The sequence below is a fragment of the Rana temporaria genome, chromosome 12, assembly GCF_905171775.1.
Source record: "Rana temporaria chromosome 12, aRanTem1.1, whole genome shotgun sequence".
NCBI classification, from domain to species: Eukaryota; Metazoa; Chordata; class Amphibia; order Anura; family Ranidae; genus Rana; species Rana temporaria.
The window spans coordinates 24,873,907-25,018,085 of record NC_053500.1 but is presented as its reverse complement, the minus strand read 5'-3'; the positions used below and the strand labels follow the sequence as shown (position 1 = coordinate 25,018,085).

The window sequence follows — 144,179 nt, the reverse complement described above, 5'->3', positions numbered from 1 at the left end:
GACCCTGGCTTGCTAACCTCCTGGTGGGGCTAATCCTGAGGACCGTGACCTAGTACTAATATGCAGCAAGATCGATCTATACCATCAGGAGCTCTGGTGAACATTGGTTAGTGCTTAGATTCCCGCACCTCGGGTGTATTTATCCTGCTGGTCAGTAAAAGCCTCTCTAATGCTATAGATGCTGGTTTCTGAGCCTCACCCCTGGTCATGGGAGTTGATTTGTAAACAGATGCCACAAGCAATAGACTTCCCTATCAAGCTAAATGTGCAGCCTGGCCAGTTTATGTAAATGACAAGACTGGCTGTACAGAATTATGAATCTTTTGCCAGGGAGAAGAGTTTTTCAGCAGTGCATTGATCTATTTGCCTGGGGTTCCCCTTTAGCAAAAGCATATCCCAGCAAAAAGAATTTTCGAAGCAGGGGAACCAAGCTGTATGCGGGGCACCATATTCTATAATTAGTACCAACCCTATTTACACCAGGCTTCCTCTGATGAGTTTGTTGAGTAATGTTCATTTTACAAGGCACTGCTCCAAGGCATGTGCTGTTACTGGATAATACTGGCACACGCTCAGAACAAGCCTTTTCAAACTCTTTCATGTATAGACCAGCAATAGAAAGCAGTGGAAAGAAACCATGTATTATCTCACAAGTGCTTTCTGCTGAAGGGGTGTCATTACTGAGAGATTATAGTATCGTCTAGAAGGCCTAAGAAATGGAGCCTCGCTGTGCTTCGGAAATGTGGATTTGCATTCACTCTGTGATAACATTGAAATAATATAGGTTCCTCCATATGTTTCCTAGTAAACATGCTGCTTTGAAGAACTGGAGGATTCAGGGCTTTAGTGAGTCACTTTGAAGACCGGAAATTAATAGAGGAACTTTGCTAACTTTTTAGTATTGAAACTAAGCCCAACCCAACTCCTCTTTCCCACAGTGTGTCACCAGGACAGGAAGTGAGCAGAAATGTCTCCAACGGTTACACAGATAGCAATTAAAACATGGCTAAATGACCAGATTGGGTGTCTATAGAAGCTCAAGCCTGCTCCCCACTGCCAATAGACTTGGTGCTCTGGACCCCTTCAAAATACAAAAAGGCTATTTTATGCCCTAAGCTTTCCCATTCGGTTAGTTTATGGGACTCGATTTCCCAACGATGGCCTCTATGCTCTCCTCACTCCCCTGTGGCGCCCCTTTTTAACAATCCCTAATTTCTGTCAGGTATGACCCCTGCTCTCTTTCGCTGGTGGATGAACAAGGGACACTACCGCATAGGACATTATCTTGACCATAGAGGGGTACGGCCCTCTTCATATTTTTTGCAGGAATTGCAGATGCGCCCTCTGAGAATTTTGGCCTACAACAAATTCAAAATTTCTTATATTCTTTACAAAAGAGCATTCCCGATCTCACAGTGTAAGCACAGTTCGAAAATAGTTGCACGCAGGAGACTTTTCAGAGGGGTTGTATCTCCATGTTGTATAAATCCTTTGTTTCCCCCGTTCTTTTTTTTGGGAGAGGGATCTGGGCATTGCCCCTGAAGTGAGGACTGGTGATCCTGGACTGCACACATTCATAAGGGCATAATGAATGTTGCCCTAATTGAAGCAGGGTATAAGGTGATCGCACGATGGCACCTTATGCCAAAACGTTTCTCTAAAATTTATCTGGATACGTCCTCCTCCTGCTTTAGAGGCTGTGGTCAAATGGGCTCTGCTTTTCATATATGGTGGACTTGTCCTAAGGGCTGTCGTTTCTGGATATGGGTTAACTCCTTGATTCATTTAGTCACTATGGTTACCATTACTAAAGACCCCTGTACAGCTTTGCTTACCGAACCTGTAGAGAATATCCCAAGGTCCACACAGGCTCTAATTTACAATATGTTTTTGGTGGCCAAAATCACCATTGCTACTGCTTGGAAAAGTCCAGTGATTGACTTAGATTTAATGAAGCGAAAACTGACCTGGATTATACTCCATGAGAAACTGGTCAGTGTCCTACGGGACAAACTACCCTTGTTTAAAAAGGTTTGCACCCCTTAGCTCTCTTACCTACAGGTGCCGAACTCTCAGGAGTGACATTGTATGGGTGCATGGTTGGACGCCTGGACAGGTGTGGTCTAGCTTCTTTTCTCTCTTTTTTTGATTCCTTACCTTCCCTTTTTTTGACTCGTTCTTTTCATCTCTTTACTCAGGTGCAAGATAGACCCTCTAGTTAGAACCCTTAGTCTTGACTTTGGGGCTTCCTTTTAGGTTTTGTATGTAACAATATATCTCATAAGGACATGTTGCTGATTTTTCTAAGTATTACATTTATCAGGGTAGGTTAAATAAGTCTAGTATTAGATGACATGTTGGTCCCTACATTCGCCATAATTTCATTATTACGTCTATAATCTACATTGGTAGCCGGGAGGGCAGGTGTTGTCCTGCTTGACCCCTCCGCTGTATGTACAATATTGGACTGATGTTAGGCACAGTGATTGCTTGGCCTTTAATTGGACTATAATCGAACATGTTTCGTAATACAAGTCCTCAACATACTGTAGTTCTTAATCACTTTGGTGCAGCTTCACTTTCACTAGCCCTCCTGGCTACTTCTCCCCAGTCCTCCCAGACTGACACCACAGTCCTCCCAGACTTCTCACTTACCAGTCCACCCAGCTGACTCCTCTGGAGAACTCCTGGATGTGCTGACCTGCTCTTGCTGTTCTCTCCTTGCTCCCATGCCTCCAGGAAGGAAAATGTCATGTGTTGTAGAGGGTCCCTCCAGCATCGACAGCCTCCTTAGCACTCCTTCTCCATTTTCCACCGACTGCCCTTACTGGCATGACCTATGAGTATTTCTGACCCCCTGCCAGCCCATTTTGCTGGGCATTGGCTGGGGCCCTCATCAGTACTCCAAGCAGCTCCTCCTAAACTCCACCCTCTACGCCTGGAAACTTCTCCTAAGTTCCAGAGAGCAGGGGAATTACCAGAGGTGCTGCTTGTTGAGCCATCCAGCCTCCTAGGGTCACTCAGCCCTGACCTAGGTTCAACCCAGGCTTTTCTCTCAGCCAGGCCAAATTTTCCTACACTAACAATTAACCTATTCTAGCAGGGTGCTTGTAAGAGAACTACTAGTTTCTGCCCAATGCGCGCTTGCGCGCGCACACGGGCACCCACAGTTGCCGGTGCACGCTAATTGGCGCCAGACGGCCTATTTAAGAAAGTGCCTTAATCTCAGACTCTTGCTGACCGGTCTTCAGCTGTGTCCTGATCCTCTGAACCTTGCTTGTTACCTGCTTGATACCCATTACTGATCCCGGGTTCATCTGACTGGTAGGGTCCTTCCTCAAAGGCCCATGCCATTTCTTGGTGACATAGACACTTCTCATTGGCCTGTAAGAAGAATTCACCAACGAGGTACTCACAGGGTCCTGCTGACTTCAAGCTTAGACATCATAATGCAAGGGACAGCAAAAGGACTGGTCAGCAGTTCACTAGTCTCCAGAAGTGGCCACAGAGGTTCATGAGATGGTGGACTTACAGTAGGTTAAAAAAAATATTGTAATGGGTGGGTTTAACAATAGTTTGCTTGTTGTCCATGTAATATAACAGTTGCCTATCTGATCACGCCAAAGACAAAGAAAAGACACCATGTACGCCTGTGACATTGCCAGTACGAGTAACTCTACCGGAAATAGCTGTGACCTTCCTAACCAAGAGCTGTAAGGAGAAGATAGGATCTGTTTGCAGAATTAGGACATAGAACGAGTAATAAACATTCAGGACCTTCACCGCCTTGTTTGTTTTCATCCAGTGTGATAGATGCTGCATTTCAGGCCTGGTTATTAGTCAGATGAATATTCTTTCATGTACCCTGTCTAATGGAAATCAATATCAAAGTGCCTTGTGAAAAGACAAAGCCTTGAATTATGCAGAGTGCAAACAAAATCTGTGAAGGGAGATGGGCTATACTACAGATAATTCACCTTCCTGAGAGGCAAATGAAGGCGTCTTCTGAAGTTCAAGAATGGATACTATTTATAGCTTCTTTGACTACTTGGGGAACACAATGCTCTCCTGGCATTTGACTTTCTGAATTTTTAGAGTTCAGTGTCCTGGAGAAATGTATACCTTGTGCTAAATAAACCTTACTTCGAAGAATTACAATATAACTACAGTATTTTAGGGTTAGCGCCTCTGTCAGGCTTGTACTGGTTTTTGGCCCCCTGTTTGTGATATTTTCAACCGTCACTGTGAGGGAAAGGAAGTAAGAGAAAAATCTCACCAAAGGGGAGATTAAAAGGGTTGTCTGGAGTCCATAGTAGAGGACAGTTGGCGACAACTTGAGTCGAAACGCGTCGGTCGAGCATTACTGCACCCCACATTGCTTTTTACATGTTTTTTTTGTGATCACCACTTTATCTGTCATTTTTGTATGACTTTTTTTTTAAATAAACCAAACCTGGTTTGACCTGCACCATTGGGAGCATTTCTTTCTGTTCCTTTTTTCATTTTTTGGAGTTTGCACGGATTCACCTTGATATCCATCTGATAGTGAAAGAGTGTGAACTTAATACTCCAGTCTGCCAGACCATCACGTCCAGGATTGATCCAGCCTTTCTGGGACCACAAGGTCCCTTCCAACACCGATCCAGACCATCTGGGATCACAAGCCTGCATGACCCACTGTTGCATTACAGATGAGTCCACCTGATTTGGTAAGAGTACCCAATTTGTCCATCCTGTGAAGAGCTTGAGAGTTACAGGAGACAACTTGATTCCTTTGTACTCTGTGCCATCTAATGGGACGAACTTTCCTTCATTGTGTTTGTTTCACATGGATTTTCTCTCATATTGTCATCTGAAGCCTATTGGCTTCCCTGAACATTTTTATTATTACTGTATTTATCGGCGTATAACACGCACAGGCGTATAACACGCACCCTAACTTTAAGAGGGAAGTTTCAGAAAAAAAACTTCCCACAGCCCCCTGAGTATAACACGCAGGCACAGTTTACCCTCTATTTTCAGGGTAAAAAAGTGAGTGTTATACGCCAATAAATATAGTAGTTCTTATTTATTATTTACCTTTTCACAGTTCACAATTCACATTGTGTTATTTCTAGTGTGCACACTTTATATTTTTGATTCTTTAGCGCTGCACTACTTATCTACCCTCAATGGGTTCCTGCCAGGCTGAAGCAATGGTACAGTGCCACCTTCAGGTTGAAGGATATTCTGCAGCCTTCACCTGCCTACTGGTGCATTATTACTTGTGAAACTAAAAAAAGAGGGCGCATCAACCTTGCGCCTTAGCCAAGTGATATCTTTAATAGTAAATGGAAAGAAATATACTCACAAACACATTTCTGATAAAAGGCCATAGTAGACGCAAAGAAAACCAGCTCACTGAGACTGCCCCTAGCAGGTTAGAGGACCTTCCAGGACCTGACACATTTCAAGGGGAGATCCCCTCTTCCTCAGAGCCAATTATTACTTGTGTTGCTATGTCTATTCATAATTAAAATAAAATAAACAATAGATTTTTTTTCCAAATTTCTTTTGGGCTGCTCAGTTCTCAAAATTCAGATTTTTCAATTAGGGGGGTAGCACAGTGGCTAAATGGTTAGTACGTGCACCCTGCAACACTATGGTTTATGGTAAAATCCCAACGAGGACACTACCTGCTGTCAGAAACCATGAATCAGACCGAGACAGAAGTACAGTTAAATCACACTTGTTTAATAATAAAAATAATAATAATAAAAGATAAACAGAGTAAGCATAGTCAAAACATAGCCAGAGTTCAGGAACTGGATCGGAAAGTCAGCCAAGCCAAATGTCAGAGAGCCAGAGATAAAGGTAGAAGAACAGCAATCAGGATCTGGAGCCAGAAGGGACGTCAGCCAAGCAAGTCTTCAACAGGAACGCAGGCGATTGTCTCTGTGATGTTGACCAAGGCGAAGGCAGAGAGCAACTGAGCTGAAAGGCTTAAGTAGGCAGGACTGACGAGCCGGATCATCAACAGGTGAGTCACTGTGGAGAGATAGGAGCTGGCAATTAGCCGGCAGCTGAGCGGCCAGCACAAAGAAGGAAGGGCTGAGCCCAGCCCTGACACCTGCATGGAGTTTGCATGTTCCCTGTGCTTAGGTGAGTTTCCTCCCGACACTCCGAAGACATGCTGGTCGATTAATTGGCTCATTTGAGTATTCCCATGATGGCTGCCTCACCTCTTAAGTCCTTTAAGTCTCTAGGGAGAAAAGCATTATATAAATCCAAATTAAAAATGATTGTTTTTTTTCTATTACAGCATTGTCACATGAATACTTCCAGCTGAAAAAAAAAGAGGAACAATTAGTCAGGGCAATGAGCCTGTTCTTGTTCTCCCGCAAATACCACTTACTATAATTAGACTTACTGTCATAATCCTTGTTTATTGCTCAGAAATATGAAATAAGTATACGGCAAAGCAAATATTCTAGGTGCTTTCCACAAAAAAAAAAAATCCAAAGAAACCGTTAATAGGAATGCGGGCTGTTCCTATTAAAATATAACCTTTACTGACGTCCATTCCCTCTTCTTAAAAATATAAAAAAATTCCCACAAGGCCAATGCTCAGGGATACAGCCACACAACTCTGGTAATATGTAACAGTAGACTACAAGAACATAATAAGGCTTTTTATTTTATTTTTAGGTTTTATTGTGTTTATAAAGAATACAGAATGAGAATGAATAGCAACTTTTGCACACATGAATCCTTTGGTTGAAAAACCTTACCCTTGCAGTGGGTGTGTTGCCCCACTGCAAGGGTTAACTCCTCGTGAATATTGCATATGGTGATATACTTACCTTATTCCTTGCTCCTGCAGGCTTTCTCCTCTACGCACACCGGATCCCCAAAGCCCTCATCCCTTTGCTTCCCTATCGCTAACAGCATTCTGACATTGTCCTGTACAATGCATTACCAGCAGTCCCGCATTGTAAGTGAGATTGCTGATGGCCTGCACGGAAGCTTTGAGCTTTGATACAATAAGAATATATAATATATATGTTTTTATATTTTTATCTTTTATATATTTTTATTTTTTTTATATTTTCATTTATTTTCGATATTTTATATATATATATATATATATATATATATATATATATATACAGGGAGTGCAGAATTATTAGGCAAGTTGTATTTTTGAGGATTAATTTTATTATTGAACAACAACCATGTTCTCAATGAACCCAAAAAACTCATTAATATCAAAGCTGAATATTTTTGGAAGTAGTTTTTAGTTTGTTTTTAGTTTTAGCTATTTTAGGGGGATACCTGTGTGTGCAGGTGACTATTACTCTGCATAATTATTAGGCAACTTAACAAAAAACAAATATATACCCATTTCAATTATTTATTCTTACCAGTGAAACCAATATAACATCTCAACATTCACAAATATACATTTCTGACATTCAAAAACAAAACAAAAACAAATCAGTGACCAATATAGCCACCTTTCTTTGCAAGGACACTCAAAAGCCTGCCATCCATGGATTCTGTCAGTGTTTTGATCTGTTCACCATCAACATTGCGTGCAGCAGCAACTACAGCCTTCCAGACACTGTTCAGAGAGGTGTACTGTTTTCCCTCCTTGTAAATCTCACATTTGATGATGGACCACAGGTTCTCAATGGGGTTCAGATCAGGTGAACAAGGAGGCCATGTCATTAGATTTTCTTCTTTTATACCCTTTCTTGCCAGCCACGCTGTGGAGTACTTGGACGCGTGTGATGGAGCATTGTCCTGCATGAAAATCATGTTTTTCTTGAAGGATGCAGACTTCTTCCTGTACCACTGCTTGAAGAAGGTGTCTTCCAGAAACTGGCAGTAGGACTGGGAGTTGAGCTTGACTCCATCCTTAACCCGAAAAGGCCCCACAAGCTCATCTTTTATGATACCAGCCCAAACCAGTACTCCACCTCCACCTTGCTGGCGTCTGAGTCGGACTGGAGCTCTCTGCCCTTTACCAATCCAGCCATGGGCCCATCCATCTGGCCCATCAAGACTCACTCTCATTTCATCAGTCCATAAAACCTTAGAAAAATCAGCCTTGAGATATTTCTTGGCCCAGTCTTGACGTTGCAGCTTGAGTGTCTTGTTCAGTGGTGGTCGTCTTTCAGCCTTTCTTACCTTGGCCATGTCTCTGAGTATTGCACACCTTGTGCTTTTGGGCACTCCAGTGATGTTGCAGCTCTGAAATATGGCCAAACTGGTGGCAAGTGGCATCTTGGCAGCTGCACGCTTGACTTTTCTCAGTTCATGGGCAGTTATTTTGCACCTTGGTTTTTCCACACGCTTCTTGCGTCCCTGTTGACTATTTAGAATGAAACGCTTGATTGTTCGATGATCACGCTTCAGAAGCTTTGCAATTTTAAGAGTGCTGCATCCCTCTGCAAGATATCTCACTATTTTTGACTTTTCTGAGCCTGTCAAGTCCTTCTTTTGACCCATTTTGCCAAAGGAAAGGAAGTTGCCTAATAATTATGCACACCTGATATAGAGTGTTGATGTCATTAGACCACACCCCTTCTCATTACAGAGATGCACATCACCCAATATGCTTAATTGGTAGTAGGCTTTCGAGCCTATACAGCTTGGAGTAAGACAACATGCATAAAGAGAATGATGTGGTCAAAATACTCATTTGCCTAATAATTCTGCACTCCCTGTATATATATATATTAATAAATATATATATATATATATATATATACATATATATATATATATATATATATATATATATATATATATATATATATATAAATATATAAAAAAAATATAAAAAAAATATACATATAGGGCCAAATTCTCAAAAATCTTGCTTAACTTAACTTTAGGGAGTTAAGTTACACTGCCGCAATTTTCCGAAATTAAGTACCGATTCTCAAAGCACTTACCCGGAAAATTGCGGCAGCGCAACTTAACTCCGTCCGTCGCAAGGCGTTCCTAGTTTAAATGGGCGATTCACATTTAAATTAGGCGCGCTCCCGCGCTGGACGTACTGCGCATGCGTGTGACGTCATTTTTCCCGACAGGCAGCGCGCGAATGTAATTTACGCCGGGCTTTGTGGATCGCGACGGGACAATAAAGTTGCATCGGGAAAAAAAAAAATACGCGCCGGGAAAAAAAATTCAAATTTAAAAAAAAATCGCGGCGATCGAAAAAAAGGTCTGATTTTACATGGTGTACTAAATTTACACATTGTAAAACCAGCCCTAGTTTTGCGCAAGCAAATCGGAACTTACGCAGAAATCACAATGCTTAAAAGCTTTGTGGATCTGCTTAAGTCCTCATTTGCATACTCAAAGCGGCATTTCAATGAGAAATGCCCCCAGCGGCGGATGCGGTACTGCATCCTAAGATCTGACAGTGTAAGTGTCTTACAGATGTCAGATCTTCTGCCTAACTTTGGAAAAATCATTTTAAGGATCGTTTCCAAAGTTAGGCACAGAGATAGGCAGGCTGAACAGCAGTTCCGCCTGCGTATCTCTTTTGAAGATTTGGCCCATACTGTATATATATATATATATATATATATATATATATATATATATATATTTTTTTTTTTTTTTTTTTTTTTATTATTATGGTTGAACTGGATGGACTTGCGTCTTTTTTCAACCTAACTATGTAACTATGTATATCACCCTATACACTTACCAGCTAGTACCGGGTTGGACCTCCTTTGGCCTTCAGAACTGCCTTAATTCTTTGTGGCATAGATTCTACAAGGTGTTGGGAACATTCCTCAGAGATTTTGGTCCATATTGACGCAGTTGCTGAAGATTTGTCAGCTGCACATCCATGATGCAAATCTCCCATTCCACCACAACCCAAAGGTGCTCTATTGCAGGGGTAGTGAATTAAAATTCACGGGGGTCCGGTCGGAAAAAAATTCTTCCAGCGGAGGTCCGAATGTCATATTGGTGCTATGACGCCACATGATATCCTCCACTTCACAGCGCCCCCCCCCCCCCCCCACCACACACATGCACACACCTTTAAGACCCACACACCATCGAAATCGACATAAAAATCTCAAAATACATTTCTTTCATTTTTAGGCAGCACAGATCAGTTGCGGTGCATAGAAACAGAATGCATTTTGCACCACACTGCTCAGCACGCAGGGGCGCTGTTTCAATGTGAACAGGACACATAGAAAACAGACCTGTGTTTTGCCAGTGCAGAAATCATAGAACCCCTTTTACATCAGTGTCCTCAGCCCCCCCCCCCTTACATCACATCCCCCTGCCTCATCACAAACCCCCCATTACAGACTGACCCCCCCCAAATCACAGATCCCCCATCCCAGACTGACCCCCAAATCACAGACCCCCATCACATACCGATCCCCCCCAATCACAGATGGACACCCCCAGCACAGACTGATTCCCCACAATCACAGATGGACCCCCCAATCACAGACTGAACCCTCACAATCACAGATCCCCCTATCACAGGCTGACCCCCCCAAATCAGAGCCCCCAAATCACAGACCCCCTATTACAGACTGATCCCCCAATCACAGATGGACCCCCCACAATCACAGACCACCCCATCACAGACTGAACCCCCCCACAATCACAAACCCCCCCAAATCAGACCCCACATCAGACTGATCCCCCCCAATTACAAACTGAACCCCCCACAATCACAGAACACCCCATCACAGACTGAACCCCCCACAAACACAGATCCCCCCATCACAGACTGACCCCCCAAATCAGACCCCCTATAACAGACTGACCCGCCAATCACAGACTGACCCCCCAAATTCACAGACCACCGAATCACAGACTGAACCCCCCCCAATCACAGACCCCACTATCATAGACTGATCCCCCCCACAATCACAGACTGAACCCCCCCCCCCACAATCACAGACCTCCCCAATTACAGACCACCCCATCACAGACTGAACCCCCCCCCCCACAATCACAGATCCCCCCCCATCACAGACTGACCCACCAATCAGACTGACCCCCCAAATCACAGACCTCCTATCACAGACTGACCCCCCAAATCAGACTTAACCCCCCCCCCCAAATTACAAACTGAACCCCCCCCCCACCCACAATCACAGAACACCCCATCTTAGACTGAACCCCCCACAATCAGAGATCTCCCTATCACAGACTGACCCCCCCAAATCAGACCCCCTATCACAGACTGACCCACCAATCAGACGGACCCCCCCCCCCCCCCATCACAGACTGAACAACCCCCTCCCTACAATAACAGACCCTCCCCCCCATCACAATCCTCTCAATAGTAAACCCCTGTCCTGTCCTGCACAGCACAACACTCCCCCTCCCCACAGAAAACCTACCTTATTCACACAGGACATGGAGCGTGGCCGCTCTGGGCAATGGGCGGGACCTTTCCCATTAAAAGCGAGTGATTTGTTGCTGAAACCGACCCGCTGCCTAGCAACCAATCACCCACTTTTTAACTTAAAAAGTCCCGCCCATTGTCCAGCGCGGTCGTGATTCAAGTTTGTGTGAATAAGGTAGACAGGCAGTGTGGGGAGGGGGGGAGTGCAGAGACGGCACAGACCTGCTGCGCCTGCAATGCTGTGTAAATAGCGGCATCGGCAGGCGGGCGAGCCGGCCACAGAGACACACAGGCGAGGCTGCGGTCCGGATAGAATGGTCACTGGGGCCGGAACCGGACCGCGGTCCGCCATTTAGTGACGCCCGCTCTATTGGATGAGATGTGGTGAGTGTGAAGGCCATTGGAGTGCAGTGACCTCTTTGTCCAGTGGTGAGATGATTGGAGATTTGTGACATGGTGCATTATCCTGCTGGAAGGAGCCATCAGAAGATGGGGACACTGTAGTCATAAAGGGATGGACATGGTCAGCAACAATACTCAGGTAGACCGTGGCATTTAAACAATGCTCAATTGGTAGGGGCCCAAAGTGTGCCAAGAAAATATCCCCCACACCATTACACCACCACCAGCCTGAATCGTTGATACAAGGCAGGATGGATCCATACTTTCATGTTTACGCCAAATTCTGACCCTACCATCTGAATGTCACTGCTGAAATCAGGACTCATCAGACCAGGCAACGTTTTTCCAGTCTTCTATTGTCCAATTCTAGTGAGCCTGTGTGAATTGTAGCCTCAGTTTCTCAGGAGTGGCACCCGGGGTGGTCTTCTGCTGCTGTAACCCATCTGCTTCAAGTTCGATGTGTTGTACGTTCAGAGATGGTATTCTACATACCTTGGTTGTAACGAGTGGTTATTTGAGTTGCTGTTGCCTTTCTATCATCTGGAACCAGTCTGCCCATTCTCCTCTGAGCTCTGACATCAAGACATTTTCATCCACACAACTGCCACTCGCTGGATATTTTCTCTTTTTTGAACTATTCTCTGTAAACCCTAGAGATGTTTGTGTGTGAAAATCCCAGTAGATCAGCAGTTTTTGAAATACCCAGACCAGCCTGTCTGGCACCAACAACCATGCCACGTTCAAAGTCAATTAAATCCCATTTCTACCCCATTCTGATGCTTGGTTTTGAATTTCAGCACGCCGTCTTCACCACATCTAGATGCCTAAATGCATTGAGTTGCTGCCATGTGATTGGCTGATTAGCAATTTGTGTTACCAAGCAATTGAACAGATGTACCTAATAAAGTGGCCGGTGAGTACACTCACCGGCCACTTTATCCAATACCGATTCTAACCTGGTACTAGCAATAAAGTGGCCGGTGTAAATATTGTGGGCCAGATTCTGAAAGGACTTACAACGGCGCAGCGCCATGTACGCCGTCGTAAGTCCTAATCCGACCCGTCGTATCTATGCGCCTGATTCGTAGAATCGGTTACGCATAGATATCCATTAGATCCGACAGGCGTAAGTCTCTTACGCCGTGGAATTGTAACTGCATTTTTTCACTGGCCGCTAGGGGCGTGTAAGCTGATTTACGCATCGAAATATGTAAATCAGCTATATACGCGAATTCACGAACGTACGCCCGACCGACGCAGAAAAGTTACGACGTTTTCCCGGCGTATAGTTGCCCCTGCTATATGATGGCATAAGTGCGGCGTAACAATGTTAAGTATGGCCGTCGTTCCCGCGTCGAAATTTGAAAATTTTGCGTCGTTTGCGTAATCCGTGAATGGGGCTGGACATAATTTACGTCCACTTCAAAACCAATACGTCCTTGCGGCGTATTAGGAGCAATGGACACTGGGGGGATTTCCACGGACGGCGCATGCGCCGTTCGTGAAAAACGTCAATCACGTTGGGTCACACAACATTTACATAAAACACGCCCCCCTGATTCAAATTTGAATTAGGCGGGCTTACGCCGGCCGATTTACGCTACGCCGCCACAACTTACGGAGCAAGTGCTTTGAGAATACAGAACTTGCCCGTCTAAGTTGCGGCGGCGTAACGTAAATTGGATACGTTACGCCGCCGCAGAGATACGCAGAACTACGAAAATCTGGCCCTGTGTTTTTAAATGAGGTGCATAAAAAGTCTAACCATCTTCTTTAAATAGACATTCCAAATACAATTTAATACAGTTCAAATGCAGGCAGAAAGTAATAGGCAAATCCAATTTTGTACATAGTTAAAAAAAAAAAAAAATTAGTTAAAAAACTTAAAAGGTTATAAATTAAAAATAATTACAAATAAATTAATTTGACCCAGAATCATGAAAGTCTCGCATTAAATGTAGCTTTCACATTTAGCTGGTAAGAAAAAAACAGCACATTTTCTATTTTCTATCGGAGTTAGCATAACATTATTTGCACCTAACAAAGTAGAAACGCTGTAAGGCATTGCCACGAATGTTAATAACATTATAAATATCTTGATTAAAATGTGGCTTGATGAAGGCTTTTTTTTTTGTAACCTTTTATGTTAATCTCTTGTCCTTATCTTCTAATGAATTGCCCAGGAAAATGTTTTAACTTAAAATGGAGCAAGATGGGAATTATGCAGATAAATTATTTCACAGGACAGACAACGGATTAAAAGATGAAAATGTTTCTTTGGCTCCTTAATGTTTCGCTCAGAAGAAACAGCGGGACATGATTATTGGATCTTGGTGATTAAAAGGGGCAAATTATCATTTATCATTGTGACCTACAGCAGAAGTATGGGCGCTCTACACAGGCTCCGAGACTGACACGGAACGGGAGAAAGGGCCAAGGCTAAGTAGTCAACTACAAGAACAAGAAATTCAGGGCAGTGGCGTAGCGTGGGGGGTGCGAGGGGGGGCCACCGCCCCGGGCGCAACATTGAGAGGGGCGCTGTCATGAGTGTGGAGAGGAGGGAGCGCCAACAACAGATGGGACATAGAAACATATGCATGATGTCACCACTCCAGGCTTTACCAGTCATTATCAAGCATGCTCTCCTCTTCCCTACCGCCACCGCTGTCTCACACAGCAGATCATGTGACCAGACTGGAGCTAGCTGAAAATAGGTAAGTCCATGGGTCAGGGGGGCGCAAATTACTTGCCTCTATTCTTTAAAAATGTTCACAGGTTACCAGTTTAGAGTTACAGAGAAGGTCTTGTGCTAAAATTATTGCCCTCTAATATTTGCGGTGTACCTCACATGTATGGTTTGAACGTCGTTTACATATGCAGATGTATGCACATACATTCGCTTCTGCGTGTGAGGAGACGGGGCGCTTACCGGTAAATGAATTTAATTTTTTTACACTTTCCCTTTAAAATTATTTTTTCCTACTACAAGGTCTATAAGACGCCACATCTCTCCTTTCTAGGCTGGAAAACCTGAGATAAAAAATAAAGAAAAGCCCATCTCAGGCTTTGCAGCTGAACACGCGGCAGTCTTTACAAATGCCGGTGACTTGTCGTTAAGGTTTCCCTATCCAGATGGTTCCTGTAAGGACTGCGCAGGAGCAATCCTTGCCGACGGACATCTCCGGCCGGCATCCAGGCTCATTCCTTAACATCCCTGTGGATTGGAGGATGTTAAAAAAAGAGCCAGGAGACTGAGCGAGCGGAGCAAGCCGACTGGCCACTTTCCTCAAATTCCACATCGCCCTGGATGCCGGCCGAGGTTCGGAGTTTTCTGTCGGCAAGGATTGCGCCTGTGCAGTCCTTACACATACCATCTTGATAGCCGGAACCAGATCGTCAGATCACCGGGACCGGACGTGACGTCATAACGTAACTGCTCAAATACAATGCAGAAGTGCCTAGGAGACACAAACAATATTTTGTTTTTAAAAGGTATAGTTTATTGTTTACATACAAAATCTAAAAACATTTTATCACTCACATTAAAACGTTTTGGGACATTTCCAGATAGATGCACATAAGGTAACTAGAATTACATGGGTCATGACTGGTGATGCAGGGAGCACGTGTTTATAAATTGAATCTCAACGCGTTTCACAAGATAGCACTCGCTTCCTCAGGAGAAGTATATATAAATATCTGAAAGCAGAGACCAGGTTGTTAGAAGACAGAAAAAAAAACTGCATGCTTGTATGGACAAGCAAAGCACAAAAATACTTAGGGCCAGATTCTCAAAAGAGTTACGCCGGTGTAATTTGAAATTCCCGCCGGCGTATCATTGTTTTGTATTCGCAAAACAAGATACGCCGGAATTAGGCTAGGATCCGACTGGTGTAAGTCACTTACACCGTCGGATCCTAAATGCAATACAACGCTGACCGCTAGGTGGCGTTTACGTTCAGGTCTCATTTGACTATGCAAATGAGCCTGATACGCCGATTCCCGAACAAATTTGCATCGCGTAGTCGTTGCGTACGTCGTTTCCGTAAGCGTAAGGTTACCCCTGCTATATGAGGGGGTAACCTTACGCCAGTCCGCCGTATGCCATGTTAAGTATGGCGTCGGGTCCGCGTCGGATTTTTCCGTCGGTTACGTCGTTTTCTTAAGTCGTTCACGAATACGGTTTTCCGTTGTGAGCTGGAGCATGCGCACTGGGCTATTTTTCAGCCCGGCGCATGCGCAGTTCAATCGGCGCGGGGGCATGCTTAATTTGAATACTACCTGCCCCCTTTGAATTACGCGGCTATACGCTGGGCCATTTACACTACGCCGCCGCAAATTACGGAGCAAGTGCTTGAGGAATACGGCACTTGCTCCAGTAAGTTGCGGTGGTGTAGTGTAAATGGCTTACACTACGCCAATGCCGATTCTACGAGAATCTAGCCCTTACTGTTGAGACAAAAAATTAAAGAATTTAATCCGCAGAGATGAGCAAATACCACCAAAAGAAAGCTCTATATGTGGGGAAAAAAGGACGTCAATTTTGTTTGGGTACAATGTCGCACGTCCGCGCAATTGTCAGTTAAAGCGACGCAGTGTCGTATCGCAAAAAAATGCCCTGGTCATTAAGAGGGCAAATCCTTCCGGGGCTGAAGTGGTTAAATTCCAAACCTTCTGCTTTATTGGATGGATAATACAATACAACATTCTACAACTTCAATGAACTTCCTAGAAAACAGTCTGCCTACGTGAATTCTGAATGTATTGATCGCCTCTAGGTGGCGGTTCTCAGAATGTTCTTGTCCTTTGTCAGCCAGACCCCCACAGACAGACAATATTGATTGGATAATTCCTATGAACAATATGAGGATTATACAGTCCAATACAAATGCCTCCGGGCAGAGGCCTATTTGATCTCAGCCATGACATTCACTGAATGCCGAAACAGACCAGGGAGCTCCCAGCCCCCTTTTATGGAGCTGCTCGGCGGGGGGGGTCGGCATTCAGAAAATCAAATCCATCTAAATGCGCCAAACAGCTTCACTTATTTCGATTGTAAAGTTTCTCTGAGCGATAATTTTTTTCTTTATTACACTAAACCTTGTTATTAATGTACAGCGGGTACTTGTTTCGTTCAAGAAAGAAAAATGCATTAAGAGATCTCACATTTTGGCGGCATACTATATTGTAATAAGATAACCTTTCCAGCAAATGCCCGAATATGCATTGCACGCCAATCTGGAGCGCAGCGATTGGGGGACTTGGATGGCTGGGGGCTCCATAAGAGAATCAGAATATCTTAACCACTTCATTACTGGGCACTTAAACCCCCTTCGTGCCCAGACCAATTTTCAGCTTTCAGCGCTGACGCATTTTGAATGACAATTGCGCGGTCATACAACACTGTACCCAAATTATATTTTTATCATTTTTTTCCCACAAATAGAGCTTTCTTTTGGTGGTATTTGATCACCTCTGCGATTTTTATTTTTTGCGCTATAAACATAAAAAAACTGAAAATTTTGAAAAAAAAACATAATATTTTTTACTTTTTGTTATAATAATATCCCAATTTTTTAAAAAAAAAAAAAAAAATTTCCTTCGGTTTAGGCCGATACGTATTCTTCTACATATTTTTGTTAAAAAAAAAAAATCGCAATAAGCATATATTGATTGGTTTGCGCAAAAGTTATAGCGCCTACAAAATAGGGGATCGATTTATGATATTTTTTTTTTTTTTTTTTTACTAGTAATGGCGGCGATTTGCGATTTTTTTGTCAAGGCCTGCGAAATTGCAGCGGACATATCGGACACTTTTGACACAATTTTGGGACCATTCAAATTTCTACAGCGATCCAGTGCTATAAAAATGCACTAATTACTGTATAAATGTGACTGGCAGGGAAGGGGTTAACACTAGTAGGTGAGGAAGGGGTTAAATGTATTCCCTGGGTGTGTTCTTACTGTGTGGGGGGAGGGGACTGACAGGGGGAGGTGACTGATCTGTGTCCCTATGTAAAGGGACACAGATCGGTCTCCTCTCTCCCTGACAGCACGTGGAGCTCTGTGTTTACACACAGAGCTCCACGTCCTGCTGTGTCACCGACGATCGCGGGTGTCTGGCGGACATCACGGTCGCCAGGCACTCGCATCGGCTCCCGAGCGATGCACCGGGCACGTTGTTTCCCTGCTGCGCGCCCCCAGCGGCGCGCACAGGGAATGACAACAATAGGACGTCTAAAGACATCCACTCGGCACTTGAGAGCCGCGCTGTGGACGTCTTTCGTCCATAGCGCGGATCCCAAGTGGTTAAAGTCTTACTAAACCTAAATAACTCTCTAGCTATACACACCAAACTGAGCATGTGCAGCCTGACTCCATAGACTCTGTGTTATCAGGAAGTTATTAGAAGTTAGTGGAAGAAGGGAAGGATCAGAGAAGACAGGATTGTGGAGGATTAACAATGCTCCACAAACAGAAACTGCAGAAGGGATATATCAGGTCTCCTACTATGTGGCAAAGCTGTGTAAAGAACTGGATAAACAGAAATGCAAATCATTTGGGGGGGTAAAACATCCTCTGTGTACAGGGGCGGACTGACAACTCATGGGGCCCCCCGGGCAATAGGAGATTATGGGGCCCCCGGGCAATAGGAGATTATAGGGCCCCCAGGCAATAGATTATGGGGCCACACAGTATACACACACATACAGTATACATACACAGTATAGACACACAATATACACACACAGGGCCAGATCCACGTAGATAGGCGTAAATTTAAGCGAGCGTAGCGTATCGTAGTTACGCTACGCCGCCGCAACTTTGAGAGGCAAGTGCTGTATTCACAAAGCACTTGCGTCTAAAGTTACGGCGGCGTAGCGTAAATGTGCCGGCGTAAGCGCGCCAAAATCAAATGAGGAACAGGGGGGCCTGTTTTATGTAAACTAAGCATGACCCCACGTAAATTACGCTTTTTTCGAACAGCTCAGTATCACGTCGAATTTTAAAATGAAATTACGCCCGCTCAATGCCTAGATGGCGTGATTTACGCAAAGCCCTATTCACAAACGTTTTACGCAAACGACGTAAAACGTAAAAAATTTGACGCTGGCCCGACATCCATACTTAACATTGCGTACGCCTCATAGAGCAGGGGTAACTATACGCCGGAAAAATCCTTACGCAAACGACGTAAAAAATGTGTGCCGGGCGGACGTACATTTGAGAATCGGCGTATCTAGCTAATTTGCATACTTTACGCGGGAATCAACGGAAGCGCCACCTAGCGGCCAGTGTAAATATGCACCTAAGATCCAACGGCGTACTAAGACGTACGTCAATCGGATCTAGCCCACATTCTGGCGTATCTTGTTTTGTGATTTCAAAACAAAGATACGCCGGCACATCGTAGAATTTACGCGGCGTATCAATAGATACGCCGCCGTAAGTTCTGCGTGGATCTGGGCCACAGTATACATACACACGCTGAAAAGGTACTGGAGAAGTGGGGCAGCTATAATCTTGGGATTTTTAAAAAAACACCGATTTTTATATACTGTCCCTGGTTTTACTCAGGCTGGCAACCCTGATGGGGCCCCCTAGTGGCATGGGGCCCTTGGGCAGTGCCCGAATGGTCAGTCCGCCCCTGCCTGTGTACTTAGCTGCAGTCCAGGTTTTGGGAATCCTGGTCTATATAGAAACAACGGTGATCTAGGAAGAAGTAAGAAGCTTCCTTAGTATATGAAGACACTGGACTGGGATATAAATCACGTGTCCCTTTAAAGGTATAAATATTCAAGACACATACGTAGTTCATATTCAATTCCTTGTTTTTTTTTCTTCCCTGAATCAAACTACTTCCAGTGGGGGGAACTCTTGGAAAACGTTTTTTTTTTTTTGTCAAAGTGTTTTGGCTATATAAAGCACTCAAGCCATTTTTCCATACTTGCATAACAAGTAGATATGAATAAATCATAGCTTGTAGATTTGCATAACTAGATGATTATGCATATCGTAAAGAATACACACTGCCTGTTCAGCCTTAAAATCTACAAAGGGAAGAGAGAAAAATAAAAACGCAGATGTTTGTACAGTATTTCTTGTTCAAAAATGAAACGAAAAAGTATAGAAATAAATAAATATATATATATATATATATATATATATATATACAGTATATATATGTACTGTATATATATATATATATATATATATATATTGTGACAGGAAGTCAGGTAAATCTGTGGGTGTTGTCACAGTCGGGACATACATTTCTGCCTTGTTAGACAATACACCAATCATTATTAGGCGTCGGCTGCCAGAAATAGCCAGGAAGGCTAAGGGCCGTTGGAAGACTCCAGCTGTTCAGAGTGAGGCAATTAAAGGCCTCTATAAAGTAGCCCAGAGGATAACCACTAATTGGCTGCATCACTCCTAAGTCTGTGTGAATAGGAGAGCAGTGCCAGAAAGTCTCCTGGTGAGGTGAGGAGACCATTGACTTTTTTCTGTGTTATAGAAAGGAAAAGACTATTGTTTTGTGCTGTATGACCAGCACTGTCTACCCAGCAGTAGGCTGTGTTAGACTTCATAGATAGGTTCCTGTGTGGAAGGTAGACGCCCAGAGTGGCTAGGAGTTATTTTATGTTTGATTTTGTTTATGCTGTTTGGATGTTTGCAATTGTTTTCCAGCAAGATGGAAAAATAAACCAGAAACTTTGTTTTCAACCGTCTTCGACTGCCAGTCTGTATAAATTCAGTGTGTAGTGAACCCAACCAAGGGGTCACACACCCCGCTACAGAGCTAACCCCTCACAATATATATGAGAACTATAGTCAGAATAACAATTGTCAATAAATAACAAAATAACACAACCCACTTTTGCTGCAGTAGTCACCTTCATTCTAGAGATTTCCCCCCGCAGTAATTGTTTTCTGCCCCTAGATGTCCTCAGTCTGATAGCCGTCATTCAACTGACTTCCTCTGATCATGGGACATCCTTGGACCCGCCCCCGGCCTGTGACTGGACACTAAAAAGAGAAGTAGCACAATGATGAGTTCATCTCTCTTGTCAGCACACAAACTGATTGGCTCCTTGCGCTGCTTCTTCCTCTCACACTCCAGCCCTGCTGTACAGGGACTGAAAGGGGCTGATATCAGGTCAGATTAATGTTCATACATCGTATTAACCTGAATATTTGGTGTCCGGCTAGATTTGTTAAATGATTCACAGTATGTGTCTCTTGTGTGGAAGAGTGAAATGATGGTGATTTGTAACGTGGATGGAAACCTTAGCAATGAACTTCTGTTATTTCCTCCTCTTGGGGTCCATTAAATATACCAGTGGAGGTGTTGTATCTATTCAATAAGTACAAATGTGGCATGTCAGGGGGTCACAATCACTTAAAGCCGAAGTTTTTTGGGTAGAACTCCGCTTTAAGGTTTCTTGGCTGTTGCTTGGAAACTCGAAGTTTCAGCTCCTTCCATACATTTTCTATAGGATTAAGGTCTGGGGTGCTAGGTCACTCCATGACCTCAATGTGCTTCTTCTTGAGCCACTCCTTTGTTGCCTTGGTGGTATGTTCAGGGACGGACTGACCATTCGGGCACTCGGGCACTGCCCGAGGGCCCCATGCCACTAGGGGGCCCCATCAGGTTTGCCAGCCTCAGTAAAACCAGGGACAGTATGTAAAAATCTGTGTTTTAAAAAAATCCCAAGAATATAGCTGCCCCGCCTCTCCAGTACCTTTTCGGTGTGTTTATGTGTATTCAGTGTGTATGTATACTGTGGGCCAGATCCTCAAACGAATTACGCCAGCGTATCTATGGATACGCCGCGTAATTTCAAAGTTCCCCCGGCGTATCTCTGTTTTGTATCCACAAAACAAGATATGACGGAATCTGGGCTCGATCCGTCAGGCGTACGTCTTAGTACGCCGTCGGATCGTAGGTGCATATTTACACTGGCCGCTAGGTGGCGTTTCCGTCGAATTCCGTGTCGAGTATGCAAATTAGCTAGATACGGCGATCCACGAATGTACGTCCGGCCGGCGCATTTTTTTTACGTCGTTTGCGTTCGGCTTTTTCCGGCGTATAGTTACCCCTGCTACATGAGGCGTATCCTATGTTAAGTATGGCCGTCGTTCCCCAAATTTTGAAAATGTTACGTCGTTTGCGTAAGTCGTTCGCGAATAGGGCTTTGCGTAGAATGACGTCACCGTCGTAAGCATTGGCTTGTTCCGGTTTAATTTCGAGCATGCGCACTGGGATACCCCCACGGACGGCGCATGCGCCGTTCAAAAAAAAATTCATTTACGTAGGGTCACAACGTATTATGATAAAACACGCCCCCATCACATACATTTGAATTGCGCGCCCTTACGCCACCTAAGTTACACTACGCCTCCGTAACTTACGGCGGGAAATCTTTGAAGATACAAAAAAAAGTAAGTTACGGCGGCGTAAGTCGCTGGGGTCCCCTGGTACCTCCGGGGGAGGTCCTGAGTAGTCTGCAATTATGGCCAGGTGGGCCACGCTGGCAGGGTCCATGGATGTGCTCACCCTAAAGGTGGATGCCACACCTGGAACCGGGAGCCCACGAAGATTTTAGAACACATGACACCTGTCACAGATATACTCCTCTCCAGCACGACCCGGAAGGGAAAAAGCTCCTCTGATTGGCTGCTGGAGAAACTTACTCTGCCAGAACCCCTCTGGCACCATTGCATCCCTGGACCACAGACTGACCCAGTGGACACTTCTGGAATGACGGAAGTCCCACAATTTGAACAAATAGTTAATGGGAGCAAGGTAACTCTCCCATTCCCCACTAACTTTAGCGTAGTGCTCATATTGAAAGTAAGGGGGCGCTACAGAGGGATTTGTGTTGGGAGTGGCGATGGGGGAGGAGGATTTGCGCTAGGAGGGGGGATTTGAGGGGTTTTTGCCATAAAAGTAATATCGTCGAGGGGAAATATTTTTTTTGGGGGGGGGGGGGGATTTGTGCTATTAGGGATGATTGCAGGGGAAATTTGTGGGCGGATATGTGCGAGGATGGGAGATTGGGAAAGGGCAATTTGTGCCGGAAAGGGGAGGATTTGGAGTTGGGGTAGAGGATTTGTGATAGGAGGGGGAATTTATTTTTATTTTTTGGGGAGGAGGGGGGATTTGTGCTGGAGGCAATTAGGAGAGAGAGGATTTGAGCTGGGGGGAATTGGGGGGGGGGCAAAGATTTGTGCTGGAGGAATATGGGGGGGAGAGAGGATTTGAGCTGGGGGGAATTGGGGGGGGGGGCAAATATTTGTGCTGGGAGGAGAGATTTCAGCAGGGTACAGATTTGTAATGGGAGGAGGGGGGAAATTAAAGTGGAGTTCCACCTAGGAAAAAAACATTTGACCAAAAATCTTAAAAAAAATAAAAAAATAAAATGTGAAAAAAAATAAATAAATTTATACTCACCCGAAATACCTGTTGCTATGCGGAAGGTCGTAATCTGCCTCTTCCGTAGCCGCGGTCCGTCTTCTTCTTTATCTTCTCCTAGTGAATGGGGCGCGCTGCTTTCTGGGAACTGTGGCCCAGATTCAGGTAGATCCGTGCAATATTTGCGTGGGCACAGGGCAACGAGTTTTGCTCTGCGCCCACGCAAATATTTTGAAATGCCTGCGATTCACGGAGCAGTAGCTCCGTAAATTGCGCGGGCGATATGCTAAACAGCCGGGGGTAAGGCTGCCTAATGTAAATGATCCCGCCGGGGGCGGGAATCATTTAAATTAGGCGCGCTCCCACGCCGAGCGAACAGCGCATGCTCCGTCGGGAAACTTTCCCGACGTGCATTGCGGCAAATGACGTCGCAAGGACGTCATTTGCTTCTAAGTGAACGTGAATGGCGTCCAGCGCCATTCATGAATCACTTACGTAAACGACGTGAAATTTAAATTTCACGAGCGGGAAGCGCAGCTATACTTTAGCATAGGTTGCCCCTGCTATAGCAGGAGCAACCTTGCGCTAAAGTCGCCGTACGGAAACTCCGTACCTTGCGTGCGCAGGGCCCGCGCAACTTTTGTGAATCGGTGGTAGTATGCAATTTGCATACTATACGCCGATCACAATGGCCGCGCCCCCTAGCGGCCAACGCAAGAATGCAGCCTGGGATATGAAGGCATAAGGAGGCTTATGTCTGTCACATCCTAGGCTGCAGTCGGTGTAACGAGGTTCCTGAATCAGGAGCACTCGTTACACCGGAGCAAGTAAGCACTTGCGCCGCGCAACCTATGGTTGCGCGGGCGCAAGTGCTTCTTGAATCTGGGCCTGTGTGTGTTCTCAGAGAGCAGCCGCCCATTCACAAGTCGGCGCAAGACTCGCGCATGCGCTGTAGGAAATGGACAGTGAAGCCGTAAAGCTTTATCTGCCTGTTTCCCCTAGTGTGAATGGCGGCGCGGGACCTGCATCGATCGTGGGATCGGCATCGGGGGGGGCCATCAGCACGGGCAAGTAGGACAGGTAAGTGTCCTTATTAAAAGTCAGCAGCTACACTGTTAGTAGCTGCTGACTTAAAAAAAAAAAAAGGTTGCGGGTGGAATCCCGCTTTAAGTTTAGTGGGTAAGCATGCAGATTAGTACTCGATTTTTTTTTTTTGGGGTGGGAGGGGATTTGCCCTGGGCTCTAGATGACCTTGTCCCTCCATTGACGGCACATACAGTCTAACATGTTTCATGTGCTGGGAGCCGGCTGGAATGGAGAATGTCCGCTGTTTGATGATGCTCTTTATAGTCCAGGTGACACAGGAAGCTGCAGTTCAACAATTAATGACTACTTGTCCCTTCCCGAAGCCCCCTCTTCAGATGATCTGAAGACAGTATGGATGGGGCCGGTGATCTCTTCTCTGGCTGACTTCATCATGCTCCCTAATGATTCCAGTGAAGACTCCATCCATTGTATATAGGCCTCTCTAAGGGTCATTGTATCCGAGTACTTCATATGTCTGAATGCACGTTAATTAGTTATCAGGAAAACATTGCACAATTTACCTCGCTTTGCATCGCCCGGTTGCCTGGGCAACCATCCCCACCGCCACATCCACATTTGATCTGAGTAATCTGCGGCATCCACCGTGGTTGACATGGCAACTAGTCAGTGTCTTGTGGCACGATGGCGTACCTTCTAAGGGGCCAGCAATTAAGCCATCTTCATATGCCAAGCCATGGAGTCCACACAGCGGGACGCAGGGAAGGCGTAAAGTATAACCAAAGGCAAAACCTTTTTAGTTTTGGATAGAGTGGAGAGGGATTAGAACCCCTGTCAGTTTTTATTGCTCTCTGTCCCCATTAGGTAGATTCTTCTAGCTAGATCCACAGAGATGGCCGCAACTTAAAGGCGGCGTAGCTTATGGCATTTAAGCTACGCCGCCGTAAGTTAGCGAGGCAAGTACATGATTCACAATGTACTTGCCTGCTAAGTTACGATGGCGTAGCCTAAAGCGGGCGGGCGTAAGGGCGCCTAATTCAAATTTGTCTGAGGGGGCGTGTTTTATGGTAATGAGGCTTGACCCGATGTGATTGATGTTTTTTTTTAACTGTACATGCGCCGTGCGCCTACATTTCCCAGTGTGCATTGCGGCTAAGTCCGCCGCACGGGCCTATTGATTTCGACGTGGACGTAAACTACGTAAATCCCTATTCACGGACGACTTACGCAAACGACGTAAAATTTTCGAATTTGCGGCCATACTTTAACATTGGCTACGCCACCTAGGGGGCATCTTTAACTTTAGGCGGCCTATCTCTTACGTAAACGGCGTATCTGTACTGCGGCGGCCGGGCGTACGTTCGTGAATAGGCGTAAGTAGTGATTTACATATTCTACGCCGACCGCAATGGAAGCGCCACCTAGCGGTCAGCCTAAAAATTTCATTTTAGGATACGAGGGTGTAAGACACTTACGCCGCTCATATCTGAGCCTAATTTAAGCGTATGTGGTTACCAGAATACGCTTAAATTAGCGCAGGCGCACATTCAGACTTAGGCTGGCGTATCTACTGATACGCCAGCCTAAGTCTCTCTGAATCTAGCTATTCCTCTCTATTTGTCCGTTTTATCATTGTCATTGAAAGGTTTTGGGGAAATCTTCCAATGGGGACACTAGCTCTAGTGGCCTGGGGGTCCCCAAGGGATTGTCTTTATTTGCAGGGATATCCTCTTACTTCCTATTTGACTATGGGAAAGGAAGTGAAGGGAAATCTTTGTAATGGGACACAGATGGTGAAAAAAAATCTGATCTCCCTCTTTCACATGGGCGGACCGTATGTCCGCTTTTTAATCCATTCGTGTATGGATGAAAAAGGGACATACATTGGTCCCTACGAGATTGCAGGTGTCAGCGGATGAACATCCGCTGACACCCGATCTCACCCGTTTCCGCATTCCTCCGATTCTGCAGACAGAGAAAAAAACCCTGGGCCAGATTCACGTAGCTGCGCGGCGGCGTAACGTATCTCATTTACGTTACACCGCCGCAAGTTTTCAGCGCAAGTGCTTGATTCACAAAGCACTTGCCTGTAAACTTGCGGCGGCGTAGCGTAAATGCGTCCGGCGCAAGCCCGCCTAATTCAAATGGGGCGTGTATCATTTAAATTAGGCGCGTTCCCGCGCCAAACGTACTGCGCAAGCTCCGTTTTGAAATTTCCCGCCGTGCTTTGCGTGAAATGACGTGGCCCCGACGTAATTTTTTGAACGGCGACGTGCGTTACGTCCTTTCGTATTCCCGGACGACTTACGCAAAAAAAAAAAAAATTGAAATTCGACGCGGGAACAACGGCCATACTTTAACATGGCCTGTCTATTTTTACACCACCTAAATAGCAGCCGTAACTTTGCGACGGGAAAAGCCGACTAGCGACGACGTAAGAGAATGCGACGAGCGCGCGTACCTTTGTGGATCGCCGTAAACAGCTAATTAGCATACCCGACGCGGAAAACAACGCAAACTCCACCCTGCGGGCGCCGGAGTATTGCATCCTAAGATCCAAAGGCGTACGAAGCCGTACGCCTGTCGGATCTTAGCCAAATGCCGTTGTATCTTTGTTTGAGAATTCAAAATAAAGATACGACGCGGCAAATTTGAAAGTACGCTGGAGTATCAGCAGATGCTCCGGCGTACTTGTTCTGTGAATCTGGCACCCTATTTTTTCTTTCGTCTGCGGATCGGATCAGGTGAACACGGACAGACGGTCCGTGTTCATCCGATCCCCCCATAGAGGAGAGCGGAGAAATAACAGGGCGGTCCCTGCACAGTGTGGGGGGACCGCCTTGTCATCCGCCGGCTCAGCGGGGATCAGCGGAGCGATTCCCACTGAGCAAGCGGAGGTTCACGGGGCGGATCATTACTGATCCGCCCCATGTGAAAGAGCCCTTACTCTATACAAAATGAAAAAAAAAAAGTTTTGCCTATAGTTCTACTATAATGTCCACCCCGGGTGTCACACATTGGGGGGGGGGGGGGTTGTCAGGCAGGTACCGCTTAGGGGTGTCAGGCCGGCGCCACTTATTCACTGGGGGTGTCTGGGCTCAGTGGGCTGGCTCCTGGCAGTGCCAGGGAGCAGGAGGAAGAACGGGAGAGAGAAACAGAAGTGCTGAATAGACATCGGGAGCTGCAGGGGTTAACTTTCCAAGTTAACCAGCAGGTGATTTGTTGCTACGACCATCTTTTCTGTGTCTCCCGCTCTGCATGCCCGAATAAGGTAGGAAGTGGCAGAGCGGCAGGGGCCGGACTGTGTAATGCAAAGGGCGCCAAAGGTAGGGGGTTTGTGTAATGTAAAGGGGTCCAGAGGTGTGGGGGCTGTGTAATGTAAAGGGGTACAGAGGTGCGGAGGCGTGTATTTTAAAGGAGTCTAGAAGTGTGGGGGCTTTGTAATGTAACGGGTCCAGAGGTGCGGAGGTGTGTAATGTGAAGGAGTCCAGAAGTATGGGGGCTGTGTAATGTGAAGAGGTCCAGAAGTATGGGGGCTGTGTAATGTGAAGGGGTCCAGTGGTATGGGGGCTGTGTAATGTGAAGGGGTTTAGAGGTATGGGGGCTGTGTCATGTGAAGAGGTCCAGAGGTATGGGGGCTGTGTCATGTGAAGAGGTCCAGAGGTATGGGGGCTGTGTAATGTGAAGAGGTCCAGAAGTATGGGGGCTGTGTAATGTGAAGAGGTCCAGAGGTATATGGGCTGTGTAATGTGAAGGGGTCCAGTGGTATGGGAGCTGTGTAATGTGAAGGGGTTCAGAGGTATGGGGGCTGTGTAATGTGAAGGGGTTCAGAGGTATGGGGGCTGTGTAATGTGAAGGGGTCCAGTGGTATGGGGGCTGTGTAATGAAAAGGGGTCCAGAGGTGTGGGGGCTGTGTAATGTGAAGGGGTTCAGAGGTATGGGGGCTGTGTAATGTGAAGAGGTCCAGAGGTATGGGGGCTGTGTAATGAAAAGGGGTCCAGAGGTATGGGGGCTGTGTAATGAAAAGGGGTCCAGAGGTGTGGGGGCTGTGTAATGTGAAGGGGTCCAGAGGTACAGGGGTTGTGTATTGTTGTGTAACCCACAGGTATAGCACCAAAAATCCCACATGCTGCATTTTTGGCGCACATATACAATGTTTCTTTGTTTTTTTGTTTTTGGGAGGGGTGACACCATTTTTTACTGCACCAGGTGACACCAAGCCTAGTGACGCCACTGGTAGTAGTAGATAGTAATTCCCCTTAATCTACAACCATATTCCAGAGGGCACCTTGCCCACATACTTCCTGGAGCCAATGCACATCACTTCTTCCTCCTCTTCCTGTATCACCAATCACACGCAAAATATGAATGGCGGTTTTAATGGTGACTGTGAGGAACTTCTAAGTACTTCTATCCAAAACAAAATAAAAAAATAGCTTTAGATATACTTTAGGTTTATACTTAAAGTGGACCTATAATATATATATATATATATATATATAAATTCTACCTTTTATCATTTAAAGTGTTTCTAAACCCAGGACCCTGCATTCACTATATCTGGTCTTCCACAACCAAGGCATCAGAGATTACAAGGAAAGAAGGCGAGAATCCCTGGTCCCGCAAACCCACAAGGCTGTGTGATAATGAGAGAGAAAACCTTAGCCTGGGCTCCTGCCTGGCCGCACCTCCCAACGCGTTTCGCTCTGCCTCCTGGAGCTTAGTCATGGGGATCAGGGTTTACAGGCTCGTGTCATTTAGAGCAGGCATCTCAATCTAGGAAGTAAATTGTGACCCCTGGATGATGCCTGAACAAAGAAGGTGGGTAGCGGGATCTCATGTTGTAAAGTGCTGCGCAAACTGCTATAGAAATCCTATATGATATTAATAATCTGTATGAGAGGTAATGCATATATTACTCATTCTTTAGCGTGTGTCCACTTATAAAGTTGTTCATCTGCAAATGATGTGAATGCTTTACCCTCCACAGGGAGGAAGTGACTGCCGGCTAATTCGGGGGATGGGCTGTGACATTTATTTGTCTGGCCGGGATAAACAAAACAGTATTTATAGAGATAATGAACGGCCCCAGGGGGACGGGGGGGACTGTGCATTAGAAAAACAAGAAGATATATTTAATCACTTCACGGTGTGGATGTGCTCTGAGCAATATTCCCAACAAACAAATTCTACTTAACCACTTGGGATCCGCCTGCCGTCAATTGACGGCTACAGTGCGGATCCCAAAAGCCAAACCGCCGTCAATTGACGGCCGCCCCTTAGGGCGGTCCCCGCGCGCGCTCCAGAGCGCGCTGCGGGGAAAATCTATGTTGGCCGTGTCCCTCGGACACAGCCAATTACAGATCGCCGCGAACGGCCAATCAGAGTGGCCGTTCGCGAGGCGATCTGTGCGGCCAATGAGAGAGGATCTCATATGTAAACATATGAGATCATCTCTCATTGCCGTTTTACACAGAGACAGCGGTGCTGTCTCTGGAGAGGAGACGGATCTGTGTCTCTTGTACATAGAGACATAGATCGGTCACCCCCCCCAGTCACCCCCCTCCACCTACAGTTAGAACACTAAGCAGGGATACATTTAACCCCTTCCTCACCCCCTAGTGTTAACCCCTTCAATGCCAGTCACATTTATACTGTAATTAGTGCATATTTATAGCACTGATCGCAGTATAAATGTGAATGGCGCCAAAAATGTGTCCGATGTGTCCGCCATAACGCTGCAGTCCATTAAAAATCGCAGATCGCCGCCATTTCTAGTAAAAAAAATAATTAAAAAAAAATAATTATGTCCCCTATTTTGTAAGCGCTATAACTTTTGCGCAAACCAGTCGCTTATTGCGATTTTTTTTTTTTTTGTTTACCAAAAATATGTAGAAGAATACGTATCGGCCTAAACTGAGAAAAAAAAATGTTATTTTTTTTTTAAATTGGGATATTTATTATAGCAAGAAGTAAAAAATATTGTATTTTTTTCAAAATTGTCTCACTTTTTTGTTTATAGCGCAAAAAATAAAAACCGCACAGGCGATCAAATACCACCAAAAGAAAGCTCTACTTGTGGGGAAAAAAGGACGTCAATTTTGTTTGGGAGCCACGTCGCACGACCGCGCAATTGTTAGTTAAAGCGATGCAGTGCCGAAAGCTGAAATTTCACCTGGGCAGGAGGGGGGTATATGTGCCCAGTAAGCAAGTGGTTAATAACTGACAGGAGACTCAGAAGATGCCATGAATAGGCCTCCAGCCAGGGAGTATTGATTGGAAAGAGAGCAGAACTACTCCGGTACCTTCTACTCCGAATGAGCCGACTCTCATAAGGAGGGAAGAGAAGGGAATGGGTCACCCTCTCCACCATCCTCTTCTACTTACCATCTTACTATACCATACCTCCCAACTTTTTGAGATGGGAATGAGGGACACCTATCAGCCAAGATATGCAGGCATAGGACGTAACGCATTCATGAACCCTGCACTCTATACGTAACACATTCCTGAACCCTGCACTCTGTACGTAACGCATTCATGAACCCTGCACTCTGTACGTAGCACATTCCTGAAACCTGCACGCTGTACGTAACACATTCCTGAACCCTGCACTCTGTACGTAGCACATTCCTGAAACCTGCACTCTGTACGTAGCACATTCCTGAAACCTGCACTCTGTACGTGACGCATTCCTGAACCCTGCACTCTGTACGTGACGCATTCCTGAAACCTGCACTCTGTACGTAACGCATTCCTGAAACCTGCTCTCTGTACGTAGCGCATTCCTGAACCCTGCACTCTGTACGTGATGCATTCCTGAAACCTGCACTCTGTATGTAACGCATTCATGAACCCTGTACTCTGTACACAACGCATTCATGAACCCTGCACTCTGTACGTAGCACATTCCTGAAACCTGCACTCTGTACGTAACACATTCCTGAACCCTGCACTCTGTACGTAGCACATTCCTGAAACCTGCACTCTGTACGTAACGCATTCCTGAAACCTGCACTCTGTACGTGACGCATTCCTGAACCCTGCACTCTGTACGTGACGCATTCCTAAAACCTGCACTCTGTACGTAACGCATTCCTGAAACCTGCTCTCTGTACGTAGCGCATTCCTGAACCCTGCACTCTGTACGTGATGCATTCCTGAAACCTGCACTCTGTATGTAACGCATTCATGAACCCTGTACTCTGTACACAACGCATTCATGAACCCTGCACTCTGTACGTAGCACATTCCTGAAACCTGCACTCTGTACGTAACACATTCCTGAACCCTGCACTCTGTACGTAGCACATTCCTGAAACCTGCACTCTGTACGTAACGCATTCCTGAAACCTGCACTCTGTACGTGACGCATTCCTGAACCCTGCACTCTGTACGTGACGCATTCCTAAAACCTGTACTCTGTACGTAACGCATTCCTGAAACCTGCTCTCTGTACGTAGCGCATTCCTGAACCCTGCACTCTGTACGTGATGCATTCCTGAAACCTGCACTCTGTATGTAACGCATTCATGAACCCTGTACTCTGTACACAACGCATTCATGAACCCTGCACTCTGTACGTAGCGCATTCCTGAAACCTGCACTCTGTACGTAACGCATTCATGAACCCTGTACTCTGTACGTAACACATTCCTGAACCCTGCACTCTGTACGTAACGCATTCCTGAAACCTGCACTCTGTATGTGATACATTCATGAACCCTGCACTCTGTACGTAACGCATTCATGAAACCTGCACTCTGTACGTAACGCATTCATGAAACCTGCACTCTGTACGTAACGCATTCATGAACCCTGCACTCTGTACGTAACCCATTCATGAAACCTGCACTCTGTACGTAACGCATTCATGAAACCTGCACTCTGTACGTAGCGCATTCCTGAAACCTGCACTCTGTACGTAACGCATTCATGAAACCTGCACTCTGTACGTAACGCATTCATGAACCCTGCACTCTGTATGTAACACATTCCTGAAACCTGCACTCTGTACGTACCGCATTCATGAAACCTGCACTCTGTACGTACCGCATTCATGAAACCTGCACTCTGTACGTAGCGCATTCCTGAAACCTGCACTCTGTACGTACCGCATTCATGAACCCTGCACTCTGTACGTAGCGCATTCATGAAACCTGCACTCTGTACGTAGCGCATTCATGAAACCTGCACTCTGTACGTAACGCATTCATGAAACCTGCACTCTGTACGTAGCGCATTCATGAAACCTGCACTCTGTACGTAACGCATTCATGAAACCTGCACTCTGTACGTAGCGCATTCATGAACCCTGCACTCTGTACGTAACGCATTCATGAAACCTGCACTCTGTACGTACCGCATTCCTGAAACCTGCACTCTGTACGTAACGTTAAATGGACAGAGTCCCTTTTCACGCGAAAGTTGAGCTTCACAAAACATCAGCCGCATACATCTCTACATCTACAGATCATTCCAGTAACCTCCAGATTTGTTTTCTATCATTGTGTGTCAGTTTGAGATTCTTGTTTGTAACAGGTTCACTTCCCGCCCGTAGGACGTCATGTGGCGTCCTGGACTTTGAGTGGAGATATCTGAATGACACCTGCAGCTGCAGGCATCATTCAAATATATATTTTTTCAGCAAATGATTCCCTGTAAAGTAAAAGCAATCATAGCGGCTGTTTAGCGGCTTGATTGCTTTTACAGGCAGCCGGAAGGGGATGGTCCCCAGCATCTCTATGACCCTCGGAGGCCAGTAGCGACGTCATGACGTCACTTGCAGCGCCGCCAGATGTTAACACTGCCATTTTTTTTTTTTTTGCTTGAAAGCCCGAGATTGTTTTTCTTTTAAATCTCAGGATTTCCAGCATTGAGAAGAGATCTGGGGACTTATAGACCCCAGATCTCTCCGTAAAGAGGACTTCTCATGCACTATTCCTATTACAAGGGATGTTTACTTTCCTTTCTAAAAGGAAAAAAACTCAAAAAATTTAAAATTAGAGGAAAAGTATAAAAATATATTTTTTTTTAAATAAAATAAACAATGTAAAAAATAAAAACATTTAAAGCGCCCCCATCCCCTCGTGCTTGCATGCAGAAGCAAGCGCATACGTAAACGGCGTTCAAACCACCCATGTGATGTATCACTGCAAACAATAGAACAAGAGCAACAATTCTAGCACAAGACCTCCTCTGAAGCTCTAAAATATTAACCTTTTAAAAAAAAAAAAAAGTAGCCTATGGAAATTTTTAATTACTAAAGTTTTAGCTAGATTCATGTAGGGCGCCGCATCTTTAGGGTGGCGTAGCGTACCGTATTTACGCTACGCCGCCTTAAGTCAGAGAGGCAAGTACTGTATTCACAAAATACTTGCCTCCTAACTTACGGCGGCTCAGCGTAAATAGGGCCGGCGTAAGCGCGCCTAATTCAAATGAGGATGAGGGGGGCGTGTTTTATGTTAATGGAGGGTGACCTGACGTGATTGAAGTTTTTTACGAACGGCGCATGCGCCGTCTGTGTACATATCCCAGTGTGCATTGCTCCAAAGTACGCCGCAAGGATGTATTGGTTTCGACGTGAACGTAAATTACGTCCAGCCCTATTCACGGACGACTTACGCAAACAACGTAAAATTTTCAAATTTCGACGCGGGAACGACAGCCATACTTAACATTGACTAGGCCAGCTATTTGATGGAATAACTTTACGCCTGAAAACACCTTACGTAAACGGCGTATCTTTACTGCGACGGGCAAGCGTATGTTCGTGAATCGGTGTATCTAGTCATTTACATATTCTACGCCAAACTCAACGAAAGCGCCACCTAGCGGCCAGCCTAAATATTGCACCCTAAGATACGACGGCGCAGGCTGACGTATCTTAGCTAGGTTTAAGTGTATCTCAGTTTGAGAATACACTTAAACTTAGGACGGCGCAGATTCCGAGTTAGGTCGGCGTATCTACTGATACGCCGGCCTAACTCTCTCTGAATCTGGCTATTTGTCTCCATTCTACGAAAGTGCGCAATTTTAATTCATGAAAGTGTTTATTTCCCAATAAATTACTGCGCAAATACAGTACGGCATAAAAAATAGCAATGACCGCCATTTTATTCCCTAGGGTCTCTGATAAAAAAATATATGTAATGTTTGGGAGTTCTGAGTAATTTTCTAGCATGTAGAAAAGGAATGTCAGAATTGGCCCGGTATGGAAGTGGTTAAGCTTCTTACCTACTTCTCCTCTAAATTACCATTTTTTTTTCTTCTTTTGGAGGAAAATAAAATCCACCAGGTGTGTGGAGATCTCTATAGCAGGATCCAATCATCGGACCCGAGCCCTGCTGGGAATCCCCAGGCTTTGGTCATTTTTAGGATATGAAGGTTGTGCAGCGGCTCAATTACTTTCTGAAAAGCTGGATAATTTGTTTCGGTTCCTCACACATTTAACTCTCTGCGACTTACAGCGACTCAGGGACTTATATCTCAACTCTTTTAATAGAATGTGGAAAAATGAAAGCTGAACTCCCAGCACAAAAAGTTAATTTAACTATATTCCTCAATAGCAGCAAAAGATATAAATCCACCTGTGTGCCCATGCAAACTCATCTATTACCTTGTAAGAGTAGCAGCATCATCACTGTGCCGTCCATAGCTTGTGCATGACTCCTCTCCCTGGGGCTTCCTGTACATGAAACCATAGCTACATACACTATATTACCAGAAGTATTGGGACGCCTGCCTTTACACGCACATGAACTTTAACCACTTAAGACCCGGACCTTTATGCAGGTAAAGGACCTGGCCACTTTTTGCGATTTGGCACTGCGTCGCTTTAACTGACAATTGCGTGGTCGTGCGACGTGGCTCCCAAACAAAATTGGCGTCCTTTTTCCCCCACAAATAGAGCTTTCTTTTGGTGGTATTTGATCACCTCTGTGTTTGTTTGTTTTTCCGCTATAAACAAAAATAGAGCGTCAATTTTGAAAAAAAATGAATATTTTTTACTTTTTGCTATAATAAATATCCCCCAAAAATATATAAAAAAAAAATGTTTCCTCAGTTTAGGCCAATACGTATTCTTCTACATATTTTTCGCAAAAAAATCGCAATAAGCGTTTATTGATTGGTTTGCGCAAAAGTTATAGGCCCAGATTCTTGTATATCGGCATATCTATGCGGCGGCGTAACGTATCCGATTTACGTTACCCTGCCGCAACTTACACGGGCAAGTGCTGTATTCTCAAAGCACTTGCTCCGTAAGTTGCGGCGGCGTAGCGTAAATCACCGGGCGGAATTCAAATTCGGCGGTTAGGGGGCGTGCGCCGTCTGTAAAATATTCCAGTGTGCATTGCTCCAAATGACGTCGTTTCGACGTGGACGTAAATTACGTCTAGCCCCATTCACGGACGAGTTACGCAAACGACATAACTTTTTCAAATTTCGACGCGGGAACGACGGCCATACTTAACATTGGCTGCGCCACCATATAGCAGGGGCAACTTTACGCCGGGAAAAGCCTAACGTAAACGTCGTAACTTTACTGCGTCCGCCGCGCGTACGTTCGGGAATTCGCGTATCTAGCTAATTTGCATACTCAACGCGGAATTCGACAAAAGCGCCACCTAGCGGTCAAAAAAAAATGCAATTACGATCCGACGGCGTAAGACTTACGCCTGTCGGATCTAATGGATATCTATGCGTAACTGATTCTAAGAATCAGGCGCATAGATACGATGGCGCAACTCAGAGATACGCCGTCGTATCTCTTCTGAGAATCTGGGCCATAGCGTCTACAAAATAGGGGATAGATTTATGGCATTTTTATGAATATTTTTTTTTTTTACTAGTAATGGTGGCGATCTGCGATTTTTATCGGTACTGCGACCTTATGGCGGACACTTCGGACACTTTTGACACATCTTTGGGACCATTGGCATTTTTATAGCGATCAGTGCTATAAAAATGCATTGATTACTGTAAAAATGTCACTGGCAGGGAAGGGGTAAACACTAGGGGGCGGGGAAGGGGTTAATTATGTTCCCTCATTGTGTTCTAACTGAAGGGGTGGTGGGACTGACTAGGGGAAATGACAGATCGCTGTTCATACATTGTATGAACATGCAATCAGTCATTTCTCCCCCTGAAAGGACCGGGAGCTGTGTGTTTACACACACAGCTCCCGGTTCTTGCTCTGTAGCAAGCGATAGCGGGTGCCCGGCGGTTATCGCGCCCGCCGGGCACTCGTATCGGCACCAGGGGCGCGCGCCCCTAGTGGCTGCAATGCAAAATCACGTTATATTACGTGATTTTGCGAAGCCGAGCCGACCTGTGGGCGGTCGGCAAGAGGTTAAAGTATTTTTTAATCCTCCAAAAAAAATAAAAAAATAAGATCCTGGTCACTTAAAGCAGTTTAAACAGCACAGTGCTTGTGCTGTGTAATCTGCCCCCCCCCCTCTAAACTGTAAAAAAAAAAAACTCCCTGAACCTGCCACTTCCTGTATCCCCTCTCTGTACTGACCACAAAAATCTGATCTGCTGAGCCCTGACCACTGTGGTCAGAGTGTGTCCCTACGCAGCAGTCCTCTTTGCTCTCCTCTCTCCCCCTCACCCCCTCCTCCCTGCCTGTCAGCTCCCTCTCTGTGTCTCTGTCTCTGCCCGCTCCCCCCCTCCGCTGTTATATAAAATAAAAGACCTACAATGATCGCTGCCAGCCCCTCTATTAGAGCCTGGCATACCACACTATGTAAGTCATTTCTAAAAATGAGTGTTGTAAATACCTATTTAGAGCTATCTTCAGGCCGCGAGTCACATGACCGGCCTGAAGATAGCTCTAAATAGGTATTTACAACACTCATTTTTAGAAATGACTTAAATGTGTTATGCCAGGTTCTAATAGAGGGGCTGGCATGGATTTGAAATCTAGACTTAACAAATACTTTAAATAGGGAGTGAGCATGAACCAGGGAACGCAGCCTATATTTTCAAAGGGTCATCTTTGATGCCATCCTGAGGATCCTGGCAGGCAGGGTAGAATCTTAGCATGGAATTGAGAACCGCTGACCATACAGCATGTGTGGTGATGGGAATATTGCGTGCTTGGAGTGAACTAATAAATAACACATCAATGTCATCTCTTCTTTGTATTCCTAGTCCCATTATCATGATATCTCACTGATGTCTATGCTATCATGGTAATAACACCGTCCTGCCAATACATTACCCAGAGAGCTGACATTGCATTGTGGTCACCCACACTGTGTACTGTGTACATTGCTGTATATAAGAGGCTCTCTTTGTGTCTATGAAGACATGTCAATGGCCTTGAAGGGTCCATTTATTCACTAAACAATCTTATCACCAGACTACATTCACTGTTTTATCTGTGACTTCTACCCCGGCCTCTCCTTATAGGCAGGTGATGAATTGTATAGTGTACATACAGGCAGATGGCTTACCGACCGCTATCTACATAACATTAGGTGTCATATGTGTCCTCCGGCTGTCACTTTCTACATACTTTCTTTTATCATTTTTTATGGTTAGAATTAAAAATATATCATTCGATAAAGTAGCTTTTATTTTTTTCTGGTTGGGTAAATTTGAAATATTACATATGAAAATTTAGTATTTTAAAATGTATACACACATAATAGATTGGAGCTGTAACTCCTCCCCCTTTCTTTCTATAGCCCCATCAAAGGTTTCATTCAGAGACAGCGGGGTAGATTCAGGAAAGAATTACGCCGGCGTATCCATAGATACGACGCGTAATTCCAAAGCTGCGCCGGCGTATCTACTTTCTGTATTCAGAAAGCTAGATACGCCGACATTAGCCTAAGATACGACTGGCATAAGTCTCTTACGCCGTCGTATCTTAGGGTGCATTCTGCCGCTGGCCGCTAGGGGCGCTTCCGTTGTTGTCGGCGTAGATTATGCAAATTAACTAGATACGCCGATTCACAAACATACGTACGCCCGGCGCAATTTAGTTACGTCGTTTACGTTAGGCTTTTTCGGCGTAAGGTTGTTCCTGCTATTAGGAGGCGCACGCAATGTTAAGTATGGACGTCGTTTCCACGTCGAAATTTGAATTTTTTACGTTGTCTGCATAAGTCGTTCGCGAATAGGGCTGGACGTAATTTACGTTCACGTTGAAACCAATACGTCGTTGCGCCGTACTTGGAAGCAATGCACACTGGGATATGTACACGGACGGCGCATGCGCCGTCCTTACAAAACGTCAATCACATCAGGTCATCATACATTTACATAAAACACGCCCCCTTCCACATTTCAATTACGCGCGCTTACGCCGGCCCCATTTACGCTACACCGCCGCAAATTATGGAGCAAGTACTTTGTGAATACTGCACTTGCTCCTGTAAGTTACGGCGGCGTAGCGTAAATACGATACGCTGCGCCGCCGTATCAGTGCGCGCCCCTACCTGAATCTACCCCAGCATGTCTGAAAGCAGAGGTCTACTGATGTACTCTTTCCCATTCCTCCACAATGCTTTGTGAACCGTGTGTCATGTGTTAAGCGATAGATAGATAGATAGATAGATAGATAGATAGATAGATAGATAGATAGATAGATAGATAGATAGATAGATAGATAGAGCTTTATTTTTATTTTGTTATTAGAATTAGATTGACAGATAAATAAATAATGATATACTGTAGGTAATTGTCTCTAATCCTATCCCTAGATAGATAGATAGATGGACAGACAGATAGTAGATCTTTAGATCTTTTTTTATGATAGATAGATAGATTTTTGGATAGATATAAAGGGCCAGATCCAGAGAGAGAGTACGCCGGCGTATCTACTGATACGCCGGCGTACTTTCAAATTTCCTGCGTCGTATCTTTAGTTTGAATCCTCAAACCAAGATACGACGGCATCTGGGTTCGATCCGACAGGCGTACGGCTTCGTACGCCTTCGGATCGTAGATGCAATACTTCGGCGTCCTCTGGGTGGAGTTTGCGTCGTTTTCCGCGTCGGGTATGCAAATTATCTTTTTCCGACGATCCACGAACGTACGCGCGGCCGTCGCATTCTCTTACGTCGTCTCTAGTCGGCTTTTTTTTCCGGTGTATAGTTAAAGCTGCTATTTTGCGGCGTATAGATAGACTTGCCATGTTAAGTATGGCCGTTGTTCCCGCGTCGAAATTTGAATTTTTTTTTGCCGTAAATCGTCCGTGAATAGGGATGGACGTAACTCACGTCCAAGTTCAAAAAGTGACGTCGTTGCAACGTCATTTCGCGCAAAGCACGGCGGGAAATTTCGATACGGAGCATGCGCAGTTCAATCGGCGCGGGGACGCGCTTCATTTAAATGAACCACGCCCCCTAATCGCCGATTTGAATTCCGCCGCCAGAAATACACTACGGCGCGAAATCGTTGAGGATTCGAAATTACGCCAGGAAAGGTACGGTGGCGTAGCGTATCTCTGATACGCTGCGCCTATCTAATTCTCTGTGAATCTGCCCCATAGTACATAGGTCATTAGATAGACGATAGATTATTCAGTAGACATGATGATAAAAATTATAGATAAAGATGAATGACTAGAGATAGATAGATAGATAGATAGATACATACATACAGTAGATAGATAGAAATTGTAGATATTTAAATAGATACTGTAACGGTCACCAGCATTTACAACGTTCCATGACATCCAAGACAGCTTATCGACACTCCAACCAACAGGACCCGATCCATCCCATTTCCCCAGAATCAAGACGAGACACGCAGCTCTGTACTTGTTCCAAAATGAAGACATCTTTAATGGTTCACTCTCCGATTTTATACAGTTTTCAAGGCACAGGAACAATCAAACTCTCCACCCACACCCTGGGAGGGCTTCAATACACTTTCAGATGGCTAATTGCTAAACATTCTAGACATGTCGGCGCCGGCCTATAATTATCATGATCTAATCACTGCACATTCCTTCATTAACAGAACTCAAACAAAACACCATCACACAATGATCTCTTCTCAATCCACATCCCTAGACAGACGTTCTGTCTCCGCATACAGCTTGGCAAGTTCCATTACACATCTTATATCAATAAAATTCACACAAAGCAGCATCACACAATGAGAGGTCTTTCAGAAGCAGACTCAATTAGCATGTCACTAGCCAGGGCTAATCATAGAAATGAGTCACTATTGACTGGTTGGGTCACAATTAACCAACAACTTGCAATATCTCAAGATCCTGCAATATGAACTATCAGTGATGTCCCCTGTCCTGTAATTTAGGATATCATTTCTCAGTCACCCTATGGCCCTATCGGACATAAGGTGACCCTAGACATAAGACTCCTTGGTGACGCCGGTACAGGAGTACCCCTCATCCTTACAAAGTCTCTGTTTGTCCCGGGTCATTCCGTTACAGATAGATAGATAGATAGATAGATAGATAGATAGATAGATAGATAGATAGATAGATAGATAGATAGGTAGATAGATAGATAGATAGATACAGTAGATAGATAGAAATTGTAGATATTTAAATAGATACATAGTACAATTTATAGATATAATAGATCTTTAGATATATATAGAGTAGATAGACAGATAGATAGATAGATAGATAGATAGATAGATAGATAGATAGATAGATAGATAGATAGATAGATAGATAGATAGGAGATCATTAGATAGGCAATAGATTATTCCATTGACATAAGATGATTACATAGATAGATAAAGATGAATTGATAAATAAATAATAATATACTGTAGGTAATCATCTCTAATCCTAACCTTAGATAGATAGATATAGATGATAAACATGTATCCAGTGTGTAGTGCACTTTGGAAAGCAGGACAACCCTACATATAAGAGCCCACCTTCCCTGTGTCCGGGTGACAGGTACACTTTATTGTGACATATCTCTCAGATCGCACTGTTCTTTATGTAAATAGGATTTGAAAGCAGGCGGAAAGGTTGGGGTCTTAGGGAATACGCCTCGCTTTAAAAGTCAGGTCTTAAATAAAACACAGTCAAGCTGTGACCATTCTCGGCTCAAGATCTTCTCGGCAGCCTTAGACAATGGCTTCATCTTATATTTATAACAGACAATCAGAGAGAAGGGGAAGTGAAGAGATGGATGCCATTCTGGAAAGGACAGGGGATGCAGCAGATGTTCCACTTAATCAAGGCGTATGTAGAACAGGCATTTGGATGTTCTCCATCTTGGACTTGAGGGTCTCTGGGGGGGGGGGGGGGTTCTTCAGATATAGATGACCAGGTGTGCAGCTTAAGAGTTGGCTAGATGTGATCTTTCCTCATTTTTAAAGAATAACTTTGGTTTTGTTAAAATCGATATATAAGACGCTGTGCGACTTTCCCCCCCCCCCATTAAATCCACACAAAATTGAAATTTTAATTATAGCTGGTGTTGGGTGAGCTTAGGGCTGTCTTAATGAGAGGGCACACCTGGGCACTGCCCAGGGGCCCCAGCTGCATGGGGGGCCCCTACACTTTCCCCAAAAAATTTGATTGGCATCCTACATTAATGACTGCTAAAATAGTCACCTCTTTGGAGGGTCTGTTCCTTTTAGTCAAGTCAGACCTAACCAGGGGAGGATCCAGGGGGGCAACGGGGCAATTGCCCCCTCCGAGAATGCGGGTGAGAGAGCCGACGGGCGACTCCGCAGGTAAAAGAGAGCCGGCTGGTGGTTCAGCGTGTGAGAGAGCCAGTGAGCTGCTCCGTTGTTGAGCATCTGTGCGGCTCGGCCCGATGATGGTGTGTGGGCAGCTGCTGGCCAATCAAGGAGCAGGGGGGCGGGGGAGCAGAGAGATGACATCATCTCTCACCACCCGGTGCCCGCCCTGCATCCCTGCAGTTTCGCCCTCACTGTGCACTGTGTGCAGGCATCCGCGGCAGCAGAGAGATTAGATTACATCATCTCTCTGCTGCCTGACTGGTAATCTGCTGAGTGACTCTGGAACGTGGCAAGTGACAATCTACATCTGGTGGCCGGTGACGTGGCAAGTGACAATCTACATCTGGTGGCCGGTGACGTGGCAAGTGACAATCTACATCTGGTGACGTGGCAAGTTTCAATGTACATCTGGTGGCAGGTGACGTGGCAAGTGACAATCCGCAATGTGTGGCAGGCGACATGGCAAGTTTCAATGTACATCTGGTGGCAGATGACGTGACAAATGACAATCCGCAACTTGTGGCAGGTGACGTGGCAAGTGACAATATACATCAGGTGACGTGGCAAGTGACGATCCGCAACATGTGGCAGGTGACGTGACAAGTGACAATCTACATCAGTTGACGTGGCAAGTGACAATCCGCTACGTGTGGCAGGTGACGTGGAAAGTGAAAATCTACATCTGGTGACAGGTGACGTGGCAAGTGACAATCCGCTACGTGTGGCAGGTGATGTGGCAATTGACATCTGGTGACAGGTGACATCTACATCTGGTGACAGGTGACATGGCAAGTGACAATCCACAACGTGTGGCAGGTGACGTGGCAAGTGATGCACTCGAGGCTCCCACTGATTCTGTATTATGGTATTCATTTTTTATAACAATGTAATAATAGTAATACCTGTAATGCGCTTCAATCATTCTGACACCATAACAGCCATGATGCCGTGATGATTGAAGCGCCAACACCAATCATTGCCCCGATAAATTTACCCCCAAAAAAGTATTTTCTAAGACTAGACTCTGGATCCGCCCCTGGACCTAACTGGTAGACTGTGAGAGCGAAGCAGTGAAGTACAGTCCCTGTGCAGCACTACTAAGCAGGAAGCAGAGCCTGCCTATGTAATGGTTTAATGTATGTATAAATAAATAGTTACAAATATTTATTCACATTATTCTGATCAAATAAATATGGCATAAAAGTCTGTATTGTTCTCTTAAGGAAGTGTTACAAACGAGACCGGTGATTCTCCAATCCTGAAGTCTGCACTGGCCTCAGTAGAGTGCTGACCCTCTGAGTTCTGTGGACCATCTTGAAGCTTTTTCTGGATCTGATCTAACAAGTATTGAACTCTTTCTTCCTCCCTCCTTCTGTAAAATGTGGCGGAGATCTTTCGGCAGAAGCGTTGGGCGTAGGCTTCCAAAAAGACCATACCAAATAAAACGCAGTAGATGAGACCGATTGCTGCCGTGGTGGAGCTCTCTGGTGGGCTTGCCGGGCGGGTACAGTGTGGGGAAAAAAACGTCACGTTTGACTCAAGTACTCGGGAATAGGTGACATGATTTACTTTGAAAACTCCTAAGACGGTCACCTACAAACATAAAAGGTATGAATTACCATTTATAGCAAACACACATACTCTTCAAGAAAGCGCTGTTTGATTTTAACAAAATGGTGGCCGCTTGCACACCAACTCCCTGCTGCATAAATGTAAAAGAATGTAAAAGAAAAGGGTAAAAGATGGCTTCAGCACCTGTTCTCCACCTGTAGAAAAACTCCTCAGATGCGTTTCGCCCTTTTGGAAGATGTCATGGATATGCAGGAATGTTTGTCTGTCAGCTTACCTCCTCCAAGTGTTCACCTTAGAGGCCAGTCACTCTCACCGGGCTGCTTAAGTAATCTCTCCTGCAACATGGCTCCACCCCAGGCCCTATCAGTGAACACTATATTAACCTGTGCACTGCAAGCTAGCCGTGCTGATCAACGTTGTTTGTTAAGCATTGTGTGTTTGGGTTCCTGCTTGCCGTGTGCTACGTTTATCTCTGTGTTCCGATCTTGGCTTGTCCCCTGCTATTCCTGTTTGCTTGTGACCCTGACCTTTGGCCTGTCCTTTGTTTATCCTGTCTGCTTGTCGCCCTGACCTTGGCTTACCCCTCACTATCTCTTGTATCCTGAATGGCTGCTTCCCCTCTCTCCTCTATGCCCTACGGAGCGTGAGCTAGGGGACTCTGGGGGCTGCGACCTGGATTCAGTTGCAGCTAAGGCCATCCTCACAACTAGAGGCTCTGGTGAATACCTGCTGGATCTTAGACTCCGCGCCCCGGGGAATCTTGGGCTCAAACTTCCTGTGGGATCCCTGTTTGTGCTCCAGTGGACCTGCCTCCCATATCCACTCTGTGTTCCATCCGCAGCAGTCTGCCATAGGGTTCTCTACCTTGTGGTGCACTCCTGACTCCAACGGGGTGCATCTGTCATCTGGCCACAGGTGACCTGACAGAGGCTTTATTGTAGAGGCCCCAAAAAGGGCAAGACGAGTCTGAGAAGTTCTCTACTGGTGAAGAACAAGAGCTGAAGCCATCTTTTACCTTTCTCATTTACATTTATGCAACAGGGAGTCGATGTCTGTGTGCAGACGGCCATCAATTTGTTGAAGTCTACTGGAGCCTGACAAAGGGTTAGACCCTGTGTCAGGATTTTATTGCTGTGTTCCATTTGAGGAGATTTTCTCTTTTTCCTTCTTGTGCAGTCACTAGGCAGGAAGTGAGGGGAAAGCTATAGAAGGACACAGGTTATGTTGATTTCTGTGCCCCCCCCCCCAGTTGAGAGATTCTACCTGGTTCCCGTCCTAGTGATCACACAGGAAGTGAAGGAAACCAAACAGATATTGTAACTCTTCCCCCGATCCACAAAGTTCTTCTTTTAATGGGAACCTATCACAAAAGAAACTTAGAGGCTTGTTTTTAGTTTTGCAGAGACCTCAAAACTTTCTAAACCAAGGGCCAGTTTACTGTCTTTTGGGCTTTAGGGGGGCCAGACTAGAGCCAGTGGGAGTAGAAAATGTCCTAGCGTCCAGTGGGAGTAAACAATGGCCTATATTTGGTGTCATTTGGAGGATTAGTGCCCCACGCTGTCAGTGGAAGGAATAGTGCCCCATCATCTGTGTCAATGGAAGGAATTCTGCCCCATCGTTGGTGTGAGTGGAAGAAATTCCGCCCCATTGTTGGTGTCAATGGGAGGAATTCTGCCCAATCTTTGGTATCAGTGGGAGGAATTGTGCCCTTTTGATGGTGGGAGAAATTTCCCCCTTGATTGGTGTCAGTGGGATAAATTGTCTGAATGTCTTGGGCAGCCTTTTTACCCCCGGACGAACCCTTAAAATAATTTTCAGGTCTCGGGGAACCCCTGATAAAACCCATTCATTGGGGGTCAGTGGGAACAATGCCCCTTACTTCAGTGAAAAGAATGCCCTTTTTTACAGTGGTGGTAAGAATGGCCCTTATACAGAGAGCTATAAAGATCATTGGTGTCATACCACTTGCTCCAAGTGGCATTGGCTCAGAAGTATTTAGGCACTATGAAACAGGAGGTAAATCAGCCACAGCTCAAGGAACCCCTAGCCACCTCTGGAGGAACCCTAGGGTTCCACTGTACCCTGGTTGAGAATTGCTGGTCTAGGGCTTTGGTCACGTGGTCTTTGCCAAAAGAGAGGCTCAACCATTCTAAACTTGAATGCCCCCTTAGAGATCAGATGGACCATTGCCTAGACATTTTTATAGATATTTCTGTCACAATGGGATTATTTTAATGATACTTACATCTGCTTGATATTTCAAATCAAACAAAACTTGTAGAGACGGTAGACTATCTACCCATTGGCCAACGGCTACAGTAAAGTGGAAGACTATGTGGTCCGCGGTTATGATCAGCACCGTAAGTAGGACAAACAGCAAAATCACCAGACAGCGGAACAAGCTGGCCCCAAGCTCCTTCTTGGACATCTTAAATCCTGTTGATTTGATCAGTTTAATCGAGGAGACACTGGCCAGATTTGATACTTTCTTCTTCTTGGCCAACTGCTCCAGCTGACTTGTAATGTACTTGTTGTCAAATTTGATATTGGTTAAGTAGCTTCGTAAGTACCAAGTCGCACCTACCAACGTGTAGACAATGAAAATCCCAGCCATAACTCTATTGGCCATAAGCATAATATCCTTGAAAAGTGATTCTGCAGTTTCAAAGTTAACCTTCAGCCTGTTCCCCGCTTGAGCTATCACATTAGATACCGCAGAGGCATTGACTTGGGCTACAATGTTGACCTCTGGAGCAAACTTCCCACTCAGTGTCTCCATGGTGCAGGTGGTGTCTGTCACCAGGTTGTTCACATCATGAGCAAGATCTGTGAAGCTTTTGGTGGAGTTTAATATTTGCTCTGTAGAGTGCTGAGAAATGCAGCGGAATATCTGAAAGATAGTTTTGAGGTTTTGAAAGATATTAGGAATGATGTTCAGAGCTATGACCATGAAACAGGTCGACAGCAATAATCGAGAGCCTTGTTTGGTGCCGAGAGTTGGGATTATGATGGTCAACATGCAACGAATGGGGTGAACAAGGACGAGGAGTCCCCAGAGAAGAAGGGCCAAGATGGTAGACAACACGAAGGCAGGAAAATGATCATAGAGTAGGGAATGAAATAGCCAGGTGAAAAGGAAAATTCCAGATAAAGATGACATAATGGAACACGTTAGGACCAGCAGTAAGGTTTGCCTCCAGTCTCTTGGCACAGGGATGGAATATGCCTCAGAAACTTCCAATGCAAAGGCACGGATTCTTGGATAGATGGCAGTCTGAAAATATGCCCAGCCTGATCTGTAAGGTATAAAGAAACACATATTACAAGGCCATGGCAAGTTAAAATTGGTTCCTATACAGTATGTGTATTTCTACTAAGGATTCGGCTGTTTCCCTGGAGTATATTTTTATAATCCTATTCAGATATATACTAATTTAAACATACCCAAAAGTGTAGCCAATCTTTCCAATCGTAGTAAGTAAATGGACCTTTTTAAAGCATTAGTCCACAATAAACTGATAACTCAATTTAAGGAAGTAAGACCTAGATAACATTAAAGGAAACAGGGAAGATACTAAGGCGTAGATTCACATAGGGCGGCATTACATTGTGCGGGCGTAGCGTATCTTATTTATGCTACGCCGCCGCTACTTAGAGAGGCAAGTGCTGTATTCACAAAGCACTTGCGTCCTAAGTTACGGCGGCGTAGCGTAAATCGGCCGGCGTAAGCGCGCGTAATTCAAATGTGGAAGAGGTGGGCGTGTTTTATGTAAATTAAGCATGACCCCACGTAAATGACGCTTCGAATGAACGGCGCATGCGCCGTCCGTGGACGTATCACAGTGCGCATGCATCAGATACAAAGCCTAAGATACGTCGAACACTGCCTACGACGTGAACGTAACTTACGCACAGCCCTATTCGCGTACGACTTACGTGAACGATGTAAAAAGATACGCCTGTTCCGACGTCCATACCTTGCATGGGCTGCGCCACCTAGAGACCAGCTTTATCTTTACGCCGGCGTATGTCTTACGTAAATGGCATAACTAATTGCGACGAGCGTACGTACATTCGTGAATCGGCGTATCTTGCTCATTTACATATTAAATATGCACCCCAAGATATGACGGCGTAGGATACTTACGCCACTCGTATCTTGGCCAAATCTATGCGGAACTGATTCTATGAATCAGGCGCATAGATACGACGGCGGCCATTCGGACTTACGACGGCGTATCTGGAGATACACCATCATAAGTCTTTGAGAATCTGGCCCTAAGACTTTTTAGACACCCAAAGTAAATACCAAATGTTTTAATAAAAACTACAAAGCCCTAATTAACCTCATAAGATTGAAAAGTCACCTCAGAGGGCTACACAAGATAAAAGTACATATGCAAAGATAAAATCACAAAAAATGGTAATGAACCATATCCATGATACTCCAAAGTGGCAGATGTACATATTACCCAACGCATTTCAGCTTTTCAATAGCATATGTCTTCCTGGGGGGGGGGGGGGTTGGTATCACTAACTGTTTATCAAACAATTATACATAAAAGAACATGAGATAGGTAGAGTGTATTCAATCAAATAACCTCCAGAGATATACCCAAGACTGAACAAGGGATAACAATAGAATGCGCAATGACATTCAATCCAATGTCTGGGCTCCCACAGCAAAATAAGGAGTATAAACATTTCAAGAACGGTTAATAAATGGGAATCCACCAATAAGCTGTCGGCTAATTGGCAGCTCCTATCTCTCCACAGTGACTCACCTGTTGATGATCCTGCACGTCAGTCCTGCCTACTTAAGCCTTCCAGTTCAGATGATCTCTACCTTCGCCTTGGTCAACATCACAGAGACTTTCTCCTGCGTTCCTGTTGAAGACTTTGCTTGGCTGATGTCCCTTCTGGCTCCTGATCCAGGCTTGCTGTTCTATTATGTTCATATCTGGCTCCCTGACCTTTGGCTTGTCTGAGTATTCGATCCGGTACCTGAGCTATGTTTTGACCACGCTTACTCTGTTTATTTTCTTCTTATTATTATTATTATTATTATTAAACAAGTGTGATTTAACTCTACTTCTGTCTTGGTCTGATTCATGGTTTCTGACACACTCTTTGCAACAGTACTTGTGACTGGTTTGTCTCTTACCTTTGGCTCTCTGGGATATGGTTTAAGTGATGGTTCACTACCATGTTACGTGGTTTTATCTTTGTATATCTTCTTGGCCCGGATTCACAAAGCACTTACGCCGACGTATCTCGAGATACGCCGCGTAGGTGTAAATATGCGCCGTCGTATCTATGCGCCGGACTCTGAAACCGAGATACGCCTGAAAATATGCTTCATCCGACCGACGTAACTTTCCTACGCCGGCGTATCTTGGGCGCATATTTACGCTGGCCGCAAGTGGCGCTCCCATTGATTTCCTATTCACATATGCTAATGAGAGAGATACGTAGATTCACGAACGTACATGCGCCCGGCGCATAATATACGCGGTTTACGTAAGTCGTACGCCCGGCGTAAAGTTATTCCCCATATATGAGGTGCAACTCATGCAAACGTATGGACCAGGGAACACAGCCGTCGTATTTTACGTCGTTTACGTAGTACGTGAATAGGGCTGGGCGTAGGTTACGTTCACGTCGTAGGCAGTGATCCGTTGTATCTTAGGGAGTAGTTTCGACGTGATTCTGAACATGTGCACTGGGATACGTCCATGGGACGGCGCATGCGCCGTTCGTTTTAAGTACTTCTATGACGCTTGGCCCATCATTTGCATGGGGTCACGCCTCATTAGCATGGCTCACGCCCACTTCCACCTACGCTGGCTTACGCCAAGGAAACCCAGCGTAGATTTAAAGGGGAGTTCCAGCCATTTGTATGTTTATTAAAAGTCAGCAGCAACAAAAAGTGTAGCTGCTGGCTTTTAATAAACAGACACTTACCTGCTCCAGCGCTCCAGCGACGCGCCGGCCGGGGCTCTGCTCCTCTCCCCCCCTCCCCGGCCGGCGTCTTCATTCTCAGTGTGGGCACCCGGCCGTGACAGCTTTTGGCTTCACGGCCGGGCACCCACTGCGCATGCGCGAGCGGCACTGCGCATGCGCGAGCGGCGCGGCCAGGCGCTGCGCCGCTCAATTGGCCAGGAGATCGCCTAGGACCTGTAACGTGTCCTAGGCGATCGCCTACAGCAGCCCCTTCCTGTAGGCGATTAAGCTGCGTCGGCGTAGCGTATATTAGATACACTACGCTGGCATTAATATGCGCCAATGTATGTGAATCCCGGCCCTTGTGTTTATGTAGCCCTTTTTGGTCACTTTTTAATCTTGTGGGATGTGGCACCAAATATTTTGGGGTCTGATGTAGGAACATTTATTTATGAAGAAAGAGTAGACTAGACTGAATGACATATCTCCTTATTTCAGAGAATTCAGTAGCAAAATGTTTACTTGAGTCTCCAGCTCAATCCAATTGCAACCATTGCAGGAGAGTCCTACTCTTGAGCCTCGTTCACACGATCAGTCCATCCGATGAAAACGGTCTGAAGGACAGTTGTCTTAGGTTAACCGATGAAGCTGACTGATGGTCCGTCACGCATACACACCATAGGTTAAATAACCGATCGTGTCAGAACGCGATGACGTAAAACACAGTGACGTGCTGAAAAAAACGAAGTTCAATGCTTCCAAGCATGCGTCGACTTGATTCTGAGCATGCGCGGGTTTTTAACCGATGGTTTTGCATACTAACGATCGGTTTTGACCTATCGGTTAGCAATCCATTGGTTAAATTTTAAAGCAAGTTGGCTTTTTTTTAACCGAAGGTTAAATAACCTATGGGGCCCACACACGATCGGTTTTGACCAATTGAAAACGGTCCGTCAGACCGTTTTCATCGGTTTAACCTATCGTGTGTACGAGACTTTAATATTCTATTTTTATCTTTTATATTATTGAAAATGAACCAGGACAAGTGCCACGTGAGGTATGGTTCATCTTACCAGTGTCCAACAAGTCAAATACAAAAAATGTTTTTTAAGTGGGCAACCCCGTTAATTTTTTTGATAGTTTTTTAACCCGTAGTTTAGGTCTCCTTCCACCTTATTTCTTGGGGACATTTTTTTTTTTTTTTTACTGTTAAGCTTTGATGAGTTAAGAGCAGTTTTTTTTTCTCTCTAATAGCTTAATGTGTTTGTGCATTCTTTGTCTGTTTGTGTATAGGTGAAGGGCTGGCCGGAAATACATTAGTGTTTTGAAAATGCTCCAGGTAGAGGTTTTATCAGTCTGTGTTTTGTTCTGTAGCTTGGTAAGTAGGGTATTCAGCATTAGGGAGGATTTTTCTATAGCTTGAAGGCTTCAGGAAGGTGACATCTAATGGCTCCAAATAAATGGGTCATTAAAAGGTGATTATATGGCACTATTAAAGACTCTCTGTTCATTTCATGTATGCATTGGCTCGGAATGGAATACATCACTTGAACAGTAAATGTGTTTTAAGGGCCCATTCAAACCTGCACATGTTTTGACTCATTATGCATTGAATTGAGTCTGACAATTCTTTTCCAATGAAGGTTTAACGCACCAAGAAAAGTACACCATGTGGCCAAAGGTTTAAGCACGCCTGACCGTCACACCTGTATGAGCTTATTGGACATCCTGATCCAAGATCATGCCCCAATTGCTCCCTTTGCGTTATTAACAGCCTCAACTCTTCTCAGAATTCTTTACTCAAGGATTTGGAGTTGTGTTTGTGGAAATTTGCAGCCATTTTTGGGGTCAGGTAGTGATGCTGGATGAGAAGACAAAAACAGAACATTTCATAGCCAGGGGTGAACTGACAACTCATGGGGCCCCGGGGGGCAATAAGAGATTATGGGGCCCCCGGGCAATAGGAGATTATGGGGCCCCCGGAGCAATAAGAGATTATGGGTGCCCCGGGCAATAGGAGATTATGGGGCCCCCAAGCAATAGATTATGGGGCTACGCAGTATACACATACATACACAGTATACATAAACACAGAATACACATACACACACTGAAAAGGTGTGTCACCAGTACATTTTTTAAACCGACTGATAGGAACTCGTTCATTCCTCTGGACAGTTGCCATTATGGTCCATGGTTGAAGGCAGTCCCTCAAGGACAATATACCAGGATCAGACGCAACTGTACAGATGTTGACGTTTTTGATGTTCAGGCTGCTGTTTTATCAAACAAGTTCCTAGAGAAGGGTTATGATCCTTTGACATTGGACCGGGCGGTACAATCTGCCCGAGATACGAATAGGGAATCCTTGTTAAAGGTTCAAACCAAACAAGAGAGAAATAACTTTTCTCTACCATTCATAACTACCTTCTCAGTACAACATCAAAATATCAAACATCTAATTAGGAAGCACTGGCATATATTGCAAAGTGATCTTGTACTTGCACCTGTGTTGCCGGTAAGACCATCTGTGGTGTTTCGAGGAGCCTCATCCCTGGGAGCCAGTGTGGCCCCAAGTGTACAGGACCCTCCTAATGAAACACGAGTTTTTTGGCAAAACCTCACGGGTTACCACAGGTGTAAGAACTGCCAAGTGTGCCTTCTAAATAAATGTCAAGATCGTAAGATCTCTCATTTTTCCTCCACCAGTACTGGACGAACCCATGAAGTAAAACCATTTATCACCTGCTCCAGTAAAGGGGTGATTTACTTACTTCAATGCCCATGTGGGTTACAGTACGTGGGGAGGACTAAAAGAGAACTTAAAATCAGATTGAATGAACATATAGCCAAAATAAGAAGTGGTTTTCCAAATCATTCGGTTTCAAGACATTACGATTTGGTTCATCATAGAAACCCTGAAGGAACTTTGTTTGTGGGCATTGACAAATATAAGCCGAACTGGAGGGGAAGTTCTCTAATTAGGGAAATTTCCAAAACTGAAATGGCATGGATCCACAGATTGAGGACTTACCTCCCTCACGGCCTCAACGTGGATACTGATATTAACGCATTCATAAATAATGCTTAATCCATGGTTTATAATTTTTTCATTTATGGGCAATTATATTGTCTGTTTAGATGGAATAATTTACCAGCCTAGATGGCTGTTGGGGATTGGCCTTAAAGTGTTAGGGCATTCCTGCCTAATAACTGCAATTTTACATCGATTATAAAACAATCTATATTTTCATTTTTTATACATTTTTTATGTTTTGGTTTCACTACTTTAACACCCCCATATTGGGGACTAAGTGTGTATTCACTGAGATATAATCACTAATCGTGTGCCAACATATGGCACTTCGTTTAGTGTGGTCTCTCACATAATAGAAATGATTTAATTTTCACTATTACTTTTATTCATAAACACTTTGGCCAGTGTGGTTTTTTTCACAAATTAGATATGAATTATTCATATAAATATATAATATAATTTTTAAAAAATCTTTATTAATTAATTAATTTTTCATATACTTTTTTACATAATCCTTTTCTTGGTTTTAGAACCATTTATGCAGTGTAGTCACTCACACAATAATATATGATCTAATTTTCACTAATTAATTCATTAATATATATACATATGGATTTAATATATGATCGATGTAAAGTCATTCTATGTCATGTCATTTGGACATAGGATATGGTTCTAATTTAAGGACTTGCACAGACGCACTGAGTCTTTGTATTCAGTGCTGTCAGGCTCAATCCACAGCAGTCGTACACCTAATGTCATGGGGCCTCCTTTGTCATTGGCCCAGAGGGAGGGGGTATCTTGCTGTACTAAGACCTGAGACGTGAGCCGCTCTATGTGGAACGCAATCGCCTGGTGGTGATTGGTTGGGCGCATGCGCGAATGACTTAGGACGTGGTCCACGGCGTCACGATTTAGTTTGACAGCTAATATTTATCTTTATTTTAAAAAAAAAAAAAAAAAAAAAATTTTATACGTATTTTTATATGTTTTTTCGCGGGGTAAGTTTTGGATACTGCCCAGTAACATATACTGTGATCTCGTGTAGGATTTCTATTCCGTTTTTCAGTATGTGGAACTACATTGTTTTTAATAAATAAACCCTGAGCAGTGACGTTCATGGTCCCGCCTTTTGGGTGTTCCTACCACGCCCCGCTGCGGCGGATATCATATACACCGCAAGTGTCCGCCCTTTTAGGCGGAGATACTGAGCAACCTATGAGCATAGACTTCCGGTGAACTTAGCGACCCGGATGGAGACTGATACACTTCCGGTGCACGTGCGGATCCCGGAGCGAGGCTTGGTTAGTGAAATCAATTGATTGTTTGATTATTATTGTGTCTTTATATAAAGGGGTGGCTTCCCACGCCACTCGTACCCCGAGACGAAGTGATCTTGTCACGAAACGCGTCGGGTGGAGTGAGTGACGTGTGGACGCCATCCCTTGCATTACTCCAACGAGTGGCTCTTTGTTCCTGATACGACCGGCCGGCGTTACAGGCCAATTGCTGTCTTTTTTCAACTGAATTGTGAGTTGTATGTACATAGTTTTACTATTATTTTAATAAATTTATGCCATGTGGAGCTCTGTCTTATCTTCTATGTCCATCGTCGAGTACGGATTGGTTCTAGTACAAGTGGAGGACTCACTGCTGCCTTAAAATCTTTGGTTGAGAGATATGTTGATAGTGGTCCGGCAGGACCCAGAGTTCTGGTAAGCAGCTGCACGATTGGTGGAGGATTCACGTTTGGTGTTTTATTACTACATTCCTGGAATCTTCACGGGTGTCTTCATTTGCTATATGGACCTACAATCTTCTAAAATTATTTTGGACTATATGGACTTCATATCACTATATGTTTTGTCATTCCTTTAACAATTATTGTGGCCATGGTTCACAATTATATATGTTACTGACCACTTGATTCATATATATTATTGCTAGCAGAGAGGCCATCTGGCCCCCTGATTCCACTGAGTCTGTGTATCAAACACGGACACAGTGGTTTTGCATACACACTTGGTCATTAGTTTAATCACTAGTGCACGTTTGGGTTTAGCGCAATTATTCTTTTTACACACTGAAAAGGTACTGGAGCGGCGGGGCAGCTATAATCGTGGGATTTTTAGACCAAAAGGATGTCGGTAAGGGACATATCAGGGACAGATGTAAAAAAACACAAATTTTGACATACTGTCCCTGGTTTTACTGAGCCTGGCAACCCTGATGGGGCCCCCTAGTGGTATGGGGCCCTTGGGCAGTGCCGAGTGCCCGAATGGTCAGTCCGCCCCTGTCCATAGCTCGACTCACCAACCAGTCTGCCAGCCGATCAAATTAACCTGGCCCTTATCTATCCATTTAATGCTTGTGCTCCCACTATTGAGACGCTCATAAATTTAGTAGCGGGCACTGGTAAGGCTGCTTTTCATGGGCACTGATCAGGCTGCTTTTCATGGGCAATGGTAAGGCTGCATTTCATGGGCACTGGTAAGACTGCATTTCATGGGCACTTGAAAGCCTGCATTACACGGGCACTAATCAGTTTTCATTTCACGGGCATTGATCAGGCTGCATTTCACGGGCACTGATGAGGTTGCCTTTCATGGGCACTGGTAAGCCTGCATTTCATGGGCACTGATCAGGCTGTATTTCATGGGCATTGATCAGGCTGCATTCCATGGGCATTGATCAGGCTTCATTTCATGGGCACTGGTAAGCCTGCATTTCATGGACACTGGTAAGCCTGCATTTCATGGGCACTGATCAGGCTGTATTTCATGGGCATTGATCAGGCTGCATTTCATGGGCACTGGTAAGCCTGCATTTCATGGACACTGATCAGGCTGTATTTCATGGGCATTGATCAGGCTGCATTTCATGGGCACTGGTAAGGCTGCATTCCATGGGCACGGGTAAGGCTGCATTCCATGGGCACTGATCAGGCTGCATTCCATGGGCACTGGTAAGGCTGCAGTCTCTGACCATCTCCTGTACTACGTCTGCAGTCTCTGACCATGATAATGTGATAATGACATTGTCAAAAAGGGGTGGGGCTTGGGTGACCATAAAATGATGCCCCTCCCATGGAAAAAAAATTGCAGGCACCCATGAAAATAGCATAGCCATTAACAGCCAATACGAATGTAGCACTTTAAAAGAGTAGTCCTGAAAAAGGATAGCTGATTGGTTACTCAGGGCTTCCTCACAATGAGCTCAACTCAGGGGGTGTATTTCTAAAGAAAAAAAAAATTGCAGAGCTATTTCTCCTGTGAGTTAAAAAATATTATGCTATTTTCTCTCCAGGCCAGATGTTCTTCATTCATAAGAATACATGAATCAGATAACTACCACTTTCTGGCTGTCCCATGAGAGATAAAAAAAGATCCAGACCACCCATACCTACCAAAAACTGAAATATTGACATTTTCTTTGGGTGGAGTTGGCCTTCAAGTCAATACAGTTGATCTGAATAGACATACCTGCATTTGGAGAGGATCCTGATAGTAGTTGGAGTGTACGGTGCCATCGTGGAGAGTGTGTGTCAGTGTCAGGAGTTGTCTGAGCTGTCCCACAACATTATAAACTCACTCACTTATTAGGAAGTTACAGGACACCCCTTCCCTGCTGACTTGGGAATTTCCTGAACCTCCTACAGGGAAAACCCTCAATGTTCTATGGAACTTATTTAGAAATGAATAAGATATTTTGCATTTATTTAAAAAAAATAATAAGTGCAGAGAGCATTATTTTTAATTACTGTTTTCTTTTACTCTCTCTGACCCGTAATCCTCTTCTTTCATCCTTTCCATTCTCAATATCTACCTTCTCTGGACACTTCCATACCATCCCCCTGTCCAACACATTTACACACACCCCACCTCCACCCAAAATTCCCTAGCCCCCTACCACACACTCCATATACAGTAGGGAAAATAATTAATTATTTGATCCCCTTCGGATTTTGTAAGTTTGCCCACTTACAAAAAAATTAAGGGTGTAAGGGGAAAATACCACATTATGGCCACTAGATGGCGCTAAGGATCATAAGGTGATTATTGATTAGTTCTTTGGGAATGCAGAAGTTTTTGCTGTTGCTGTTACTTTTTCTTTGTATTTATATGGGTGGGTCCCCCAGAATCCCTCTAGCGCCAACTGCCGCCCAGGGGTGATACCACACCCCTGGAGCGCAGACTGACCTACAGGACAAATTCTGGAAATGGCAGCAGCCCTAATTTCCACAATTAGAGTATGGGAGTAAATTAACCCTCCCATTCCCCACTAATTTTAGTATAGCGCCTGTACCAAAAGAAAGGGGCGCTACAATTACAATATATGGGCAACAAATGGGCAGTCGTGACAACATGTGGGTAATAAATGAGCAATAATCAAAATATGTGGTTAACAAATGGGCAGCCACGATAATATGTGGGCAACAAATGGGTAATCAAAGTATAAAAGTAAGAAATGGGCAGTCATGTCAATATGTGTGCAGTGGTCAGTGTAGTGTAGTGGTCGGGTAGGTCAATGTAGTGGTCAGTATAGGAATCAGATTGGTCAGTGTAGTGGTCAGTATAGGAATCAGGTAGATAAGTGTAGTAGTCGGGTAATTCAGTGTAGGAATCAGGTAGTTTAGTGTTGTGGTAAGTGTAGGAATCAGGTAGGTCAGTGAAGTGGACAAGTAGGTTAGTGTAGAGGTCAGTATAGGAATCATGTAGGTCAGTGTAGAGGTTAGTGTAGTGGTCAGTGTAGTGTAGTGGACAGGTAGGTTAGTGTAGTGGTCAGGTAGGTCAGTGTAGTGGTCAGGTAGGTCAATATAGTAGTGGTCAGTATAGGAATCAGGTAGGTCAGTGTAGTGGTCAGTATAGGAATCAGGTAGGTTAGTGTATGAATCAGGTAGGTTAGTGTAGTGGTCAGTATAGGAATCAGGTAGGTTAGTGTAGGAATCAGGTAGGTTAGTGTAGTGGTCAAGTAGGTCAGTGTAGGAATCAGGTAGGCTAGTTTTGTGGTAAGTGTAGGAACTAGGTAGGTCAGTGACGTGGACAGGTAGGTTAGTGTAGAGGTCAGTATAGGAATCATGTAGGTCAGTGTAGAGGTTAGTGTAGTGGTCAGTATAGGAATCAGGTAGCTTAGTGTAGTGGTCAGTGTAGTTGACAGGTTGGTCAGTGTAGTGGACAGGTTGGTCAGTGTAGGAAACAGGTAGGTTAGTGTTGTGGTCAGTATAGGAATCCTGTAGGTTAGTGTAGTGGTCAGTGTTGGAATCAGTTAGGTCAGTGCAAGGGTCAGTGTAGGAATCAGGTAGGTTAGTGCAAGGGTCAGTGTAGGGGTCAGTGTAATGGTCAGTGTAGGAATCAGGTAGCTTAGTGTAGTAGTGTAGTGGTCAGTGTAGTTGACAGGTTGGTCAGTGTAGTGGACAGGTTGGTCAGTGTACGAAACAGGTAGGTTAGTGTTGTGGTCAGTATAGGAATCCTGTAGGTTAGTGTAGTGGTCAGTGTTGGAATCAGGTAGGTTAGTGTAGTGGTCAGTGTAGGAATCAGGTAGGTCAGTGTAAGGGTCAGTGCAGTGGTTAGTGTAAGGGTCAGTGTAGGAATCAAGTAGGTCAGTGCAAGGGTCAGTGCTGTGGTCAGGTAGGTCAGCGTAGGAATCAGGTAGGTTAGTGTAGTGGTCAGTGTAGGAATCAGGCTGGTCTGTACTATTGTAGGAAGGGAAGGGACTCGGGGAGTGCTAAAAGTCTGCAGGTTTAGGGGCACAAAATCACTTGCCTTGCCCCTGGCGCTGACAACCCACGCTACACCACTGTGTGCATGTAAAGGCAGGTGTCCCAATACTTTTGATAATATAGTGTGTGTTTATGTTTCAATGTTGGCTGGACATTAAATGGTAAGCTGGACTAATGTGAAACAATCGCTGATTTCTGCATTTCTTGACAAACTGAGCGACTTTACAAATATAACCTCTGACTACAAGTCAAGGTTTCAGCCCAGAACTTCAGAGCACACAGCAAGGCTCATAAAGAACTAGAGAGCCATTCATCCTTCATATCCCTGCTATACCTGCAGATAGATTGGAGCACTGCTGCCATCTAGTGGACACTACACATTACATCACCTACATGCATTTCTTAGGCCCCGTACACACGGCCGAGGAACTCGACGTGCCAAGCACGTCGAGTTCCTCGTCGAGTTCTGGGATGAAGCCGCCGAGGAGCTCGGCGGGCCGCCTTCTCCCATAGAACAACGAGAAAATAGAAAACATGTTCTCTATTTTCTCGTCGAGCTCCTCGGCGGCTCCATCGAGCCAAAACTGTACAGACGACAGAGTTTCTCGGCAGAATCCGGGTTTTGACCGAGTTTCTCGGTGAATTCTGCCGAGAAACTCTGTCGTGTGTACGGGGCCTTATAAAGTTACTCTTCTGTTATCCATGCCATAGGAGAAGTTTAGTTCTCTTGGTTCACTTCGTGGTGGGATCCAAAGAATTTCTGTTGAAGGACACATGGATTAAGGAGAATGGAGGGCATTGTTGATGATCTCTTCTTCTGAAAATACTAGTTGCCTGGCTGTTTGCTGCTCTAGTGGCCTCAGTGTCCTAACGTCAACTAATTAGCTGCCATTGCTGAAGATGCTTCTTGCCTGGCTGCTATAATGGGCACTGGCTTCAATACCTATAAAAGTGTAACTCCAGCCTGTTTTGTACAGGGTGGGGAAGGTAGAACCTCTGACAAATGTTGTTGCCACATGAGGCCTACTTGGGTAGATTGTTCCCTCATTTCTTGTCCCCTTTGTCACTTGGACAGAAAATAAGGGAAAATCTTTAAAGTGGTAGTAAACCCTCCTATCTTTTTCAGCCAAGGAAGCTGCCATCTTGGCCTTTGTTCATTCTTCAACTGCCATGAAGCTGCACATGTGATCAGTTATGACACCAGCCATTGGATGGTTTGACAGTTTGGTTGAGAGCACAAGCAAATGTGCAGTTAGCATTCCCGGCATGCCGGGAATGTTAAAGCGGGAGTTCACCCATTTAAAAAAAAAAAAAAAATCTCCCCTTAGCTTCCTGCTCGTTCGGTCTAGGGGAATCGGCTATTTGTATTAAAATATGTGCAGTACTTACCCGTTTTCGAGCTGCATCTTCTTCCGTCGCTTCCGGGTATGGGTCTTCGGGAGCGGGCGTTCCTTCTTGATTGACATTCTTCCGAGAGGCTTCCGACGGTCGCATCCATCGCGTCACTCGTAGCCGAAAGAAGCCGAACGTCGGTGCGGCTCTATACTGCGCCTGCGCACCGACGTTCGGCTTCTTTCGGAAAATCGTGACGCGATGGATGCGACCGTCGGAAGCCTCTCGGAAACCTGTCAATCAAGAAGGAACGCCCATTCCCGAAGCCCATACCCGGAAGCGACGGAGAGGATGCATCTATTAAACGGGTAAGTACCGCACATATTTTAAAATAAATAGCCGATTCCCCTAGTAATAACGAGCAGGAATCTAAGGGGGAAAAGTGCCCTCTAAGGGTGAACCCCCGCTTTAACAGTGTTACATCAATGGGTTTACTTCCGCTTTAATGGGACGCAAACAGCAAGACAAAGCTGTCAGGGGCTCTATCCGTCCTCTGTGCTTCTGTTGCTTTATACCCCCTCACTTCCTGACTTCAGGGACCATGTCACATACATAGCCTGCCAAAGGAGTTGTATTTCTGTCTATCCAGTCCTGAGATTTACACAGCCCAGCTAAGTGCATGATGTAACGGAATGGCCCGTGACACCCATAGACTTTTGAAGGATGTGGGGTACTTCTGTGCCAGCTTCACTAATGACTCTTGGGTCTACGGTCATCCTATGTTCATTAGGGGCATAGGATGACTGAGAACTGATATCTCGGATTACATGAGATGGGACATTAATGATAATTCATGTATTGCAGGATCTTGGAATATTACAGGTTGCTTATTCTGACCACCAACAGGTCAATAAGAATGTCTCATAGACTGTTGAGATGCTAATTAAGGCTGCCTATTGTGGGATGTTTAAGTGTCTTGCTGTGATTGCATTCTGTGTCCATTGTGCTAATTAGGTCTGCTTCTGTTTTGTGTGAAAAGTCTATTGATGATAGATATGTGTTGGCAGTCGGAAAGGTCAGATGTCTGACTGGTTTAGTGGATTAGCATGTCAATTATGTTTAGTAAAGGAATGTGTTTTGTGTAACAGGTGGGGATCACTTATCGCAGAGCCAGACCGTCTGGATAATGATTAGGAATTAGCCCATCTGAATGTGTATTGAAGCCCCCATTGTGTGATGTTGGGGGTGGAGAGTTTCATTGTCCCTGTAACATGCTTTTTGGTTGTGAACTGTATAAAAACCTGAGTTTTACCATTAAAAGTATTCATTCATTTTGGAACCAGAAACAGAGCGTGTGTCTCGTCTTACTGGGGAATGGAATGGGTCCTGTCGGCTGGATTGTCGGATAAGCTGTCTTGGGGCGATGGAATGGAAAATCGTAAACGTTGGTGACCGTTACACATGACACTGCAACAGGTCAGGAATACAATAGTGCTTTCTCTACACTTCGAACCTGGTGACTAGACAAACAGAGACCAGAAGCATATTGATGAGGTCACCTTTCTGCTCAGTTCTCCTCCTATTAGCATGCTTCTTGTCAAACATTTGCATGCAGCACACCCGATCGGCTCTAAGTGGTTCCTTCCCCTCTTCCAGTCTGGGTGCTGCTGTACAGGCATAGCCATAGACTGATCAAAAGACACATTTACATACTTACAATTGGTGTAATTATATTTAGCATTGTAATAATAAATACAGAGCTGAAATCATTTGTATCCTTTGTTCAACCTTAAGCCCTTGTTCACATTGGAGCAATTTGTCATGTGAATTGACAGGTCAGAACGCATGACAAGTCGCACCCAATTGCAGGTAATCGCACTGTTCAAATCGGAGTAACGCTGATTTGGCAGTTATTTTGGGTGTGTCTAGCTTAGACATCTGTGCATGAAGCCGTGCACGTGTCTTCCAAGTCGCACTGACATGTGGCTTTGAAATTGTGCGATTTCAGATAAAGCCGCATGATTTCAAAGTCAATGTGAACGAGGGCTTAGAAGGGAAGCCAAGTGACTGCTAATTCTCTCCCTCTAGTGGTGAATCTACAAATCACTATGATGTCATATTCAAAGAGCTTGCTTGTGCTCACAATGAAGGGGTAGATTCAGGTAGCTATTACGGCGGCGTATCTCCAGATAATTTCAAATCTGCGTCGGCGTATCGTTACGCCGATTCTAAAAGGCAGATACGCTCAAATAATAGGCTTCCTCCGCTGATGTAACTTGAATGTGGCGGCGTATAATTGTGTGCAATATTACGTTGGCTGCTAGGGGCGCTTCCGTTGTTTTCGGCGGAGAATATGCAAATTACCTATATACGCCGATTCACAAACGTACGTACGGCCGGCGCAATTTATTTACGTCGTTTACGTTAGGCTTTTTCGGCGTAAGGATGTTCCTGCTATTAGGAGGCGCAGCCAATGTTAAGTATGGACGTCGTTCCCGCTTCGAAATTTGAATTTTTTACGTTGTTTGCGTAAGTCGTTTGCGAATAGGGCTGGACGTAATTTACGTTCACGTTGAAACCAATATGTCGTTGCGGCGTACTTGGGAGCAATGCACACTGGGATATGTACACGGACGGCGCATGCGCCGTTCGGAAAACACGTCAATCACGTCAGGTCATCACACATTAGCATAAAACATGCCCCCTTCCACATTTGAATTACGCGGGCTTACGCCGGCCCCATTTACGATACGCCGCCGTAAGTTAGGAGGCAGGTGCTTTGTGAATACAGCACTTGCCTCTCAAACTTACGGCGGCGCATCGTAAATACGATACGCTGCGCCGCCGTACGAATGGGCGCAGCTACGTGAATCTAGCCCAACGTCTACTTTGTTTTATAGGCTGTTATTTTGTTAAAAGGATTTAAAAAGGAAACCACTTTTGTTATAATCAATAAAGTTTATTTCAAGTTTTACCCATCATTATAAAAAAAAAAAAGGGCCGTCTGAAATATTTAGCAGCCCCTTTCCTGCTCCTGAAAGGAGAGGAGGGAAGCTGGCAGCACTGCAGAGGGGAAACGGGAAGCAGGGGGAATCAGCACTGCACGGGGTGGTTAGGGTGTGCCCGGGCACACCCAGCAGACACCTATGAGCTTCTGATTGGTCCATTGGGGGTGCTATTTTTTCTATAAAAGTTTTATGAAACACATGACATGAAAAGGATATGGTAACCTCAGTTAAAAAAATGAAATAAAATATTGCACCACAGGAGCTGACTTTTCCTGATATAGGAGTATTTATCTTGGTTTATTCCTATATGGAAGAGATTGATCAGAAAATAAATTGATCGTTTATTGAATAGTCTATGACCACTAAACTACGGTCAAATCTTAACTATCAATCCAGATCCAGTTCCCTGTGTGTGGAATATGGATTGAATGGGTTTTATTAGTTATTGTTATCGGAAGAGGTCGATTGGAAAATAAATCAATTGTTTATTGACGCGGGTATGATCACCAAATAACCTCACACAACCAATCAGATTTATGGCGAAGAGAAAAGCAAGGAGTGTTAAATATGCAGAAAATAAAAGGCTCTTTATTCTGAGATCTCTGATTCACACACCATATAGCAGCAGTCTATGATATTGCACAGTCAGTTCATGGAGTCATTAAACATGTCAGTACTAAAAACTGTCTGTGTTACATTATCAGAACAGCTTAATATCTGATTGGTGACTGTGGAGCTACACAAACAGTATTTCTTTCCCATGTTGGTGTAGTGCTTTACAGAGTACACAGTAGCATTCACATTGACCCCGCCCCAGAGGAGCTCACAATTTACATTTTTCATCATAGTCATACACAACAGGGCCGCTCTGGTCCAAAGCCAAGTCACCTGTCACTACTGGTCCCAGACTGGTTATAATCAAGACGGTCCATCAGGGGCGCCGGACGCATAGATTTCTACAAGCTTTTTTTTTTGAAGCACATGATTCCAGCCTGAGCTTCTAATTGGCTTAAACAATGTTGGGCTTGGGGCGAAGAGCATTGTGCCCCAAGCCCACTGACTTGTGACACTAGCAAATCAACATTCGCTATTGCCTTCCTGCACCTCCTTCCAGCCAATCAGGACATGTCTTATGAACAGATTGGCTTGGAGGAGAAGCCTCTGAAGCCACCCGCAACCTGGATGGGGTAAGTGCGGACTTGGCAGGGGGGAGGGGGTTTGTTTGTTTGCCCCCCCCCCCAAAAAAAAGAAGCTCCAGCCGCTACTGCTGTTGACCAACGTCTCTTTTTTTTTTTAACAATAGAAACCAACGTCTCTTTACTGGTTGAATACCAGAACCCCATTCCTACAAATTTTTATATATACACTGACATACTGTCTGCCTTTAATACCTCATGAGCGGAGTGACTCCTGCTTAGGTGAAAATTGCTTAAAAACATTGGGCTAGATTCAGGTAGCCCTGCGTAATGTTGTGCGGGCGTAGCGTATGGTATTTACGCTACGCCGCCGCAATTTAGAGAGGCAAGTGCAGTATTCACAATGCACTTGCTCCGTAAGTTGCGGCGGCGTAGCGTAAATCGGCCGGCGTAAGCTCGCTGAATTCAAATTCTGAAGAGGTGGGCGTGTTTTACGTAAATAAAACATGACCCCACGTAAATGACGTCTTTAACGAACGGCGCATGCGCCGTTCGTGAAAGAATCCTAGTGCTCATGCTCGAAATTACTCTGCAAATCGTCAATGCTTTCAACGTGGACGTAATAAACGCAAAGCCCTATTCGCGAAAGACTTATGCAAACGACGTAAACGACGCAAAATTCGCCGCTGGCCCGACATCCGTACCTAACATTGGTTGCTCCTCATATAGCAGGAGCAACGTTACGCCGGAAAAAGCCTTACGCAAACGACGTAAAAAATTTCGCCGGGCGCACATACGTTTCTGAATCGGCGTATCCATTTCATTTGCATATTCTACGCTGAAATCGACGGAAGCGCCACCTAGCGGCCAGCGTAAATATGCAAATAAGATACGACGGCGTAAGAGACTTACGCCAGTCGTATCTTAGGCAAATTTCTGCGTATCTTGCTTTCTGAATACAGAAAGAAGATACGCCGGTGCAGATTTGAATTTACGCGGCATATCAATAGATACGCCGGCGTAAATTCTTTCTAAATCTAGCCCAATCTATTCTTTTTTTACTTTATTTAGAGCAGGGGTCTCAAACTGGCGGCCCTCCAGCTGTTGCTAAAACTACAAGTCCCATCATGCCTCTGCCTGTGGGAGTCATGCTTGTAACTGTCAGTCTTGTAATGCTTCACGGGACTTGACGTTTTGCAGCTGGAGGGTCGCCAGTTTGAGACCGCTGATTTAGAGGATGTATTCAGGGTAGTTTATTACATTGAGGGGTCTATTTATAGAAAGTTTGCTGTGCAAATGCCATCACAAAAAAAATCCCCATAATCTGTCTAATATTATGTATTTCCTATGATCGCCAACTCCACCTAGTGGCCATAATATGGTATTTTTGCTGAAATACAGCAATCTGAAAAAAATACCGCTTTTTGGCCAATAGATGGAGCTAACAGTCATAGGAAATACACAATACACATATTAGAAACATTACAGAGATTTTTCAAGATGGCTGTATAAATGCAGAGCAACTTTTTTTGCGTGTGTATTTTATCATATGCGTTCTGTTACTTAAAATTTGTTATTTTACTTTGTTTAAAAAAAAATCTTTCTATTAAAAAAATCAGGGTAATTAAGGACCATTTTATTGGTACAGGAACAGGTCAGGGATAGCCAAAAAAAGCTCCCAGAACCCTCATGAAGCATTAAAAGGCTAAAAATGTAAAATAATAAAAAAACAACATTAAAAACGACCTTAATTTAGCTTTCTTCATTGACTCCAATGCATTTCACCAACATTTCTGGGACAGAAGAATACTCATCTTCTCTCATCCCTATTAAAGACACTGATCCTCACATACTGAAGATCCTAGAATTAAAAAGGTTTGTGTTGCCCGGCAACAATCAATTAGATTCAAAACTTTCATTCCCCAACTGTCATTTCATTATAAAGTGGAGGTTTGAAGTCATTGACAAGTATTTACAAGTGTACATTTGTGTCATTATTATATTGAACATTCTTGATCGGAGGAACATTAACCTGATTGGCAAAAAAAAAATCAGATAAGGTAACTTAAAGTAGAACTAAAGGCAAAACTTTTTTTTTTTTTTGGAGTGGAGAAGGATTAGAACCCCTGTCAGGCTTTATTGCTGTCTGTGCCCCCCGTTAGGGAGATTCACCGGACCAGATTCAGAAACGAGATACGCCATCGTATCTCTGAGTGCGTCGGTCGTATCTATGCGGCTGATTCAGAGAATCAGTTACGCATAGATATCCCTAAGATCCGACTGGTGTAAGTGTCTTACACCGTCGTATTTTAGGCTGCATAATCACGCTGGCCGCTAGGTGGCGCTTCCGTATAGTTACGCGAGGAATATGCAAATGTGCTAGATACGCCAATTCAGAAACGTACGTCCCGCCGGCGCATTTTTTTTTTTTACGTCGTTTACGTTAGGCTTTTTTCGGCGTATAGTTACCCCTGCTATATGAGGCATAGCTAATGTTAAGTATGGCCGTCGTTCCCGCGCCGAGTTTTGAATTTTTTACGTCGTTTGTGTAAGTCGTTCGCGAATACGGCTGTACGTCATTTATGTTCACATCAAATCCAATACGTCCTTGCGGCTTAATTTGGAGCAATGCACACTGGGATATTTTACGGACGGCGCATGCGCCGTTCAAAAAATACGTCAAAAACGCTGGGTCAAGTAAAATTTAAATAAAACGCGCCCCCAACATCAACATTTGAATTAGGCGGGCTTACGCCGCCACACATACGTTACGCCGCCGTAACTAAGGGCGCAAGTTCTTTCTGAATACAGAACTTGCGCCCAAAGTTACAGCGGCGTAACGTATCGGAGATACATTACGCCGGAAGAAAGATGCGCGCATCTTTCTGAATCCGGCCCTTCGTCTCAATTAGCTCCAATTTTACCGTTATCACTGAGAGTGGAAGTAAAGGAAAATACATATTTGTGGGTTGTCACCAGAACAGAAATAGAGGGGAAATCTTCCAATGGGACACTAGTTCTGGTGACAACCAGGGATCAGGGGCGGGCTGACCATTGAGTCACTCGGGCACTGCCCGAGGGCCCCATGCCACTAGGGGGCCCCATCAGGGTTGTCAGGCTCAGTAAAACCAGGGACAGTATGTAAAAATCTGTTTTTTTTTACATCTGTCCCTGATATGTCCGAAACTGACATGCTTTTGATGTGAAAATCCAGAGATTTTAGCTGCCCCGCCTCTGCACTGCCTCCTGGCGTGGTGGCCATCTGTAAGCCCGGGGGCCCCATAATCTTCTATTGCCCGGGGGCCCCATGAGTTGTCAGTCCGCCCCTGCCAGGGATTCTTCCACTTTGGAGGGATTTACTCTCACTTCCTGTTTTGGCTGTGGGACAGGAAGTGAAGGGAAATCTCCCCATGGGGGCTCAGATGGCAAAAAAAAATCTACAGCGGTCACAACTCTCTACCTGAAATTAAAGAAAAAAGTTTTGCCTTTAAATGCCAATATAATAAAACAAATAACAAAAAAAAAATACTAAAAAATATAATACATCTCTTTACAATTTAAAGTCACTTTCTTTTAACAAATTTAATATAAACATGCACAGGAATGTACTTAAAAAAAGAGGAGCTTGCCTAAGTTGGACTAAACAATGCCGCATTCTGATTGGCTGCTATAAGTCACATAGGGACCGGAATTGAGGGCAAACGTATTAAAAAGGATAGAAGAGGATGCTTTTGAAAATAGACCAGTACTGGTAAAGCTTCCTTTCACAGACCTTGTGGAGCACCCCAGGAACTCTAAAAACAAGCCCAATGAAAGATGCCAGTCTTAAAGTGTATCTCCACCCAAAGTTTTATTCGCCATAATATATGGAAATGCCCACTGCTGAATTTACACCTCTTCTCGGGTTGCTAGGGGTTCCTGGAGCTGTGACTAATTGAGCTCCCATCTGATGCTTGTGGATACAAGGAAAACCAGCAACTCCATCTTCTGCAATGAGTACATTTATCAATCCAGTTGCGGTACAAAATAATACAGGGCTTACGCGTTTCGGCGAATAGCCTTAGCCACAGCTATGACTGAGACTACACGCCAAAACGCGTAAGCCCTGTATTATTTTGTACCAGGCCTGGATTAATACATTTATTAATTGCGGAAGATCGAGTTGCCAGCTTATCTACGTGTTTGTTTCGAGTGATAGGAGGACACTACAAGCCAGTGCACCGACCGTGCACCTACTATATTTCCACCTGATGGTGCCTGCATGGTTTCAGGGCCAACGCCACTTGGAAAAGCCAGCTGTATGATGCCAATGATCTTTTTTAGCTGTCTGTAAGTGTAGCATTCTGACCACCACTGTAAGGGGACATTCTTCTCACAGTTTGCCAATGTAAGAGACATTCTTCCCACTGATCACCAATGTAAGGAACATTCTTCCCACTGATCACCAATGTAAGGGGACATTCTTCTCACTGATCACCAATGTAAGGAACATTCTTCCCACTGATCACCAATGTAAGGGACATTCTTCTCACTGATCACCAATGTAAGGGACATTCTTCTCACTGATCACCAATGTAAGGATCATTCTTCCCACTGATCACCAATGTAAGGGACATTCTTCCCACTGACCACCAATGTAAGGGACATTCTTCTCACTGACCACCAATGTAAGGGGACATTCTTCCCACTGATCACCAATGTAAGGAACATTCTTCTTACTGATCACCAATGTAAGGAACATTCTTCCCACTGATCACTAATGTAAGGGGCATTCTTCCCACTGATCACCAATGTAAGGGCATTCTTCCCACTGATCACCAATGTAAGGAGCATTCTTCCCACTGATCACCAATGTAAGGGACATTCTTCCCACTGATCACCAATGTAAGGGACATTCTTCCCACTGATCACCAATGTAAGGAAAATTCTTCCCACGGATCACCAATGTAAGGGACATTCTTCCTAAGGACCATCAATTAAAGGAGACATTCTTCCCACTGATCACCAATGTAAGGAACATTCTTCCCACTGATCACCAATGTAAGGGGACATTCTTCCCACTGATCACCAATGTAAGGAAAATTCTTCCCACGGATCACCAATGTAAGGGACATTCTTCCCACTGATCACCAATGTAAGGGACATTCTTCTCACTGATCACCAATGTAAGGGACATTCTTCCCACTGATCACCAAAGTAAGGGACATTCTGCTCACTGATCACCAATGTAAGGGACATTCTTCTCACTGATCACCAATGTAAGGGACATTCTTCTCACTGATCACCAATGTAAGGGACATTCTTCCCACTGATCACCAATGTAAGGGACATTCTTCCCACTGATCACCAATGTAAGGGACATTCTTCTCACTGATCACCAATGTAAGGGGACATTCTTCCCACTGATCACCAATGTAAGGGACATTCTTCCCACTGATCACCAATGTAAGGAACATTCTTCCCACTGATCACCAATGTAAGGACATTCTTCCCACTGATCACCAATGTAAGGATCATTCTTCTCACTGATCACCAATGTAAGGGGCATTCTTCTCACTGATCACCAACGTAAGGAGCATTCTTCTCACTGATCACCAAAGTAAGGAGCATTCTTCTCACTGATCACCAATGTAAGGGACATTCTTCTCACTGATCACCAATGTAAGGGACATTCTTCCCACTGATCACCAATGTAAGGGCATTCTTCTCACTGATCACCAATGTAAGGAACATTCTTCTCACTGATCACTAATGTAAGGAACATTCTTCCCACTGATCACCAATGTAAGGGGACATTCTTCTCACTGATCACCAATGTAAGGGGCATTCTTCCCACTGATAACCAATGTAAGGATCATTCTTTCACTAACCGATGTAAGGCTGCATTAACCGATATAAAGTAGATAGATATACTTCTAATAAACCTCTCCAATCTTCACCTGGGACACTTTCCATTCCTTCTCTTCTAATCTTCAGCTTTCTGCTGGGATCTTGTTACTGATGGGGTTTTATGCAGCAGTCTCAATAGAAACGCTTTCTCCTCTTATCAGATGAAGCAACACTTACAGATTGTATTGCCTATAGCACATCTACGCATTTTAGATGTGGATTAAATCAGTGTATTTGTAACAGCATTTTGTAGTTGGTAAGGATACGTATATTTTCTTTTTGTATATTTTTGTTAAAACATTTTAATGTATATGGAACCAATATAAGTTTGGGTTCCAACAGTGGACCTTTCAATGGTCAGCTGGCCATGGTCCTGGTATCCCAACAAGGGTGGCCATCTCATTCCTCATCACTACACCAATGGAAGCCTCATCATTGTATGTCTACATGACTGAGATGCTCTAAAGGCTCGTACACACGGTCGGACATCCAACAAAATTTCCCTTGGATTTTTGACTTAATTGATTTGTCCGATCACACCCATAGCATACACACACTCGGACTTTTTCCTCAACCAACACGAACGTAGTGACGTTTTAACGTACGGCCACGCGATTCAAAGAGGAAGTTCAAGTTTCGTACGTCCCGCGTTGCGTTCCATCAGCTACTATATAGTTAGTTTACGTTTCGTGTGAGTGCTTTCCCGATTTCCATTTTCGTGCCTTTTTGCTCGTTACTTTGCGAGCGTTCGCTCGATAACGAGATGTTGCGGAATCCAGCGAGAGAACGGGCTATTTATGGTCTTGGAGTTCTGGCTATTGCTCAAGCCCGGACCAGGACCAGGAAGAGGAGGACTGTTTGGACCAAAAATTGGTTGCTTCATCGGGACCAATTTTCACATATGGCATTGCTGAGGGAGCTGCAGGAAAATAATCCGAATGATTTTCGGAACTATCTTCGGATGTCCGATGCCTGCTTCCAGCGTCTTCTAAACTTGCTGTCCCCATATATTAGCAAGAAGGACACCTGTATGAGGCCTGCTATTCCTGCAGAGCAACGGCTCATAGCCACTTTGCGATATTTGGCGACAGGGAGAAATCTACAGGACATAAAGTTTACTACTGGGATCTCTCCCCAGGCTCTGGGACACATAATTCCGGACACTTGCTGTGCCATTATTCAAGTCCTGCAGAAGGACTATATTCGGGTAAGTTTTTTTCTTTGTTTTCACATTTGATACACTTCATGATTTCTCCAAAATATTTTATTAGTACTTTGTCTTATTTGTATATATTATGTTATTGTCTACCCTCTGGTGTGACAGTCACAAAACCCCAAGTCGGTTGCAACCTGATCCTTCCTTGGTTCACCATATTGGTCCCATGGCAAAGGAGAGAGTTCTTACCACTTGCCAAGCTTTAAGCATTTAACATTATCTACACAAAATGTATTTAATCTGCCACCAGAGGGAGTCATGAAGCATATTATTTGCTCTGCTTCTTAATTGTTATTCCACAAATGTTTTGATATATTTTAGTGTTCTCTTGCCCCTATAATGTATGTTTTCAAAATGCTGATAATATTTTCTGCTCAAGTCTTAACTAATTTTTCTTTGCTTCACTCCACAGTTTCCTTCAAACCGTGAGGAATGGCAGGATGTTGCAGCCCAGTTTGCCAATCAGTGGAATTTTCCCAACTGTGGGGGTGCCATTGATGGCAAACATGTCCGAATTGTTCCTCCACCGGCCTCAGGCTCTTTTTTTTATAATTATAAGGGCTTTAACAGCATAGTTCTGCTTGCTATTGTTTCAGCAAATTATGAGTTTTTATATGTTGATGTCGGTATGAATGGTCGTCATTCTGATGGAGGTGTCATGGCTCATACCGAATTTTATCAGCGTCTTACGTCTGGCACCTTACATTTGCCACCTGCGCAGGACAACGTGGAGGGCCTCAACTTTGTATTTGTGGCAGATGAGGCGTTTGCTCTTGGGGAACATCTTTTGAAGCCCTTTCCAATGAGGAACCTCACTCGTGAGCAACGGATATATAACTACAGACTATCTCGTGCCAGAAGGGTGGTTGAAAACGCCTTTGGCATTTTGTCATGTCGTTTTAGGCTTTTTCTGACTGCCATTCACTTGGCGGAATACAAACTAAATCATGTTGTTTTGTGCTGCTGCATCCTCCATAATTTTCTACGGAGGAATGCTGCTAACTACATAGGTTCCGGGCATACTGATGACCCCTCAGGTGGACGTCCAGCTGAAGATGCAGTGATGCCAGCCCTGCAACAAACTCGACCTGCTGTCTCCTCCCAGAATGCCCGTCTGGTGCGGGAGCAATATATGGAGTATTTTGTGGGTAGAGGGGCAGTGCCTTGGCAGCAAGATGTCCTTTAGTTTTTTGTGAACCTTTAGGATGTTCCTTTTGAAAACATTAAATTTGTTTACAAGATGCTGTTATGTTTGTTTATTACTATTATTTTACTGATTAATGAAATGTTGCTGTGATTACCATTAAATATTTTAGAACAACCAAATGTTTAATTAGCCTTTCTAAAGTTACAAACAGCTATGTGTATTATTATTATGCCTTTTTGTTTCTGATACACACCTTTTCCATATGCAAATATACTGGTAGTAGTGATCAGATAAATAATAATCCACAAAATGTTTAAAAAAATATATTTGTTCAATCCTGCACAATCCAATGTCACTTTTTGGCAGTTTACAAAATCAAAAAACATTGTTAGTTCAGGAATAACACAATTGTGTATTATTTGGGTAAAATGCTAAACATGCATCTTTTCAAACTCAGCCCTAGACATAGCAAACTTTTTTACATCAAAATTTTTCCTTTTTCAGCTTTCTTCACGCAACAAATAAAAAATTAGCAATGTAAATGTCTGTCCAGATGCACTTTTGTTCATTCTGTGTTCCATTTTTGGGTGTGGCAAAAATGCATGCACAGTGGTCTCCATGCGCCCCGTGGGTTGTGGTTGGCTGTAGCTCACAACATGTAGTTAGCCTTATCACCGGAAACGGACTACCATGTTGTGAGCTAGAGCCAACCGGAACCATAATGGAGTGCATGTCAAACCCTGTGCCTGCATCTTTGTCGCATACAAAAATGCACACCAAAATGAATGGAACTGCGTCTGATGTGAACTGACCCTTAGCACAGTCTTTACCAACTCTCATTCTCCTGGTGCAATCCCAGGGTCAGAATGACAAGTTTTTCCACTTTTGGCCTCGATACATTGGGCATTTCTATATGTGCATTTTTGTATGATTTTAAGGTCAAGCCCTTAAAATATAACAAAATGACATTTGTAGGCACCAGGAGAAGAAGAGTGGATAAACACTCAGCTGAGACCCTGAAATCACACATAAAGATAGTCATTTTGTGGTAATGACCTACCATTAACACTTTTTTTTGGAGAAAAAACTCAGATTTTACAAAATGTGCGTAGTGCAAATAGAATTAGTGCAAATTCTTTCATTTATCACAAACTGAGCATGTGCAAACAAGGCTAATTACAAATATTTCCATGATAAAACCTTGAACACGAGGGAACATTTGTAATTATAAAACAACGATAGAAAAAAACTAAAATTTTGCTAACAGGTCGTAATAATCCCGGATTCGTCTCTGAACACCAGTGGCAGCCTCCTTGAGATTTTCCAGCTCTGTCATTGCCTGCAGCATATCAGCACTGATCCGACCAATAGTGCATCCTGGTAGTTGGTGGCCTTGGAAAAAGACAAAAATTTAGTATGTGTTTGATGGTGAAGTGACTGAGGCAATCCCAAAATAAACCAAAATGTTACAATGGGGTCTATTTTCTTGAAATACTTACCTAAACCTAGACACTCAATTAGTCCTAACAACCTTTTTCATCTTCATAATACACCTACACTACTAGTGAATGTACACACTACAGATAATACTCTGTAAATCTTGGGCCAGGTGCATATCCATGTGTCTTCAAATGCATCTACCTAAACACCACTGCCACCTCTCCCTTCTACATGCTCAAATTTTGAATACACTCAATAATTTGCTATTGTGGTGTAGGCGTGTGTGGTGTGGACCTAGAAAAAAAAAACAGGTGTTGATTTTGCAAGGCACATGTTCCAAAAACTTACTGGGGCAAACAACAACCTCCGAAGGCTCATCTTGCATTTCTTGCACTCCTTCACCCTCAGCATATCTGGTGTCTGGGGATGTGCTGTCGACTGGTGGCTCTTTGCTGGGTCCGGCACTATCCTCCAAATCCTGCAAAGGTTGGTGTTGAGCACACTCACAATCCTCTAAAATGAAAGAATAAATCATCTATGAATCGTTGCCAAAATTACATTATATTAACATAATCACATGTGCTGCTTTTAAAGTCCACCAACCTTGCCCTGGTGAACCAGTTTGCGCCACACTAGTGTACTACACTATGCATTATTACAATAAACGCTATGCTAGGGAACAGGAGTATGATGTCATATAAAATCTATGAAGACATGTCTATATCTAGGCCACATTAAACAACTCAGGCAGATGGCACCCATCACTCTTGTTTGTTATGGCAATATGGTTTATATGATGTGAAATCTAGCAGGCGTGACTCTGTGTGACTCTGATCCCCAGGGACTCTCCTCTACCCATCTCTACCCTGTAAATGCGTCATTAATGGTCAGTGATGAGCCACGCATCTAACATAAAGTGTAATGTACCCCTTAAGTTCAGTCCTGACACCATGGCGTTTGTCCTATCTCTAAACACCCCTGTCACTGGCAAAAGCACATAAGCATTTTTATTAACTTACGTTTTGGGGCAGATTTGGGGCCTGTTGTCTCCCCTGTTCTCTCCCCTGTTGGAGCCCGGCCAAGGGAAGCCTCCCTTTGTCCCCTGTGGTGTCTTTCTCTGTGCCTTTGTCCTGTTGAAAAAATTAGAATACAGTATATTAAGGATTTGCCAAAAGTAGCCAAGACATAATAAAAACTTTACAATTTTAATGAACTGCTTTTAAACTTCCATTAACTTCTTCTGTAGGCCCCACCAGAAAACTAAATCATTAAATTTCATCCATCTATAATGTACAGACAAATAATTCTCAAATTACATTTACTTACTTCTTTTGATAATGGTGCGGTGAATGGCTTCTAAATTTTCTTGCTCTCTGTGCTTCAAATCTGACCATCGTTTGCGGATTTGGTCTTTCGTTCGTTGGATACCATAATCTCCTTCCAATACCGCGAGGACCTTCTCCAGAACCCAGTCTTTATGGCTGTTGGGCCTATCATAATTTTCAAGTTTACAATCGTAATCGTACTTCTCAAAGATGCGAACCATCTCCACCATCTCCCCCTTGCTCATGGGGGTGGCCTTGTGTTTTCTATAAACGCCTCCACTGCGGGGCCTATTCGTTTTCGTGGGTTCCGCCATCACATTCTCCCTCACACATCCCAGAATGTCGCATGAAGAAAAAGGATTGTGGTCCCGCCCCAGCGTCATGACGCACGTAGAGCGAAGCTTCACGCATGCGTAGGCTATATAAATCAAGAACGAGCGCTCGATGTCACGGACGCATGCACGAACCTAACGGAACGACTCTACGTGCAGCCGAAGGTCTACGCGGAACGAAGGTAGGTGAATACATTGGGACACTAGTGGTTACTGCATGATTTAGCTTAGAGCAAACAGAGATTGTATAAGCAGGTTAGGAAGTTACAGCAAGCACTTATTGGTCGTATTGTATCCTTTATTGCAGATATCTCATCCAAATAATGCCGAAAGCAAAGGGTGGAAAGCTTAATTCCAAAGCATTCATCACTGCTTTTATTGATCTCTATAGATCACACACATGTCTGTGGCAGGTCACCAATAAAGACTACTCCAATAAAAATAAAAGGCAGGCAGCAATTGATGAACTGGTGGCAGAAGCAAAGACTGTGTACCCCAGGGCCAACGAGACCCAAATAAAAGCAAAAATTGGGGGCCTGAGGAGCACTTTTAAGAGGGAGCTCAAGAAGATTGAGTGTTCAAAAAGATCGGGAGCGGCAGCAGATGATGTTTATGTGCCCAAGCTATGGTACTTCAGCAGCCTGATGTTTTTAAAGGACCAAACAGAGCCAAGAAAACATCTGTCCACACTTGCATCCGCATCAGCAGAGGCCACAGATACTGAGGCTGAACCAACTCAGGATGAGGAGGAGGAGGAGGAGGAGGAGGAGGAGGAGGAGGAGCTCAGCTTGACACAGGTATAGTATTCCTGAAAATATGTGCATTCAGATATACTATGATCAGTGGCGTTGCTAGGGGGGTGACATGACCAGAGGTGTAGGGTGCTGGGTAATGTAAAGGGGTCCAGACGTGCAGTTGTGGAGAGGGGTACACAGTAGTAACAAAATGATATTGAAGGATGCAGAGGTATGCAGGGGGCACAGTGGGGTGTTTGTACATTTTAACGTGTGGGGGGGGGGGGGGCCAGATATTGGATCTGCCCCGGGTGCAAAATGCTCTAGGTACGCCCCTGACTATGATGTTAATGTGTTGTTATGATGGCAAGAAAATAAAATGATGCTCCTTTTTCAGACACAGGACGTTGCCAGCCAAGAAGAGGCTGGGCCCAGCAGACAGTCCACACAATGTAGAATCCCTACACTGAACCCTCCTAGGAAAAGGGCCAAGAAGAGGCAACATCTGGATGATGCCACGGCTGATTTTCTAAGTAGGGCCACATCGGTCATCACCACAGCACCCGATAGTGCAGAAGGGTTTGGCTGTTTTATAGCAAACAAACTACGGGAGATTGATGCCGATCAAAGGGAGCTATGTGAGGGGATCATGGTCCAGCTCCTTAGCAAGGCCAGGAAACGGGAGCTAACCCCTATTTCACATGTCTGTGATATAGATCACACACCTCCAGCCAATGTACAACAGGCCTACCAACAACAGACAAGCTTCCAAGCACACCCAGCCTACCCACACCAGCCAACCTACCCACACCAGCCTGCCTACCCACACCAGCCAACCTACCCACCCCAGCCAACCTACCCACACCAGCCAACCTACCCACCCCAGCAAGCCGAGCCACACCAGCCAACCTACCCACCCCAGCAATCCCACCCACCCCAGCAAGCCGAGCCACACCAGCCAACCTACCCACCCCAGCCAACCTACCCACCCCAGCCAACCTACCCACCCCAGCAATCCCACCCACCCCAGCAAGCCGAGCCACACCAGCCAAACTACCCACCCCAGCCAACCTACCCACCCCAGCAAGCCCACCCACCCCAGCAAGCCGAGCCACACCAGCCAAACTACCCACCCCAGCCAACCTACCCACCCCAGCAAGCCCACCCACCCCAGCAAGCCAACCCACCACAGCAGCATGGGGGTCAGTGGCCAACTCAGAGCCCCGATTTTAGGGGATACTAATTTATCTTTAAATATCTATGATTTTGAACATATTTTTGCTATTATTTGTAGTTGAGTATGTTTTGTTTGGTTTGGCTTAAGAAAAAATGCTCGAATTATGGCATAAAATCTTTATTTTTTAGATATTATTGTTTTTGGTATTGTGGTGTGAGTGTTAAAAATTATAACGCTTCAGCTGATGAGGTGTGAAGTGTGGAGAGTGTTGGCCAGTTTGGTATGCTGAAATATCAGCCTGTTGAAGTACCACAGCCTGGGCACAAATATGTCTGCTGCTGCTGCTCCCCATCTTTTGGAGACCACAATCTTCTTGGGCTCCTTATATTTTAGTTAATGCTTAGGTCCCCAAGTTTGGAGATTATAACCTAATTTATGTATGCCCTGGGGTACAGAGGCTTTGCCAACTCAACCAGTTCTTCAATTGCTGCCTTCCTGTTGTTTTGTATTTGGATCTGTTATTATTTTTCCCATTTTTTGCTAAATAAAATGATGATGCTAAAAACTTGTGGATTATGTGTGGAAAGTCAAATGTAAGTTTGTGAGTAGGCAGGCCCTTTGCTAAAATTGAAGGGACATAAAATAGGGTAGTTATTACTTTGCCCAGCATAAAGAATTGGGGATATTTATTGGTTTTGCATTTCAAATAAATAAAAAAAAAAAGGCTGGATTCATATCCAGAAAATACACTAATCCAAAGTAAATACATTTGTTTTTAATCCGTCCGTATCACCAGTTGAGCAGATGTACATATTATGACATTCTAAAGAAAAATAGAATATGCGCTGCTATTTGAGATTTCGAAACTTGCCGCGTGACGAATGAGCATTTTCAAATACGAACGCTAGTTTTACTAGACAGCTGGCTTCCGGGTGCTCTTTATTTCGGGGCATGCGCATTTAGCTTTTTTTGAAAAATCCGATGGTTTTCTGTACACACGGTCGCACTTTGCACAATCGGACTTTTCAGAACAGAAAGTTGGTCCGTTCACAGACCCAACTTTTTGTCCGATTGAAGCCTAAAAAGTTGGTCCGATGGAACGTACACACGGTCGGAGAAATTAGAAAAGTGCCGGATTTTGAAGTTGGTTGGCCGAAAATCCGACCGTGTGTACGGGGCTTTAGACTTACAATTTTTTTTGAAAGCCAACTGAGTGTATCGTAAAAAAAAAAATTGGACCCCTGTACACAGTAAGCTTGAACCTGTTAAAAAAAAAATTAGCAGCACTTCAGCACTGTAGGTCCTCATCGAATACTCCATGGAGGTCCATTCAAAGGACAATTGGTGTCCAGCATTAATTAGACTGGGTACCCAATAACTTGTGCGTTACTTAAATATGGAGGACCTGAGGTATACAAGGCTCTGATAAGGTCACTGATAACGTACATAGCATTTTTGTACAATTCTGAATGAATTGAAATGACACAATTGTGTAACAATTAAAAAAAAAAAAAAAGATTCCAATTCCTAAAAGGTGAGATAAGGACAGTCCTTCACAGTAAGGTACGATAGCCGTTCTGCAGTTAAGGTTGCAGGCCGATTAAATTGTCACTTTAGTGTCTTTATCAGTCAGTTTGTGTCACCACCCTGCACGGTCAGCCACCGGTGGTCATATTATATGTGGCCAAGGCGGTAACGTTGTGTGGTTGGAGGTTGACCCAATCAGGAAAAATGCTAAGCCCGAATATACTGGATGCCCAGGTGTTCATGGCAAGGCTAAGGAGGAGAACGCCCATTAGGTTCATCAGAAGTCCCGTCTTTGCCTGCAAGGAGAAGCCAAAAAGTAGACAAGAAAGTGTTAGAGAGCTGCCCCAATAGATATACAATATAACATGTTGTGCTGTAGTTATACAATGCATCACAACTACACTACAATCCTGTGCTGAGAGAAACCCTGCCTCTGGCTGGCATCTTCCTTAACCACTTGTCCACCGGAGGACGTCATATGACGTCCTCGACTTTGTGCGGAGATATCTGAATGATGGGTGCAGCTACAGGCATCATTCAGATATCGCTGTCTTCAGCCGCCGATTCTGTGCACGATAAGAATGATCAAAGCGGCTTGATCGTTCTTATAGGCAGCGGGAGGGGATGTCCCCCCCCTCCCGCCACCATCCGGTGCTTCCCCGGGCTCTCCTGTGCCATCGGGGGCCCGGAGAGCAAATCGGTCGGCGCTGCCTGGAAAGCATAGAGATGGTCACCAGTCATCTCTATGACCGTCGGAGGCCCGGGCGTGACGTTATGACATCACGCCCGGTACCTCGGAAGTAAACAAAGCCGCAATCGCGGCTGTCGGCATAGGCATGCGCACACCCTAATCACCCTGTGTGGTGCACATTGTACCGAAATATACTACATTAAACTGGCACTAACGCACAGAAAAATACAGCATTAAACGGCACATAACACACCAAAATATACTACTTTAAACGTTCACTAATGCACAGAAATATGCTACATTAAATGTGCAGTAACACACTGGAATATAGTGTGTTAAACATGCAGTAATGCACAGAAATATACCCCAAATATTTCACCAAAGCTCCCTAATGGGGCTCCTAAAAATAAATAAAAATACTGACATTGTCCTCTGCCCTACTGACACCGTCCACCACTCTGCTGACACCATCAGTATACTGTATATACACATGAAAATATGTTTGAGCTTTGGGGTGCACACCCTAATGCAATAGGCTGCGCACACCTATGGCTGTCAGCATGTGAACAGTGATTTTTTTTTTTCACCGATTTCATGCTTGTAAGCCTGGAGGAGAGATGTGGGGTCTTATAGACCCCACATCTCTCCATAAAGAGGACCTGTCACACGGATTCCTATTACAAGGGATGTTTACATTCCTTGTAATAGGAATAAAAGTGATCAAAAAAATGTAAAAAAAAGTGTAAAAATAAAAAAAAATAAGTAAAATAAAAATAAAATATTTTCTTTTTAAAAATGCCCCTGTTCCCGTTATCTCTCGTGCAGAAGCGTACATGCATGCAAGTCCCGCCCACATATGTAAACGCCGTTCAAACCCCACATGTGAGGTATCGTCGCGTGCGTTAGAGCGTGTGCAACAATTCTAGCACTAGACCTCCTCTGTAACTAGTCCGAAAATAGTAACCTGTAAAAAATGTTAAAGCGTCACCTATGGAGATTTTTAAGTACCGAAGTTTGGCGCCATTCCATGAGTGTGCGCAATTTTAAAGTGTGACATGTTAGGTATCTATTTACTCGGTGTAACATCATCTTTCACATTATACAAAAAAATTGGGCTAACTTTACTGTTTTGTTATTTTTTCATTCATGAAACCGTTTTTTCCCCCAAAAAAGGCGTTTGAAAAATTATTGCGCAAATACCGTGCGAGAAAAAAAAGTTGCAATGACCGCCATTTTATTCCCTAGGGTGTCTTCTAAAAAAATATATATATAATGTTTGGGGTTCTGATTAATTTTCTAGCAAAAAAATAAATTGTGATTTTTACATGAAGGAGAGAAGTGCCAAAATAGGCCCGGTGATCAAGTGGTTAATAAATAATCCAGAATAAATCATTTGCAAATAACCCCTCTCCACCTTGGCAATCATTTATGGATGGTGTTGAGTGGCTCCTGGCTCCTTATTTTTCTCTGATTTATCTCGGGATACATTACAGCACCTTCCTCATAGCTTTGCTTATTAGCATCAGAGTATCAAACCATACCATTTTTGATAATGTACTGTATTACTAAATCAACAAAACAAAAATATAAGGTTGTGCATGTGGTTGCCGCTGCAGGACCGCACCTGTTCCTGCACCCGCAACCACCCAGACAGAAGAACTTGCTGCTGCTTAGGAGATGCATAGGCAGGGCTGTCTTAATGAGAGGGCAGACCTGGGCACTGCCCAGGGGCCCCAGCTGCATGGGGGCCCCTGCACCTTCCCCAAAGCAGCTGGTCCTTGAGCCCAGGCTGCCCCAGAATTGGGGGCCGCATGATGGTACTGAGAGTGATAGATACACAGGGGAGGCCGTCTGTCTCCTACCTACTTGATGTCTGTTTACCTGCACTGTCATCGTTGTAGGGGCCCCAGAGCATTTCTTTGCCCAGGGGCCCATGATGCTATTAAGACGGCCCTGTGCATAGGGGTACCATTAATGCTAATAACACCCCCACACACTGAAAGCCGCAGCGTGGTTTCCTCGTACTAGGAACAGGTCCCTACTATGCTGTTTCCCTGTGGCCGTAGGGACCTTTTCTCTGCGTTTTCAGTGGATAAAGCAGCCCATTCATATTGAAAATCCTGCCTTCCTGAACCTTATCACCCCCTTGATGTATTGTATTTATCGGCATATAAACACGCACAGGAGTATAACACGCTCCTTTATTTTAAGAGGTACGTTTCAGGAGAAAGCCTTAAAGGGGTTGTAAAGGTACATTTTTTTCACCCTAAATAGCTTCCTTTACCTTAGTGCAGTCCTCCTTCACTTACCTCATCCTTCCATTTTGCTTTTAAATGTCCTTATTTCTTCTGAGAAATCCTCACTTCCTGTTCTTCTGTCTGTAACTCCACATAGTAATGCAAGGCTTTCTCCCTGGTGTGGAGTGTCGTGCTCGACCCCTCCCTTGAACTACAGGAGAGTCAGGACGCTCTCTACGTTGCAGATAGAGAAAGGAGCTGTGTGTTAGTGGGCGTCCCGACTCTCTAGTAGTCCAAGGGAGGGGGCGAGCACGACACTCCACACCAGGGAAAGCATCTCATTACTGTGTGGAGTTACAGACAGAAGAACAGGAAGTGAGAATTTCTCATTTCTCATTTAAAAGCAAAATGGAAGGATGAGGTAAGTGAAGAAGGACTGCACTAAGGTAAAGGAAGCTATTTAGGAAAAAAAAAGTGTACCTTTAAAACCCCTTTAAATTTTAAATAAAGAACTGAGCAAAATAAGGGTCACAGTGCCCATCAATGCAGCCTGATCAATGCCCATCTGCAGCCTCAAAACTGCCCATCAATGCAGCCTGATCAATGCCCATCTGCAGCCTCAAAACTGCCCATCAATGCAGCCTGATCAATGCCCATCTGCAGCTTCACAATTGCCCATCAATGCAGCTTAATCAATGCCTATCCGTAGCCTCACAAATGCCCATCAATGCAGCTTGATTAATGCCCATCTGCAGCCTCCCCATTGCCATGAATGCAGCCTGATCAATGCCCGTCTCAGGGAGGGGGGCGGGATGAGCGCCGTCAGATTACATACAGCGAGAATCTCCTGTTTACCCAGCAGCCTCTTTAATACAAGTCCCACCTCCTGGACCAGCTTCTAGACAGCGCACTGGTCCAATGTCGGCCCAGGAGACGGGACTTCCTATTACAGAGGCCGCTGAGTAAATAGGAGATTCTCGCTGTTTGTAATCTGACGGCGCTCCTCCCGCACCCCTCCCCGATCTCTCCGAGGCAGCCCAAATTGCAGTATCGGCGTACAACACGCACACACTATTTGCAACCAATTTGCAGGGTACACAGACGCCTGGGTGCAGAAATATTTCTGGCGCCCTCACATGGGCGTTGTCATTTTACTAACTCCTCCCCTTTACATCTCATTATACATCACATCTGTAGATGGACTAGGCGCAGGAATGGGCAGGGGCTCTGTATCCTATGCAATCTATCATGCCATAAAACATCTAGAGCAGGGGCAGCCCAGAACATGTGTAAAGGGATGCTGGGGATGCCATCCCCCAGCACACAGCACACTGAACACTGTGACTCACCTCGGTTCTCTCTCTGTGCAGCCTGAGATAGAGATGGGAGTGGGAGGCATTCCAACTGGAGTTGGTGGAGACAGTGCGGGATCCAAGACTCTCAGTGTTAGGAATTCATTCCTGCACATCAGCACTCAGCAGCCACTGAAAACTAGAACTCTCATGTCAGGAAGAGGAGCGGCCCCTCCCCCGAGCACTGCCAGGCTGGACGGGCTGCCCTATGCTCACACATCAGTTCTGGATGGACACACACCTATGCTTATAACACTAGTTCTGGACGGACACAAACAAGGAGAGAAGGAGGAAGGGGAGAACTCTGGCACTTCGGCGCCCCCACTTCTGCAGGCACCTGGGTGCAATGCACCCTGTGCACCCTGCCTAGGATAGGCCCTGGACCCATGCCGTCCCACATTGATGTTCTGATACTTGCCATGTCTTTCACCAATAAATGTCCTGTAGAAAACGCTATGGAGTTGGGAGGCGTGGACACAGGAAGCATGAAGGCGTAGGAGCAGCCAACGGTGCCAGGAATCATTAGGTACAGAGGATTCACTTTGAGACGGATGGCCTGGAAAAAAAGAGTCACTGTTTAGTTCAGGGGTAACTTACAGGGGTAGCATAGCCGAAAATTCAAACGTACAATAAGGTCCCAAGTAAGGACACCAAGGCAGAAGATATGGGCTTTGGTCATTAGTAGAGGCACTGTGGGACCAATCAAGTGTTTACTAACAAAACTGTGGGGGGCCTGTAAGGTTAACTTATGTTTGTACAGATGTCAACCATTAACTACTAAAATGAGTTACTAAAAATGTATTAATATTATCCCTCAGGCGATAAAATAAATGCAGATCACTACATTAAAGGAAATGTAGAGTGGTTCTTTAATAAAATCAGGACTAAATCAATCACACAAAGCCAGCCACAAGGAAGGTTGCTACTGCTGTGCTGCTCAAGTGCTCTGGGAATCCTTTATCCTGTATTAGATATTGATGTGTATACTTATATAGTAAAAAGAAAGCCATCACTGAATACTTACCAGTTCTGATAATACCGGGAGGAAGACTATAATGGTCGCCGTGTTACTGGCGAATTCTGTAAAGGAGGCGATGAGTATAGTAACAAGCAGGACGGCCAGAGCAGGATGGAGACCCTCTAATGGCTGCAAGCGGCCTCCAATCCAGGTGGATAGACCAGACACCTAGAAGGATAAATCAATTTTCTATTATTTCCATGTACTTTTATAGGGCCAGCAGAACCAAAACTGTCTTTTCAGTTATGAAGAAGAAAGACAGTGGAAGAGGTACAAGGTCATTAAAAAACAGGCAGACACTCACCTCACAGCCCTTGGCCATGGCAAAGCCCCCTCCCAGCAGTAAAATAATATTCCATGGAACAGTGTCTTGGGCTTTCTTCCATGATAACAAAGGTTTATTTTCTGTATTTGGAGCTGAAGGGTAGAAACATTCAAATCGTCCGTTAAAACAAGTTTATGATTACATTGTATTGATATTAAAAGCTGAGCTCCGAGCATAAAAACCTTTTTTTGAAATAATTCCCTCAATAGCCTCAAAGGATTAAAAAAAACACACTTTCTGTGCACCAAATGCCTTTGCACGATATTACTTTGGAAAAGTAGCAGTTACATCATCACTGTACTGTCCATAGACTATGCAGGGCCGTGGGAGGGTCCCAATAGGCTCCACCTCTACAGGATGCCGCCAAAAAAACTACAGGAGGGGGCGTAGACTAAACCAGTTGCCCTGCAACCCCATTAAAGTGGATGTAAACCCCAATTTTTTTTTTTATGTCACAATGTAGAGAATAAGATTTCCCATCTTCTGTGCCCAGTCTTGCCACACAGAGTTAATCCAGCGCTGAGCAATCCTCTTTTTATTGTTCAGGGAAATAAAACAGACTTCCAGATAAAAAACCAAAGTCCTTGCTTGAGTGACAGGTTATTTACATATTTCGTGCACTGCTTGCAGACATGCACAGCTTCTGTAAAGTGCACAATTCACATCCTCCTCCCCTCTCCTCCTCTTCTCTCCCGTCCAGCTCTCCCAGGATTGGCTGTCTTTCCTGTGTTTTGATTAAATGTTTTCAAAATATGGGGTGATCCACAGTTCAGTGTAAACAGCCATCAGAATATACATAGACAAAAAGCTTTGCATGTCTGCAAGCTAGTGCACGAGATATGTAAATAACCTGTCACTCAAGCAAGGACTTTGGTTTTTATCTGGAAGTCTGTTTTATTTCACTGAACAATAAAAAGAGGATTGCTCAGCGCTGGGTTAACTCTGTGTGGCAAGACTGGGCACAGATGATAGGAAATATTATACTCTACATCAGGGATATGCAATTAGCGGACCTCCAGCTGTTGTAAAACTACAAGTCCCATCATGCCTCTGCATCTGGGTGTCCTGCTTGTGGCTGTCGGAGTCTTGCTATGCCTCATGGGAATTGTAGTTCTGCAACAGCTGGAGGTCCGCTAATTGCATATCCCTGCTCTACATTGTGACATTTTTTGGGGGTTTACATCCACTTTAATTCCATACTCAGTTTCTTAAGCACTTTCTGCAGATGAATCAATTAAATACTGAGTATACAGCTTCTTTGTCTTTTAACCACTTCAAGACCAGGTCTATTTCTGACACTTGTTGTTTACAAGTTAAAATCGTTTTTTTGTTGCTAGAAAATTACTTAGAACCTCCAAACATATATACATATATATATATTTTTAGCAGAGACCCTAGAGAATAAAATGGCGGTTGTTGCAATATTTTAAGTCACATGTTTTTGTGCAGCGGTCTTTCACGCACATTTTTTTTTTTTAATACACTTTAAAGAGAAACTGTGGTCTGCTCACATAATTTGTAATAAAATCATCTTTACCATTTTGTAGCTTCCCTCCAACCACTTTGCATACTAGTTCATACAGTATATAATGTGATTCTGTACTTGCCAAATATGCTGCAGAAATCTACCTCCACTGAGTCTGGCTGCATCCATTTTAACTGTGGACAGCAGAAGCTGCTGCCTGTTCACTTTCTGGATTTACACAGACACACAGAGGCACATCTCCAGCTCTGCAGCTCTCACTGGCCCTCTTATGACTCGCCCCCCTCCTTCCCTGTTAAACTCTCACAAGAGTGAGAGATAGAGCTGTGCATGATGTTATAAGCCTAGGCTAATGACCAGACAAGAAACAGGAAGTGAGCCGATTCTGGCTTTGCTCGGGTCTCCAGACAGCCAGCGGCCATGCAGGGGATGGGAGAGCCCAGGCGAGCAGCGAAAGGAGGCGGCGAAAGGAGGCGGCGAAAGGAGCCCTCCCGTTGATTGTAATAACAGCCAAGAGGCTGCTTAGTCACATCGGTTGTTTTTACAAGAAAGCCGACCGCCAGCTCTAAATAACAGTATTGGGGTGATGCCCGCAGCTGCATGCATTACTCCAGTACAACAACTTCAGCAAAATGACGTACAGGTACGTGATTTGGCGGCAAGTGGTTAATCATTGCCCATGTTCCTGTTTAAGCTGGTGCCATGATCACTGCCCTACGTTTCCTGTCTCAGGGCGGCTCATTTCTCTTGCAGCATCCTATGGAGCCACCCTTGTATGCAGGGACTAGAGTTGTGTCTCTCTACACTGTGTGCATCAATAGACACATAAGCCCCATAGCTTAGGATGGCAAGACACTCCCCTGTTTATCCTTCGTTTCTCCTCTCCCCTCCCTTCTCCAAACGAATAGACTGGCCCCAGACTGCACTGTCCCCTCTTAAAGACACAACAGGAAGTGAGAATAAATCTCTCTGATGTGAAGGAAATCCTCTCTGGAACATGTGTTATGGTTACACACAGTACACACACACACACACAGTATACATACACACACTGAGAAGGTACTGGAGAGGCGGGGCAGCTATAATCTTGAGATTTTAAGACCAAAAGGATTTCGGTAAGGGACAGATGTAAAAAAACACAGATTTTTACATACTGTCCCTGGTTTTACTGAGGCTGGCAAACCTGATGGGGCCCCCTAGTGGCATGGGGCCCCTAAGGCAGTGCCCAAGTGCCCGAATGGTCAGTCCGCCCCTGAGAGGGAGTGAATCCCCCAAGCGGGACACATTACTTGCCCATGGTTCTAACCCTTCCCTACTCCATCCGCTAAACTTAAAACTAAAAAATTTGGATCAGATACATTTTAATAAGACACTAAAATGAAGCCTGTAGTGAAAGAGGCACCTTGATCATCCATATGTAGCTCACCTTTCATATCAAACCACCACGACAGGGAAGGCTTTTCAGAGGGAAAGAAAAATAAAATGACGGATATGGTAATCCCAGTCACTGCATCCGAGGTGAAGCTGCCAAACAACCGCAGAGAATTAATGATATTATAGTATTAGGGAGCATTAGACCAAGAAGATTAAAATTCTTAACAACAATCCTGCTGTGACTGCTATGAATGAAAGCTTGAATATGATCTATCCATGCAGAGCAATAGCTGGGAAGATAATCGGGTGTGAAGTATGTCAGTCTTATACTTTATAATCCAATAATGTGGCATCTATTGGAGAGCTATGACCCCATCATTGAGTAGCAGATTAGCACACACCCCAGATTTTAGAAGTGATATCATTTCGTTGAAGACCTATGCCACCATTGTTTTGTAGGAAATGACTAAAACACACAACTCTGAAAGGGATATCCTTCCTTTGGAGACCTATGACCCCTTCATTTAGCAGCAGATGAGTAGAACCCAAAATTCTGGAAGGGATATCCTTCCTTTGGAGACCTATGACCCCTTCATTTAGCAGCAGATGAGTAGAACCTAAAATTCTGGAAGGGATATCCTTCCATTGGAGAGCTATGACCCCATCATTTAGCAGCAGATGAGTAGAACCCACAATTCTGGAAGGGATATCCTTCCTTTGGAGACCTATGACCCCTTCATTTAGCAGCAGATGAGTAGAACCTAAAATTCTGGAAGGGATATCCTTCCTTTGGAGACCCATGACCCCTTATTTAGCAGCAGATGAGTAGAACCCAAAATTCTGGAAGGGATATCCTTCCATTGGAGAGCTATGACCCCTTCATTTAGCAGCAGATGAGTAGAACCCAAAATTCTGGAAGGCATATGCTTCCATTGGAGAGCTATGACCCCTTCATTTAGGGGCAGATGAGTAAAACCCCAGATTCTAGAAATTATATAAGTTCGCCGAAGATCTATGACCCCTTCATTTATCAGAAAATGACTACAACCCACATCTCTGAAAGTGATATCCTTCCTTTGGAGACCAATGACCCCATCATTTAGCAAAAAAAAAGACAAGAACCCCAAATTCTAAAAGGGATATCCTTCCATTGGAGAACTATGACCCCTAATTTGGCAGCAGATGAGTAGAACCCCAGATTCTAAACGTGATATAATTTCATGTAAGACCTAATAACCCCCTTTATTTAGCAGAAAATGACTAGAACCCAAAATTATGGAAGGGTTATCCTTCCATTGGAGACCTATGACCCCAGAATTTAGCAGAAAATAAATAGAACCCAAAACTCTAAAATGGGATATCCTTCCTTTGGAGACCCATGATTCCATCATTTATCAGCAGATGACTAGAACCTAAAATTCTGGAAAGGATATCCTTACATTGGAGACCTACTACCCTTTCATTTAGCAGCAGATGAGTAGAACCCAAAATTCTGGAAGGAATATCCTTTTATTTGAGAGCTATGATCCCTTCATTTAGCAGCAGATGAGTAGAACCCTAGATTTTAGAAGTGATATAATTTCAGGTAACACCTATGGCCCCACCATTTTTGACTAATACCCAAAACTTTGAAAGGGATACCCTTCTTTTGGAGATCTATGACCCCATCATTTAGCAAAAAAAAGGATATCCGTACATTGGAGACCTATTACCTCATCATTTAGCAGCAGACGAGTAAAACCCATAGGCCTGGATTCACAAAGCACTTACGCCGACGTATCTACTGATACGTCGCGTAAGCGCACGGATGCGCCGTTGTATCTATGCGCCTGTTTCTTAATACAAGATACGCCTGAAATTTGGCTTCTTCCGACCGACGTAAGTTTCCTACGCCATCGGAGCCTGGGCGCATATTTACGCTGGTCACAAGGGGCGCTTCCATTGATTTACACGTCGAATATGCAAATGACCGAGATACGCCGATTCACGAACGTACTTGCGCCCTTCGCTGTAATATACGCCGTTTATGTAAGGCGTAAAGTTATTCCACCTAAAGGAGGCGCATCCCATGCAAAGGTATGGACGACGGAACAGCCGTCGAATTTTACGTTGTTTACGTAGGACTACGTGAATAGGGCTGGGCGTAGCTTACGTCACGTCGTAGGCAGTGATTCGACGTATCTTATGGAGTATTTTAGACGTGATTCTGAGCATGCGCACTGGGATGCGTCCACGGTACGGAGCATGCGCCGTTCGTTCGGACCATCATTTGCATGGGGTCACGGTTCATTTAAATGAATCACGCCCACCGTCCACCTACTTTGAATTACGTGGGCTTACGCCGAAAGATTTACATTACGCTGGCGCAACGTAGGGAGCGAGTGCTTTGTGAATACTCAGCTTGCCTCTCTGGGATACGTCATATGCGCTACACCGGAACAAAGATGCGCCGATCTACCTGAATCCGGGCCACTACAGTATGTGGGATTTCTAGGATAAGGGAAAGCTGGACACAGCGATGACTTACCCAGTGTTGAAGGCGGATGCCCACCCAGGGATGAACTTGGGATCTCTGGTGAACAGCAGAATGGCGAAGAGACAGAAGAAGAAGAAGACAGCTTTCTCTGCAAAACTAAGACATGAGATATGGATGAGAAATTTCTAGTGTCCCTGTACAACCTGCCAGGACATGAAGCTTTCATTAAATTGACTGGCGCCATCATTACACCCCCAGAAGACTTGTAACTTTGATGTCTCTGCCCTGAGAGGTAATTGGAAAAATAGCTTGGTGTGTACCAGACAATTACCGTATTTATCGGCGTATACCGCGCACTTTTTTGCCCTAAAAATCAGGGCAAAATCGTGTGTGCGCGGTATACGCCGATACCCGCTTTCCCACACCGAGTTTAAATACTGCGCCGACATATACCGAGCGCAGTACACTCGTGCATTGTCGGGCAGTCTCGGCTCCTCCCGCGCTGACGACCAGGACGTCAGCGCGAGAGTAGCCGAGCATTGCCGACAATACACGAGTGTACTGCGCTCTGTATATGTCGGCGCAGTATTCAAACTCGGCGCGGGAAATGAGCGGGGAGGACGCGAGGACGCCGCAGAAGGACGCCGGACCCGACAAAGAGGACACCCGAAGCCGCAGACGGACGCCGGACCCGACGAGGCCGCCGATGAATGCCGCGCAAGACACCAAAACTGTAAGTACAAAAAAAACTTTTTTTCCACAGGATTCGGAGCAACTTTAGGGGTGCGCGGTATACCGCGATAAATACAGTAAGTAAGTGAGTAACTTGTATAGCGCTACAAATGCAAACTAAATTGCCTCAAGGCGCTGTATCCAATGTCGTCGTCTAGCCACACTTCAGAATAGATCAGAAGTGTCAAAATCAAAGAGAGACCTTTGATTTTGTGAGGTTGTTTTTCAGGGGTTGGGCTTGGCCCCTTAGTTCCAGTGAAGGGAACTCTTAAGGTGTCAGCATACCAAGACATTTGGGACAATTTCATGCTCCCAACTTTGTGGGAACAGTTTGGGAATGGTCCCTTCCTGTTCAACATGACTGCTCACCAGGGCACAAAGCAAGGTCCATAAAGACATGGATGAGCGCGTTTGGGGTGGAGGAACTTGACTGGCCTGCATCTCAACCCGATAGAACACATGTGGGTTAAATTAGAGCGGAGACTGTGAGCCAGGCCTTCGAGTCCAACATCAGTGCCTGACCTCACAAATGTGCTTCTGGAAAAATGGTCAAACATTCCCATAGACACACTCCTAAACCTTGTGGACAGCCTTCCCAGAAGAATTGAAGCTGTTATAGCTGCAAAGGGTGGGCCAACTCAACATTGAACCCTACGGACTAAGACTGGGATGTCATTAAAGCTTATGTTTGCGTAAAGGCAGGTGTCCCAATACTTTTGACAATATAGTGTATGTTCAATAAAATCGATCTTGTGTGATAGACAGCGATATCTGGGAAAAGCCACTTGGGATAGGAAAATAAATGCTTAGAACACGTTACTCACATTGTGGGGCCCAGCTTTCTGTAATCCTCAGCTATCACTTCTTTGGCTTTTGCCTCTGCTTCCACCCGAATCTCTGACTTCTTTTTCCTTTTACATCTGATATAACCGTATGAAAAACATTATGTGAGGAAGAATAATCAAAGGTATTTACAACCTATAAAGCAGTACTTTATACTGTAACTTGCCACAGAGAGTTAGTATAGGAAATATAGGCACAATGTGGTTGGTTTACTACAGCCAGTAGTGTATTTAGGTTTTGTGCTGCCCTAGGACTGACTAAACTTGTGCACCCCCTAATTTAAATATGACACACCCTTCCTGTCAATGTCACACCCCTTCCTGTCAAGGCCACATCTCTTTCTGTTTAAGAACCACCCTGAAATTGTCAAGTGGGGACACTAGTTCTTAGGGCTTGGGGGTGGCAATGAATTCCCTTAATTTGCATAGATTTCCTCTCACTTCCTGTTTGGCTTTGGGGCAGGAAGTGAATGGAAATCTCTCCAATAGGACAGGGATGGTAAAAAAATAAACTGACAGGGGCTATAACCCTCCCTTACTCTATCCAAAATGAAAAAAAAAAAGTGTTGCCTAGAGTTCTACTTTAAGCACAAATTTCTGATAATTTTATGGAGAGGACTATGCCAATTGTGCAGCAGAAAACATATAGCACAGTGAGGAAGGTCTGTGGTCCAGGCTGATAGGACAGTCAAAATTGGCCTTGTCACATGACATCATGGATCCTCTTCCACCTCTGGTGGTGGGTGAGTGCTGAAGGCACAATTTATTGGCTCGGCAACTGTCTCTCCAGCATTGTTCTGTGAGTCCAGGGTGGCTTGTTGACATAGGAGGTGGCTCAGTGATACCCTGGGCCCACAGAAATGGAATAAAGTTGAAGGACCCGTGTTGGACCATGGAAGATGAGGAATGGGGCAGCTCTAGAACATGGAGGGGATTGGGCTTGAAGACAGGAGTTGGGCTTTGGGGTTTCGTCATCTTTTGTTTTTTACATTTTCTAATGTGTCAGTAGGGCAATACCTGAGGCTGATGACTCCGTGTAGAATTGAGATCCATAACCAGCCAATTACAAGAAATATGACCATCAGCGGGAAAGCAAAGACAAACCAGGAGCCAAAGTTCACCACGTCACAGCCTGGGAAGAAGCTGCATAGAACATAGACATGTAGGTTAGGTTGTATGTAGACAGTACTGAAGGGATTTTACAAAACAAAATGCAAGTTATATATAAAGTCACTTGGGATTCAGGGTCTCAGTCAACCGTATATGCTGCTATATGCAAAAATGGGTGGGCCTTACAAATAGGTGATCCTTGAGTAGTGTGGGTGAGTGTGGCTTAACACTGAAGGTGGGACTTAATGAGCAATTTTGGGTGGAAGGTGAAACCAATCAATGAGCTACAAATGTTGTCCAAGAACATTCTCTTGGTTCATCTGATCTATTTCAACCAGAGTACACACAACATCTCACAGGGTCACTGGGAGTGTACTTCCTGAAGCTTGTGTTGTGTAATCTTCTATCGCTAAATAATACCTGTGCTCTTAAAGCTTAAACCTGAGTGGAAGCAATTTCTAATGTCTTAATACTGTTATTTAATTTCTTCTGATTTTCTATATGTGAGAAACAGCAAGAAGTCCTGGATCACAAACAGGGAATCCCAGGTCACCAGAAACGAACTAATAATTGTTGCCTTTAAGACAAGTCAGGCCTCGTACACACGACCGAGTTTCTCGGCAAAAACCAGCAAGAAACTTGCTGTTTTTTTTTTTTTTGCAGAGGAAACCGGTCGTGTGTACACTTTTCGACGAGGAAACTGTCGAGGATCTCGTCGAGCCAAAAAGAGAGCATGTCTTCTTTTTCCTCAACGGGAATGGGGAAATTTGGCTGGCCGAGATCCTCGACAGTCTAACAAGGAACTCAACGAGCAAAATGATGTGTTTCGGCCTGTCGAGTTTCTCAGTCGTGTGTACGAGGCTTCATTCTTTAAAGCCTCATACACATGATCGGACTTCCAACGGACTTTACTGTGGCATTTGCTCCGAAGGGGCGTTGGCATGACCTTGGTATGCATACACACGGCAGAACTTTTTCAGCCAACATTCACCAAATCACATGTTTTTTTAGCTCTTTACCGCCAATCTTTGGGCAACTTCTGCTATTGTTGTCTGATCTTTAGCATTGGTTCTGAGCATGCGTGTTTGTAATTTGGACTTTAGTCCGATGGACTTGTGTACACACGATCGGATTATCCTCCATCGGACATTTGTTGCCGGAAAGTCTGAGAGCATGAACAGCGAACATTTGTCTGTTGAAAAACCGAAAACAATTGTCCGATGGAGCGTACACACGGTCGGATTGTCCAATAAAACACGTTCATCAGACTGTTGTTGTCAAAAAGTCTGATCGTGTGTATGGGCCTTAAGACATGTCATTATCACTACATGTGGAATAACCGAGTCACACAAAGCATACATCTTTTCTCTGTCTCACTGATGGCCATTCAAGTGTAATAGAACAATCACCTCTTCAGCTGTCCCAGAAGGATGAGGTTGGGTGCTGTCCCAGTTAGGGTGGCGGTTCCTCCAATACTGGCGGAATATGGAATGGATATAAGGAATGCCTTCCAAATTCTGTTCTGGTATGCCCGTTCTTTCGCCATGTCTTTATGCATATCATTCGATATCTCCACTTTTTCGGCCAGCTCTTTTCTGTAAAAGGTTAAAGTGGAACTTATTTATCATCCTAAAAGCAGTAAAACAACACCTTGCACATTTTTTTCACTGCAATCAAGTGAATCTATTGTTTTCCATGGGCAAAGCACAGATTCACTTTATGCCTAGAAGTACAAAAGAAACAAAGTTGGGTGAGAAGTTACATTGTCCACCATTGGAATATGGAATTGGAGTGTTTTAGCCAGATTCACGTACGCCGGCGCAACTTTGTGCGGGCGTAACGTATGTCATTTACATTACACCGCCGCAAGTTAGAGAGGCAAGTGCTGTATTCACAAAGCACTTGCGTCCTAAGTTACGGCGGCGTAGCGTAAATGTGCCGGCGTAAGCGCGCCTAATTCAAATACTTTTGGTAATACGGTATAGTGTATTTTTTAATGATCATAAAATATTTAACATTTTATTTTTCAGTCCTTACCATAATAAATAATATACGTACAGACCCTCTAGACATTTCCTTCAAATAGTCCCAAACCGCAAGCCTAGCTGACCCCGTCCTTCAACTTTTCTACTCCTTGTGCAATATCTGTAGGACTTCTCCTGAACATACAGAGCAAACATCTCCTGGCTGTCCTACAAAGGACTGAGCCTCTTACCTATTGATTACATAAACCCTTCCCTGTACTAAACACCCATTGGAGGCTGATAAGTGCCCTATCTCGGTGTGTTTAGTGGTTTTCCACCCCACCTCTGTTAGTAAAAGATTTGTTCTGATATCTACATGTGTTTAAGATTTGCCATAGTAGTCAGAGGTGTGCAACAGAGGAATTTTGTTCATTTAACGTTATCTGATTAGACAGAATTTTTTATGTCCTCACAATTTTATTTAACCACCAATTTTCAGCTTTCAGCGCTCTCACATTTTGAATGACAATTACTCAGTCATGCAACACTGTATTAATATGATATTTTCCACACAAATAGAGCTTTCTTTTGGTGGTATTTGATCACCACTGGATTTTTTTTCTTTTGCGCTATAATTGAAAAAAGACTGAAAATGTTGTAAAAAAATAAATAAATTTGTTTCAGTTATAAAATTTAGCAAATTAGTCGTTTTTCTTCATAAATTTTGCCCAAAATTTATACTTCTATATATCTTTGGTAAAAGTAACCCAAATAAGTGCAACTTATTTGGTCATTGTGAAAGTTATAAAGTCTACAAGCTATGGTGCCGATCACTGAAAATTGATCACACCTAATGTACCGATGACCTAATTTCTTGAGACACTAACAAGCCAGGAAATTACAAATTACCCCATTTTGGAAAGTAAACACCCCAAGGTATATTCTATGAGGCATAATGAGTCTTTTGAACATGTCATTTTTTTCCACAAGTTTTTGGAAAATGTGGAAAGAAAATGAAACCGCTTTTTTTTTTTTTTTTACACAAAGCTGTCAATTTATAAGATATTTCTAATGAATAGCATGTACATGACACCCCAGAAATAAATTCTGAGTTACCGCATGTGTGAGACTTTTACAGAGCCTGGCCACATACAGAGGCCCAACATGCAGGGAGCACCATCAGGTGTTCTAGGAACATACATTTCAAATCTAATTTGACTACCTATTACACTTTTGTGAGGCACTGTAGTGGCACTGATGGGCACTGTAGTTGTATGAATGAGCACTTTAGTGGCACGGATGAGAACTGATGTGGCAAGCATGAGAACTGATGTGGCATGGATGAGCACTAATGTGGCATGGATTTTTTCATGGATTTGGTATGGATGAGAACTGATATAACATGGATGTGGCACAGATGAGAACGGATGTGGCATGGATGAGCACTGATGTGGCATGGATTTGGTATGGATGAGAACTGATATAACATGGATGTGGCACAGATGATCACTGCTGTGGCACGGATGACACTAATGTGGCACGGATGAGTACTGATGTGGCACGGATAAACCATGGATGGGAATGAATGAGCATAAATGAGCCATGGATGAGCTATGGTTGGGATTGGATGAGCATGAATGAGCCATGGATAAGAATGGATGAGCCATGAATGAGGATGGACGAGCCATGAATGAGGATGGATGAGCCATGAATTAGGATGGATAAGCCATGGAAGGGGATGGATGAGCCAGAATGAGCATGGATGAGCATAAATGTGGATGGATGAGCCATGGATGGAGCATGGATGAGCCATGGATGGAGCATGGATGAGCCATGGATGGAGCATGGATGAGCCATTTATGGGGATGGACGATCCATGGATGGGGATGAATGAGCCATGAATTGGGATGGATGAGCATGAATGGGGATGGATGAGCCATGGATGGAGCATGGATGAGCTAGAAGGAGGATGGATGAGCACAGATCAGCGCTGTGGGCTCTTCAGATCCATCTTACAGCGCTGCTTACCCGGTCCTTCTCTCCTCACACACTGTACCGATTGGTGCGAGGAGAGGGACATGCTTCCAAGTGATCACACTGTCATCCGCCGCTCTTACCGGTCCTCCTATCCCACCGGGAGACCCGATCCGCCACTTCCGGTGGCTAGAGAGAGACTGGCACGAAGCCAGAAACGGCTTTGTTCCAGTCTCCTGTATGTACAACGTCACTTCCGGTTTACTCGGCTGCCAATGGCACCGTTTTTTTTAAAAAAAATACAGTATTCAGAAATGCATTTGTTTGCCAATCTGAATACTTTGAAAAAATAAATAAATAAATAAAATAAGATTTTTTTTTTTAAAGTGCCCCCGTCCCCGCGAGCTTGCACAGCAAAGAAAATGCATACGTGAGTCGCACCAGCATATTTATATGGTGTTCAAATCACACATGTGAGGTATCGCTGCGATCGTCAGAGCGAGAGAAATAATTCTATCACTAGACCTCCCCTGTAACTCTAACCTGGTAACCGTTTTTTTTTTTTTTTTTAACCGTCGCCTCTTGAGATTTTTAGGTACCGTAGTTTGTCGTCATTCCAAGATTGTTCGCAATTTCAAGGCGTAACATGTTTGGTATCTATTTACTCGGCATAACATCATCTTTCACATTATACAAAACAATTGGGCTAACTTTACTGTTTCGTTTATTTCGTGTATTTTTCCTCAAAAAATTACGTTTAAAAGACCGCTGCAAAAATACTGTGTGCCATAATATTGAAACAATCGCCATTTTATTCTCTAGATTTGCTGCTAAATATATATATATATATATATATGGGGGTTCTAAGAAAATTTCCAGCAAAAAATACAGATTTTAACTTGTAAGCAACACATTTTAGAAATAAGCTTAGGCATGAAAGTTAAAATCACACTGGAGTAACATGAAGGTTTATTATTCTCTTTTACTTGACAAATAACTAAACACAGAACAGACTTACTCCTCCATGCTGGTAAGCATCTGCAGTTCTGTTGACACAGGATGTAATCCCTTTTCTTGAAAAGACGCTAAAAGGCAGATGAATGAGTTCATTAGATCTACACTTTTTTACATTAAAACCTTTAACCTTTTTAAGAAAAAAAATGTATACTATATTTTTAGAAACCATATTTAAAAAACAAAATCAGATTTATATTAATGAGCGCCCTGGATGCCCACAACAGAGTGCACTGCAAAGTCTGTGATTGAGTATGGAAGAAGTAGCAGAACACTGATGAGGTCACCACTCTTCTCTCCCTTCATTTTAATAGTTTCACAACCAGTGCTGTTAAAAGAGCTTGTGTTGGCCGTGGGTGCTACACAACACAAAGTGTCACATAATTGTGAAGGAAAATTATAAATGGTTTCCAAATTTTTTACAAATAAATATCTGTAAAGTGTGGCGTGCATTTGTATTCAGCCCCCTTTACTCTGATAGCCCTAACTAAAATCTAGTGGATCCAATTGCCTTCAGAAGTCACCTACAGGGGAGGGCTGGCAGGGTGGAAATCTCCCCCCGGGCTGGTGACACTATGCACAGCCACCGGCCGCCACTACCAAACTGTTTTTGCAGAGCAGGAATATGCCTGCTGGAGCTCTGTTAACACAGTTCACGGCCGCTGCTCACCTCCCACTGGTGGACTCTGATGTAAGGGGTGCCTCTGTGCGGACTCTGATGTAAGGGGACCTCTGTGCGGACTCTGATGTAAGGGGGGCCTCGGTGCGGACTCTCACGTAAGGGGGGCCTCGGTGCGGACTCTTGTGATCATGAAAAATCTTAGACTGTTTTCCTCGATCCATCACTTTTCCACGCTCTATGGGCCACTTGACTGGACTTGCCCCACAGGTCTAAGGCTGCCAGCCCTCCCCTGGTCACCTAATTAGTAAATAGAGCCTGCCTGTGTGTAATTTAATCTCAGTATAAATACAGCTGTTCTGTGAAGCCTTCAGAGGTTTGTCAGAGAATCTTAGTGAACAAATAGCATCAGGAAGGCCAAGGAACACACCAGACAGGTCAGAGATAATGCTGTGGAGAAGGTTAAAGTAGGGTTGGGTTCTAAAAAAAATATCCCAAGCTTTAAACATCTCACAGAGCTCTGTTCAATCCATCATTCGAAAATGGAAAGAGTATGGCACAACTGCAAACCTACCAACACATGGCCATCCACCTAAACTGACCGGCTGGGAAAGGAGAGCAAGCATCAGAGAAGCAGCCAAGAGGCCCATGGTAACTCTGGAGGAGCTGCAGAGATCCACAGCTCAGGTGGGAGAATCTGTCCACAGGACAACTATTAGTGGTGCACTCCACAAATCTGCCCTTTATGGAAGAGTGGCAAGAAGAAAGCGATTGTTGAAAGAAATACATAAGAAGTCCCGTTTGCAGTTTTCGAGAAGCCATGTGAAGGACACAGCAAACATGTGCAAGAAGGTGCTCTGGACAGAGGAGATCAAATTTGAACTTTTTGGCCTAAAATCAAAACGTTATGTGTGGCAGAAAACTAACACTGCACAACACCCTGAACACATATCCCCACCGTGAAACATGGTGGTGGCAGGATCATGTTGTGGGGATGATTTTCTGCAGCAGGGGCAGGGAAGCTGGTCAGAGTTGATGGGAAGATGGATGAAGCCAAATACAGGGCAATCTTAGAAGAAAACCTGTTAGAGTCTGAAAAAGACTTGAGACTGGGGCGGAGGTTCACCTTCCAGCAAGACAACGACCCTAAACATACAGCCAGAGCTACAACGGAATGGTTTTGATCAAAGCATATTCATGTGTTGGAATTGCCCAGTCAAAGTCCAGACCTAAATCCAATTGAGAATCTGTGGCAAGACTTGAAAATTGCTGATCACAGACGCTCTCCATCCAATCTGACAGAGCTTGAGTGATTTTGCAAAGAAGAATGGGCAAAAATGTCCTCTCCAGATGTGCAAAGCTGGTAGAGACATCCCCAAAGAGACTTGCAGCTGTAATTGCAGTGAAAGGAGGTTCTACAAAGTATTGACTCAGGGGGGCGCCATACAAATGTACCCCACACTTTTCACATATTTATTTGTAACATTTTTAAAAACATTTATCATTTTCCTTCGACTTCACAATTTTGTGCCACTTGTGTTGGTCCATCACATAAAATCACAAAAAAATACATTTACATTTTTGGTTGTAACATGACAAAATGTGGAACATTTCAAGGGGTATGAATACTTTTTCAAGGTACTGTATAAAAACAGGTTCAGGTACGTTGCTAGCAATTAGAATAAATAAAGCAGCTTGCTGAGATGTCTGAATGGAACTTCCAACTTTTTATTTTTTTAGCTCCCTGAGTCTGGGGCACATGCTCCTATTTATGTGATGGAAAGGTTTGTTTCTGCTGTAGTTCTAGTGTCTCCTCTCTACCCTGTCGAATTATGAGAATCCACAGCTCTTAATACCCGGACAAGCTTCTGATCAGGTACTACACTGGAGCAGTGCAATACATGATACCAGAATGTTGGGTATAAAGGTTCCATTCCGCTCTTGCAATACCTGGGGTTTGTTACTACATCAAGGTATAGGGACTAGGGGTAGTATAAGGTATAAGGAATAGGGGTAGTATAAGGTATAAGGACTAGGGGTAGTATAAGGTAAAGGGACTAGAGGTAGTATAAGGTATAAGGAATATAGGTAGTATAAGGTATAAGGAATAGGGGTAGTATAAGGTATAAGGACTAGGGGTAGTATAAGGTATAAGGAATAGGGGTAGTATAAGGTATAAGGACTAGGGGTAGTATAAGGTATAAGGACTAGGGGTATTATAAGGAATAGGGGTAGTATAAGGTATAAGGAATAGGGGTAGTATAAGGACTAGGGGTAGTATGAGGTATAAGGACTAGGGGTAGTATAAGGTATAAGGACTAGGGGTAGTATAAGGTATAAGGAATAGGGGTAGTATAAGGTATAAGGACTAGGGGTAGTATAAGGTATAAGGACTAGGGGTAGTAAAAGGTATAAGGAATAGGGGTAGTATAAGGTATAAGGAATAGGGGTAGTATAAGGTATAAGGACTAGGGGTAGTATAAGGTAAAAGGACTAAAGGTAGTATAAGGTATAAGGAATAGGGGTAATATAAGGTATAAGGAATAGGGGTAGTATAAGGTATAAGGAATAGGGGTAGTATAAGGTATAAGTAATTTAGGTAGTATAAGGTATAAGGAATAGGGGTAGTATAAGGTATAAGGACTAGGGGTAGTATAATGTATAAGGACTAGGGGTAGTATAAGGTATAAGGACTACGGGTAGTATAAGGTATACAGACTAGGAGTAGTATAAGGCTAGGGGTAGTATAAGGTATAAGGACTAGGGGTAGTATAAGGTATAAGGACTAGGGATAGTATAAGGTATAAGGACTAGGAGTAGTATAAGGCTAGGGGTAGTATAAGGTATAATGACTAGGGGTAGTATAAGGTATAAGGACTAGGGGTAGTATAAGGTATAAGGACAAGGGGTAGTATAAGGTATAAGGACGAGGGGTAGTATAAGGTATAAGGAATAGGGGTAGTATAAGGTATAAGGACTAGGGGTAGTATAAGGTATAAGGACTAGGGGTAGTATAAGGAATAGTATAAGGTATAAGGAATAGGGGTAGTATAAGGAATAGGGGTATTATAAGGTATAAGGAATAGGGGTTGGAAAAGGTATAAGGAATAGGGGTAGTATAAGGAATAGGGGTAGTATAAGGTATAAGGAATAGGGGTAGTATAAGGTATAAGGAATAGGGGTAGTATAAGGAATAGGGGTATTATAAGGTATAAGGAATAGGGGTAGTATAAGGTATAAGGAATAGGGGTAGTATAAGGAATAGGGGTAGTATAAGGTATAAGGAATAGGGGTAGTATAAGGTATAAGGAATAGGGGTAGTATAAGGAATAGGGGTAGTATAAGGAATAGGGGTAGTATAAGGTATAAGGAATAGGGGTAGTATAAGGTATAAGGAATAGGGGTAGTATAAGGAATAGGGGTAGTATAAGGTATAAGGACTAGGGGTAGTATAAGGAATAGGGGTAGTATAAGGTATAAGGAATAGGGGTAGTATAAGGAATAGGGGTAGTATAAGGTATAAGGACTAGGGGTAGTATAACGTATAAGGAATAGGGGCAGTATGAGGTATAAGGAATAGGAGTAGTATAAGGTATAAGGACTAGGGGTAGTATAAGGCATAAGGAATAGGGGTAGTATAAGGTATAAGGAATAGGGGTAGTATAAGGAATAGGGGTAGTATAAGGTATAAGGACTAGGGGTAGTATAAGGTATAAGGACTAGGGGTAGTATAAGGACTAGGGGTAGTATAAGGTATAAGGACTAGGGGTAGTATAAGGTATAAGGACTAGGGGTAGTATAAGGTATAAGGACTAGGGGTAGTATAAGGTATAAGGACTAGGGGTAGTATAAGGTATAAGGACTAGGGGTAGTATAAGGTAAAGGGACTAGAGGTAGTATAAGGTATAAGGAATATAGGTAGTATAAGGTATAAGGAATAGGGGTAGTATAAGGTATAAGGACTAGGGGTAGTATAAGGTATAAGGAATAGGGGTAGTATAAGGTATAAGGACTAGGGGTAGTATAAGGTATAAGGACTAGGGGTATTATAAGGAATAGGGGTAGTATAAGGTATAAGGAATAGGGGTAGTATAAGGACTAGGGGTAGTATGAGGTATAAGGACTAGGGGTAGTATAAGGTATAAGGACTAGGGGTAGTATAAGGTATAAGGAATAGGGGTAGTATAAGGTATAAGGACTAGGGGTAGTATAAGGTATAAGGACTAGGGGTAGTAAAAGGTATAAGGAATAGGGGTAGTATAAGGTATAAGGAATAGGGGTAGTATAAGGTATAAGGACTAGGGGTAGTATAAGGTAAAAGGACTAAAGGTAGTATAAGGTATAAGGAATAGGGGTAGTATAAGGTATAAGGAATAGGGGTAGTATAAGGTATAAGGAATAGGGGTAGTATAAGGTATAAGTAATTTAGGTAGTATAAGGTATAAGGAATAGGGGTAGTATAAGGTATAAGGACTAGGGGTAGTATAATGTATAAGGACTAGGGGTAGTATAAGGTATAAGGACTACGGGTAGTATAAGGTATACAGACTAGGAGTAGTATAAGGCTAGGGGTAGTATAAGGTATAAGGACTAGGGGTAGTATAAGGTATAAGGACTAGGGATAGTATAAGGTATAAGGACTAGGAGTAGTATAAGGCTAGGGGTAGTATAAGGTATAAGGACTAGGGGTAGTATAAGGTATAAGGACAAGGGGTAGTATAAGGTATAAGGACGAGGGGTAGTATAAGGTATAAGGAATAGGGGTAGTATAAGGTATAAGGACTAGGGGTAGTATAAGGTATAAGGACTAGGGGTAGTATAAGGAATAGTATAAGGTATAAGGAATAGGGGTAGTATAAGGAATAGGGGTATTATAAGGTATAAGGAATAGGGGTTGGAAAAGGTATAAGGAATAGGGGTAGTATAAGGAATAGGGGTAGTATAAGGTATAAGGAATAGGGGTAGTATAAGGTATAAGGAATAGGGGTAGTATAAGGAATAGGGGTAGTATAAGGTATAAGGAATAGGGGTAGTATAAGGTATAAGGAATAGGGGTAGTATAAGGACTAGGAGTAGTATAAGGAATAGGGGTAGTATAAGGTATAAGGAATAGGGGTAGTATAAGGTATAAGGAATAGGGGTAGTATAAGGAATAGGGGTAGTATAAGGTATAAGGACTAGGGGTAGTATAAGGAATAGGGGTAGTATAAGGTATAAGGAATAGGGGTAGTATAAGGAATAGGGGTAGTATAAGGTATAAGGACTAGGGGTAGTATAACGTATAAGGAATAGGGGCAGTATGAGGTATAAGGAATAGGAGTAGTATAAGGTATAAGGACTAGGGGTAGTATAAGGCATAAGGAATAGGGGTAGTATAAGGTATAAGGAATAGGGGTAGTATAAGGTATAAGGAATAGGGGTAGTATAAGGAATAGGGGTAGTATAAGGAATAGGGGTAGTATAAGGTATAAGGAATAGGGGTAGTATAAGGTATAAGGAATAGGGGTAGTATAAGGAATAGGGGTAGTATAAGGTATAAGGACTAGGGGTAGTATAAGGAATAGGGGTAGTATAAGGTATAAGGAATAGGGGTAGTATAAGGAATAGGGGTAGTATAAGGTATAAGGACTAGGGGTAGTATAACGTATAAGGAATAGGGGCAGTATGAGGTATAAGGAATAGGAGTAGTATAAGGTATAAGGACTAGGGGTAGTATAAGGCATAAGGAATAGGGGTAGTATAAGGTATAAGGAATAGGGGTAGTATAAGGAATAGGGGTAGTATAAGGAATAGGGGTAGTATAAGGTATAAGGACTAGGGGTAGTATAAGGTATAAGGACTAGGGGTAGTATAAGGACTAGGGGTAGTATAAGGTATAAGGACTAGGGGTAGTATAAGGTATAAGGACTAGGGGTAGTATAAGGTATAAGGACTAGGGGTAGTATAAGGTATAAGGACTAGGGGTAGTATAAGGTATAAGGAATAGGGGTAATACTGCTTGAAATAAATTAGTATAGACCTATAGTAGATGAAAATACGAGGGATCAGTTGGTGAAAAAGGCAGAGCCATAATTTCTCCTGCTCTGTCTTGTTAAAAGTTTAATATTTAATCTAATTTATGATCTGTCTCATACTAATAGACCTTTAACCCCCCTGTCCTTAATGCAGACAGAACAGTATGTAAGTAAGTAGGTCATTACAGCCAACATCGTTTTTTCTTTCAAAGGGAATGCATAGTTTTCATATATAGTTCTTTTTTATGCTCAGGACTAACATATTTTGCGTATGGTTATTTTATTTTCACGCTATGAACCAGCAGTTCTAGACACCTTTTTAAATGTAAACCAGGCTAATTTTAGCTGCTATGCTTAAAATCAGTACCTGAATCTCAGATTACACACACAGCTAAATTAGTTAGGGGGTGACTCACACTCCCTCTCTCCCTGTTCTGCACAGCTGTGTAATGTTTCCGTTAGAGAGACACTAAAGCAAAGAGTATCAGATGTGATTTTTTGGGGGGAAAACCTCATCGGTGCCCTGAGTCTGTCCGGTATTAGATGTTCACTTGGGCTAAAGATACCAATAACAAAATAAAAAGGCCTCAGGCACGTGGATGTTTACAGGCTAATGTCCTCTAGTGTAAAATCCCCAGTACTTTCCACACCCAGGGAGCCGCAGGTGCCACATAAGGTAGCCCATACAAGTGAGTAGCTGTATGTAGCCATATAGACATGCCTGGAGCTTGAATGAAGTACATAAGCAAAGGGCATACATGACAGGGTGGAAGGGATACCAGACAGTTAGGCCCGTCGCGACAAGGCAAGCAAACCAAGCAATTGCTTGGGGCTCCGACCTGGCCTGGGGCCCCAAGCAAGGCCCTTGACGCTCTGCCTATAGATGCTGAAGCCGCCTGAGCGCTCTATAGAGAGCCTCAAGCGGCTGCAGCACTGCTGCCTCTCTCGTCACTTCTTCCCCTTTCCTGTAGCGTGGCTGAGCTCCTCTTCCTTCCTCCTGTCAGTCCGGCCGCGTACCGCGCGGTACAGGAGATTCGGTTTCCTGTTCCCGGCGGGACTGACAGGAAGTGCACACTGAGTGCTCACTTTCTTTCAGTCCGGCCGGGAACAGGAAACTGAATCTCCTGCCGCGCGGTACAATAGGGGGAGTAAAAAAAACATAGGGAGGGAGGGGGGAGTAAAAAGAACATGAGGGGGAGTAAAAAAAACATAGGGAGGGGGAGGGGGTTTTATATAAAGTGTGGGTGAACTTAAACTCTATCGCTATGCTGTGGTTCCTGTAGGCTTTGCGTGCGTGCAGGGGGGGGGGGTTTGGGGGGGGCTCCATGTCCATTTTGCTTGGGGCCCTTCAAACAGCCCTGCAGACAGTAGTGGGTTAAATAGGTTAATAAGGTATAAAAGGTCAGGATTCTTACCTTATTGACCCAGCAGATGGTGATGGGGAGGAGCAGGAGAGATAGTAGTTGGAGGGGAGGAGTGAAGGGGTTTCACATGCAGACTGGAAATCTTAGGAGGAACGTTCCTCCCGCCCTGGTGATTTTGTTTTGTAATTTTTGCTGATGAGGGTGGACGTTTGAGGTCCTTGACAAGGGCCTTAAACATGGTGTTTACGGATAAAATGGGGACCCATCTCAGGTATGGAGTCCTCTTGTTGGTTAAGTTTAGACATACCCGGGTAGTGTAAGGTGGTAGGGGTTTGTGGCCAGTTAGGATAGTCCACGAGGCGGTGTTTGGCAGCTGGGGACAGAACCTAGCTTAATGGTACCACGGTACTGGGGCCTGAGTTGGGGGGCGCTGGAGCCGATCAGTGCCGTTCGGAAAGCCCCAAAAAGACTGGGAAAGACAAGGAAATACTCCATTCCCGAGCCTTTCCGAGGTTTGCCAAGGTCAGCCGAGCTGTCCTCAGACCTTTATGGCCGTTTCCGAGGCTCTCCGGCTCCCCCGCCTCTGGCCGCATGCGGTATTGCATGCAATTGAAGTCAATGCAGAACAAATTATTTTAGTTTCCATTGACTTCAATGGGGAAACTCGCTTTGATATGCAAGTTCTTTGGATTACGAGCATTTTCCTGGAACGGATTATGCTCGTAATCTGAGGTTCCACTGTATTGGTAAACAGGTGGGATCTGAACTACCCGTGTCACGGTGTAAACGCCAATGGCTTCTTCATTTTCCGGCACACGTGTACAACTTTTTTACCCCAAACACAGAGGTGGTGGAGAGGCATTTACACTACAACCTAGAATTGTGGAAAAAAAAATCACCCCAAACCAATGAAGTTTGCTTTTAATGGTCTTCTTGTGGCGTAAGTCACTATATTGGGGTTGATGGAGTAAGAAGATTTCTGTAGAACGTCAAGATGGCCTTCAACATCTCAAAATCATCCACAGTTATTTGTTTCAAGCTGAGCTTGAGATATTGAGCTCTGTATTTAACAGGCTTTATGGACAGTGGCTAAGATAAGTCTGTTAAATGAGAAAAGGAGTGTTGGGCCCTACCCACTGGACTTCCTTTAGCCTTGATTATAATACATAATAAATATGTATACATACACACTGCACACTCCCATAAAGTACAAGTGGACTCCAATAGGGTCCTCTCCATAAAGAACCATGGTCACCCATCTGCTCCAGTTTGAATTACCTGGGTTACTATCACTGCCCTTCTTCCCTTTTTTTTCATCAAACCTTTCTCCAAAGAGGCTTTTCAGGATGGCGTTGGCTATGGGAAGCATCATGGCGGTAGAGGCAGTGTTACTTAACCACATGGATAGGAAAGCGGTGGTCATCATCATCCCCAGTATGAGCCTGCAAAATGAATAAAAAGATGTCTAGGGAGAGGCTAAGTAGAGGCCAATCAGGTTGCAGTAAAATGCATACAGTGGAACCTCCGATTACGAGCATAGTCCGTTCCAGGAGAATGCTCGTAATCCAAAGTACTCGCATATCAAAGTGAGTTTCCCCATTGAAGTCGATGGAAACGAAAATAATTGACTTCAATGGCATGCAATACCGCATGCGGCCAGAGGTGGGGAGAGCCTCGGAAATGGCTGGAAAGGCCCGAGGACATCTTGGCTGACCTCAGAAAGACTCTATTCCCGAGGTTTGCCAAGGTCAGCCGAGCTGTCCTCTGGCCTTTCCGTGCGTTTACGAAAGGCTGCGATTTAGCGCCGTTTGGCTCCATTGGCTCCGGTGCCCCCTACCTCAGGCCAAACGTGGTACTGCACACCGCTTGGCCTGAATCCTCCTCATTTTGCAAGACAAACCGAGTTAGGATTTTTTTTTTCATTTTAATTTTACAGTGCTCGTATTGCGAAACGCTCGTTAACCGTGTTACTCGCAATCTGAGGTTCCACTGTATCTATACACGCACATGTGAAGGATTGCCTTAGACACCATGGAGCAGATTTATTAAACCTGCAGCATGCAAAATCTGGTGCGGCTCTGCATAGGAGCCAATCAGCTTCCAGGTTTTATTATTAAAGCTTAATTGAACAAGCTGAAGTTAGAAGCTGATTGGCCACCATGCACAGCTGCACCAGATTCTGAGTGCTCCAGTTTTAGTAAATCTCCCCTTATGTGCCGTCCATAGCAGTCAATCAAATTCTTGCAGTGTGGGAGGAACAGTACCAGTGGGAAGGTGTATGGAGGAGCACCGAGTACAAAAATGCTTTACGTAAAGGACTATCGGAAAAGTTTATTGGTTAAAAGCACCAGACTAGGCCAATCACTTTACGGTAAATCCATCGGGATCAATGTTTTCTCCTATTAGTCCAGCGCTATCACACACATATCAGACATCTAATTGGCTGACTTTTTTCAGTTATTTCAACAAACCCCTACTGATTTAAAGTGACACTAAAGCCTTTAATATTAAAATAAAATAAAATAACAAGTGGCCCCGATCCTCGTTTCTGGGGTCCCTCATCGGCTCTCTCGGGTCCTCCCCGCTTCCGATAACCCCCTTTGGGAAGCGCTCTCCCAAGGGGGTTACCTTGCAGGTGCGCTCCTGAGTCCTGTATTCGGCGTCCATAGCCGACTACAGGACTCGGCCTCGCCCCCCCCCCCGGCCCTCGCGTCATTGAATTTGATTGACAGCAGTGCGAGTCAATTGCTGCGCTGCTATCAATCTATCCAATGAAGAGCCGAGAAGACAGAGGAAAGCAAAAGCGTGTTCGCGACACAGGACTTTCCAGGGCTCAGGTAAGTAAAACAGGGGGGTTGGGGGGCCGGCAATCATCAGATGTTTTTTCACCCCTTGTAGACCAAAGCTCGGTTACTAGTACAATAAAATGCATATAAAAGTCAAAAAGAGAATATATTTAAAAAAAATACAGTACCTAGCGGGCTGTACTCCCACCAACATGAGGACTTTGAGGGCAATCCGCCTGTGTAGATTCCACTCCTCTATAGCAGCAGCCATGAGCAATCCACTAAGAAACAGGAAGTTTGTGTCCAAGAAGTACTGCGGGCAAACCTTGCTGGAGGGCAGGATGCCCATGAAAGGGAATAGCACTATTGGAAGCATGGCAGTAACCGCCAGAGGTAGAGCCTCCGTACACCAGTAGAAGGCCATCAGAAGGACCACAAAGAGGCATTTTCCTTCCTGCAACCATAAAGAAAATTGGCTATTATTTATTTGCATATCTAACAATTGCTAGTAGTTTGTTGCCCATATATATTAGTATGATGGCCCATTTGTTGCCTACATATTGTAACAATCACTCGTTTGTTGCCCATACATTGCCATGACTACCTATTTGCTGCCCAAGTATTACCACGATTTAGCATTGTTACCATTATATTGACAAGATTATCTTCCTGTGTCCCATGTAGTACCATAGTTGCCTGTTAGTTGCCCAAGTACCAAAATTATTCCCTGTTTGTTGCCGATTTACCACCTATTGCACTCATTTCTTTTTTTTTTTAATAAGGAATAAGTTACAGCTATAGACTCCTTTATTAAAGCAATGAGCTCTTGTTATTATGTATCACCATGTTCTGACTGCCCATGTGTTGCCCACTGTAACGGCTACCCAAGTAGTGAGAGGGTATCAGCCGTTGGAGACGTCCTTTTCCCTGGCAAGTTGCGATATACAAGTACCGCTGGTATAATCCCATCCACAAGATCCAGAGAGAGAGAGTCAGGTGCAGCTGTAAAAAGAGCAGAATAATAGTCCCATAGAATGCCCTTTCAAGAACGAGACGGGGCTACGTTTTGAAGGGTCAAGTAGACTGTTTTAATGGTACATTCACCTGGTTTATATCTAGTTACAAGCTGTTACAGGTGCAATGAAAATCTCCGCCCCCTCCTCACACAGGGGGGGCTTCAATACAGATACTTTGAAATAATGACATCCCCTTGAGCTAATCAGTATCCAGACACACTCCGAGCTATGTTTAACATGACCTGACCAGACACATTCTTTTATCAATAGAATTCAATTAACCTTTAGAACAATACACACTCACAGATAATCCCATCAGCATACACCTGACAGGAGACTGCTAACTTGTAATATAATACACAAAAGAGAGTCAATTAGCTGAAGAAGGGGACATTAGAATTTAGCAGTGAAAGAGTCACTCTACAATTAACCCTTTGTATGCCTCACTGCATGATGATTATAGATGTCCAGGCAGAATACATAGTTCTGTTACACCCACATATTGTAACAATTTTTTGTTTGTTGCCCATTCATTTGCATGACGGACCATTTATTGTATCGCATATTGTAAAGACTGCTTGTTTATTGCCCAGGTATTGCCATGACTACTCATTTGTTGCCTGTGTATTACCATGATTCTGCTTTGTTGCCCACATACTGTCACTATTATCTGTCTATGCTCCATGTAATATCATGTTAGTTGCTCAAGTATTGTTATGATGTCCGATTATTACTACAAATGCATTGGTTAATTGGTATTATTAGAGTTGCCCATGTGTTGCCCCATTTGTTGTCCATGTTTTGACACAACTGCCAGTGTGTTGTTCACATACTATGGCTGCCAGTGTGCTACACTTGCCAGTCTGTGACATGATTTTTCATTTCTTGTCCACGGATTGCTACACGTAAACAGAAAAGTGATGGCAGAAAAAGACAAAGTATTCCATTAAAGCGGAGTTCCACCCAAAAATGTGTAACACCGGTATTTGCTCCTACTTCCGGGAATCAATCACCGCGGTGGCCTACGCCACATCCGGCGCCTACTCCGTCCCCGCGCTGTCTTCTGGGAGACACACAGGTCCCAGAAGACAGCAGGGACCAATGTAATTGCGCAGCACAAATCACGCATGCGCAGTAGGGAACCAGGAAGTGAAGCCGCAAAGCTTCACTTCCTGATTCCCTTACCAAAGATGGCGACGGCAGCACCCGAGAGCCAAAGGGCAAATCGACTTCGGGACCCGACATCGTGGGCGCCCTCGACAGGTAAGTGTCTATATATTAAAAGTCAGCAGCTGCAGTATTTGTAGCGGCTGACTTTTAATATATTTTTTTTTCTGCGGAACTCCGCTTTAAGTCTGCCTATTTTATTGTTACTTTATTGTCTGAGTATAGATCTATGTTTATCCCAAGCATGTTTGAAGCTGTTTACTTTTGCCTCACTCACTACCTCTGCTACCCTTTCAGTAAAAAAATACTTTCTACAAAGGTTTGTATTTGTCTGTAGATAAAATCTTCCCGACTGGGGACAGTGACAGCAGTAAAAACTCTAAAGCTAAACTCCAGGATAAGTGAATATTGTCTTTAAAAAAATATATATATATTTATATTATATATATATATAGTCTAAATAGATTCATCATGTGGATTCTTATTAAATCTTGGTGTGCTTTGTGTGTTTCTTCCAGATCAGTGCAGTGATCCAGTGTGTAATAAAGACCGCTCACTGCTGCTCACTTTCCTTGTGCAGGGTGACTGGTCTTGTCTCCGCCCCCTCCTGTAGTTTTCTGCAGATAGCCTGTAGTGGGTGGAGCCTGCTGGGCCCCTCCCACAGTGTTAGTGTCGCTGCTACTTTTACAAAGTAACATTTGGGTTTGCAAAGGCATTTGGTGCACACAAAGTGGATGTATATTCTTTGTGGCTATTGGGGAATATATGTAAATGAAATTTTTTTGTGCCTGGAGTCCAGCTTTAATTCCAAGGTAATGGACCCATGCCCAATCTACACTCCCTATTGTCAGGGAAATTAGGCCTTTACACTATGCGCACACCATATCTCCTGTGCTAATAAGCACACATTTTGTCTAATGATATAATGCATCTTACTTATAGCTCTATTTCCCGTATATCCCCAAGTAAACAGACATCACCACAGCTTACGTTCTTATCTCCATCAGCATGACTGCCCTCCTTCCAGCATTCTTGGCTTTTTATTCGTAAAATGACAAAAGCTATGACAAACAGGAAGTGATGGCTCCAGCAGCCAATCGCTTCCTCCAAGGGAAGTGACATCACAGGATATCCTTCCAACAGGATGAGTTAATACAAACAACCAATGAATAATGGCTAAAGGAGTCCTTTGGGTGTGTCTGAGCAGAGATAGGGTGTATGTCTTTACCTGGAAGCCATGTTGCACAACTAAACAAAGGAAACCACATGGCTGAACAAACATGGACACCATCTCTGACCAGAACAACGCATACCCAGATTATACTACCGTTCCTTGTAAATGGGAGGCTATCTGCAGGCGTGCGCTACGAATCTCGACTTGTGCTGATCAGACACAGCAGAGACAAGAGCGTACATCCGCCTATAACCGATAATGTCCTTGCAGAGCAAACATATCCCCTCCAGACGATCATTCTGTGCATCACACAGGGGCCCTTCGCCGGTGGACATCATATCCCCACTCTGCAAACACCTCTCTCCAATCCCAGGAAGTTTTCCACTACCAGACGGGACTCAACCAGCATCAGTCTGTCTCAGTCAGCTTCTTTAGAGCGGGCTGCGGGAGTACTAACACTGGGCGACACTATGACAATACATATTAAACATAAGATCTCCACAACACTATCTCCTTTTCTTCTACCGCCCTACACACACTTTTGCTTTTTCCTTATTTTCTTCAATCTCCCATGTGGCTCTTTTATAAACACACTTCACACTATTTGTTTTGTTGCTCAGCCATAGTCATACTGTGTTCTACTTCCCTTTGTGTTGTAACCCTTTTCTCCATTGATTTTCACATTCGTGAGACTTATTTTTCATTAGAAATGATCGAATGTGTAGCGATACACCACTTTGCTTTTAATTTCTCTCTCTATTGATCATTGGATTCAAGCATAATGAATAGATGAATATAATGAAAAGATACATATCTGGTCCACTTAGCCTTCAAAATTTGCCTATAACCCATGTTCCAATCTAATGTTTCTTTAAACCCTATAGGGAGTTAGGGAGTGAACAGCTGAACTAATATGGGATGAGACCATCACAACCTGTCCGCTCAGTACACAGTATCATAAGGAAATTATTTAAAAAAAAGGAGAGGGGGAGAAAAGATTCAGAAAGGGGGAAAAACTAGTATCTTGGTGTTCCTGGACGGAAATTTATGTATCTAAAGCAGGGGTCTCAAACTGGTGGCCCTCCGGCTGTTGCGAAACTACAAATCCCATCATGCCTCTGCCTGAGGGAGTCATGCTTGTAACTGTCAGCCTTGCAATGCATCATTGGAATTGTAGTTCTGCAACAGCTGGAAGGCCGCCAGTTTGAGACCCCAGATCTAAAGCCTGATTGTGGCCATGTCTGGTGACATCTAATGTGTCGATGTAACGACTGACTTAAGAGATACAGTGGAACCTCGGATTACGAGCATAATCCTTTCAAGGAGAATGCTCGTAATCCAAAAGAAACTCAATCCAAAGAAACTCAAAGCGAGTTTCCCCATTGAAGTCAATGGATACGAAAATGATTTGTTCTGCATTGACTTCAATGGGATGCAATACCGCACACGGCCAGAGGTGGGGGGGGCACCGGACAGCCTCGGAAAGGGCTGAAAAGGCCCGAGGACACTTCGGCTGACCTCGGCAAACCTCGGAAAGACTTCCTACCCGAGATTTGCCGAGGTCAGCTGTGCTGTCCTCTGGCCTTTCTGTGCATTTTCGAAACGGCGGCTCTGTTTGGCTACGGCGCCCCCCCCCACCTCAGGCCAAATGCGTTACTGCACACTCGCAAGACGAGTCACGATTTTTTTTAAAACAGAGCTCGTATTGCGAAACCCTACTTAAAGCGGGAGTTCACCCAATTCCTTCGGAAGACTGTCAATCAAGAAGGAACGCCCAGTCCCGCAGCCCATACCCGGAAGCGGCGGAGAAGATGCATCTCGTAAACGGGTAAGTACGGATCATATTTTAAAACAAATAGCCGATTCCCCTAGACAAAACGAGCATGAAGCGAAGGGGAAAATGTGTAAGGTATGGGTGAACCTCCGCTTTAACCACGTTACTCGCAGAAGCATAGCAAAGCTTAGTCTACGCTAAGTGAATGGGGGCAAAGGGATTATTTTTTAAACCAACATTCTATATATATAGCCCAGTTTTAAAGTTCCTCGGTTTGCTCTCAAATAATATTGACGCTCCTTACCTGAACCAATGGTTCCCCAATGTAGTGGAAATTTACAAAGGAGAAAAATGTATAATCTCCTTTAAGGCCCAGTTTATTAACACGTGGATTATAGCAGATTAGGTGCTTTGTGTTATATAAACATTTCACTCGATTTAGGAAGAAAAAAAAAATGAGCTAGCCAAAGTGGAACACTTTATAAAGCGTTAAAACTCATTTGGAGCAACGTGGCTGCCAAATAAGTTATTTCTGGACGTGGCATACACAAGGGGGCATTGTTTGTTGGTGAATTCCTCTCCTGTAGAAAATGAAGGCAATAAATACGGCCTAATGAAGACAAGGGTTGGGGTCTAGAAATGGATGGAAGTCTATCATTTGTCTGACTTGAGAACCAGGTCACAGCCAATAAGGGTGAAGCTTGGAATGGCTTGTAATCCAATTTCGAGTCCCTCTGTTATCAATACATATCACAGATTTCCCATGTCTTGAGCCCCAGAACAATGACACAGCGATATTTTTAGATTCAGAATTCTACCTCATTGATATAATAAGAGGCTAAATTAACCACGGGAGGACATTTTCACTTTGCCAAGAATCTGTCTTCATTTTGAACACCCAATCATGCTCCAATAAATAAATATAAAGAGAGAATACTGCTTTACTGTTCAAAATGGAAAATGTCCTCCTTTAGGAAATCAATCCCAGCCCCAGAACAATCAGATCTAGAACACTTTTACTAGGACCTTGTCAAAGTTGAGGATCTAGCAAAATGGACAGAGGTGTATCAATCTAGAACAAAGAAGGAATGACACTTGGGGGACTAGACAGAGGTGTATCAATCTAGAACAAAGGCGGACTGATACTTTGGAAACTAGACAGAGGTGTATCAATCTAGAACAAAGGCGGACTGGCACTTGGGGGACTAGACAGAGGTGTATCAATCTAGAACAAAGATGGACTGACACTTGGGGGACTAGACAGAGGTGTATAGATGTACTGGCACTTGGGGGACTAGACAGAGGTGTATCAATCTAGAACAAAGATGGACTGACACTTGGGGGACTAGAAAGAGGTGTATCAATCTAGAACAAAGGCGGACTGACACTTGGGGAACTAGACAGAGGTGTATCAATCTAGAACAAAGGCGGACTGACACTTGGGGGACTAGACAGAGGTGTGTCAATCTAGAATAAAGACAGACTGGCACTTGGGGGACTAGACAGAGGTGTATCAATCTAGAACAAAGGCGGACTGACACTTGGGGGACTAGACAGAGGTGTACCAATCTAGAATAAAGATGGACTGACACTTGGGGAACTAGACTGAGGTGTATCAATGTACTGGCACTTGGGGGACCAGACAGAGGTGTATCAATCTAGAACAAAGGCGGACTGATACTTCGGAAACTAGACAGAGGTGTATCAATCTAGAACAAAGAAGGACTGACACTTGGGGAACTAGACAGAGGTGTATCAATCTAGAACAAAGAAGGACTGGCACTTGGGGAACTAGACAGAGGTGTATCAATCTAGAACAAAGAAGGACTGGCACTTGGGGAACTAGACAGAGGTGTATCAATCTAGAACAAAGATGGACTGGCACTTTGGGAACTAGACAGAGGTGTATCAATCTAGAACAAAGAAGGACTGGCACTTGGGGAACTAGACAGAGGTGTATCAATCTAGAACAAAGATGGACTGGCACTTGGGGAACTAGACAGAGGTGTATCAATCTAGAACAAAGAAGGACTGATACTTGGGGAACTAGACAGAGGTGTATCAATCTAGAACAAAGAAGGACTGGCATTTGGGGAACTTGACAGAGGCGTATCAATCTAGAACAAAGGTGGACTGACACTTGGGGGACTAGACAGAGGTGTATCAATGTACTGACACTTGGGGAACTAGACAGAGGTGTATCAATCTAGAACAAAGGCGGACTGGCACCTGGGGAACTAGACAGAGGTGTATCAATCTAGAACAAAGATGGACTGACACTTGGGGGACTAGACATAGGTGTATCAATCTAGAACAAAGATGGACTGGCACTTGGGGAACTAGACAGAGGTGTATCAATCTAGAACAAAGAAGGACTGGCACTTGGGGAACTAGACAGAGGTGTATCAATCTAGAACAAAGATGGACTGGCACTTTGGGAACTAGACAGAGGTGTATCAATCTAGAACAAAGAAGGACTGATACTTGGGGAACTAGACAGAGGTGTATCAATCTAGAACAAAGAAGGACTGACACTTGGGGAACTAGACAGAGGTGTATCAATCTAGAACAAAGAAGGACTGGCACTTGGGGAACTAGACAGAGGTGTATCAATCTAGAACAAAGATGGACTGGCACTTGGGGAACTAGACAGAGGTGTATCAATCTAGAACAAAGAAGGACTGATACTTGGGGAACTAGACAGAGGTGTATCAATCTAGAACAAAGAAGGACTGGCATTTGGGGAACTTGACAGAGGCGTATCAATCTAGAACAAAGGTGGACTGACACTTGGGGGACTAGACAGAGGTGTATCAATCTAGAACAAAGGCGGACTGGCACCTGGGGAACTAGACAGAGGTGTATCAATCTAGAACAAAGATGGACTGACACTTGGGGGACTAGACAGAGGTGTATCAATCTAGAACAAAGATGGACTGGCACTTGGGGAACTAGACAGAGGTGTATCAATCTAGAACAAAGGCGGACTGACACTTCGGGAACTAGACAGAGGTGTATCAATCTAGAACAAAGGCGGACTGACACTTGGGGAACTAGACAGAGGTGTATCAATCTAGAACAAAGATGGACTGGCACTTGGGGAACTAGACAGAGGTGTGTCAATCTACATTGTTCTTATACCCAAGAACAAATATTAATATATTGCAGATTTCCTGTCCATGTAAGTGGTAACTGCTCTTGGTCTGACTCAGCAAGTTGTATGTCAGAGCACTGCAGAGAGACCACTGCTTCTCCACAGAGAGCTTGCATCACCAGGAACAAGCCACATCTATTGGGAATTGGCCACTTTCAGCCACGACAAAATATTTGGTTGCCTCACCTGCGCAGTTGTTTTAGGTAACCCAAAGTTAAGAGAATATACTGGTGGAGCTGGCCATGTACCGCCAGGCCCGGGAACATGTCCTATGTCTGTATGCACTGTGTGACCTCTGACCAGCTAAGCAGTGTTGGGTGGATCTCTTATCTGAAATAGATTTTCTTGAACATTTCCGAATGGCTCCCTGAGATAAGGTTGGTGAGGTCAGGGCTTTGCGCTCCACACATGGACATACGTGTTCACAAGTTTTTTCAAAGACCCTCTATAAGAAAAAATTCCAGCAGTCAGGTCTTCCAACCTCCGTCTCATACACAGCCTTATGCCGCGTACACACGATCGGAATTTCCGACAAGAAAAGTGCGACGTGAGCTTTTGGTCGGAAATTCCGACCGTGTGTAGGCCCCATCTGACATTTTCTGTCGGAATTTCCGCCAGCAAAAATCTGAGAGCTGGTTCTCAAATTTTTCCGACGGCAAAAGTTCTTGTCGGAAATTCCGATCGTCTGTATGCAATTCCGACGCACATAAATCCTACGCATGCTCGGAATCATTGAACTTCATTTTTCACGGCTCGTCGTAGTGTTGTACGTCACCGCGTTCTTGACGTTCGGAATTTCCGACAACATTTGTGTGACCGTGTGTATGCAACACGAGTTTGAGCCAACATTCCGTCGGAAAAAAATCCACGGTTTTCTTGTCGGAAATTCCTATCGTGTGTACGCGGCATTTTACCCAACTGGATGAAAATGTGTTCTCGTATTCGGAAAGGCAAATGTTGTAGCATTTCAGAGACAATCATATATTCAATTCTACAATCTGCTGGAGAAAAACGTAAAAAAAAAACATTCTGCATGCAATCAGGTTGGGAACACGGCTGTTTTTCATGACGAGAAAAATGCAATGTTTTTAACCATTTAAGGACCGGACCAATATGCTGCTAAATGACCCAAGGGGTTTTTACAATTCGGCACTGCGTCGCTTTAACAGACAATTGCGCGGTCGTGCGACGTGGCTCCCAAACAAAATTGGCGTCCTTTTTTCCCCACAAATAGAGCTTTCTTTTGGTGGTATTTATTTTTATTTTTTGCGCTATAAACAAAAATAGAGCGACAATTTTGAAAGAAATGCAATATTTTTTACTTTTTGCTATAATAAATATTCCCCGAAAACATATATAACAATTTTATGTTTTTCCTCAGTTTAGGCCTATACGTATTCTTCTACATATTTTTGGTAAAAAAAAATCGCAATAAGCGTTTATCGGTTGGTTTGCGCAAAATTTCTATAGCGTTTACATAAAAGGGGATATTTTTATTGCATTTTTATTAATTATTTTTTTTTTACTACTAATGTCGGCGGTTAGCGATTTTTTTTGTGACTGCGACATTATGGCGGACACTTCGGACAATTTTGACACAATTTTGGGACCATTGTCATTTTCACAGCAAAAAATGCATTTAAATTGCATTGTTTATTGTGAAAATGACAGTTGCAGTTTGGAAGTTAACCTCAGGGGGCGCTGTAGGAGTTCGGGTTCACCTAGTGTGTGTTTACAACTGTAGAGGGGTGTGGCTGTAGGTCTGACGTCATCGATCGAGTCTCCCTATAAAAGGGATCACTTGATCGATGCCGCCGCCACAGTGAAGCACGGGGAAGCCGTGTTTACATACAGCTCTCCCCGTTCTTCAGCTCCGGGGAGCGATCGCGACGCAGCGGCTATAAACGAATAGCCACCCGGTCGTCCCGGATCGCTCCCCAAAGGGAATCCGACCGCCGCATGTACGGGGGGGGGGGGGTCCCGATCAGACCCCCAACCCACGTCTAGGCAGGGACGTACAGGTACGCCAATGTGCCTGTACGTGCCATTCTGCCGACGTACATATACATGCGGCAGTCTGGAAGTGGTTAATTGGTCGTTAAAAACGATCATGTGTGGGCTCCAGTGCATTTTTCTCAACGTGAAAAATGGGCATTAAAAATGTAGAACATATTTTTTCTCATCGTTTTTCACGTTGTCGTGTGTACGCTTTAACGACAGGGGAAAAAAACGGGCATTCAGATGGTCGGCGCTCACCATCCGGCTGGCCATCAGAATAGTCGGCGGCAGCGACGACAATACATAGATTGATGCAATGCATGAATCTATGTATTGTAATCAGTGGCGGTGCGAGAGCAAGAGGGGGCCGCGCTCCAGCGCCCCCTATATGGACGCACCGCCACTGTTGGATACAGTGTTCCCTCACCGTGTGATTGCCATTCAAAATGTGACATCGCTGAAAGCTGAAAACGGACCTGGGCAAGAAGGGGGTGAAGGTGCCCGGTATCGAAGTGGTTAAAGAGCCACCACAGGAATGTCCTCATAGGCACCTATAACTTCTGTATACACAGAGGCCCAGATTCTGAAAGGGCTTACGACGGCGCAACGCCATGTGCGCTGTCGTAAGTCCTAATCTGGGCCGTCGTATCTATGCGCCTGATTCTTAGAATCAATTACGCATAGATATCCATTAGATCTGACAGGCGTAAGGCTCTTACGCTGTCGGATATTAAATGCAATTTTTTTTTTCGCCGCTAGGTGTCGCCTCGTCGTTTTCCCGATCGAGTATGCAAATTAGCAAAATACGTGAATTCCCGAACGTAAGCGCGGTCGACGCAGTGAAGTTACGACGTTTACGTTAGATTTGCAACGCGTAAAGTTGCCCCTGGGTATATGAGGCGCAGTCAATGTTAAGTATGGCCGTCGTTCCCGCGTCGAAATTTGAAAATTTACGTCGTTTGCGTAAGTCGTCCGTGAATAGGGCTGGACGCCATTTACGTTCTCGACGAAACCAATGACGTCCTTGCGACGTCATTTAGCGCAATGCACGTCGGGAAATTTTAAGGACGGCGCATGCGTTGTACGTTCGGCGCAGGAACGCGCCTAATTTAAATGATCCACACCCCCTACCCGGATCATTTGAATTAGGCGGGCTTGCCCCGGGGGATTTACGCTACGCCGCCGCAACTTTACAGGCAAGTGCTTTGTGAATCAAGCACTTGCCAGTAAAACTTGCGGCGGTGTAACGTAAATGAGATACGTTACGCCGCCGCAGAGATGCAGCGATCTACGAGAATCTGCCCCAGAAATCATCTCTATCTACCAGAAAGAACCTCAGGAGTCCCACTTTGGGATCATGGGGTACTTTGCAGTGATCTTTAGTGGCACAAACACTGATAATGATGGTCCCGTAGTACCAGTGAGAAGGTTGGCATGACCGATCAGGGGATCCACCACTTTATAATGCCAACTAAAAATCACCCAACAATCACCCCCATCGCTGGAGCTATGATGTCACAGAAAGTATCCGAAATACTTCTCACTCCATCACATAAACACACGGGGATCAGCCGCTCCTACCGGCAGAACAGGTCACCACTTAAATGAGTTTGCAGCATTTTTAGGGCTCCTTAAGGCTCCATTCACACCTAGGCGTATTTACGCCCGACGCTCGATACGCTGGAGGGGAGAAATACCATTGCCCTCTATGGAGATGGTTCACATCTCCACGCCGAACGCCTAAACGCCGAACGCCTGAAGCGCCTGGACCCTTTTTTTCAGGCGGCTTCGGCGTTCGGCATAGGAGATGTGGACCTGGGGGTTAATGGGGGTTAAAATCGCTGCGTTTTGTCGCCGCAAATCACGGTACAAAACGCCGCAATTTGTCGCCGCAATTTGCGGGACAAAATGCCGCGATTAGGTGTGAATGCAGCCTAAGTTTGTGCGGGCGTAGCGTATCTCAGATACGCTACGCCGCCGTAACTTAGTGAGGCTGGGGCTGAAAAGAACCTGCGCCCTAAGTTACGGCAGCGTAGCGTACTTCTGCCGGCGTAAGCGCGCCAAATTCAAATTCTGAAGAGGTGGGCGTGTTTTATGTAAATAAAACATGACCCTACGTAAATGACGTTTCTCACGAACGGCGCATGCGCCGTCCGTGAACGTATCCCAGTGCGCATGCTCCTAATCACATCGCAAATAGTCAATGCTTTCGACATGGACGTAATTTACGCAAAGCCCTATTCGCGAACCACTTATGAAAACGACGCAAAATTCGACACTGGCCCGACGTCCATACTTAACATTGGCTATGCCTCATATAGCAGGAGTAACATTACGCCGGAAAAAGACTTACGCAAACGACGTAAAAAAATCCGCCGCGCGCACGTACATTTCTGAATTGGCCTATCCAGCTCATTTGCATATTCTACGCTGAAATCGACGGAAGTGCCACCTAGCGGCCAGCGTAAATATGCAACTAAGATACGACGGCGTAAGAGACTTACACACTATTAGATTTTCTGCAGATTTCTGTCTTCAGATTTACCAAAACCATGTTGTACAAGGGCCTGCCTGCTTGCATACAAACTGAATCTCTTAATGCCGCGTACACACAATCGGACATTCCGACAACAAAACCGTGGATTTTTTTTCCCCACGGATTGTTGTCTCAAACTCGTCTTGTATACACACAGTCACACAAATGTTGTCGGAAATTCCGAACGCCAAGAACGCGGTGACGTACAGCACTACGGCGAGCCGAGAAAAGTTCAATGATTCCGAGCATGCGTCAAATTGATTCCGAGAATGCGTAGGATTTTTGCGTCGGAATTGGCAACAGACGATCGGAATTTCCGACAACAACTTGAGGAAAAATTGAGAACCAGCTCTCAAACATTTGTTGTGGGAAATTTCGACAGCAAATGTCCGATGGAGCCTACACACGGTCGGATTTTCCGACGCATCGAACATTTGTTGTCGGAAATTTCGACCGTGTGTACGCGGCATTAAGGTTTGACCTCATATTATATGGTTTTGGTAAATCTGAAGACTAAAATCTACAGGAACTCTAATAGTGTGTTTTATGGGGTCTTAGGCTGGCCATACATGTTCAATTTTCCATTAGATTTACCCAAAACAATATAATATGAGGTCAAAACGAAACAACTTTCAATCATATCCAATCAGGCAGGCCCTTGCACTACATAGTTTAAGGTAAATCGAATGGAAAATTGTACACGAAAAATTGAGCATGTATGGCCAGACTTAGATGGAGTTTTGCTTCAGTTTGTTAGTGTATCTAAATCTGCTAATACATTTAACACTCCCCCTTCCCCGCAGACTGACAATGCTGCTGTCCAAAGGTGCCCCCTGTTCTCCTTCATACTAATATAGGAGGGGCTAGATTCAGAAAGCCCGCCGTAACTTTGTGCGGGCGTAGCGTATCTCAGAAACGCTACGCCGCCGTAACTTAGTGAGGCAGGTTCTGTATTCAATAAGAACCTGCGCCCTAAGTTACGGCGGCGTAACGTAAATGTGCCGGCGTAAGCGCGCCTAATTCAAATTGTGAAGAGGTGGGCGTGTTTTATGTAAATAAAACATGACCCCACGTAAATGACGTCTCTAACAAACAGCGCATGCGCCGTCCGTGAACGTATCCCAGTGAGCATGCTCCTAATCATGTCGCAAATAGTCAATGCTTTCGACGTGAACATAATTTACGCAAAGCCCTATTCGCGAACGATTTACGCAAACAACGGAAAATTTGACGCTGTCCCGACATCCATACTTAACATTGCGTACGCCTCATATAGCAGGGGGAACTTTACGCCGGAAAAAGCCTTACGTAAACGACATAAAAAAAATACGCCGGGCGCACGTATGTTTCTGAATCGGCGTATCTAGCTCATTTGCATATTCTACGCGGAAATCAACGGAAGCGCCACCTAGCGGCCAGCATAAATATGCACCCTAAGATACAACGGCGTAGGAGACTTACGCCGGTCGTATCTTAGCAACATTTAAGCGTATCTCAATTTGAGCATACGCTTAAAGATACGACGGCGCGGATTCGGACTTACGACTGGCGTATCTACTGATACGCCCGTCGTAAGTGTTACTGAATCTAGCCCGAGGTGTGTTACTGGCCAGATCACCCAGTAAAAAAGACAAAAAAAAAAAACTGATGCAGACATCCCAACTGCTGCTCCATTAGGGGGGGCAGCAAACAAACCCCCCCTGCTCTCTCGCCTACCAACCCACGCACTTACCCCATCTAGGTTGTGGGCAGCTTCTCCTCCTAGCCGTTCTATTCACTTCTTCTCCTGGCTTAGAACCCACTTGCTGTCCTGATTGGCCGGGAGGAGAAGCAGGAAGATAATAGCGAATCACTGCGCCCCAAGCCCAACCTTTTTGAAGCCAATTAGATTCTCAGGCTGTAATCATGTGCTTAAAAATAAATAAAAACCTCATAGAAATCCATGCGTCCGGTGCCCCGCATGGAGAATAGTGGGTCCCTTATGGGCCGCCCGCCGCTGCACCACATCTAATGCTTGGTAAGCTGCAAAATATTACATTTTTGGTTTCGGGTTGAACACCACTTTAAGCTGCAAATCCAGGGACGCGGGTGTCCACATGCCAAAAACGTTCCCTGTTGCGTTTGGCGGGCAGCGCCGCCGTCGAACGTCACTAATTTAAGCAAACAGGGTTGCAGTGCATTCGTGCAGCATTTACGGGGTTAAAACAGGAGGCGAGAGGGCATCGTATCACCTCCTCCCCGCCTGTCAAACACCTCTGAAATGTGATGTGAGCGCAGATCGCTTATCAGAGGCGCGGCAATTCGGCCGCATATCTAAGCGTAGCCTTGAGGACTATTACAAATTATCAAAACTGCGATAATGTGATAATGCGAATGACAGGCACATAGAAGTGACGCCACGGCAGCAACGTGGGGCAACAATACAACTTCCCAACGCAAGAGCACTCGTGCGTTCAAGAAACGTGCAAGAACGCTTATGAGAAATGATAAGGTGCGTTTTCAAAGCGATTGCAGGCGTAAAATTTGTAACAGCTAAGAAAACATTAAAGTTAAAAAAAAAAAGTTTCTTCCAAAAAGTTGTATTAAAGGAGGGGGTCTTACCTGCGGCGGTAGCGAGAAGAAGATGGGGGACAGGAGGATCGGCGTGGCGATCAGGATGATATACCTCTTAATGCACCAGATCTTCTTGACCAGGGTGACCAGGACAGACATAGTGCAGCACAGGAGGAGACTGGAGGCAGCCTGGACTCAGCCGCTGGTTATATCAGCCTGGACCACAGATCCTCCACCAAGTCACTTTGTAATGCAAACAACACACCCCTGCCTGGAGCTCCGCCCACCGGGGCGATTAACATACAACCAGACGCAGGCTTTTCAGAAATGGATTTCTAGGAACGACTGATCCTTGAAGTCTTTAATGTATTCACTTTTTTTTTTTTTTTTACAGTGGTGTTGCAAGAATGAAGTTCCCTATGACCGGGGTATGAGGACGGAAAAAAATCGAACGCTCAGATTTAGGGCGCAGAATAAAAACGCAGCATTTAGATACCGTATTTATCGTGGTATAACGCGCTCCCGCGTATACCGCGCACTCCTAAAGTGGCCCCCAATCCTGTGGAAAAAACGTTTTTTTGTTTTTTTTATACTTACAGTTTTGGTGTCTTGCGCGGCGTCCTCGTCGGGTCCGGCATCCTTCTGCGGCTTCGGGTGTCCTCTTCGGCGGGTCCGGCGTCCGTCTTCGGCGGCTTCGGGTGTCCTCTTCGGTGGGTTGGGTATCCTCTTCGGCGGGTCGGGTGTCCTCTTCGGCGGGTCCGGCGTCCTTCTGCGGCGTCCTCGTGTCCCCCCCGCTCGTTTCCCGCGCCGAGTTTGAATACTGCGCCGACATATACAGAGCGCAGTACACTCGTGTATTGTCGGCAATGCTCGGCTACCCGCGCTGACGTCCTGTACGTCCAGGACGTGAGTGCGGAAGGAGCCGAGACTGCCCGACTATACCCGAGTGTACTGTGCTCGGTATATGTCGGCGCAGTATTCAAAACTCGGCGCGGGAAAGCGGGTATCGGCGTATACCGCGCACCCACGATTTTGCCCTGATTTTCAGGGCAAAAAAGTGTGCGGTATACGCCGATAAATACGGTACTTTTGTACTCATCTAAACACAGCACTATAGATGTCAATGAGCCCATACACGCGGCCGTATCTACATATAAAAATGCGCGCTGCGTTTAGTTGCACGTAAAAAAAAAAGGAGGACGCAGTTTATACGCCTAGATCTGCGGATTTTATGCATAGACGCATATAAACAGCACAGTGGCTAGCACTTCCGTGGCAGCACGAGAGTCATTGGTTTGATTCCCAACCATAACACTACTTGCATGGAAGTTGCATGTTCTCCCCGTGCCTGCGTGGGTTTCCTCCGGGTACTCTGGTTTCCTCCCACACTGCAAAGACATGCTAGGAGGTTAATTGGCCCTCGTATCTGTATGTATGAATGTGAGTTAGGGCCACATACTGTCCGGTGCGTTTTATTTCTGCATCAAAAACGTATGGAATGTAGGTTATATGGTTTCTGGTGGTGGGATAGTACACAGCAAAGTGCGGTCAGTTCCAGGGCTTTCCATCTCAAGAAAACAAAAGTGGAACATGCTGTATTTTTTCCTGCACTGGAACGCAGTAAAACGCATAAAAAATGCACAGAAACGCACTGACATGTGCTGAAATGCACTAAAACACACCAACAATGCACTGGACTCTAGTATAGTGGGGGGGGGGAAGTACCAGGAATGCACCTGGAAATGCATCAAAAACACACCAAAAACGCACTGTAACGCGTCAAAAACACATTAAAAACGCACATGTAGAAACACGACTAGAACGGATCTGCAGTGCGTTTTTGTGGTGTGAACCAGCGCTTAGGGACCTTAGATTGTAAGCTCCTTGAGGGTAGGGACTGATGTGAATGTTCAATATATATACTGTATATGTAAAGCTCTGTATATATTCACGGCGCTATATAAGTGCCTGTAATAAATAAATAAAACAAACCCAAGTGCTTTAGGCGCATGAAAGATCTTGTAGCTCTGCCAGTAAGAACCAGTCTTTCATGCAGAAAATACACGTCTAAACGCAATGGTCCGGATTCACATACATTGGCGCATATTTATGCCGGCGTAGTGCATCTAATATACACTACGCCGGCGCAGCGCGGAGAGGCAAGCACAGTATTCACAATGCACTTGCCCTCACTCGCTCTCAAATCTACGCTGGGCTTCCTCGGCGTAAGCCAGCGTAGGTGGAAGTGGGCGTGAGTCATGCTAGTGAGGTGTGACCCCAGGTAAATGATGGGCCAAGCGCCATAGAAGTACTTAAAACGAACAGCACACGTGCCGTCCCGTGGCCGCATCTCAGTGCGCATGCGCAGAATCACCAATCAAAACCTACTCCAGATACCCAAAGCCAGATACAAGTCCAAAGGAGATCGAAGATTTGCAGTCCAGGGACCTCGGCTGTGGAACGCACTACCAACCACCATCCGACTGGAGTGGGACCACTTGGCCTTCAGATTAAAACCCATCTCTTCTGAGGTCAAAGGGTTTTTCCCCAGCAAATGGATACAGCGCCCAGAGGCGATTCAGTTCACATGTGCTGCGCTATATAAGTTTTTCACTCACGTCGAAACAACTGCCTAAGATACGTCGAATCACTGCCTACGACGTGAACGTAACCTACGCCTAGTCATATTCACGTACAACGTAAACGACAAAAGATACGACGGCTTGTGTTCCCTGGTCCATACCTTTGCATGAGTTGCGCCTCCTAAATGGGGAATAACTTTACGCCGGACGTACGATTTACGCAAACCGCGTATATTATGCGCCGGGCGCAACTACGTTCGTGAATCGGCGTATCTCCCTCATTTGCATATGTGCATAGAAAATCTAGGGGAGCGGCAAATGCGCCCGGCGTAAATATGCGCCCACGATACGACGGCATAGGCAAGTTACGTCGGTCGTAGGAAGCCTATTTTCAGGCGTATCTAGTTTTGTGGGCACGGCACACAGATACGACGGCGCATATTTACACTTACGCGCCGTATCTCGAGATACGTCGGCGTAAGTGCTTTGTGAATCCGGGCCAATGTCTTTTTGTGCCCATGTGAATGTACAATGTGATCTGGGATTGGAGTATGTATGAGCGTCTCTAGATACGAGAGATCAGTCACTGGATTGTACAAAGATGTGCAGAGGTTGGTGGCCGCTCTCCGGGGTGACAACCTATGAGACAGGTTAGAATAGTCAAAATATTGCTGTGATTTGGACCTGGAGACACGTCCCCCTGATTGATACTCATCAGATGGGATTATTGTGTGATAGGTGTCACTGGAAACCATTCAGTCATTCCAGATATTTTACACATTATTTCCTAATAGGATTTGAACACAAAAGAGCAGACAGGTCCCCCCCAGGGGGTGTGAAATCAGGTCCAGGAAAATCCGCACTTCATTCTGTCTACCCCAAACATGAGGATTAAACCCAATCACTAAAATCTACTATAAACTTTAACATGTTTATGTAATCTTAAATTTAATATTGTTCAATCTGCAGCTTTATATACAATAGTAACTGGTAAGTAAGAAGTATAGTCTGCTATGAAGGTCCATGTTCAGGCCCTTCCTGTGGTAGGGTGACAACCAGTGGCGGCTGGTGCTCAAATTTTTTTTGGGGGGGGGGGGGGGATTAAAAAAATTGCAGCCTCACTGTGCCCATCAAATGCAGCCACTGTGCCATCAATTGTCACCACTGTGCCATGCCATCAAACGCAGCCACTGTGCCATCAATTGTCACCACTGTGCCATGCCATCAAACGCAGCCACTGTGCCATCAATTCGCACCACTGTGCCATGCCATCAAATGCAGTCACTGTGCCATGCCATCAAACGCAGCCACTGTGCCATGCCATCAAACACAGTCACTGTGCCATGCCATCAAACACAGTCACTGTGCCATCAATTGTCACCACTGTGCGATGCCATCAAACGCAGCCACTGTGCCCCTCATTTGTCGCCACTGTGCCAATTGTCACCACTGTGCCTTTTAATTGTCGCCACTGTGCCCATTGTTGCCACTGTGTATATCACTGTGCCCTTTAATTGTTGCCACTGTGCCCATTGTCACCACTGTGCCCTTTGTCACCACTGTGCCCATTGTTGCCACTGTGCATGTCACTGTGCCCTTTAATTGATGCCACTGTGCCCTTTGTCGCCACTGTGCCCTTTGTCACCACTGTACCCATTGATGCCACTGTGCCCTTTGTCGCCTCTGTGCCCATTGTCGCCGCTGTGCCCTGTAAAATGCACTTACCTTTCTGCTTCCACGTCCCTCGATGTCCTCTCCCGCCCTCGATGACGCTTCAGCCAATCAGGTTACCGATAACCAGAATCGGTGAACCTGATTGGCTGAGACGGCCGTCAGTCTTATCCAAGGAACACACCCCCCGTATGTTCCGAGGATAAGACATCCGGGAGCCAAGGGCTGTACTCGGAAAGCCTATCAGACCCGCTTTTTATTTGCGAGAGCCAGAGGGGGCGGCGCTGCAGAACGACATTCTTAAAGAAACGGCCAGTTTTTTTTTTGGTGTTTTTTTATGACTACAGGAGGGGGGGGGGACGGCGCCCGGGCGCCCCCTATGGACGGGCCGCCACTGGTGACAACACTCTGTCCCAGTCTCTGGATTGTTCTCCTATGTTCCATTCGGTCACACAGACACTACAAGAGGCCGTTTCATTGTACATTACTGTAGCGCCCTTCTAGCTAGCCTATAAGGCACATTTGGTGTTTTGAGCGTCTGCTGTAGTCACAGAAGCAGTACTTGTTTGGTGTGGTCTGTTCTGGGTTTCAGAAGGCTGGGAGTTTGATTGCTTCTCCCTTCCGTCTGAAGAAGCTTCTGGAGTTTAGAGAGGGAGAATTTAAATCCCCAGCCTAAATATTTAACAAGGCCTAGCCAATCCCTGGAGAGGTGTGCCCAGATGGTGGCTGGGCTTCTGTTAAATAGGCTGGAATCCCTGGGAGAATTGTCTTTTCTATCCACGTGGGGATGGATGTATGTGCTCAAGGGAATGGGGACTGGTTGTTAGGGGCATCTGGAGTTTTTTTTTTTTGCCTCTAAACATCCCTTCATGTTAACCTATGTGTCTATGATCAGAAAATGGTGCTAGGGGAGCCACTTCTTCCCAGCAGCCAATGAGAGGAGTTGAGCCTCACTGTGCATGCTGGGAGGGGGTATTTCTGTGGCGTAGGCCGTTGTTCTTGGTTCTTCGCGGGTTCCTGGTTCCGGGTGCAGCACCCACCCTTAGTTCCAGACTCTGGGCCCTCCTGGCTTGGAGCCACTGATGCCACAAAGGGGCCCCAGTGACTGACTGGGTCCCCCTTCTACTGAGGAGATCCCAGGCTGTATGCCGTTCGGTGGGGGATCGGCTTGAGGAAAACCCGGAGGCAGGTTATCCAAAAGGGCTTGAACGAACAAATCGGGGATCTGGTGACCAGACATTGACAGGTACACTTGCACTGTCAACCGGTGACCCCAACGTAATTTACCGGGAGGATTCGCTCTGCTGTTCACATTGTCAGCATTGAGCATGTGGCAGAGGTTTTATCTGGCATCCTAATCCAATCAGAGCTAAGTCTGTGGCAGAGACTTGTTCCTCCCAGCAACCTTAAAGTGACGCTTCGGCTGCCAGGCCTGTGGCAGAGGCCTGTCCGGGGGCACTTCACCCATTCTGGCTAGAGTGGCGACGAACTGTACTACTACAGAAAGCAGGATTGCTTTTCTTCTATCCAAAGCTTATCTACGAATTGGACATTCGCTCATTGCTACACTCACTACCTTCACCCCTAGACAACACAGAGAGGTAACTTAATACGCCGATCCCAAATCAATCAGCGGCTCCTGAGGGGGTAGAGCTACATTTACAACCCCTTTAACGTCTTTCCCTCTGGCTCCACATCCAATCCTGGTATGTCTCTCTCAGAGCTTCTCACTCATCGACCCGGGCATGGATCCCTCCTGAATGACTTTCCTGCCCGTGTTCCCCGCTGTCTTCATCCAGGACACCTCTCAAACTCCCTCCCAGCTCCCGAGCTCCAGGTCCGAGGTCAACCCCCCCAGAGAGTGGGTCCCTCAAGGGCCACCACAGCCTAGGTTTGCCACCTGTCCAGGATTCACCCGGACAGTCCAGGTTTTAAATCACCTGTCCGGGTTTCAGTCTGCGTAGATCCTGGACACATTATTCAGACCAGGCCCAAGTAACTAAGATAGTCTCACACAAATCTGTTGCTGTCCAAGAGCTTTGGTGGCTGTTTGGGGGCAGGTTCGGCATCACTGGGGGCAAGAGCATTTTGGCCACACCAACTATTCACCACCGCGCGATATACGCACTGCATTACTACTTTCCTTGGGGCACCCAAAGCTGTCCCAGGTCTTTTATAATCCTATGCAAGGATATGCAATTAGGGGACCTCCAGCTGTTGCAAAACTACAAGTCCCATCATGCCTCTGGGTGTTCATGCTTGTGGCTGTCAGAGTCTTGCTATGCCTCATGGGACTTGTAGTTCTGCCACAGCTGGAGGTCCACTAATTCATATCCCTGCTATAGTGTATACTACAGAAAAAAACAATTCCCCCGTGCCACCTAAGTGTTTGGTTGTAGAAAAGGTGGCAACCCTACCACAGCCTAACACGCTATCATCTCAGTTCTTCCACCTGACAACTCCTCCCACAACCGGCTGACCATGGGTATATTTAGGTAGGGTGCCCACGTGTCCCGGATTCATTCCGGGATAATACAGTGTCCCGGAATGAAATAGAGGACACAGCCACCCCCTACTAACTACATTTCCGGAACTGGTTGCTAGGGCCGGCGCTGCCTGGCATCTTGCAACCAGTGACAATTTACTCTCAGACAGTGAGGCTGTGCGAGTCCTGCGCCTAGTGCTGCACTGCTGTTCCCACCCACCTCGACACTAGTGTTGAGCAGAATACGCCATATTCGATTTCGCGATATATCTCGAATATATAGTCGAATATTCGAGATATATTCGCTAAATTCGAATATTCGTGATATTTTATCGAAATGAAATGATTGCGAAATTTCGCTATTGCGAATGCGAACATAATTGCGAAATTTCGACAAATGCGGAAGGAGCACTCTGATTGGCTCAGAATATTCGTGATATTTTATCGAAATTTCGCAAAATGCGAATGCGATATTTATTGCGGAATTTCGACAAATGCTGTAGGAGCACTCTGATTGGCTCAGAATATTCGTGATATTTTATCGAAATTTCGCAAAATGCGAATGCGATATTTATTGCGGAATTTCGACAACTGAAATGAAATGAAACTGAAAATGAAAAAAAATGAAACTAAAAAAATATCTCTCTGATGCGGAAGATAGGGCGAAGAAAATAATCGCGCGATATTATCCGATTGCCGAATAATCGCATTGCGATTTTTCGGCAAGATAAAATGATCGCTTCAGCTACTCGGCCCAAGGTCTCTAATCATACCAGCAATGCTTTTAGACGTCTCTAGGATGTGATCTGTTCTAAAAATAAAATTGAAAAAATTCGAATATTCGGAATAGCGAATATTCACCGCGAAATTCGAAATATATCGCGAATACTCGAATATGCCATATTCGAGCCGAATATTCGTGAGCAACACTACTCGACACCTCCTCCTTCTCTGGCACCTAGCGGCAAGCAGCAGGGACTGGTGTGATCTTTACTCTCCAGATAGTGACGCCACTTTCCTTCTACGCACATGGCTCATGCAGAGGGAGTGACAGCACCATTGCATCTGGTGGCAGGCTATGGGTGGCAACCGGCACTGCATCTGGTGGCAGACTATGGGTGGCAAGCGGCGCTGCATCTGGTGGCAGGCTATGGGTGGCAAGCGGTGCTGCATCTGGTGGCAGGCTATGGGTGGCAAGCGGCGCTGCATCTGGTGGCAGGCTATGGGTGGCAAGCGGCGCTGCATTTGGTGGCAGGCTATGGGTGGCAAGCGGCACTGCATCTGGTGGCATGTGACACATTCACCTGACAAAGAAGCCGACGCCTAATTCCCCATCAACCCCGAGACTACATTTCCCCCCTGTCCCCCTCATCTTTTTTTGGGGAAGGGGGAAGGTGAGGGGGGGTGTCCCTGAATGGCAGTTTGGAAATGTGGTCACCCTATATGTCACGCGATCGGGTCACAGAGCTGAAGAACGAGGAGAGGTGAGTGTAAACAAACCTCTCCCCATGCTTCCCGGTCAGACTGTCACTGATCGTCTGATCCCTGTCATAGGGAATGACGATTAGTGACGTCACATGCCAAGCCTCGCCCCCACACAGTAAGAATCACTCACTAGGACACACTTAACCCCTTCAGCGCCCCCTACAGGTACACTGCCAGTGTAATTTACACAGAAATCAGTTCATTTTTATAGCACTGATAGCTGTATAAATGACAATGGTCCCAAATTAGCGTCAAAAGTGTCCGATGTGTCCACCATAATGTCGCAGTCACGATAAAAATCGTTGATCGCCACAATTTCTTATAAAAAAAAACAATTTAATAAAAATGCCATAAAACTATCCCCTGTTTTGTAGACGCTATGGCCCAGATCCACAAAGAACTTACGTCGGCGTATCTATTGATACGCCACGTAGGTTCTACGATGCCCCGTCGTTTCTTTGTTTTGTGTCCACAAAACAAGATACGACTGAATGTGGGCTCGATCCGACTGGCGTACGTCTTAGTACGCCGTCGGATCTAAGGTGCATATTTCCGCTGGCCGCTAGGTGGCGTTTCCGTCGATTTCCGCGTCGAGTATGCAAATTAGCTAGATACGGCGATCCACGAACGTACGTCCGGCCGGTTGTTTCCGTAAGGCTTTTTTCGGCGTATAGTTACCTCTGCTATATGAGGTGTACTCAATGTTAAGTATGGCCGTCGTTACCGCGTAAGTCGTTCGCGAATAGGGCTTTGCGTAGAATGACGTTCACGTCGTAAGCATTGGCTTGTTGCGGGTTAATTTCGAGCATGCGCACTGGGATACCCCCACGGGCGGCGCATGCGCCGTTCAAAAAAAACTTAATTTACGTCGGGTCAAGACATAAAACACGCCCCCATCACATCCATTTGAATTGCGCGCCCTTACGCCGCCAAAGTTACACTACGCCGCCGTAACTTACGGCGCAAATTCTTTCAGGATAAGGAAAATACGCTGTAAGTTACGGCGGTGTAGTGTATCAGAGATACGCTACGCCGGACGCAACAATGCGCCACGCTACGTGGATCTGCCCCGATAACTTTTGCGCAAACCAATCAATATATGCTTATTACGATTTTTTTTTTCAACAAAAAATATGTAGAAGAATACATATCGGCCTAAACTGAGGAAAAAACATTTTTTTTTTTATATTTTTTGGTGAAATTTATTATAGCAAAAAGTACAAAATATAGATTTTTTTTCAAAATTGGCGCTCTTTTTTTGTTTATAGTGCAAAAAATAAAAACCCCAGAGGTGATCAAGCTTTATTTGTGGGGAAAAAAAGGACGTCAATTTTGTGTGGGAGCCACGTTGCACGACCGCGCAATTGTCAGTTAAAGCGACGCAGTGCGGAATTGCAAAAAATGGCATTGGGCAGCCAAATCCTCCGGGGCTGAAGTGGTTAACTTGGCTCTTCTCTCTGAGGAGACAGGAACTGTGAAGCCAGGATCTGTCTGTGGGGAATAGAAGGAACCATCTTAAAGTGGAAGTGGAATGTAGGTCTGACATTAGTTGTGCTCTCAACCAAACTATCAAACCATCCAATGGCTGGTGTCATAACTGATCACATGTTCAGCAGCATGGCAGTTGAAGATTAAACAGAGGCCAAGATGGCAGCTTCCTTGGCTGAAAACGATAGGAGGGTTTACTTCCACTCTAAGCTCTCACCAGAGGTACAAGCACCTCCAAAAAAGATGAGGAAATCAATGAATACCTCATCCAATATCTGGACAGTTGTTACCTTATGCTGTTGAGCCCTGGAAGCTGGAGCTTGGACATAGTGTGTGAGAACTCCCAGGAGGTAGGTGGTAATCATACATGGTCAGGAAGATGGGAAATGCAGGCCTCTGGCCACATCCATGCAATGGGCAGTTGGTACAGCTGGGTAACCTGCATTTGTCTGGGTCAGAGTCCGGCTGCACGTGACAAGCGAGTGCCCCCTCTTTAAAGTCATCCAGACCCCCCGGGGGAATGGGCAAAGGCTGCTGCATGTGTTTATGAGCCCTTACAGTTACTAGTGTGCTTAGGTGAGCTCCGCAATACTTACCTCTCCTTTAATGCCGCATACACACGATCAGAATTTCCGACAAGAGAATTCAAGTAAATGGAAGCTGCATGCGCAGCGCCATTTACATTCTGGGGAGGATTGCAAGCAGGCCAGTAAGTTTATTTTATTGCAGAAGAGATATTGCATGCCTCTTCTGCAACAAAGAGCCGGAATGTTTGCAGTTTTTCAAACGGCGGCAGCATCACTAATCTCATGTGCAGCACCATCGCAACTGCAGATCACAAAAAGGCTAAGATGGCGGCTTCTTCGGCTGTAAAGGAGAAGAGGGTTTGGTTCCGCTTTAAGTTCCTTTAACCTTAAAGGGTCACTAAAGGAATTTTTTTTTTTAGCTGAAATGACTGTTTACAGGGCATAGAGACATAATAGTTAACTGATTCCTTTTAAAAATGATTAAAAATTGATAAAAAAACAATCATATAATGTGCCTGCAGTGTAGTTTCGTTTTTGCTGTTGTTTGCTGGTTCTCTGATGTACAGAGAGCCACTAGAGGGCAGTCAGCCAATAGAGAGCAGTGATACTTTGTCTAAAACTCCTCAGCACCAATCCAGTTTCGTTTTACACACAGTAATCACACCTCCTTGATTAGTGACCACCGTGAGAAATCTCCCTGTACTGTGGTTATCAGGAAACAGGCAACCAGGAAGTGTCCAAAACAGAGAGGATTTACAGCAACATCAAAGCAAAAACGAACAATGAGGACATGAAACCAGGACTGCAGCAAGGTAAAGGAAGCTATTTAGCTAAAAAAAAAAATTCCTTTAGTGACCCTTTAACCACTTCAATACTGGGCACTTAAAGCGGAGGTTCACCCTAAAATACAAGTTTCTACCATGCCATCCAGCATACTAGCGTCAGCTACAGTATGCCTTTTTTTCTTATTTTTTGCGCCGTACTCACAGTTTAATCCCGTAGTTATATTTCAGACTCCCCGCGGGGAATAGGCGTTCCTATGCAGAGGGGAACATGATTGACGGCCGGCTTTGGCGCGTCACGCTTCCCGAAAATAGCCGGAGTAGGACTCGGCTCTTCATGGCGCTATACGGCGCCTGCGCACAGACTAGGAGCTGACGAGCCAAGTCCTATTTCAGCTATTTTCGTGAAGCATGACGCGCCATAGCCGGCCATCAATCATGTTCCCCTCTGCATAGGAACGCCCATTCCCCGCGGGGAGTCTGAAACTTAACTACGGGATTAAACTGAGTACGGCGCAAAAAAATAAAATAAAGGCATACTGTAGCTCACGCTAGTATGCTGGATGGCATGGTAGAAACTTTTTTTTTTTTTTAGGATGAACCCCCGCTTTAAACACCTTCCTGCCCAAGCCAATTTTCAGCACTGTCGCTGTTTGACCACTTCATTACTGGGCACTTAAACCCCCTTCGTGCCCAGACCAATTTTCAGCTTTCAGCGCTGACGCATTTTGAATTACAATTGCGCGGTCATACAACACTGTACCCAAATTATATTTTTATAATTTTTTCCCACAAATAGAGCTTTCTTTTGGTGGTATTTGATCATAAATAAAAAAAATACATATACATATTTTTTACTTTTTGTTATAATATTATCCCATTTTTTTTTTTTTTTATATTTTTTTCCTCGGTTCAGGCCGATACGTATTCTTCTACATATTTTTGTTAAAAAAAATCGCAATAAGCGTATATTGATTGGTTTGCGCAAAAGTTATAGCGCCTACAAAATAGGGAATAGATTTATGATTTTTTTTTTTTCAATTTTTTACTAGTAATGGCGGCGATTTGCGTTTTTTTTTTTTTTTTTGTCAGGCCTGCGATATTGCGGCGGACGTATCAGACACTTTTGACACAATTTTGGGACCATTCACATTTATACAGCGATCAGTGCTATAAAAATGCACTAATTACTGTATAAATGTGACTGGCAGGGAAGGGGTTAACATTAGGGGGTGAGGAAGGGGTTAAATGTATTCCCTGGGTGTGTTCTAACTGTGTGTGGGGGGAGGGGGGTGACTGGGGGAGGTGACCGATGCTGTGTCCCTATGTAAAGGGACACAGCATCTATCTCCTCTCTCCCTGACAGGACGTGGAGCTCTGTATTTACACACAGAGCTCCACGTCCCTGCTCTGTCACGCCGATCGCGGGTACTTGCCGGACATCGCGGCCGCCAGGCACGCGCATCGGCTTCTCAGCGATGCGCCGGGCACAGTGTTTCCCCGCTGAGCGCCCCCAGTGGCGCGCGCGGGGAATGCACATAAAATGACGTCCAGGGACGTCCACCCGGCAGTTGAGAGCCGCATTGCAGACGTCTTTCGTCTATAGCGCAGCTCTCTAGTGGTTAAATGACAATTGCGCGGTCATGCTACACTGTACCCAAAACACATTTTTTATCTTTTTGTTCCCACAAATAGAGCTTTCTTTTGGTGGTACTTGATCACCTCTGCGATTTTTATATCTTGCTAAACAAATAAAAAAAATAGACATTTTTGAAAAAAATTTAAGTTTTTTGGTTATGAAATTTTGTAAATAAGTATGTTTTCTCCTTAACTGATGGGCACTGATAAGGCGGCACTTACGGGCACTGATAAGGCAGCACCGATGAGGTGGCACCAATTAGGTGGCACTGACAGGCGCTGACGATGGGCACTTATAAGTGGCACTGATGGGTGGCACTGATAGGCATTGATAGGCGGCACTGATACGTGGCACTGATATGCAGCACTGGTAGGCATCCCTGGTGGCACTGGCAGTGGTAGGCATTATGGGTGGGAACTGATTGGCAGCTGCCTAGGCATTGATTGGCAGCTGCCTGGGCACAGATTGGCATTCCCTGGTGGTCTGGGGGGGCATACCTGGTGGTCCAGTGGGGTGGCCATCCTGGTGGTCCTGGGCGGAATCCAGGGGGGGCTTCGCTGATATACTATCAGCAACAGTCACCCCTGTCAGGAGAGCAGCAGATCGGCTCTCCTCTACTCGTGTCTATCAGACGCGTGTAAGGAAAAGCCAATCAACGGCTCTTCCTGTTTACATCGTGATCAGCCATGATTGGACACAGCTGATCATGTGGTAAAGAGTCTCCCTCTCTGACACACCGCAACACCGATCACCATGATGCGCCCCCCCGGGGGCGCGCAGCGGCTTGATATCCTGCCGACGTCATATGATGTCCAGTCAGTATATTGAAACCACTGTGCCACCGTCGTTTTGCTATATGGCGGGCGGCAAGTGGTTAAGAAAAAAGAAAACAGGTAAAAGATAAACCAACTGCAGTCCATGAGCTGTAAACATTGCGTGGATTTTAGTCACATGATGGCGGACGACATGTTACAGTCGGGAGAAGTAATCATACACTTTAGGTGGAGAGCCTCCTGTGAGCAGACGCAGTCAGGTTGTGTACAGGAATGTTCTGAATTCTCAGATGAAGCGCCCTTTGTGTTGGCGTACGCCTCTCTCTCTCTCCAGGTGACCTCCGACCTTTCCTGGGAAACATAGGCCTGATTGAGGAAAACGCCAGCCAAGACAAACGGGCCTGTTCCACGGATCAACCAATCATATTTAAGTTGCCCATAAACGATGAGAGATTGGCTCTTCGTTTCCCTCCTCCTCCGACCTCCACTACTAACATAGAAAAAAAGAAAAGATTTAGAGAAGAACTTTTTTTTTTTTTTACTTTATTAACTAATTTACAACCGCCAGACACGTGTGTGTCAGCAAAAGGGCGAGCTTGAGGCTGGGTTCACATTTATGCGATGCCAGACATCGCATGTGATTCGCACATCACATGGCTGAAATCGCAACCCATTCGCACCAAAATTGCACAGGACTCTTTTTTTGGTCCGCACTGCAATCGGATCGCATGGGTGTTCAGACCCACGTGATCCGATTCCACGGTTTGCACTGCAAACTGATTTGGGGGTGTCATTAACGTTCTATTGGCACCCACAGTGGTTAGCAGATGTCGGTGTGAACTGTCTGCGATTCAGATGCGATGCAGGAACCCGCACAGGAATCGTGGTGGTTCCCGCATCGCACCAGTGTGAACCTTGCATAATGCCCCCATTATGCACTTAACCCCTTAGCGCTGACCACATATGAGGCCTCGGCTTGAAGAGGTTATACCAACTTTTAGAGCTGCTCGGCTGTTATCCTAAAGGAGCAGGAGGGGACATCCCCGCCCCCCCTCCCGCCGCCTTCCGCCGCTTTTCCCACCAGGTGATCCGATCCACGATCCGGCACCTCCGCCGGCTAGGCTGAGACTGTAAGGGAGCCGGAAACGGAAATATCTAGTTTCCTATGTAAAAACACGGAAGCGACGTCCCAACGTCACTTCCGGTTTACTCGGCTGCCAATGGCGCGACGTCCCAACGTCACTTACGGTTTTCTCGGCTGCCAATGGCGCCGATTTAAATAAAATGACAGTATTCAGAATCGCCGTTTTTGGCAATCTGAATACTTTTAAGTGCAAAGGAGGGATTTGGGGTCTTTTAGACCCCCTATCCCTTCATAAAGAGTACCTGTCACCACCTATTACTGTCACAAGGGTGGTTTACATTCCTTGTGACAGCGATAAAAGTGATCAGAATTATTTTTTTTTTTTAAAGGAACAATGTAAAAAATAAATAAATAATAGAAAAAAAATTTAATGCACCCCCGCGTGCTCGTGCAGCAAGGAAAACGCATGCGTAAGTCGCGCCTGCATATGTAAACGGTGTTCAAATCACACATGTGAGGTATCGCCACGATCGTCAGAGTGAGAGCAATAACTCCAAAGGTCTCCTTTGTCTGGTAACCGTTACATTTTTTTAACGCGTCACCTATGGAGGTTTTAAGGTACCATAGTTTGTCGCCATTCCACAAGTGTGCGAATTTCAAAGCATGACATGTTAGGTATTAATTTACTCGGCGTAACATCATCTTTCACATTGAACAAAAAAATTGGTCTAAATTTACTGTTTCATTTTTTTTTTATGCATATAAGGGTCTTTTCCCCCCAAAAAAAACAAAAGATCCATCCAGCAACAATAGAGCTGCCACAAACAACTACCTCCCACCACAGCAACAATAGAGCTGCCACAAACAACTACCTCCCACCACAGCAACAACAGAGCGGCCACAAACAACTACCTCCCACCACAGCAACAATAGAGCGGCCACAAACAACTACCTCCCACCACAGCAACAATAGAGCTGCCACAAACAACTACCTCCCACCACAGCAACAATAGAGCGGCCACAAACAACTACCTCCCACCACAGCAACAACAGAGCGGCCACAAACAACTACCTCCCACCACAGCAACAATAGAGCTGCCACAAACAACTACCTCCCACCACAGCAACAATAGACTCCCACTAGCCACAATATATCTACCATATCTACTACCATATCTACTATTGACCTTCTTGCTGCCAGCATCCTAATGACCAACGGGTCATTAGGATGCTGGCAGCAAGAAAGTTGTAATGCTGCACAAAACGTGTGGCTTTGTGTAACTAAAAGGCAGATTTCATCCACATGCCGGCTTGTTTACACTTTTGGGCAATTTTTAGGCATTTTGCCAAGGCACCCCTAAAGAAGCCTCAAGGCACCCCTGAAGAAGCCTCAAAGCACCCCAGGGTGCCTGCCATTGGCATCCTGTCCATTAATCCATCCACGGCTGCCGCGGCCACCCCCTATTCATGAGTCTGGCCCCTTTCAGGGTACCGGGCACATGAATTACAGCGGGCAGTTTTTTTTTAAGCACCTGATTAGAGCCAGAGTGGGTGGGCTCAAGTCACAGAGAATGGCTGTGTTGTGAAGAGGTCAATGATTTGCTTGTGCTGTCTAGCTTAGAGTTCAACCTTATCATTCAGAAAATCACATGCACCTATACTTAGACAATGTGTAAACTGATGTAAACATAATTCTTGTCTCTAATGTAGATACAAGGTCAGACTAACAGACATGATTACTGTATCATTTTCGGCAGATGGTCTCAAGAGAAGAAGTTTGTCTAAAATCTATTCTTTACAGATTTATGCCCCATACCCAGCACCATGACAGTGGGCCCTCTGTGTTCATTTCCGGTATCGTGTTTATAGAGAGAGAAGAGAAGAAATAAGCCATTTCCGGCTTTGTGCCAGTCTCTCTCTAGCTGGCGGAAGTGCCGGATAGCGGAAGGGCCGGTAAGAGCGGCGGAAGTAGGGTGACCACATTTCCAAACTGCCATTCAGGGACACATTCCCTTTCTCACTTTCCCCAAAAGAAGAGGGGGCGGGGGTAATGTAGTCTCGGGGTTGATGGTGAATTTGGCGGCAGGTTATTTGTCAGGTGAATGTGCCACTTGCCACCACATGCAGTGCCGCTTGCCACCCATAGCCTGCCACCAGATGCAGTGCTCCTGTCACTCCCTCTGCATGACCCATGTGCGTAAAAGGAAAGGAGTGGCATCACTATCTGGAGAGTGAAGATCACACCTGTCCCTGCTGCTTGCCGCTGGGTGCTGGAGAAGGAGGTGCCGAGGTGGGTGGGGACAGCAGTACTGCACTAGGCGCAGGCCTCGCTCCAGGCCTCACTGTCTGAGAGTAAATTGGCAATGGTTGCAAGATGCCAGGCAGCGCTGGCCCTATCAACCAATTCCGGAAATGTAGTTATTAGTTAGTAGGGGGTGGCTGTGTCCTCTATTTCATTCCGGGACATTGTATTGTCCCAGAATGAAGGTACCCAGGACAGACATGTCAATTGCGGGACAGTCCAGGGCAATCCGGGACACGTGGGCACCCTAGGCGGAAGGCAGTGGGAGGGGGGGTGTCCCCTCCTGCTTCTCAGGTATAACAGCCGAGCGGCTTTTAACCGCATCGGTTGTTATCCCTGAAGAGCCGACCGCCCGCTCTAAACGGTACCATGATGTTGCCTGCAGCTGCAGGCATCATCCCAGTATAACCCCCTAAAGCCGAGGCTGCATATCTGCGTACGCTCGGCAGGAAGGAGATATAGATCAAACCAAAATGAGGGACAAATGATGGGGAAAGAGTGACAGAGGGACATTGCTCCAAATCAGGGACAGTCCCTCGAAATCAGAGGCAGTTGGGAGGTATGCATCTGCTGGTAGATGGAACCCTTCACCCTGTTGTGTCAAACTCCTGGCCATAGGCCCGCTTACCACATTCCCGACTGGCGGCCTAGAAAAAAGTGAATGTCCATACATAAAACGCATTTTAAGTACTCTACTGCGGCTTTGTAAGTTTTCCGTGACATCTAACATCACACCGACAGCTGTCATTAAGGCGCAGAACGCCAGCACACAATTTCCCTTTGCACCTCCTTTCAGGGTGAGCACCACATAGTTGGGACCACGTCCTCACATATACTAAGTATACGTTCAGCTTGTTCAGCTTCCATCACTAAGTAGAATCAAGGTAACTTCATTAGCAGGGCCGGATACACTTGTATCAGGGGGATACACTTGTAAGGGGCCCGATGGTCCCCAGGACCCCTTACAGGCTCGTCTGGCCCCCATCCTGTTTATTTATTTTTTGCATTACACCTGTAAGGGGCCCAATTTATTTTTATTTTTTTAATTGCAATACACCTGTAAGGGACCAGATGATATCTCGCATCAGGAGAGAAGAGATTACACTTGTGTTTTTTTTTAGGTTCTCTGCTCCAGGGGGGCCCTGCCTAAAGCTGTTTAAAGGGGCCCCAAAATTTGTGATGGCAGCCCTGTTCATTAGTATACCAGTCTCTTCCTCAGTCCCTTCCATAGTTTTGCCCAGCCAGGCATGCTCAGATGTCTCATTCCCAGGTGTACTCGTACCCACATCAGAGTACCCTGGCCTGGCCTATAAGGCATTTTGCATCCCACTCACAGCCTGCAGAAGACCGTAAAAGATTCAGGTCAACTACAGCTGTTCCTACTGAGTGTTGAACCTGGAAGTTCAGCCCTTGGGCAGTAGTTGATTACATCCTAGTGGCTAGGGTTGCCACCGCTAATGTCGCGTACATACGATCAGGCTTTTTCCCGGCCAAATCACATCCGAATTTCAACGGAATGTTCTATATCTAAAGTTCGATGGAATTCATCGGAATTTGCGATGAAAAAAACTCAGATGGGGGCTACACACGATCAGAAAATCTGATGGAGAAAATCCATCTGACTTTTTCCATCGGAAATTCTGATCGTGTGTACAGGGCATGACACATACTAATTTCAAAAGTTCTGTGGCTGATTAAGGTAGTAATTATGATGTGTTCGGGTTTAACCACTTAAGGACCGGCCCCTCCCCTTTAGATATACGTCGGCAGAATGGCACGGACAGGCAAAGGCACGTACAGGTACGTCGCCTTTAAGATGCCGCCTATTCCCATAGACACTCCTAAACCTTGTGGACGGCCTTCACAGAAGAGTTGAAGCTGTTATTGCTGTAAAGGGCGGGGCCAACTCAATATTGAACCCTACGGACTAAGACTGGGATGCTGTAACGGTCACCACCGTTTACGACCTTCCATCCCAGTCACGACAGCTTATCGACACTCCAACCGACAGGACCGATCCCATTTCATTTGCCCCAGGATCAAGACGAGACACAGCTCTGTGCTTGTTCCAAATGTAATGATACTTTAATGGTTTCTTCTCAGCTTTTTATACAGTACCAGGCATTAAAGCAACAATGAGATCTCCACCCCCCTAATCATACACTAAGGCTAATTACTAAACATTCCTTAATCAACAACAAAACACCTTCACCCACTCCGTCTCCGCATACAGCTTGACACCTCTGAGCATCAATAGGCTCTCGACAGTGTTATCACACGTAAGCAGTATTTAGTATGCATAATTAGAGTTCTGGGAGCAGACCTGGGATTAACACCTGTCCGTTACAACACCTTTACACAAGGACAATGGAATGTCTTCCAACCCCTGATTCAATTAGCATATCACTAGAAATAATTTATAGAATATTCTTTGCAGGCATTTAAGGAATATACTGTAAATCACTATCCACGCCAAAACAATCCAACATCTTGCAGTATCTCAAAATCCTGCAATACGAACTATCCGTGACGTCAAATCTCATGTAATACATGAATTATGATGCACTTGCCACTCCATGCCCAAAGGGCATAGAGTGGACTCAGACCCAAGAGTTATCAGTGACGCTGACACAGGAGTATCCTCCATCCTCACAAAGTCTTTGGGTGTCATGGGTCATTCCGTTACAGATGCCATTAAAGTTCATAGGCCAGATCCACGTACATGCGCCTATCTTTAGGCGGGCGTATCGTATCTCAGAAACGCTACGCCGCCGTAACTTAGAAAGGCGAGTACTGTATTCACAAAGAAGTTACGCCTTTAGTTACGGCGGCGTAGCGTATATCGGGCGGCGTAAGCCCGCCTAATTCAAAAGAGGCTGGTTGGGGGCGTGTTCTATGGTAACTAATCGTATTTCACATTTTTTACGAACGGCGCATGCGATGTCCGTGAAAGAATCCCAGTGCGCATGTTCCAAATTACGCCGGAAATCGTCAATGCTTTAGACGTGAACGTAACTTGCGCACAGCCCTATTCGCGAACAACTTACGCAAACAACGTAAAACGTAAAAAATCTTACGGTGGCCCGACATCCATACTTAACATTGCATACGCCTCATATAGCAGGGGTAACTTTATGCCGGAAAAAGCCTTACGTAAAAAAATGCGCCGGACGGACGTACGTTTGTGAATCGGCGTATCTACCTAATTTGCATATTCCTTGCGTTAATCTACGGAAGCGCCACTTAGCGGCCAGCGTAAATATGCAACTAAGATACGACGGCGTAAGAGGCTTACGCCAGTCGGATCTTAGCAAAATTCCGGCGTATCTTGTTTTATGAATACTGAAAAAAGATAAGCCGGAGCATCCTAGAAGTTACGCGGCGTATCAATAGATACGCCAGCGTAACTTCTTTGTGGATCTGGCCCCATGTGCGTATAAAAGCAGTATTTCTCTGCGTTTCCCGGGTAGGAGGATTTTGGGCTCCACTAATAGTACATTAAAAATCAAACAGAGGTCCTAACCCTTCTCTGCTCTTCTAAACCTATACCATGCTTACTTTCTTCATCCCCTTACTTCCTGTTTCAGTGACCACATGGGAAGTGAGGAGAAATCTCCCCAACATACAAAAAAGCCCTCAGTATCCAAATTAAAGGTTTTGGCTACAGTTGAGCTTTAACGTGTCTATAGCAAATCCTGAAGTGTAGCAGAGTACAATGAGACAGCGGAGCTTATAAATGGAAGGCGAGGTATATATAAGAATTTGGAGCTCTCCTGTACCTGTCAAACATTAACATTGACATGTGTCAGTCTTGGCTTGACATGGGGATTATAAGTAAGGCAGTGAGCATTAATGTCGGCCTCAGTTAGAATAATTAGTTAATTTAACTGAGAATTAAACCAAGGTGACATGTGACATGTGATATCTGTCTTGTCTTACATTTGTATGGTTTAATCATCTGATGGATGCCGAGTGCATAAATGTTCCTTAAATGTCCCCATACACATAGAATCTGATGGTTTAGTCAACATTCACATCCAATTTAGATTGATGATAGACAACCCCATTGAAGCCTCATGTCTGTGTAGGGCATACAGACCATTTTGGTAGCTTTAAGACGGGGATCTCCAAACTTTCT

The 144,179-nt window shown here is 44.8% G+C and overlaps 2 protein-coding genes across 2 annotated transcripts; both read right to left on the bottom strand.

Annotated features, from left to right (window-relative positions):
- Nucleotides 1-42,843: 42,843 nt before the first annotated feature.
- On the bottom strand, nt 42,844-56,065 carry LOC120919237 (osteoclast stimulatory transmembrane protein). The gene is made up of 3 exons (XM_040331300.1): nt 55,977-56,065; nt 45,760-46,810; nt 42,844-43,535 (listed from the first exon to the last, which is right to left on the bottom strand). Exons 1-3 carry the CDS (start codon nt 56,021-56,023, stop codon nt 43,161-43,163), a joined length of 1,473 nt encoding a protein of 490 aa, XP_040187234.1. The 5' UTR covers nt 56,024-56,065; the 3' UTR covers nt 42,844-43,160.
- Nucleotides 56,066-78,448: 22,383 nt separating this feature from the next.
- On the bottom strand, nt 78,449-123,442 carry SLC13A3 (solute carrier family 13 member 3). Its single transcript, XM_040330359.1, has 13 exons — nt 123,272-123,442; nt 108,040-108,305; nt 106,344-106,507; nt 97,073-97,139; nt 93,526-93,711; nt 92,024-92,149; nt 90,989-91,084; nt 89,484-89,588; nt 87,009-87,106; nt 84,079-84,191; nt 83,781-83,942; nt 83,175-83,312; nt 78,449-78,772 (listed from the first exon to the last, which is right to left on the bottom strand). Exons 1-13 carry the CDS (start codon nt 123,380-123,382, stop codon nt 78,605-78,607), a joined length of 1,800 nt encoding a protein of 599 aa, XP_040186293.1. The 5' UTR covers nt 123,383-123,442; the 3' UTR covers nt 78,449-78,604.
- Nucleotides 123,443-144,179: the final 20,737 nt, after the last annotated feature.

What these genes read in the sequence shown, in the direction of transcription:
- LOC120919237 (XM_040331300.1), bottom strand. Translation starts at nt 56,023, where the DNA reads ATGGCACCGTACACTCCAACTACTATCAGGATCCTCTCCAAATGCAG. An exon ending in AGGATCCTCTCCAAATGCAG is followed by an intron (nt 46,811 to 55,976) that starts GTATGTCTATTC and finishes TATACCTTACAG; the next exon opens with ATCAGGCTGGGCATATTTTC. An exon ending in ATTTGAAATATCAAGCAGAT is followed by an intron (nt 43,536 to 45,759) that starts GTAAGTATCATT and finishes TTATGTTTGTAG; the next exon opens with GTGACCGTCTTAGGAGTTTT.
- SLC13A3 (XM_040330359.1), bottom strand. Translation starts at nt 123,382, where the DNA reads ATGTCTGTCCTGGTCACCCTGGTCAAGAAGATCTGGTGCATTAAGAGG. An exon ending in TCTTCTCGCTACCGCCGCAG is followed by an intron (nt 108,306 to 123,271) that starts GTAAGACCCCCT and finishes TTATGGTTGCAG; the next exon opens with GAAGGAAAATGCCTCTTTGT. An exon ending in GTGGGAGTACAGCCCGCTAG is followed by an intron (nt 106,508 to 108,039) that starts GTACTGTATTTT and finishes TTCATTTTGCAG; the next exon opens with GCTCATACTGGGGATGATGA.